Source organism: Podarcis tiliguerta, assembly GCF_965153285.1.
Source record: "Podarcis tiliguerta genome assembly, chromosome: 1".
In the NCBI taxonomy this organism is placed as follows: domain Eukaryota; kingdom Metazoa; phylum Chordata; class Lepidosauria; order Squamata; family Lacertidae; genus Podarcis; species Podarcis tiliguerta.
Genome location: NC_139534.1, coordinates 120782616 through 120900935, shown reverse-complemented (window position 1 = coordinate 120900935; position 118320 = coordinate 120782616). Strand labels below are relative to the sequence as shown.

Sequence of the window (118320 nt, the reverse complement as noted above, 5' to 3'; positions counted from 1 at the left end):
AATTTACTTGCACAGGAAGCAAAGCAAAATGTTGCAGGGCTGAACCCAAAATTATTTAACCAGGATGACTTTTCAGACCAGATATAAAGATAGCAGGGAAGGAGAACGAAACACCAAAAATGGAAACGTGAAGATCACACTCAGAAAAAGATACTGCAGGAAAAATTATTCCTCGCAGCTAGGTCATCTTTCTTGAAATGGGACAATTGCCAGAGGGACTTAAGAGAACATTGCTAGCTATTCTGAAGGGAAACTGTGTGTAACTTTCCCCCCTACTGGATAATAATTGCTGATGAAAAATATGACTGGTGCGAGTCTTTCATTCCAAGCAGAGACTTTGGTGCGACATAGTCAAAACTTACACAATGTATTATTATTATTATTATTATTATTATTATTATTATTATTATTATTATCACAATATCAAAGGCATTTACACATAAGATAATTAAAATCAGTTAGAGATGCAAATGCAACAAATACATTTAAAATAAGACTATAACCCTAACAAGTAGACACTCTTGATATAGAACTGAGAAAGCCTATCAGAACAAAAATGTCTTCAACTGCTTCCAGAAAGTGCAGATGATGGGAGCCTATTGTATCTCGACAGGAATGCTATTCCACAGAACTGAGGCAGCCACACACACAGCCCTGCTCTGAAATCTTTGGAGCTTGCAGGATAAACACATTTAAAAGGCCATAGATTACTTAATCAGTCAAAGCCCTGGTTAAGGTGCTGACCTTTAAAGCCCTAAATGGCCTCGGTCCTGTATACCTGAAGGAGCGTCTCCACCCCCATCATTCAGCCTGGACACTGAGATCCAGGGCCCAGGGCCTTCTTGCGGTTCCCTCATTGCGAGAAGTGAGGTTACAGGGAACCAGACAGAGGGCCTTCTCAGTAGTGGCACCCGCCCTGTGGAACACCCTCCCTTCAGATGTGAAGGAAATAAGCAGCTATCCTATCTTTAAAAGACATCTGAAGGCAGCCCTGTTTAGGGAAGTTTTTAATATTTAACACTGTACTGTTTTTAACACTTGATTGGGAGCCACCCAGAGTGTCTGGGGAAACAGGGATGGGCAGGGTATAAATAATAAATTATTATTATTATTATTATTATTATTATTATTGAGGAACGTTTTCACCTGGCTTCTAAAGATGTATAATGAAGGCGCCAGGTGAGCCTCCCTGGGGAGAACATTCCAGAAATGAGGAGCCACTGCAGAAAAGGCCTGTTCTCATGCTGTCATCCACCAGACCTCTCATGGAAGAGGAGCACGAAGAAGGGACTCCAATGATGGTCGCAGGGTCTGTATCGGTTCATATGGAGAGAGATGGTCCTTGAGGTATTGTGGTCCTTTATAGGTCAAAACCTGCACTTTGAACTGGGCCTGGAAACTAATTGGCAGCCAGTGCAGTCAGCCAGAATTGGTGTAATATACTCAAACCATCTTGTGAGCAACTCGGCCGCCCAATTCTGCACCAGCTGAAGTTTCTGAACCGACTTCAGAGGCAGCCCCATGTATAGCACATTGCAGTCATCTAACCTAGAGGTTACCAGAGCATAGACAACAATAGTTAGGCTATCTCTGTCCAGATAGGGGCACAGCTGGGCCACCAGCCGAAGCTGATGGAAGGCACTCGGGGCCACCTGAGCCTCAAGCAAGAGCAAAAGGATTCAGAAGTACCCTCAAGCTACAAGGTCAAACTCACAGATCTAGTCAGAGTTTATTTTCCAAAACCTGCTTCCATTTGCTTTTTATTCTTCATCCCTTTGTTTCCCCACAACACAGCAGAAGAGCAACTGAAACAAAGAAGCCTCTGAAATAAAAGTTTCCTTTTGATTAGGACATTTCAAAGCCAGGCAGAGACTGAAATTGGGCTTGAAATGAAAATTGATTTTCTGTTTCACACAGAGCTGCTCCAACACGTACGACGCTGGAGAAGTTGAACGGGGTCAGCCTGGCACAACTCTCCAGTACAGCAGCAGCGGCAGCAGAAGAAAAAAAAAGCTTCATTCTGCACACAAACCCTTTGCAACCGGGAAGCTAGATTTATATCAGGCAGCTCTAAGAATCCTCAGGTTTGGAACGCTGGAAGCATTTAACCTCCATGTCCAGCCAGGACTTGCACCAAAGGTAGGGGGCATTGTAAGAACATGGTTCCCTCACTGCGAGAAGCCAAGTTACAGGGAACCAGGCAGAGGGCCTTCTCTGTAGTGGCACCCGCCCTGTGGAACGCCCTCCCACCAGATGTCAAAGAGAACAACAACTACCAGACTTTTAGAAGACATCTGAAGGCAGCCTTGTTTAGGGAAGCTTTTAATGTTTGATGCATTACTATATTTTAATATTTTGTTGGAAGCCGCCCAGAATGGCTGGGGTATAAATAATAAATTATTATTATTATTATTATTATTATTATTATTGCCATTGGCCTGATTCAGAAGGGCTATTATGTTCTTATATGTATGGTGAAGCCAAAATCATTTGCACAGGACTGACCAGGGGCTCCATCTCCTAGGGGCCAAGACATTTTGGGGGAGGGGGCCAGGGACCCCCAATGTTCAAAAGGGGTGGAGGACAATCACAGTCCCAAGCAAGACTTCCGTGGCTGGTTCCTGTTCCTCCTGTTCCTCCTCTTTCCGTGGAGGGGAAGAAGTGGGAAAGGAGTGGTCTAATGCTCAACAGTAGGGATGTCAGAGAGTTCTGACCAAAACAAAAACAGGAGCAGAAATTGCCGATGTTCATAGATTTGCCACACGTCCAGAACAGAAACCAGCCCAGCAATTATAAATTGGTATTCATGGTTGTTGTTGCTTCGAGTGTGCAAACAATATGGAATTGATTTTGCACACCACACACCCTTCGAATTGTGTTTCCTGTGCGTTGAAATGAACGGAGTGGAATAACGTAACAACAATGTAATTAGATCATTTATGTAATTCTCATAATTAATTACATTAATTATGTAAGTGATGTATTCTTGCCATAGCAGAGAGTGAAACACATAATGCAGTTTTTGGAGGAAGAGAATTTGCAGTGGAACAGAGGTGCTGCTGCAAGCGATGAATACGAGACGTACTAGAAGAAGAGTTTGGATTTGATATCCCGCCTTTCACTCCCTTTAAGGAGTCTCAAAGCGGCTAACATTCTCCTTTCCCTTCCTCCCCCACAACAAACACTCTGTGAGGTGAGTGGGGCTGAGAGACTTCAAAGAAGTGTGACTGGCCCAAGGTCACCCAGCAGCTGCATGTGGAGGAGCGGGGAATCGAACCTGGTTCACCAGATTATGAGACTACCGCTCTTAACCACTACACCACGCTGGCTCTCAAAAAATCATGCTGCCTTCTTTCATCCCTACCCAAAAGTTATCTTACCAAAGCAAGGCTTGTTCTGTTTTGGCCTTGCAGGAAAGAAAAGAAAAACACGCACACTAAGATTGCCCTTGGGATAATGAACAGATACGGCTGATGAATCCAATATGCTGCTGTCATCCCTGTTGTGGTGGTATTAGTGTCTTATTAGTGTTTTATTATCTTGTTTTCTATTGGCTGGCTGTGTTTTAAATTGATTTCAATTGTTTTATGATTGGGATGAGCTGCCTTGTGCACTGGCTCGAGCCAAGAATGCAGAATAAAAGCTGGAAAATAAATTAAAATAAATGACAGTTTATCCTATTATGAGGCATCTTCGCTGCATCACGTAATATTGCTGGTGCTCCTTGAACGAGGGCAGCAGCTTGGTGTACACAAAATCTCATGCATCTCCTCGGCCTGTCCTTGGGGGAAAGAGTACATTGGTACCCCAGGTTAAGTACTTAATTCATTCCGGAGGTCCGTACTTAACCTGAAACTGTTCTTAACCTGAAGCACCACTTTAGCTAATGGGGGCCTCCTGCTGCCGCCGCTGCGCAATTTCTGTTCTCATCCTGAAGCAAAGTTCTTAACTTGAAGCACTATTTCTGGGTTAGCAGAGTCTGTAACCTGAAGCATATGTAATCTGAAGCGTATGTAACCTGAGGTACCACTGTACTTGAAACTCAAGAGCAATGAGCAGATGGAGGGGGGTGGAAATCCTGGATACAGAGTCTGCCACTATGGCACCCATGGCTGCCAGTCACTATCACCCAGCTATGGCCCTCCCCTCTAAATAGGATGTCTGTTTGTAAACCTGTTTGATACCTGTCCCCAGAGTATGGTTCAAAGATGCTAAAAGCCACCACCTTGCTGGAGCTAAACCTGCCTGGGTCTGGCCAACCAGACATTTCTGCCATCTTGGTTTCCCTACCCAAGGAAAGGAAAGATAGGTAGATGTCTAAGAAAATATATTTACACTTATTTGCTAAATTGGTACCCCACCCTTCCTCCCAAAGAAGCCCACTAAAACAAGTGTTTGGAAAGGCCTTTGTGCAATTGTGCGTCTGTCGGCTGCTTTTAAATAGCAAGGAAGTTTGTGCTTTGGCACTTAAAGCTGAATTACGGGATCAAGCTGCCGAAAAGGACCTTTGTCTTACTTTGCTCAGGTTCTTTGTCTTGATCCTCCCAGATCAAGCAGTACCAAAGCTTGGGGCAGTGTCTGTGTGTGTGTGTGTGTGTGTGTGTGTGTGTGTCAGAATAAGGATACCAGGAAGTATATTACACAAAAAGTAGAACAATGAATCGCTAAGGACCATGGGCTTACAGTATTGTGCGCTTACAGTACACAGAGCTACTACACCTGGCAAACACGCTGTTCTGATAAATGAAGGGCATTGGCTGAAGTGCTGAGGTAGTGTCTGAAAAAGCAACTGGCTTTCAGAAGGCTTGCAGTCACCTCACTAGACCTTCCGAGCCACAGAGACAACATTTCTCACTGCTTTCTCGTTGGGCTTTGCAGCCGGTGTCTTACAATGACAGAAACTGCATATGCACCGTACCTTTAATCCTAAACTGATGCAGAACGGAATGTCTCCATTTTCTGAGGAATGTTGGAGGCATAGGAACCAACTCCTAGGGGCCGAGGGGTCTTCGGCTCCCCCAATAAAATTTTAAGGGGGCTGCCCCCCAAGTTGATGAACATCACCATTCAAATGGTGTCCGTGCCTCCAATATTGTGTGATTGATTATGCAGGGCGGAGCTTACCTGCCCCCCCCATATTTATCCAAGTTGGCACTCCTGGTTGGAGGAAAGCACATTTCAAAGCACTCCCCCCCACCAATAATTCTAGCTCCTCTCAGAGCTACAATTCTCAGCACCCTGCAGTTCCCAGGATTCTTTGAGGGCGAGGAAATATGCTTTAAGCCATGGGTAGGCAAACTAAGGCCCGGGGGCCGGATCCAGCCCAATCGGCTTCTAGATCCAGCCCACGGGCAGTACGGGAAGCAGCGTGCTTTTACATGAGTAGAATGTGTGCTTTTATTTAAAATGCATCTCTGGGTTATTTACGGGGCATAGGAATTTGTCCATATTTCCCCTTCAAAATATAGTCCTGCCCCCTACAAGGTCTGAGGGACAGTGGACCGGCCCCCTGCTGAAAAAGTTTGCTGACCCCTGCTTTAAACATATGTTATGCCAGCGCATTTCACGGCAGTAGATGTGACTCATATTACTTTTTGCCACGAGGAAGAAAATATGGGAAGTGAAACAATAGATCTTATGGCAATTCACGAGAAAAGTGTGACTGTAAATAAACTTCTGTGGGAGAAGCAAGTCATAGGCCACATTGAAGGAGGACTCATTTATTGCTCTAATCCACACCGCTTTGACTAAAACAGCCAGATATTTTGTTTTTATTCTGCTTAGAAGAAGCCCTATTTCTGAATGCAGCAATTTTATTTTGTTTAGTCCGTAGGAGCTCAAAGGGTGTAATAGGCTAAACTGCATATGAAAATGGAAAGCAATTGACAGACTTAAGCTGAGAATTCATTCCATTCCCATTGCTATCTTTTCTGTTTATGTTCTATGTCTGCAGGCAGGGCTTGACTCTGTTTTATCTTTGTCATAGTCACTTAATTATAGTGCTCAGTGGATTTTATGGGCTTTGTAAAATAGCAACCATCCTAATATCTGGGACAATGTATAATTGATTAACCAGATTGGTTTTAAAAGCTTATAAAGGAAAATGGTGCCCATAATTCATTGAGCACTAGAATGAAAACAATAACTTTTAATACTAGCATTGATGAAATCTGCAGGTCGGAATCACCGTCTTATTTTCTCATACGTGAATTGGGATATTTCTAACAGAATACAGTGGTACCTCGGGTTACAGATGCTCCAGGTTACAGACGCTTCAGGTTACAGACTCCCCTAACCCAGAAATAGTACCTCGGGTTAAGAACTTTGCTTCAGGATGAGAACAGAAATCGCATGGCGGCGGCCCGGCGGCAGCGTGAAGCCCCATTAGCTAAAGTGGTACCACTGTTTAAGAACAGTTTCAGGTTATGAACGGACCTCCAGAACGAATTAAGTTCTTAACCCGAGGTACCACTGTACTTCTGAGAAGAAGATTGGTTCAGCCAATGTATGTATTATCTAAAAATGAAGGCAATAGGCTTCAGCACTATTGTTTTTAGCAATTTGTAAGTTTAATCAACTGATTAATCAGTTCATTGGCTAAAACCCATGACTGACTTAGTGGCCCGTGTGATGCTTAATTTGATTCTACCATGCCTATAAATATATATTAATGAAAAGAGCAGCCCAAGAGACTTGGACATCCCATTTATTTATCTGAAACATCTCAGGCCCAGGCAGGGACTTAACGAGGGCTATGGGGTTACAGCACATTCTTTCTGCAAAGCCCTTGAGATCTGAATGGGGAGGGCAGGGGCAGCTGAGGGCAACAAGAAGACGTTCACGTATTTCCCTCCATCCATTCCCCGGCTAAGCCTGCACAGGGAGGGAGCTGCATTAGTCAGCCTATTTTTAATTAATTAAAACTTAAATACCACTCTTTGACCAAAGGTCTCTGAGCAGATGGGGTTGCTGAGCAGCCCTTGTTCCTTCAGAGGTACAGCCGAGAGCCCCATCTACGAGCCGGACGGACTTGGGAATGGCATTATTAATTCTGACTCCTCCTGCGCTGCGGAAATGCACATGTAGATCTCTGGCAATGATACTGCGGGCCGTTTATTTGGCTTGCAGAGTGGAAAATGCCACCTTTTTCTAGGATTAAGATGCAGAGGCAAGTCTGTTTGCTGGTTGGAGGAGGAGACTAATGAAAACAAAAGCAGGTCTATAATACCCACCAATAACATGGGCTGCCTTTTCCCATGAGGATTAGATTTTTTATACTCGGGACAGTCTGTTCCTGCATGTCTGACATACTTTGTCCTTTTCTGAAACAGCATTTACTGCAGGCATAGGCATAGCTTGGGAGCAGAAAGGAATAACGGCTAAATTGCTGGTGTAAAAATCGTCTGATCCAAGTGAGGCACATTTAAGGCAAGGCCAGTTACTTCGAGCGAGAGTAACCGTGGAATCTTGCCCACAGTGCAATCTTGCGCTGAATGGGACTTAAAAGGCAAAGGGGCCCCTGACCATTAGGTCCAGTCGTGACCGACTCTGGGGTTGCGGCGCTCCTCTCGCTTTATTGGCTGAGGGAGCCAGTGTTTGTCCGCAGACAGCTTCCGGGTCATGTGGCCAGCATGACAAAGCTGCTTCTGTTGAACCAGAGCAGCGCACGGAAACACCGTTTACCTTTCCGCCACAGTGGTACCTATTTATCTACTTGCACTTTGACGTGCTTTCGAACTGCTAGGTTGGCAGGAGCAGGGACCGAGCAACGGGAGCTCACCCCGTCGCAGGGATTCGAACCGCCGACCTTCTGATCGGCAAATCCTAGGCTCTGTGGTTTAACCCACAGCGCCACCCTCCCAGGTAAATGTATGGATACAATGGCAGCTTTGAAGACCTCTTTAACTCTCTTCCACTGAAATAAATGTAACTTCCATGTGCCAAATTTGGGCTGGATTGCCACTGTTGAAAGCCAGCCAGCCAGCCAACCAACTAACTAACCAAAGTGTTTGGGAACAAAAGATGAAAGCTATGTAGGAAAACCTCAAGAGTCTTTCTAGTGAAGGACTGGATAACTTGTGCTACTCCAAATGTACTCCAATTCCAATCAACCCAGCCTGTATGACCAATTGTCAGGGATGATGGGAGTTGTGGTCCTGCAACATATGGAATGCCACAGGTTAGCCACTGCTGAGAGCCAGTGTGGTGTAGTGGTTGAGAGCGGTAGTCTTGTAATCTGGGGAACCGGGTTCGCGTCTCCGCTCCTCCACCTGCAGCTGCTGGGTGACCTTGGACTAGTCACACTTCTCTGAAGTCTCTCAGCCCCACTCACCTCACAGAGTGTTTGTTGTGGGGGAGGAAGGGAAAGGAGAATGTTAGCCGCTTGGAGACTACTTAAAGGGAGTGAAAGGCGGGATATCAAATCCAAACTCCTCCTCCTCCTCTTCTTCTTCTTCTTCTTCTTCCTGGTAAGTTTTGTGTTGTTTTGTTTATTGAATTTGTAAATTCCCATTCTTCTGTGAGATGCTTTGAAAGACCTATAGAATGTAGGAGTCCATCATTCTGACCTGTTTTGCACCCAGCTGCTTAGTTTATGCTGAGCAGGCTGGGTGTCAGAGCCTGGCACTGTTGGGTTGCTCTGGCAGGGCCCCCTGATGCTTACTAGGGATGGGGGAGAAATTCAATTCGGTTAGCATTTAAAGGCGAACCTACCTAACCCACGCTTTCTGAAGCGCTGCATGAGCCCCAAACACCAGGCATTCTTTGAACTTCGGTTCAGATAATACAGTGGTACCTCGAGTTACATACGCTTCAGGTTACATACAGACTCCGCTAACCCAGAAATAGTACCTCGGGTTAAGAACTTTGCTTCAGGATGAGAACAGAAATTGTGCTCAGGTGGCACGGCAGCAGCGGGAGGCCCCACTAGCTAAAGTGGTGCTTCAGGTTAAGAACAGTTTCAGGTTAAGAACGGACCTCCAGAATGAATTAAGTACTTAACCCGAGGTACCACTGTATTTAAAGGTGAACCTCCCTAATCCACACTTTCTGAAACACGTCTGTCCTTTGAAGTTTGTGTTATGTACTGAAGTTCTCACCCTGGGCCAGCAGGGGGATACTGTAGATAGTTATGCAAATAAGGGATCGAAAGTGAGGTTCAGTGATTGGATAGTTTTAGAAAATTGTTACAGTTACGTTGTACTGGAGCTCTATATAAGCAGGCTGACTGAACCCTTCAGTTCAGTTCTGTTCTGGCCTCTGAATAAACAAGAGCTGTTTGAAGAATCGCTGTGTCACCCACAACTTAACAGTTTGCACTTCTCTTTCCAGCTATGTAACGTGCACAGAAAATGCTTAAATTAGGAGAAAGCATGTTTGAAGAACACACATCTCTTGCAAGGCTTCCACTGATGAGGTTTGCTTTCTGAATCCAGCCCCATGTGTACAATGGGAGAACCCCAACTGAAGTTTGGACATGTTTCGTTCCATAAAAGTTGCTGAGGCCCGCAGAGTAGGACAGAGTATGAATGTGTATTCATGTATGTGAATGAATTTCAGGGGAGGAAAACCATAGTGTGCTTCTATGCATGCAGATCCAAAACAGATATAAGCACCCGAGCCAGTGAACAATGGCTGCTGCCCACACATTGCTCGATCTCTTGTTGCTTCTCCAAGGACGAGGGACTCAAGTGGATCTTACTTCGGCCATTTTGTAATATGAATGAAAAACCTACACCAACCCAAATGCCTTTTCTCTACATTCTGGTCCATATCAGCCGAGCTGGGTAAGGTCCACAGAGCACATGTAGAAAGGCTAAGACCCAGTTCCTTCCATCTCCAGCTAATAACTCTCTATCTCCTGGGTTGTGGAGCTAGAAAGCTGCTGCAAGATAGGGGACTCAGCTACATTAGTCAAAAAACAGCGTTTTAAACGCATTATAAACATGCAACACCAGATGGTGCAGTAGAGCACAAAACTTTTCTATGTGATTTTACAGAGGTTCCCCCCTCCTTTTGTTATAATGATTTACAGTGGTACCTCAGGTTACATACGCTTCAGGTTACATACGCTTCAGATTACAGACGCCGCTAACCCAGAAATAGTGCTTCAGGTTAAGAACTTTGCTTCAGGATGAGAACAGAAATCATGCTCCGGCGGTGCAGCGGCAGCAGGAGGCTTCAGGTTAAGAACAGTTTCAGGTTAAGAATGGAGCTCCGGAATGAATTAAGTACTTAACCCGATGTACCACTGTAATTTATGACTTATTTATAGCGTTTCTTTCCTGTGTGTAGATCCACCCAGAGTAGACTGGACTGAGGTAGATATGGCTCTAACTTCCTATAACACAGCTCCATATGATCAGCCACTAGCATAAAGCACTCAGAACCTCAAAGGCAATTTAGTACACTCGATAACCTTGCAAATATGTGTTTGCTTTGGCCTCGGCTAACACACTGCATTAAGTCCCTTTGTTATCCCTCATGGACCTCAGCTTTTATCCACATACACAAACGCGTTTCATTCTTCTGCCTCTATATCAAAACAGCATGAATCAGGTTGTGAATCAACTCTTCCCACTCATGTCAGGAGGTACTGAATTGAAATCTCAAGCAGCCTTGCTCAGGAGGGGAGATCTGAATCATGATGTGAATAAACTCCTCTTCATTCTCCAGTGAAGATGAGCTGAGAGCTCTTGTAAAAGCATCTCGAGTCAGCTGCCCAGGAAAAAGTAGGGCCAAGAAAAAACTGCTCTGCACCAAATGTTCAACCTAGAGATGAAGCCAACACCTGCATAGATTTTTGTAGCTATAGGATGCACAGTTGTACATGCACTTGAATAATAATAATAATAATAATAATAATAATAATAATAATAATAATAATGTATTTATACCCCACCCATCTGGCTGGGTTTCCCCAGCAGCTCTGGGCGGCTTCCAACAAAACACTAAAATACAACAGCCTATTAAACATTAAAAGCTTCCCTAAACAGGGCTGCCTTCAGATGTCTTCTAAAAGTTTGGTAGTTATTTTTCTCTTTGACATCTGATGGGAGGGTGTTCCACAGGGCGGGCGCCACTAAGAAGGCCCTCTGCCTGGTTCCCTGTAACTTGGCTCCTTGCAGCGATGGAACCGCCAGAAGGCCCTCGGTGCTGGATCTCAGTGTCTGGGCAGAACGATGTGGGTGGAGACGCTCCTTCAGATATACTGGACCGAGGCTTTAGGGCTTTAAAGGTCAGCACCAACACTTTGAATTGTGCTCGGAAACGTACAGGAAGCCAGTGTAGGTCTTTCAAGACCGGTGTTATACAGTCTTGAAGTCCAGGAAGGGGAATGTCCTTTTAATCTACAATCTCTCATTAGACTGTGGAAGAGGCTAAAGCTCGATGCTAGAGCACATGTTTTGTAAGCATAAGATTATGGATCCAGTCGCTGCCAGGTCTCAAGCAGCAGATTTTTTGCCAGGCAGCTTCCACACATAGGGCACTTTCTCTGAAATCAACATCTTTTGTATTTTCCAGAGAACCAAGAAGATTGCAGAGAGTCCGGATGACATTGCTGCCAAACGGCTGCATATCAATCTTTTCTGTTGTGCTCCTGTCTTTTTAAAGAATTGGTTTGCAGCGTATTTTTCCTGCACCACCCTTTCCAAGTGCTATTGAAGTTCCACCTATATTTCCTGCTTGTATCTCTTTCTTCGCATTCTCTGCAATGTGACCTCTTTCCTCATTCCTTTTAAGAGCCAAAATCTTACTCCTCCTGCCTGCTCTCTTTAACTTTCTGGTCCTTTGAATTGCATCAGCTTCCACTTCATTTCCAGGCACAGTTCAAAGCACTTGTTATTACCTAAAAATCTTGAATTGGCTTGAGCCCAGGACCATCTTCCCCTCTCATGAAACTGTCCACCCTCTACAATCTTGTTCCATGTCCCTTTGCCTTCTGAGGCTCAACTGGCCAGGACGCATTTACCATAGGAACATAGGAAATTTCCTTTATACCGAGTCAGACTATTGGATTGAGTACTGGCAGCTGCTGATTTCACAGTAGCAGTAATCCCTGCATTTCCACCTCCATCATTCAGCCCAGACACTGAAGTCCTGCTCCGAGGGCCTTCTGGCAGTTCCCTCATTGCGAGAAGTGAAATTACAGGGAGCCAGGCAGAGGGCCTTCTCAGTAGTGGCACCAGCCCTGTGGAACGCCCTCCCATTAGATGTCAAGGAACTAAACAACTATATGTCTTATTATAGTTTTATATTTGTTGGAAGCTGCCCAGAGTGGCTGGGACAACCCAGTCAGATGGGCGGGGTACAAATAATAAATTCTTTTTATTTGTATGCTCTCTGGCTTTCTATTGTATCACATCATTTGCTGTACAAAATAGACCAACCAACGTGGGATTCCTGGGGCCTCTTTTTCTACAGAAAGTATTAACCATCTTTAAGGAACCTGCTGTGGGGATGCATCTCACCTGCCTATCTCTCTTTTCCCATCCTTGCTCCTTAAATCCATCACGGTTTCAGTGACTGCAGTAATTAACGGGTGACTGTAGTCTGTGGCATGCTTTTCCATGTGTCTTAAATCTTTCATTATTCGCTCTGACATTAATAGTGTTCTCCAGTTGATGCCTTTAAGATTCCGGCAATATTTATTGTCATCTGATAACGTGGTTGACAGGAGGCATTATTTTCCCTTGAAATTGCTCAGTGGAATCTGTTGCTAAGAGCTGGTCTGCACATCGTGCAGAATTTGGTGGCAAACTGGTGGAGCTCCGGACTGTGCTCCTTCAGAGTGTAGGCAGGTAGGGTCCGACTTTTTTAAAAAACAACAACAATGCTCCCCTACATAAAAAGAACACATTTCCGCTGGACATTCTTGCCATGCAAGCTAAATCTCCTCTTCTGTGCAAGTATTAATGGTACAGTACCCTGCCCTATTTGCATCCCAGACCCTGCTACCAATTGAGCTGTCACCAAAAACACAGTTGTTCTTGTTACACTTAGAGTCCACTTTTCTCCAAGGAGCTCAAGTCGGTGTAAACAATTCTCCCTCTCCCCATTTTATCCACACCGCAACTCAGTGAGGTAGGCTAGGCTGAGAGATGGTGAGGCCCAAGGTCACATCATCATCATCATCATACCCCCCACCCATCTGGCTGGGTTTCCCCAGACCCTCTGGGCAGCTTCCTGCACATATAAAAACTAAGTAAAATGACTGTGAGCTTCATGGCAGAGTGGGCATTTGAACCCTGGTCTCCCAAGTCCTAGTCCAGCCCTCTAACCACCACACCACACTGGCTGTGGTGACAACACCTCTTTGTCCATGGAATGTACAGTGGGTGCTTGGGTGGCGAATAAATCAAGACCATAAGGGGAGGGAAACATAAGGGTCAGACTGAGTCCAAACCAAAGGCCAGGTGGAACAGCTCTGTCTTGCAGGCCCTGCGGAAAGATGTCAAGTCCCGCAGGGCCCTAGTCTCTTGTGACAGAGCGTTCCACCAAGTCAGGGCCAGTACTGAAAAAGCCTTGTCCCTAGTTGAAACCAATCTAACCTCCTTGAGGCTCGAGACCTCCAAAGTGTTGTTACTTGTGGACCTTAAGGTCCTCCGCGGGGCATACCGGGAGAGGCGGTCCCACAGGTACGTGGGTCGTAGGCTGCATAGGGCTTTAAAGGTTAAAACCAGCACATTAAACCTGACCCTGTACTCCACCGGGAGCCACTGCAGTTGGTAGGAGAGGGCTATCAATGGCTACTGGCCTTGATGACTATGCTCTGTCTCCATGTTTAAAGCAGCGGTGCTTCTGAATTGCTGGAAACCACAGGAGTGGAGTGTGCCCTTGTGCTTGTATTCAGCTTGCTGGATTCCCACAGGCAACTGTTTGGCCACTGTGAGAACAGGGTGCTGGACTAGCTGGGCCGTTGGCCTCATCCAGTAGCCTCTTATGTTCTCATTTCCCTTTGACAACTGCTCTGAGGGCTCCTCTTCTCCCACCTCTGCTCTTCCAATCATCAGAGCCACTTTAATTCCCCCCACCTCTCTCTCGCTCCCAGCTGTGTCCTTGAGCTCTCTTGAAACTGCAGTCCTAATGCCAATTACATTAACGATAATTTATCTCCAGGCTTCTCTCCATGGGATTTCTCTCCACTGAACTCTGAAGACTGACACCAAGGCATGAAACTCTCATTTCCAGAGGAGGCAATCATCCAACTTTGGGAAGCCTGTTATTGTTTACTCGTTTTGTCATGTCCGACTCTTCGTGACCCCATGGACCAGAGCACGCCAGGCACTCCTGTCTTCCACTGCCTCCCACAGTTTGGTCAAACTCATGTTGGTAGCTTCGAGAACACTGTCCAACCATCTCATCCTCTGTCGTCCCCTTCTCCTTGTGCCCTCCATCTTTCCCAACATCAGGGTCTTTTCCAGGGGGTCTTCTCTTCTCATGAGGTGGCCAAAGTACTGGAGCCTCAGCTTCAGGATCTGTCCTTCCAGTGAGCACTCAGGGCTGATTTCCTGAAGAATGGATAGGTTTGATCTTCTTGCAGTCCATGGGACTCTCCAGAGTCTCCTCCAGCACCATAATTCAAAAGCATCAATTCTTCGGTGATCAGCCTTCTTTATGGTCCAGCTCTCACTTCCATACATCACTACTGGGAAAACCATAGCTTTAACTATACGGACCTTTGTTGGCAGGGTGATGTCTCTGCTTTTTAAGATGCTGTCTAGGTTTGTCATTGCTTTTCTCCCAAGAAGCAGGCCTCTAGGCTCCACCAAATGCAGAAAAAAGGACATAAGATCTCCTTCAACTAGCGGGGGAAATTCATAATCTATGTTAAACAGGCAAGCTTCCAAGAGATTTGGAGCGCATTTTGGGAACTCTTTGCCGAATGATACCCTGAGCAGGAGGCACAACACAGGGACTGAAACATCTCCAACATAATGTTTGTTAATCTGGGGCCCAGCACAGCATCAGAATTAATTTTTCCTAACCCTTATTTAAGCAAGCGAACTTGAGGACATCAGATACGATGCCAAATGGCTGAACATCAGAAATGAAAACACCCTAATGAAAAAGGGAACGGGGAGCAGATTGAGAGAGGGCAGAAACTAAGGTACCAGCACAGCATCAGTGAAGTTAACTCCTTGTTCAAAGAAACCAAAACAGCACAGGCTAGTGATCCCAGCAACTCTTCCTGATAGGTCTTGCCCCAAAGAGGCAATTGCAAGGATAGAATGTCCCTGCCTTCCCACAGTCCCCTCCTCTGCAAGGTTCCCTCTCTCTCCAAGCAATCAGAGACTGTGTCTGTGCACAACTAGTCTCTTTTCTGCCCTTTTCATTTCTCTGCATGTTCTAGGAGATCACAGTGGGTAGGACGGCAGGTTGCAGCAGGAGGGGGAGACTCCCTGGGCTCTTCAGAAGCTCTGTGTCTCCTGGCTCCCCTCCTCTCCAGTGTTCTGGTCCCGAGGGTTAACCGTGCGGCGAGGTCCGAGTCCAGTCCAAGGCCGAGCGTGCGGTGTGGAGGCTGACCGTCAAAGCTGAAGCGGGGTCCAAGGCGGGGAGTCGGGTGGGGTCAGAAACTCTGGCAGAAGAGCAGGACAGGGTGCAGACAGTAACAACGTTGCTCCCACAACCTGGGACTGGGGCTGGCCGGCTTTTATCTGCCCCAAGGCATAGGGCGGCCCTGGTCCACAGGTGACTCTCCTCTCCTGGCCTGGAGGTGAGCACTCCTCCTGCGGGAACTTAGTTCCCTCCGCCTCTCTGCCCTGAGCCTCAGCAGCTCAGGAGAGGCTGGAGGGTTACCGGACCCAGAGGCAACCTCAGCTTCCCCTGACGGGGCTGAGAGTGGAGCACCTGCAGGCAATGGGTCCTCCATTATCTCAGGAGCCAGAGCAGACTCAGCTGGTGCCTGCACCTGAGGATCCAGCACAGGTGCGGACCCTTCAGGCTCATGCCCCAGCCCCGGCTCAGCTGGTTCTGGAGGCAGGCTGGGATTCCTCAGGTTCAGCCTCCGAGTCCAAATCCCAGGCCATCACATCCAGCCTCTGAATCAGGACTGTTCTCTGCCCTAGCTTCTTCCTGCTCACCAAACCCTGTTGCCTCTTCAGCTTCAGACATCTCCTCCTCCTCGCCTGCTCCTTCTGATCACTCATCGTCCTCCTACCACCAGTTCCCTGGTTCTCAGCCTTCTTCCCTTGGGGGTGCCCTTAAGGGTTCCCCAGCTGGCTCCTCCCACCACTCTTCTGCATTCAGCCAATCCCATAGTAGACAGACTTCCACAAGAGGTGGAGGACTCTCCTTCCTTGGAGGTTTATAAGCAGAGGTTGGGTGGCCATCTGTCATGTATGATTTAGTTGAAATACCTACATTGCAGTACAAAACCGGGTCAAACATATGTTGGAAATGTAAAGGAAAAGAAGGGACTTTTTATCATATGTGGTGGGAATGTAGAGAAGTTAAAAAAATTTGGGAAATGATATACAATGAATTGAAAAAAGTTTCATTTGTAAAAAAAACCCAGAAGCATTTCTGTTAGGGGTTGTAGGACAAGACCTGCCAAGAAAAACAAAGAACTTATTTATGTATGCTACAACAGCGGCAAGAGTCTTGATAGCACAAGGATGGAAGAATGAGGAAATCCCAATGAAAGAACAGTGGCAAGAAAAATGATGAGTTATGCAGAGTTGGCTAAATTGACATACAAACTGCGGCCTTGAAAGTGTATAGCATTAAAGTGATGGCCACAATAGCCTATGTCGCACCTTTATGGGCTGCCTTTGCAAACCTCTCACCTTTAGAGTCACTTCAAAGCCAATTCTTACGCCGACTTCTAAAATTACCAACATGCGTAAGTAATGCGGCTATTCGTTTAGAAATGAAGATCCCCTCAGTGGAGTTAGTTATATGGAGGAGAGTTTTGATTTATTGGATATCACTATGGCATAAAATCCAGAAGCACTATCTCATTCAATGCATGTGGCGAGATGACTTCACAAATTTGTGGTCAGGAAAAATCCATGCCAAACTGCTGTCCTATGAGATCTTGCCCACTGAATTGCTCAATCTGGATCTAAATGTGGCAAAAAGGTGTATAAATCAAAGGCTGGATGATGCGGAGCTGTACCAAAATTTCGTAGCTGGTGGTGGAGTATGCTCACCGTTAAATTTCGGCATAACCCCTATCTACCGCGCTCCGTCCTACTTAACATCTCACCGATATGCCTTCATTAGAGCTAGGTGCAATGTCTTTCCAACAAACGTGTTGAGACATAGATTTTCTAAGGGCCAAGCCCTTCAACGTGTGCTTGTGAAATGAAAACATCTGAATCTCTTCATCATGTTATGTTTATCTGCCCGTTGTACAGTTCTGTCCATGCTAGTATACTAAACTCCATAATCCAGCCTATGGCTGACAAACCAGTGGACCTACAGCTTGCCTGGGCTCTTCAAGATGTGGATCCTCATATTACCTTACAGGTTGCTAAATTCCTAACAGCCGTCCTCTCGTATAAGAGACGGAATGGAATGTTAGCTGATTATTGATAGCTATAAGAATTTTCTATAATGACATCAGATATTGATTTTAGTGTAGTGCCTTAAATTTTTTAATCTTAATTTTAAATTTTTCCTATGAATGGCTAATATCTGTCCTTGTGTTATACTACTCGTGATTTATACGGGCCCACTGTTTTATTTGATTTGTTTTGCTTTGTTGTGTTGTGTTCCATTATGGGTGTAAAGCCGAATAAACATTTTGATATTTGACTGCGGGACAAGGACAACTGTGACTTTAAGGAAGAACGGGAGCTTTTTACAAATTATCTAAAAAGACAACAAAATGAACTGGACTCCGTGGCAGGTTTTGAATAGACATACACAAATTTATTGGCTGATAACATGGTAGATAGATAATGTAAGAATATGTATAATTTGATAACATGCAGAGAGTAATATGTGCTGAGAAATCAGAGAGAGGAGCTGAAGGAAGTTTCGGGGGGGGAAGGATTTGATGGGGGGAAGGGGGAAAATAATGAATATGATATGTTTTGATATTTTGTTATATGGAAATTGCTAATAAAAACATTTTTTCAAAAAAAGAAATACCTACATTGCAGGGGGTTGGACTAGATGATCACCCGGGACCCTTCCAACTCTAAAATCCTACAATTCAATAGGTAAGAAGAAGAAAACAGCAACAGGTTTGTAGTCATTCTTGTCTTTTACATCGCTCTTCGAGGATATTCCTTTAAAAGCACCACCCGTGAATAGGACTGGGGGGGGGGGGAATGACAGTCTTATGCTTCCTCAGAGACAATGAAGAAAAAACCGAGATGGGGTTTAAAAGGATTAGACAGAAACAGCATTTGCATCGTATTAGTCAGTTCAGAAAAGACAATGGTTATTGATCCTTCACCCTCAAGGGAATAGATGGCTCTTGCCAGCTGGAGCCAGGAAACCAAGCCCACCTCCCAGAGACATAGCGTAACGCAATTACACATGGCTTCCTCCAGAGCATCTGCTGGTTAGATGATACCCTGGCAGTTAGATGGGCCATTGATCCACTAAAAAAAGTGACAATTACACAGGTCTCAGGTTGCAGCTGAGGATGCCATCTGTAGCTGGTTTTATATTCAGATAAACTCAGGTCAGCTGCGGCTAATGGGAGCGAGCAGGTTGAAGCTGAGCAAAAAACGTGCGCCGTTCGTTTATTTCTTATGTTTCCTTCTTAGCATCACCTAGATTCTGGGCCTGAACCAATCCACCAGGATATGCCAGCTGTCAGAATCACTTCCTGCCAAAAAGAGGGACGAGGCAAAACAGATTGCAGCGAGGCAAAGGAAGCAGGGAGTGGGGGAAGAGATGATGAAGGTCTCAGGTGATGGAGGTATCTTACAGTTGTGGGGTGGGAGAGGGCACTTGCCTGTGGCTTCTTCTCATCCTGGCTTGAGAAACGCTTAGATGGAGGAACCACACAGCTGAGATCAACAGCAAGTTGCTTTTCAGCTAAAGATTGCTCAGCAGGGACTCCAAGCAACATACGGGGCTGGAACTATGCCCCTGGCTCTGCCATCGGGATTGTAAACATCTGCCCGCATCCCAGCTTCTATATCTAAACATTATTACAGGGATGAGGAACCTCAAGCCTAAGGATCAATTATGGCCCTCAGAGCCTAGGACTTGCTGATCAGAAGGTCGGCGGTTCGAATCCCTGTGACGGGGTGAGCTCCCGTTGCTCGGTCCCAGCTCCTGCCCACCTAGCAGTTTGAAAGCACGTCAAAGTGCAAGTAGATAAATAGGTACCACTCCAGCGGGATGGTAAATAGTGTTTCCGTGCACTGCTCTGGTTCGCTGGAAGCGGCTTAGTCATGCTGGCCACATGACCCAGAAGCTGTATGCTGGTTCCCTCGGCCAGTAAAGCGAGATGAGTGCCCAGAGTTGTCTGCGAATGGACCTAATGGTCAGGGGTCCCTTTACCTTTACCTAGGGACTGCAAGAAGATCAAACCAATCCATTCTTAAGGAAATCAGCCCTGAGTGCTCACTGGAAGGACAGATCCTGAAGCTGAAGCTCCAATACTTTGTCCACCTCTTGAGAGAGAAGACTCCCCCAAGGAGAAGGGGACAACAGAGGACGAGGTGTTTGGACAGTGTTCTCGAAGCCACCAGCATGAGTTTGACCAAACTGCGGGAGGCAGTGGAAGACAGGAGTGCCTAGCGTGCTCTGGTCCATGGGGTCACGAAGAGTCGGACACGACTAAATGACTAAACAAAAACAAGGGTTCTCCATCTCACCCTGTGATCACACACCCCTCCCCCTGATTCCTAAAGTGCCATGGGGTGTGAGCAGGCAGCCTGCATAAAGAGGGACAGGACTTTGCCCAAGGTTTAGTGGCTAGTTCGGTTGCTTTAGACTCTGAGAATCCAGTTCAAGTCTCAAGAGTCCCTGATACCAGCTCTTTCCACTGTTGCGGCAAAAATAATACCCTCCAGGAGCTGGTAGACGACATAGCAAGTCAACGGAGCTGTTCCGCTTGATTCCAAATTAAGACATTGTTCTCTGTCATTCCAGTGTGATGATATGAACCGCAGACGCTAGCACTTTGATTTATGTTTATTGAGTGTGTGCCTCCAACTTAATTTCCTAAAGTTAAAATTTAATGAAGCAGAACAGCCAAATAATTTTTTTATGTCCCGAAACCTCATGCAGTCAGCACGTTCCCTTCTTCCTCCACCGCCAACACATATTTCGTGGCTTCTTTCATTAAGATCCATTTTTCATGCAAAGTAATAAATGGAAGAGACAAAGAGAAATCAATCCCATCAATCAATGCCTCGCTACCAGTGTCTTACTACGGTATATGTTCAGTTGTTTAGTGATCATCACGGTGATATCTAGCAATCTAGGGGTAGATCTACACACAGGAAAAACACACAAGCTATAAATAAGTCATGAATTAAATCATTATAACAAAAGAAGAAAAAGCCCTATGTAAAATCTCATAGAAAAGTGTTGTGCTCTACAGCGCCATCTGGTGTTGCATGTTTATAACACATTTGAAATGCTGTTTTTTGACAAATGTAGCTGAGTAGGAGTATTTATGACTGTTCATCTAACAGGACCATAAGGTGATAAATCCTTGCCTCCACTGAAATCACACACTGGAAGTCAGGTAATAGTGGGGTTGTCCATATTTTACAAGACAAGATCCAATGCCCATAGTCATGGGCTTGGTCCAGTTGGTCCAGATCTCACAGGAAGGAGGTCCTTCCTCCAGTCTTTCTCATGGCAGAGGAAGATTGGAATGTTACCCTTTTAATTATCAACTAACTAACCATAGTTCCCTGTGATGCCAGAAGTCAAGGAACTGTAATTTGCTTAGTGAGCAAGTCAGGAACTGAAGCCACACTTTCACTCTGGTTTGTTCCCTAGCAGCCCCATGTTTGGCAACTGTGCAAGGGGACCCTGCACACCTACCAGTATCTGTAAGGAAAATGCAAGACCTATTGCCATACAAAATGAGACCTTTTGGTGCCTGGGGCAAGATGTGCCGTTGATACTTCCCCCCACCCCAAATCTGGGCTCACGCCCTGGTGGGGTGGGAGGAGCATGCTACCTGAGGTGGGTTGCCTCACGTTATCTCATTGGTGCACCAGCCATGCTAGGGCAGCAAGTCAGCTTAGGTGCTGCAGAACAGAACACATGACACACCTTTCTAGATACCGTATTTTTCGCTCCTAAGACACACTTTTTTCTTCCTAAAAAGTAAGGGGAAATGTCCGTGCGAATGCATGGTCCCTGGAGCCAAATTGCCCAGGGGCGAAAAGCAGATCATGCTTTTTTTAAAAAAAAGAAGGAAGTGTGTGTTGAAGGGAAGCAGCTGATCAGCAAGCGATCAGGGAGGGAGATAAGGGACGCTAGAGATAAAGGAGGCTGCCTGGGGGGGGGGAGGCAAAAGCCCATGGATCCTCATGATTTTTGCATTGGGTCACCCCAAATTCACCTTCAGATCACATAGCATGTCCATGGCTACAGCCTGCACCACAAAAATCATACATCCACTGTTTCGTTCAGAATATTTTATTTCTTGTTTTCCTCCTCTAAAAACTAGGTGTGTCTTATGGTCAGGTGCATCTTATGGAGCGAAAAACACAGTACTTTTGCCTTTCAGAATTTGCTGCCTGAGGCAGCTACCTCAGCCTGCCTCAAGGTAGGGCCAGCCCTGCCTGGAAGGTCGCTCAGAAAAGGTGGCCATCAGATTGGAAAAGGTTCCCCATCACTGAACGAGACTTAGCAGCTCAACTGAAGCATTTCATGGCTGAGCCCAGCCTTGAACCAAAGCCTTCACCTTTCGTTCCATTGCTCTGCCTCTTTGCTGTGTGAATGACAGCCCTGACCAGGGTCGTTGCAAAGCAGGGAACGTCTGACCTTCCACATGGACTCCAATTCCCACCAAGCAGCGTGGCAGTTGATGGGAGCTGTAGTTCCTCATTCCTGCTGCAAAGAATACAGAAAATGGATGCAGACGTGACTGCAAGCCTCTCAACTGATTCTGCTGTTCCCATAACTACGCTATTTGTGCTGTCTGATGCTGTTAGCAAGAACAGTCACGCATGACTGTGGCTTCTCCACCCATGAGTAGGAGAAATTGCAACTTGGTAGAAAGACCGGAAATCCAGAATTTGTGGTGCAGAGTCCTTGCTCTAGAGAAAACTATTATTTCTTGATTGCATAGGTATGAGAGAATCTTAGCACTGCTATAGTGTGTGTGTGTGTTTCTAAAATGGCTGCCTTTAGTTACTTTGAGAACCTGGTTGCCATAGCAACCCTGGTGTGCCCCAGGATTCAGCTCCTAATTTGTAAGTGGGATGGGCCCCTGAGGCAAAGCAAGTGTGATGGTTGCCTACAGATCAGAGGATAATAGCAGAGAGTGGAGGTTGCTGTGCTTGTTCCACAGGAACGCTCGTCTCTAGGGACTCCGCTTGGTGGAAGGATGGCAGTACCAATGTTTTCTGCATTTGCACCTCAAGCGATTTGATTGCTTACCTAGCATTCCCTGCAGAGATGATGGTGGGATATGACAGGGCCGTTGGCAGCAGGGGGGAAAAAAACCCAGGCATGTTTATCTGGAAAGAGATATGCTTGGCCCTATGAAAATAACTATGCACTATTGACATTGTGCGAGGAGGCAACTGCTCCTGCTAGCATGGCTTTCAGGGTGAGCAAACCATTTAGGGGATGTGAACAGAAGAAGAAGAAGAGTTTGGATTTGATATCCCGCTTTATCACTACCCTAAGGAGTCTCAAAGCGGCTAACATTCTCCTTCCCCTTCCTCCCCCACAACAAACACCCTGTGAGGTGAGTGGGGCTGAGAGACTTCAGAGAAGTGTGACTGGCCCAAGGTCACCCAGCAGCTGCATGTGGAGGAGCGGGGAATCGAACCCGGTTCACCAGATTACGAGTCCACCGCTCTTAACCACTACACCACACTGGCTCTCAGCACACAGAGGAGGCTGGTTCATTAGAGAAAACAGGGCACTGTCCCACCAACCTCTGTTTACTCCCAGTCAGTCCCCACCTGTCTCCTGTCTAACATACAACCAATCCAGTGGGTAGCACTGCCTGCCAGCCTCCTCCTCCTTACTCTCAATGTTGCCAATTAGCTGAATGGTAGCAAAAACTAGATCTGGGTCCACCTGCCTCTGGATCCGCCCACTGTTAGCTTCTGCCCTGCCAATTCCATTGGGCACCAGTCACCATTGGCTCTGAAGACAGTAACTTCAAATATATAGCCCTCTGTCGCCAGTCCTCCCTTTAATTTCCCCACCCACCCTCAGCATTTAGCACCACATGACCAGGCGGCCGCCATTTTAATCTCCCCACATTGTCCCCAAGCTAGAATTATTCTGAGGCATGGCCGGAAGCGTTTCTCCCAGTGAGGGAAAGGTAGCCTGTGAATGCGATTCAAAACATGTCCAATTTAGAGTGAGAGCTTTATTGAAGTACTGTGGCCAAAAAAAGGATGCACATAAAATACGGTAATACCCAGTGGCGTAGCATAGGGGGTGCAGGGGGGCCGGCCGCACCGGGCCCAACATCTGGGGGGGGGGCGCTCGCACTCGCAGCTCTCTGCCCCTACCTGGCTCACTCACTCTCTCTCACTGCAGTGCTGGCTGTGCGAATCCGATCCGAGCCGCCAGGTCGCCGCCCACTGTGGAGGGGAGGGTGCCAGGCGTGCGGTGCAGTGCGGAGAGAGAGCGAGGGACTATCTGGGGGAGGGACAGTGCAGCCAGGGGGGGCGCAAATTACTTGCCTTGCCCCGGGTTAGGGGGCGCAAATTACTTGCCTTGCCCCGTGTGCTGACAACCCACGCTACGCCACTGGTAATACCATAGTGACAATAGTCCATATTTAGGATGAAGCTTGTCCTCTTTGTTCCCAGCTGATGGTATTTCTTGTCTGAAGGAAGAATCTGTGGGGGGATTTCACCAGGGCTGTCTGATTAGACTGTCAGGATTCATGCTCAGTACAGTGTTCAGAATTCAATTGTTCTCCTAGTGTTCTTCTTCAATTTGTCACTGAAAAAGACATTTTAGTCAAAATGCATTGACTATTGGCTATGGAAGATATCTGGTTCACAGTAGCGGATGGTGTAATGCGATGATAATGTGCACCTGTTCTCCTCTTGGTCATGTTTCCATTGCTTGCAGAAGCGGAAGAGGAGTGTGCAATGGCCATTAGGTTGGCGTGGTGCAAATGCACTGGCAGAGCGTATCTGGTGCTTGCACTGTGCCAACCTTGCCCCTGCTTTGCTCCTACCCCTCGACCTCCTGCTAAGCCGCAGCAATGGGAAGTCAGGTGAGCGCTGCCACCCTACTGTCCTCTACAGCTGGTTCATGCATAGTGTATACGCCACTACCACATCCTAACTGATGAATATATTGACATGCATTGCGTTTACCAACGTGCATTGTTACAGGCAGGCATTATTGACTGTTGAGGCTCTGGCATTCATTTTACGAAGCTATCATTTTAAGCTGAACCTTTCAAGTTGTATGTTTTATGCATCAAATAAATTTGTATTCCACTCACAGGTCACCTTGGCTCCTTTGTATTCATATATACAAAGCAAACATATACTCTTGCTTTGGCTATGAACCTCCAGTGGGGCATGCTATTTTATTTCCCTATGGTGCCCTAAAGTGTCACTATGTCCAGGGCACTAAAATGGCAGCTTCCAGGCACTGCTCGCAGGAGCAACACGATCACCGAGTAAATCCAAATGGGGGTGGCACAGGCAAAAGAGGGGGCCCAGTGCCAGCCCCTGTCCCTGCCCCCCAAGCCTGGAATTGACATGGTCAACAAATCTACTATTTACAGTCTTAACTATGGGTCGTAACAACGTTAGCTTATATACAAAACACAGGAAATAAAACATATAACTAGATTCCCAACGGTCTATCACATGAATTTGTAGATGCAATAGATAGATTAGTCTTGACAGGTCTGGTGCAAGGACAAAGCGAACAACCTTCTCTATCACTGACCTTTCCTTTTTTTCCTGAATTCAATTCTCTGTTTATGCGACAGAAAGCAAAAACTAACAACCCATCTTTGTGGACTTATAGCCCATTAAGTATGATTGTTGTTGATGCATTTTTCTGGCCCATTACTATCCCTCCACAGTATTTGAATATGCAGGGAATGAAAGTTTTCAAAATCTACTTGCTGTTTACTACAGAGGTTTGCAGTGAATTGTTTTGCCCTCCTCTTCTGAGATTTTATAGCCAAGAGGCAAAGCCCATTGACTTGTTCCTTTCATATATGGTAATGGTTGTTTTTTCGTCTAGAACTGCTGCATTTCATTTATTTCAGATTTGTCCTGTTCCATTTCTTCAACGTAATATTAGGTTACCAATGGAAGCTTTTGTGTTGAAATGCTTCTGCCATATATTGAAATACACTGCAGAGGATTCAACCTATTATGATTGCATTATTGGAGTGTTATGGTAATCATTTCATTGCAATAAAGAATATATGATTGCATTATTGGAGTGTTATGGTAATCATTTCATTGTAATAAAGAATATATATATATATACCCCTTAATACTGATTTTGGTTGCTGGAGGGTTTTTTGCTTTGAGAATGACCGCTGATAGCCCCATTGTTTGCAAGAATTTGGAAGAAGCTCATTGTATAACTGCATTTAGAGTTCCCCTAAATGTGAGACAGGTGGCTCAAAATGGAGATAAGGAATATTTACAGCTACTTCATAAAGGCAAAGAGAATAACAGCCACAAGGGATGACTGGATTAGCTCTAAGGGGAATTGGGGAGGTGGAGACAGCAGGTGCAGTCCATATGGGACCTGGCATCGAGGGGGCACTTGACTAGTGTTTGCACATTGCCTTGTGGATTACGTCTCCTGCTTCTATCTTATCAAAAAATGAAGGGGGAGAGATTAAGTTGAGATCAGTGTGTGCAAGTACACTCCTTCCACCCACAAAGCTGAAGCAGGAGCATTGCTGTGATTGTTAATCATCCCTTGCGGAGGACTCTCACATGATCGCAGCTTCCCTAGCCTGCCTCAATGCACAAGCAGCTGATCGATAAGCCAGCATATTGCCTGACTCTTAGTCCCGCATTGCTCAGTGCTACCACCATTATGGAGAAACGAGCCCTCCAGGGGCGCACAAATGTCACCTGCACATGGCTGTGACGCACGGTCTTTTCCTTGGCGCGCATGCAAGAAGCATTTCCTCCCAGTTAGGAGGCAACATTCAAAGGCTTCATATCATTTTCGTTTAATGTGTTGGCCCGTGAGCTGCTGTGCTTGCTTCTCGACGAATTTTGGCCAGACCGTAATGCTTTGCACTGACTGGGGGGAAAACCAGAGGATTCCTCTAAATTAAAGGCGGAAATGCTTAATCCACACTTTTTGAAACGCAGCGAATCCTTCGATACTCGCACTTCTCTGAATTGCACAATTGTGCAACATTTGCAAAAATGCATGCACCAGGGTAAACTGTGCATAAGAATGTGTGTTATTAGTGAAAACGACATCAAGAAATGTATTAGAATAGAAGAAATTGCATACAAGAACGTGGTCATTAGGAGAATTTTGCACTAAAAGGCTGATGAATTTTCATGAGGACTTTCTGTGTGTGTGTGTGTGTGTGTGTGTGTGCGCGCGCGCGCGTGTGTGTGTGTGTGTATAGACACACCAAATAAAATAAATAAACTGATGCGGAAATGTGGACAGAACAATACTGGGATAATAATAATAATAATAATAATAATAATAATGGTAATAATATTTATACCCCACCCATCAGGCTGGGTTTCCCTAGCCACTCTGGGCAGTTTACAGCATATATAAAAACACAGTAAAATATCAAGCATTAAAAACTGCCTTCAGATGTCATTAAAAGTTGTGTAGTTCTTTATCTCCTTGACATCTGAAGGGAGGGTTTTCCACAGAGCAGGCACCACTACAGAGAAGGCCCTGAGAAACTGAAACTGTAAATAAACTAGATGAGGGTTATAGAATCAAAAGAACTGTGGAGTTGGATGAAGCCCCCAAGTGTCATCCAGTCTGACCCTCTGCAATTCAGGAATCCCAGTACCGGCACCTTTTAAAAAGAATAAAAATAATAAACACTGAGCCTAAAGACATCACAGTCCCTGCTGTGTCTTACTGTCCAAAAGGAAACACAGACCCTGGTAAACATGCCTGGTGTCCCTGGAATCTCAAACTGCTGAGAGGTTGGAGTGGCATGTAACAATATTCTTCCTCAGAAGGGGAGTTGCAACTTCCCAACAATCCCTTTTCCTCCAGTGAATGGCTTTTAATACAACGCAGGATTGGCTCTGTGGTCTAGGGAAGCTTTTAATGTTTAACAGACTATTGTATTTTAATATTTTGTTGGAAGCTGCCCAGAATGGCTAGGGAAACCTGCCAGATGGGCAGGGTATAAATATATTATTATTATTATTATTATTATTATTATTATTATTAACCACTGAGCCTCTTGGGCTTGCCAATTAGAAGGTCAGCGGTTTGAATCCCCACGATGGGGTGAGCTCCTGTTGCTCTGTCCCAGCTCCTGCCCACCTAGCAGTTCGAAAGCACCCCTAAGTGCAAGTCGATAAATAGGTACCGCTCTGGCAGGAAGGTAAACGGCATTTCCGTGTGCAGCACTGGTGCTGGCTCGCCAGTTGCAGCTTCGTCACGCTGGCCATGTGACCTGGAAGTGTCTTCGGATGGCGCCGGCTCCCGGCCTCTTGAGCGAGATGAGCACGCAACCCTAGAGTCGGTCACGACTGGCCCGTACAAGCAGGGGTACCTTTACCTTTACCTTTTACAGGGGCCCCGCAGAACTGGTCAGCGTGCTTATTAATGTGACTGACAAGTGTGACAATTAGTATATCAGGAACTGTGACACATCCCTTCTCATACCCTGCCCCCCAACCCAAGCCAAGACAACGGAAAAGAGCACAGTTCACACTATCAAAAATGCCGAGACCCTACCTGCCTGCGACTGTCATGCCAGAGTGCTGCATGCTCTAGTTATCTCCCGCTTGGACTACTGCAATGCACTGTACGTGGGGCTACCTTTGAAGGTGACCCGGAAACTGCAATTAATCCAGAATGCGGCAGCTAGACTGGGGACTGGGAGTGGCCGCCGAGACCACATAACACCAGTTCTGAAAAATCTTCGAGGGCCTTCTGGCGGTTCCCTCGCTGCGAGAAGTGAGGTTACAGGAAACCAGGCAGAGGGCCTTCTCGGTAGTGGCGCCTGCCCTGTGGAACACCCTCCCAGCAGATGTCAAGGCAATAAACAAGTATTTTACTTTTAAAAGACAACTGTATTGTTTTTAATACTTGATTGGGAGCCGCCCAGAGTGGCTGGGGAAACTCAGCCAGATGGGTGGGGTATAAATAAATTATTATTATTATAATTATTATTATTTGCTTCCTTGTTTCTGAGCCAGAATAAGACATTGGAGGCATGACTCCCCCCCCCCCCCCGACTCTGGATGCTTTGACTCAAGAATTGCTAACCTGGTGCCCTCCTTGTGCTTTGGGCAACAATCCCCATCAGTTTCAGATGAAAATTGTCATCCAAAGCACCTGGAAGACCAAGCTGCAGACCCCTATTTCCCTCACAGATGTGCAATTCCCAGACTTCCCAGGGAAGATGAATTGATTATTAAACCGGTCTGAGAATTTTAGCTCTGTGAGGGGAATCAACGGTCTCCTGACAACTGTCACCATCTTATGCAAACTACAGCCCCCAGAATTCTTTGTGTGAAGCCACGAGTGTTTAAAGGGTGGTGGTACTGCTTTAAATGTATAATGCAATTTATGTATGCTACAACAGCGGCAAGAGTCTTGATAGCGCAAGGATGGACGAATGAGGAAACCCCGACAAAAGAACAGTGGCAAGAGAAATTGATGAACTATGCAGAACTGGCGAAACTGACATACAAATCGCGAGATAAGGACAACTGTGACTTTAAAGAAGAATGGGAACTTTTTACAAATTATTTAAAAAGACCAAAAAATGAGCTGGACTCCTTGGCAGGTTTTGAATAAACATACACAAATTAATTGAGGGTTACTATAGTAGACAGATAATAAAAAGATATATACAATTTTACAGGATGCAGAGAATAACATGAGTTGAGAAATCAGAGTGAGGAGCTGAGGGAAGTCTTGGGGGGGAGGGGGGGTTCTTTGGGGAGGGAAAAAAGGGGGGAAATAATGAAGACGATTTGTTTTGATAATTTGTTATGTTGGAATTGTTAATAATTTTTTTAAAAAATAAAATAAAATAAATGTACAATCCAGATGGGGCCTTTGTTTGTGTAAAACATTTCTGCGTTCCCTTTGCACACACCCCACAAATGATATGCAACCGTCGTACGATGTCATAAGATTGCGGCGCCCATAATATCTCTACCAATCTGTCGCCTGCACTGAAAGTGACCTTTCCCTCTGTAGCAACACACACCAGGTATATTATCAGCATACAGTCCCTTTGTACACTCTAAAGCAAATGACTGACGTTCAGACTTTTTTGAATATGGGTGTTTCCAAGCAAAGGCTAAGCAAATGTCCTTTCTTTATTACCCTTGCCTAGCTCTAAAACACCCTTGTAATTGTAACCTGCAAATGTTTATTCCTGAGGTCTTATTGACGTTCTTGGTCAGATACTGAATTTTTGGAGTATATATAAATGGCCTACTTTTTCTGCACTGGCTTTACTCAGCCAAAAGTATTAGCTTTAATGGGACTGTCCTCTGAGAGGACGCTCTATGATCACAACGTATGGCTGGAAGCAGAGGAGAGGTGGAAGGTGCCAGTTGGGGAACCCCCAGGGGAAAAAGGCTCAGAGTGTCATGAGTTCTTCATGGCGCTTTAGCAGAAATGCTCAGAGTTCCAGGTTCTTCAGTGCAGTATATTTATTGTGAGCTATAAAAAGCAGAGACATCACCTTGCCAACAAAGGTCTGTATAGTTAAAGCTATGGTTTTCCCAGTAGTGATGTATGGAAGTGAGAGCTGGACCATAAAGAAGGCTGATCGCCGAAGAATAGATGCTTTTGAATTATGGTGCTGGAGGAGACTCTTGAGAGTCCCATGGACTGCAAGAAGATCAAACGCATCCATTCTTAAGGAAATCAGCCCTGAGTGCTCACTGGAAGGACAGATCCTGAAGCTGAGGCTCCAATACTTTGGCCACCTCATGAGAAGAGAAGACTCCCTGGAAAAGACCCTGGTGCTGGGAAAGATGGAGGGCACAAGGAGAAGGGGACGACAGAGGACGAGATGGTTGGACACTGTTCTCGAAGCTATTAACATGAGTTTGACCAAACTGTGGGAGGCAGTGGAAGACAGGAGTGCCTGGCGTGCTCTGGTCCATGGGGTCACGAAGAGTTGGACACGACTAAACAACAACAACAACAACAAATATATACAAATATCTACAGGCTATAATACACGAGCAGTTCATACAGTCAGAGTACCTGACTGCACCTTAAGGCAAAGAGGACAACCTCTAACTCTCTCCCTCTGACCACACTCCTCTATATCACCACCTTTACTGCTGGAGAGGTTTCCCTTTTAAACCGATGACAGCCAATCAACTGTCAGCACATTACTGCTGAGTCGTTCTGACCCAGCACTTCTATAGAAAGCATTGCAGGCTGATTGCATCAGCTAGCAAACTCAAGCCTGCAGACTTACTATCTCACACAGCATTCTGTGATCCCGACCCAGAGCCAGGGGATTGATGGTGAGACGGTGAGAAGTGGTCAGAGGGAGAAGACTAGGACAAAAGTGGTGTTGGAAGCTGAAGAGGTAACAAGGTTTAGTGGGCAGGAAGAGGCTGTGTCAGAGAGCATTCTAGAATCAGAGGCAGAAGCAGAGACTGGAGAGGAGGTTGACCAAAAGACAGAGATGATGCAGGCTGCTGAAGAAGCCAGGGAGTCTCCCCCTCCTGCTGCAACCAGCTCCCCTCTCCCGTGGTCTCAGAACCAGAAGAAGTATGAAGAGGGTGGAGCAAAGACAGTCACAGTGACAAAGTCTCAGGGGAGGAGGAAGCTTAGGGAACTGTGGGAAGGCAGGGACCTTTAGTCCTCTCAACTGCCTCATTGGGGCAAGGTCTACCAGGAAGAGTTGCTGTGCTCACTCTAATCAGGAGTAGAGTGATGATTAAGGGTTCTTCCAGATGGGCTTAACTGCAAATGGGTCACTGAGATATTGCAAAGAAGACATTGGCAATATTTCTTTTCTTTACTTTACGTATCTGATTTTCTCCAGAAAAGGTAAATCTGTATTTAACAAGGAGGGAGGCATTTGTTGCCAACAGTGTTGTGTTGACGCTGCAAAAAGCTTGCCTGCATGAGGAGCACCAGTCTCACGATAAGCACACATCTGGGTGCTTCTAGTTCCCCTTAATTGCCAAGTTCCTAGCATGAACCTTTGACCCTCTTATGCGCAATTTCCTGAGCAAAAGGTCCTTTTGAACTCTTAACGTCCTTGTGCACTTTTGACCCTTCTTTGCAGGAGAGCCAAAAGGCAACCATTTTACAACCCAAGTTTTACAGACAAACACAAAATGGCTACAAATACCTATTCCTTCACATCATGTTTACTCAGATATATGCACACAAGGAGGGATTGGTTTCTTATGACATACAAGCCAACATTTCTCTTATGAAAACAGGGATGTTCTAAATTATTATTATTATTATTATTATTATTATTATTATTATTATTATTCCCCACCCAGAACAGTGAAATTGATAATGCATTCTGGCAAAATCTTTGGGAGGGGGAAAACCTTTTAAAGTCAGTTTCTGCTAAAATGAGAGAAAATAGTTTTAAAACAATTCACAGGTGAAATGGCACAGGTTGAGCTCCCATTCAAGTCCTTTGTCAGCAGTTAGGTTCATATATCCAAATGTGGTGACAATTAAAACCAGTACCAATTATTTTGGAAATTAGTCTTTGAAGAAGTTTGTTCCATTACACAAACAGGTGACATAACCTGATCTGAAGCTAACTTTATTAAATCTGTGTAGAGATGATCAAAATAATTTATTGCTGAAGGACCCACTAATCCTTTTTAATGTCTGCGGCTAGAAATATAATTGTACAATATTGGAAAACAACCACTAACTTAACTCTAGAGGCATGGTGGAATAGAATATGCAGGAACTAATGAGGCAATTTAGGGAGCTCAGGAACACAAAGGCAAAGATGATTTGGAAACTTTATGGTACGTGTTTATTCAGTGCAGCACCAGCTACCGTGGCTCACTCTGGGACAAGATGGAGAACAGAAGACCCTTAACTCCTATAATCAACTCTAACTATTGTACAAACTTGCTTAATGTTTAACTGTATCGTTTGCTTTGTACATGCATGGAATGCTTCAGGGAGGGTATATGGGGATCAGTGGCGTAGCGTGGGTTGTCAGCACCCGGGGCAAGGCAAGTAATTTGCACCCCCTAACCCGTGGATTTGCGCCCCCTAAACCGTGGATTTGCGCCCCCTAACCCTAACCCCCAGGTGTTGCGCCCGGTGCGGCCGGCCCCCCCTGCACCCCCACGGTACACCACTGGTGGGGATTATTAGTTAGATGTGTTTTCTGAAACTGAAAGTTTTTTTTGTAAAAAAGAATAAACCTAGAATCTTTTTAAAAATAAAAAATACAGAAGTTTTCTTTTAAAAAAACAAAACCAGAAAACTCCATTCAGAACAAATGTTTTGGACGGCAGGTTCTTTTACTGCACTGTTTCATTTCAGATAATTAAAGATTATGAATTTTAGGTAGAACATTTCAAACATTCGTTTTCTCAGAGGCATTTGACTGCTGAAAAAGGAAAGGTGGAAGGCACAGGCTTTTGAATTGCTGCTTTTATTGACTGTTCCTTCTGTAATTTCACCTTCTTTAAGGCTGTTTCCTCATCTTTTTTTCTTTTTTCTTTAGTGTTTAATTGTTCTTTTTTTGTGAGTGGCCCAGAACTGTGGGAGAGACCGTTAAATAAATAAAATGGGCTGATTGTTAATTAATGAGCTACATCTGAAGCATCCTCCAACTCTGATTCTAACCTACATTAAGCTACCTGAATAATACGTGACAGGAAAAGTGAAGCTGTGAAATCTAGTCTAGTTTAATGGACCAAAAATGCAAGCATCGTTTGGGTAAATTCCTCCTTAAAGGTCACCACTTTCTCTAAAAAATACCTTATATCCCTGCCCAATTACTGAGGACTTGGGAGGGGGGGTCACTGTTAATGGTCCCCTATGGCTCGGATGCACAGCTTGGATACTGCAGGACTCATGAATTTTCTGGGCCCAATTTTGTGCAACTTTATTCCAGTTGAGGTCAGATAAGCCCCATCTCTCTTTAAGTTCTAGCACCTACTGAAGACATCTTTTCAACCCTGCAAGCCCTTTAATTGAAGTCTGGTTTTATTGTCTTAAGGGACGTGGGTGGCGCTGTGCGTTAAACCACAGAGCCTAGGACTTGCCGATCAGAAGGTCGGCGGTTCGAATCCCCACGACGGAGTGAGCTCCCGTCGCTCTGTCCCTGCTCCTGCCAACCTAGCAGTTCAAAAGCACGTCAAAGTGCAAGTAGATAAATAGGTACCACTCCGGCGGGAAGGTAAACGGCGTTTCCATGCTCTGCTCTGGTTTCGCCAGAAGTGGCTTAGTCATGCTGGCCACATGACCTGGAAAAACTGTCTGCAGACAAACGTTGGCTCCCTCGGCCAGTAAAGGGAGATGAGTGCAGCTGTAGTCCAGCTGTTTTGGGACTACAATTCCCATCATCCCTGACTGCTGGTCCTGGTAGCCAGGGATGATGGGAGTTGTAGTCCAACAGCTGCTAAGAAACCCAAGTTTGGGAAGCTCTGATCTAGTCCAACTCTCTGCAATGCAGGAATATGCAGCTGTCCCTTAGGGGGATCGAACCTGCAGCCTTGGCGTTATATTCCTGTTTGATTGTAATGAAACTTGTTTTTAGCTTTTAATGATTTTGTTAGGTTTCATGTTTTTTATATTGCTGCAAACTGCTGTGATATATTTTTAACGATGCAGTGCCATATATTTTTAATAATAAATAAAACCTCTAAGCAGTTTACAAGAAATATTAAAATGATTTCATCTTCACCAGCCTCTCTTGATTCAGATTGCCTGGAGAACTATAGCTGAGTGTCACTAGCATTCTGTTGGCACCTTGTTGCCAAAACTCCTGATGACTGTTCCAGCGGCTTCACATAGCTATTAAATAGCATCAGGGACTGAATAGCACCCTTCAGCACCCCAGGGAGATGACTCTGTAACATCTACAGGCGTGTATGTCTCGTACCTGCGAAGCTCTTTATAATTTGGCAATGCCAGTCTTCCTCTGCAGCTGGGAGGAATTGCTTGTCTCCTTGTATAAATCATTCACAGCATACAACAAATTGCTTCACATCCAGGTCCTGGAGGTGATTAATCACAGGTTGTCAGCTCTTGCTGTTCATCAGCTTGCAAAATTAAAAGACTACTCTTTTCGTCCTAGGTAGGCCATGGCAGGCCTGGAAAACAATCAATATATATATGGAATAAATTTATAAGTGGAAGCATTGCTTTAAAATGAAAATGGGGAGGGAATCTGTGCTTGGAAGTCATGTCTTTCCACTCACCTGCATCTCCAGTTTGGGCATGTGAAGTCCCAAATTGATTCTGATTCAGATGCAATAGAGAGGAAGAGCCGAGTGTCACCAGCATAATGTTTTTATTTATTTTTGATGGTACAGATGATATGTTTTGAGAACATAATTGTTGCAACAGTAAACAACAAATACCCTGTCCTAATAAAATTACAGTTTTTCTGTCATGCTGTGCAATGCAGGCATGTCCAACAGGTAGATCGTGATCACTGGGTGTCCGTGGTAGATCACTGGTAGATCATTGGCTCCCTCCAAAAAAGCTGAACAACTGTGGCTCCCCTAAAAAAGCACAAAATTTTATCTCCCCCCTGAAAAACTCAGCAACTTTGACCTAACCCCCCCAAAAAGGGGATAGATCACTGCCAGTTTTTAACTCTGTGAGTAGATTGTAGTCTCTTGGGAGTTGGCCACCCCTGTAATAAAAGTTTCATTTGATCACTTTAGATCGTGCCACATTTTCCCATGGGTGGGACTCCCACGAGAGCCAGTGTGGTGTAGTGGTTAAGAGCGGTAGTCTCGTAATCTGGGGAACCGGGTTCGCGTCTCCGCTCCTCCACATGCAGCTGCTGGGTGACCTTGGGCCAGTCACACTTCTCCGAAGTCTCTCAGCCCCACTCACCTCACAGAGTGTTTGTTGTGGGGGAGGAAGGGAAAGGAGAATGTTAGCCGCTTTGAGACTCCTTAAAGGGAGTGAAAGGCGGGATATCAAATCCAAACTCTTCTTCTTCTTGAACAATTTATGTATCAATAAACATTGGTGTCATGTTGATGGCATCCCACCCCCAGATAAGAAGATAAAAAGTACTGGAGATAAAATGGTACCCTATAGTACACCATAGTGTAGACATCAAGGGGCTGATGAACATTCACCCAATGTAGATATGATCAGAATTATCATAGTGTTTCCAATACTCCTATCACAGAATTGCTCCAGATTGCCATGGCCAGTGGCATCGAAAGCTGCAGAAGTGTTGTAGCTCAGTGCGTGCTTTGGATGCATAATGTCTCATGTTCAACCCCCAGCTCCTCCTCCCCTGCCTAAAACTCTGGAGAGCTACTGCCAGTCAGTGTAGACAATATTGTGGATGATGGACCAATGGCTTGATTCAGTATGTTCCCAGCATGTTTGCACTCCTATCTCAGAAACATCTACACAGGCTTGGTTATGTCCACAGAAAGGAAGATGGCAGGCTCCCCGAGGACATGTCCTATGCGGAGCTGGCACCAGGCCCACTGGCAGACCATCTCTGCCCTAGAGATGTCTCCAAACATGACATGAAGGCTGGCAACATCAACCCTGTCGTGTGGGAATCCCTTGCAGACAACCGCAGTGCCTGGAGACAGTCAGGCCATGTGACCCGAGTGGGAATGACTTCTGGGAGGAGCACAGAGAGAAGAAACGTCTTGGTGCATCTGCAGCAGCTCAACCGGATGCCTTCATCTGCCCCAGCTGCAACAAAACATGTCTCTCCCATATCGGTCTCTGCAACCATCCCACAGTTTGACTTCAGCCCCAAAGGAGCACTGTCTCCCAAGACAGATAAATGCCAGCAACTGGGCCCAGGGCAGACTTACCGAGCATGTGCTCAGATGCATCAGGACTCACATCATCTGAAACTGATGCCACAGCAGAAGCTTAGACATGGCTCTCTACAGTGCCGGCCGCTAGCTGATGGCTTTTTTTAAAAAATAGGAAGATAAATGAATAAAGGACAATGCTAGTCATGGCTTTTAGCTATAATTGCAGGAAGCTGCCTTAACCCAGTCAGGCTATCTGTCCATCAAGTCTGTTATTGTATATTCCGAAAGGCAACAGATCTTCAAAATCTCAGGCAGACAAAGGCCTTTTCCCATCACTTGCTACCTCAATTTCTTTTAACTGGAGATGACAAGCACGGAACCTGAGACTTTCTGCAAGCAAAGCATGTTTTCTACCACCGAGTGGTGGTCCTCCACTAAGATGGGAACCTCGCGGTTTAGACAATGAAATCAAACCTAAATAATATAGTCCATGACCAATGAATAGATGCAAAAGGGTAGACAGAGTCAAGGCACCAAATAAACTGCATGCATTCCTGTATGAAAATGTTTCAGCAACGTTACAAAAAGTAAGTCCTATGGCCCCTGACCAATAGACTGTACAATAACAACCAAGCAATCCTATGTGCTTCACAACACGGAAATGAAGACACACAGTGTGGTGCAGTGGGAATTTGAGTCGGCACAGCTAGGTATTTCAGAATACATTTTTCTGTGCACCATTGTTGAGGTATTTTAGAATACAGTGGTGCCCCGCAAGATGAATGCCTCGCAAGACGGAAAACCCGCTAGACGAAAGGGTTTTCCGTTTTCAGAGGTGCTTCGCAGGACGAATTTCTCTATGGGCTTGCTTCGCAAGACGAAAATGTCTTGCAATTCTTGAGGTTTTTTCCCGCTCCCCACCCCCTTTTTCTAAGGCGCTAAACTGCTAATAGCCTTTTAGCAGCTAATCCGCTAATCCCTTAAGCCTTTAATAGCCGCTAATAGCGCTAATCCGCTAATAGGGTTGCTTCGCAAGACGAAAAAAACGCTAGACGAAGAGACTCGCGGAACGGATTAATTTCGTCTTGCGAGGCACCACTGTATACTGATGTGATAGACACCGCCTGCAATTGTATATGGGCCACAGTCCATATCTGTGTTCTAGAAATACATGAGGCTTCTGTAGTGCCGTTAAGTGTTCTCTCTCTCTCTCCCCCCCCCCCCCCGTTTTAGAAACACAAGTTTCTGGTCCTTAAGACTGTAAAGATAGGCTTGAAAGTATGTAAGTAGCATGTGCTGAAATCTCCGTGTGGCTTTTCCAGCAGTCAAGAGACAGAGCTCTGTAGCCCCTTCCTCAAAAGCAATGCTATGTCAATGTGTGCAGATTCTTACATTATTAACCAGCCTCATTAATAGGATAGCTTTTCCTGAACTTTATTTTGCAGAGTGAAGAGGGCTCTGTATGGAGATAAGGAGCACCATTAATGGAACCCAAATGTAGAACCTGATGGTCCCTTGGTCAGAGATCCTGCAAGCCAATTCTTAAAATCACATGTTCTTATAAGGTAAGAAATGTAAGACCTTTGTACATGCAAAAGAACTACAGAAACGACGAGAGTGAGGCCAGTGCTTCCCACACATTGACATCTTCGAAGCCAGTCTGTTGGAGCAGCTGCAGAGGTGGGTGTGCTGCTCCACGTCCCCAAATCACGTCAGAAGTGCCGGGCATATCTGCCAGCTCTGAAGATCTAAAGGACACCCCAGAATGACTTGGTGTAGAAAACATGTGCTGGGCTTGAACGGATGAAAAGCATGTGTCTTAAGAGCGCAAGAGCCTCTGGATCAGGCCAATGGCCCAACTAGTCCAGCCTCCTGTTCTCACAGTGGTCAAAACTAATACCTGTGGGAAAGCTGCAAACAGGACTTGAGGGCAAGAGGATGCCCCACTCATGCGGTTTCTAGCAAGTGGTACCCAGAATCATTGCTGCCTCCAACTGTGGAGGCAGAGCACAGTCATCGTGGCTAGTAGCCATCGATAATAATTAATAATAATAATAAATTTTTATTTATACCCCGCCCTTCCCGGTTCAAAAACCGAGCTCAGGGCGGCTAACAACAAATTTAAAACACTTAATTGTAAAAGCAGCATAAAATACAGTATAAAAACATGAATAACAATAAAATTCAAAGTTCAGAAATCAATTTAGGGGAAATCCATCTAATAAGCATTAGATAATCCCCAGGGCTAGCTGGCTGAATTAGTCCTACTTGGGCCAGCAAGGAGGCCAGGGGAGAATTAGCTGTGGGGTCTCAGAGCAGGCAATCTTCATAAAAAGGGAAGGGGAGGGAAGAGAAGGGAAATAAAAGATCAGGCTGAATTCAAAATGAAGGCCAGGCAGAATAGCTCTGTCTTACAGGCCCGACGGAAGGAGGTTAAATCTTGAAGGGCCCTAGTCTCATGGGACAGAGCATTCCACCAGGTTGGAGCCATCACTGAGAAGGCCCTGGCCCTGGTGGAGGATAGTCTGACTTCCTTAGGTACCTCTAAACTATGGTTATTCATCGATAGCCCTCTCCCCCATGCAGTTGTCCAATCCCCTTTTAAAACCATCCAACTCGGTTCCATTACTGCCACCTATGGGAGCGAGTTTCATATCTTTTAGCTATGCACTGGCTGAAAAAGTAATGATTTTTATTGGTCCTGAATCTCCTAACATGGAGATTCACACATGGAGTGTTGTACTTCAGGCTCTGATTGTGGGCTTCCCACAGGCATCTGTGGGAAGAGGGTGGTGGATTAGCGAAGCCTTTGGTCTGATCCACAGGGCGCTTAAAATTTATGCATGCAGCCCTCTCTATCTCCCATCTCTCTGTTTGCATGTCTTGCTTGACTCAAGCTGCAGAGATTGTCTTCATCAAGACTGCCAGCGGCGGCTTTGGAGCAGCGCTCTCCCTTTCCGCCAGGGATGCTGGAGGACACTTTGCAATTCAATCAGGCACGCGGAGACTTGTCTGCAGGGAATGACATCCCTCCCACACCTGCCTAGGCGAGCGAGTCAAGGAAGAAGGCAGCTACCAAAGAGAACAGGCTGCACCCTCCATCGCTCTCCTGTGAAATCCAGGAACGGGGCACCAGCAATGAATAACGGCAGAGATGTGAAACCTTAGTTTGACTGCAACATTTTAACCGGGAGCAAGGGACAACCTAAGAGGCATTGACACTATAAGCCTGTCTTCACCAACCCAGTGCCCACAGATACTTTGGACCACAATTTCCAACAGGGGCAGCTGTAATCCAAAACCTCTGGGGGCGCCAGGTTGCCAAAGGCTGCCACAAGCTATGCACAGGCAACTTAACCCACCCAGCTGCAAAAAGTGCTGTGCATTTAGGGTTTCTAACTTTTAGAAACCCATCCCTGCTCTGTCCCTTTATTGCTACCTCTTCCTTTTTTAATACCAGAGAAGAAAAGTGCTTGGCATTTTTATAGCATTGTATGTTTGATGTCCTGTCCTGCGGCAAAAGGGGAAGAAAATACAGCCCTCTGTTACAGCACTTTCCAACTCACTGCAATGCAGCGAACGCTGGAGCAACAGGGGGGAGGCTTCATGAGACTGGCTAAGGCTGCAAACATTTTCTCAGGACAAGCACCACTGAACGCCACTTACTTCTGAATGAACGGGCCAACGCCACATGAAATAAGCCAAAATTAAATCACATCCGCACTGCTGATTGCAACATTTCATTTCAGTTTGCCTGGGAGCCTGATGCAGCCCTCGGGTCTCTGTTCAGCCCTTGGGATTCCCCAATGGCCACTTGCCCCTCCCCAGCCCTCATCTGCACCTTCCTTTGAGCGTTTTGCCAGGACTGGAATGAGTCTTTGTACTCACATAATCCCTCTTGCTTGCCCAGATGGAGGGTTGAAAACAGGGTCCGACTCCGTGTAGAATTTAGCCTACTCTTGTTGGCATCATGTATTGAGAGACAATGGAGTGTGCCTCTGGGGGTGGAGTCAAACTATTGCGTTAGCAACACCCAAGGGATTTCCCCGGGGCACAAGCCTGGGCAGTGTGTCTGGAGGTCCTGGGCTGTCCAGATGATGAGACACCCCCCCCCCTCGGCCTGGCTGGCTAATGTGGTCCAAAGGAAAGCAGAGCAAGAAGTTTGGCACCAGCTTGGCTGCAGGAGTTGCCAGAAGGAAGCGTTCAAGGCACCACCCAACCACCTTAGGGACTCCCTTCTGGATCTGTGTAGGGTTTATACTCCTCAGCCTTTTCTTCTCCAGTAAGGCAGCAGAGGCTTAGAATCCAGAATATGGGGTGTTAGGGGAGGGGTGGTATCTCTGGTGGGGGACATGTTCTGCTCCTTCTGGGGTAGTTCATCCATCTTTGGTCCCCATTCGCAGCTCTCACCTGTGGCTCCTAGAAGCTGTCAGCATGCGGCAGCAGCTACACCCTGGCAGTTTCAACTGGCCGGCTAAACCAGGTGAGGGCAGCCGATGGTTCTCAACCCCTCGGTGAGTTAGGAACTTCCCCTGCATGTGAAAACAGGCTCCAGCAGCTTGAGCAGACAAGACCAATAGTGGGTCCAATGGTCAATGAGTTTTCTGTGTGTGCTGTAGAGGGGTAGACGAGGCTCACCTAGGGCTGGGCAATATATCAAAATATCATCCAAAAATGGTTTGAAGCCCTATTGTGTTATTGGTTTCATAATTTTTAACCTGGCAAAAATATTGCAAATCATGATGCAGGGTGTGTGTGTGTGTGTGTGTGTGTGTGTGCGCGCGCGCTATGCAAAAATCACAATGCGGGGAAAACCGTGAATCCAGCCAGTGCCCCTATGTAGCTCTATCCTTATATCAGACATTGTGATAAATCAGTGTATCAGGATGTTTAGCTGATGATATATTGCGATGGTGAAAACGAGATATCGCCCAGCTGTCGGCTCGTCAACCTCGGAAAACATCCCATCCAACCTACTGCACAAAGGTAGAATTTACATCCGTTGCTCCGCCTACTTTGCCTCTGGCCATGCCCATCACCTGCATGCGACCCCTATAAGGTTGTTCAAATGGGAGTCTGGAAAAAGCCCCCTCCCCCTTTCCCGGCTTTGCACTAGAAGCATATTGTATCAAGGACATACAGTGTTGATTTGAGTGCAAGCATCTTAAGGACAGAGGCATTCACTTTGTTCTGCTTCCTCTCCTTTTGTAGGCTTAAGCAGCTCCCCCTCCTCTTCCCCAGTTGATCTGATGTTTACATATGCCTGCTGTTCTCTCTTTGCTTGCAGGCAGGCGGTTGTAGCTACCCCATTAATGATGCAGCAGCAGTAGAACCTTCTATCCTGCTTTCCCTCAAAAGTACTTTCGAGCACTGCATAACAGAAGACTTTTAACATCCTTCCGAAGAGGAGGAGGAGGAGGAGGCGGAAAGCTGCAGCCCTGGAACACTTACGTAACAGCTTCGAGCTCAAATGATTTGCTTTCCTGGTTTTTAATCTGCTCAGCTGTTCTATCTTTGCTCGCCGCGGTTGGCGGAACTTTTGTTAAACTGCTACAGATTAGCACCGGGGCTGTAACCCATCGAAAGCTCAGCCATGTTTATTTTTGGTCAAGAAAAGGGCAAAACCGGATTCGCACTTTCAGGCATATCTATTAATCAGCCGGCGCGTGGAATGGATAAAAAGATTTGCCTCGTGGCTCGCATTTCACCCAGGTCCTAGGAAGATAAGACTGTGACGTGCTTATACGCTGGTTAAGAACACCAGGGAAGGGTTTGTTCTGTTTACAGCAATGGACATCTGTAAATACAAGTACCGCCCTGCAATACAGGACTGACTGAATAAGGGAGGTTTTTTTGCTGCTTGTTGTTTGGCAGCGAGGAAGCAGGATGCAAATCTAGCCATTTATTCAGGACCAAGTGAATGTGCGATTGTGCTGAGGATTTTGCTCACACAGAAGAGGTAGAAGAGCTGTCCCTGAACAGAATTATTTCAGGATGCAAGCAGGGATGAGACTAAATGATACTTCCTATAGGAAACCTCCAGCTCCATTCAGCATTAGATGTCAGGGTGAAGACTTGCAGCCTAACTTTCTCCCCTCAAAAGCTAGCCCTGTGCTTTGAATGTTTGTGTCAAGGGAGACTCACTCACATCATGCAACCACAAAAAATTGGGTTTCATGCTCTTTCCAGGGTGGTTCACCTATGTATGCATGTATGCAAATATATGGATCCCCACATCCGCCTGCCTTTTTCAGACTCTCTTTGCAGGGGCTGCTAGCCAATTCTGGGCCTACGGCAAAAATCTTTTTTATTTTTAAAAAATCCAAATATTAAATAGACTCCCAACGGCAAATACAAAACCAAAAGCAAAAATTCTCCCCACTGCACACCCTCTTAGAGAGAAGAATCAATGCAGGGGTTCCAGAAAGATAAAGGAAACCTTGTTGACATCCCCCCCTCCCTGCCCCAAACAACCTCAGTAAGTGGCTTTTGCTTTGCAAAGTCCATCCCACAGCTATTAGCTGCTAATCCATCTTCCTACCTGACAGGCAGCCAAGCACTGTTCCAGAAGGACAGTGTACTGCAAGGCTGATCTGGTTAGCGCTCCTGCGTGCTATTTAAACAAAAGCATAATCTTACTCAGTCTGACTATATATGGAATTGCCCGACGAGCAAAAAAAAGCTCAGGATGCTTGATTGGGAGGGAGGGAAGGAGCAGCAAGGAGGCCGCTAGCTTCGCGAGTAACTAAAATAGGCTTTTGGTAGCGAAGGTCAAATACCCAGTGTGACCCACCATCTCCCTTGGCGGCACACCGCTTTTAAACTGTGCGTTTCCCTGCTGGAGACCAGCAGAGGAGGCACCCTGATCGGACGGGCTGCCTTTGTCAGACTCCGCTCTGGCGTTACCCCCGATTCCTTTTCCAAGGTCAGGGACTGGCAAGCTGATTGTCCGAACGTTGTACACTCTCAGCAGGATCTCCAGAGTGTTACATTCGGCAAAGCCGTGTTCCTCCAGGCCCAGGCAGGTCCTTTGCACTTGTTCGATGCAAGGGGAAAAGGAACAGATGCGTCCACCTACAGAAAAAGAGGGAGGGAGAAAAGAGGATGAATGAATGAATGAATGAATGAGAAGCGGCAGCCTGGCTAATCTCCTCCAAACCCCGTTCCCTAGCAGTGCTACCCGAGCTCAGATTCTGTGAATCACTTATTTCCATAGCAGCTTTGCTGAAGTCGCTGGGGCAGCCCCCCCTGATGTAAATTCTATGACAGACGCAGTTTTTCAATTTCCTGGTTTTATACAAAGTGGGGGAAGGCCGCTGACTCCTAAACACTGGAGATTTAGAGAGAGGTGGGTGGGTGCAGGAGTGAGGACCTGCCCCCTGCAATTCAGTGCAAGCAAAATCCTGTAAAGGGTTTAGAAAGGGCAGGACTTTCAGCACAGAGAGTATTTCTGCACCTTTTCTGTATTTCATCGGCGAGCATGCAGACAGGCAACAGGAACAGTCTGTGCCTTATCCTTTGTGCCTGGTCCCTGGGTTGTTAGCATGTCACTTCCTAGACCCTTCACACAGATGCTAAAGAGATACTGACTTTCGCACAATGCACTTCGTTAATGTCAGAGTTGTGTAAACAGTGACGGTTTCTCTTTTCCTCCGCTGCTGTACAAGTTGTCTTGGGATAGAGAAAAGGTTTTAAGGTTTGTGATCGGGACAGGCGGGCGGCAAAGGCACACAGCTAATCTCCCCTGGCATCTCCTCGACTCGCACTCCCCCCCCAAAGGGTGGCATCCAATTAAACAGTTCCACTGGCACAAGGACTTTCAACTGTGCAATGGAACTTCCCTGCCTTCGTCTCTGTTGTGGGAAGAACATATTTAGGGGTTGCACAGCATGACAAGTCCTTGGATGGACTAGTGGAACTGTCTAGTTGGACACCGCCCAACATTATAAACAGTAGACGTATGCAAACCTAACCGGTAATCCTGTTTTTTTGCCTCCCTTTGCAGGAAGGAAGGCATTGCATAACCTCTTCCAGACTTACACAATGCTGGCTACTTCACTACGCCTTAGGGATATATCTCAAGGATATCTCACGAGTTGCCTTTTCTGCTTGCCAGTGCACTGAAGAACACAGCAGTCTTTTATACAGAACCCAACCTAGATGCATCTAGCTCAGGTTGTCTCAAACCTGGGGCTCCAACTGTTGCTAGACTACAACTCCCATCATCCCTAGCTAGCAGGACCAGAGGTCAGGGATGATGGGAGTTGTAGTCCAAAAACAGCTGGAGACCCAAGTTTAGCTGAAACCCTGATTTAGCTGAATACGTGCCCACCTTAACTGGCAGCAGCTCTCCAAAATTTGAGGCCTCTCCCAGCCCTACCTGGAGATGTTGGGGACTGAACCCAGGACCTTCTGCAAGCAAAGCAGATGTTCTGTTGCTGAGCTACAGCCCTTCCTTGTGTCCCAGATATCCAGCGTTTGAAGTTAATCAGACCCAAACAGCAGCCCACAATCCCAGCAGAAGGAAGCACACTTGCACAGGAAACACACAAATATAATTTCTGGGGCTACAAGGAGCAAACAATCCACATGGTTTAGAGAGATATAATTGCTTCTGTTAACTTTTTTCTTTTCTTTTTGGCATTCATATGAATGCCAGCATTAGACCACATAGGGACTGTGGATCCACGGGCCTTACATGGCTAGGCTTAAAGTGAATGTCTTATCATTTCTTTTCCTATTATGACTACTTATCTACCTGTTTAAGAAGGAATGGTGCTTTAAGCCCTATGCAAAACATCAATAGGCAATCAGCAGCAAAATTGTAAACTTTAAAGTGCAAGAGTTTTTCGTGATGGGTTCCAAAACCACACCTCTAAAGAAAATCCAGCCAGCTGCCCATATCCATCTATTCCCACTAACAATATAATACTCTTTTTTTAAAGGATCAGCTAACAAGATATATGGGTTATTCAGCCATGTTTTACTCAGAGTAAACCCACTGGAATTCATGGACCTAACATAGCCATGTCCATTCATTCCAATGGATCTACTTCGAGTAAAATTTAGCTGAATACCTCCTCCCTGTTTACAGAATAAATCCCAGCTTGTTTTTAAAAAACAAAACAACCCCCCCCCCACACACATTTGAGCTTTTACAAAATACCTCCAGTCAGCTGAAATTTAAACTTGGTGTTTAATTAGAAATGCAAACACTCCTGCAAAGAAATGTCACCTTTTAAACTGCTAGGGTGAATCAAGAACAAAGTACCAACAAACCCTGACTTACTTTCTTTTTCTTTCTCTCTCTCTGCCTCCCTAGCAGCTAACCTATCACAAACAATAGTAAAACTTGAAAGCCTCCTTATCACCTCCTTTACCCCGCCATTCTGCCGGATGACATCATTGCTCCTGCTCTGAAAGATGTCCTGCACACCATTACAGGTGATAAAAAGCCTTACACTATTATTATTTTTGGGGCGCGGGTGGCGCTGTGGGTTAAAGCCTCAGCACCTAGGAATTGCCGATAGAAAGGTTGGCGGTTTGAATCCCCGCAGCGGGGTGCGCTCCCCTCGTTCGGTCCCAGCGCCTGCCAACCTAGCAGTTCGAAAGCACCCTCGGGTGCAAGTAGATAAATAGGGACCGCTTACCAGCGGGAAGGTAAACGGCGTTCCGTGTGCTGCACTGGCTCGCCAGATGCAGCTTGTCACGCTGGCCACATGACCCGGAAGTGTCTTCGGACAGCGCTGGCTCCCGGCCTTTAGAGTGAGATGAGCGCACAACCCTAGAGTCTGGCAAGACTGGCCCATATGGGCAGGGGTACCTTTACCTTTACCTTTATTATTATTTTGATTTCGTACTTGCCCATTTGCCAGAAGGTATCAGGTCAGGTCACAGCAACTTAACATTCAATATTAAAAAAAAAAAACAATTCTAAACAAACGGCTGTCACTATACATTAGGCTGGGGTGGGGTGAAGGTATTTAAAAAGCCTGGGATTTTACAGTAGGTGGAAAAATAATCCCTGCTTGTGGAATGTCCTCCCTGGTGAGACCTCTCTGCCGCCCTCATTTAAAAGCATTCCTGCTCACCCAGCCGTTTGTTGGCTCAAAGATACTGGCCATGGCAACCACGAACTTCTTAGCGGTGAGAGGAATGTGGTTGCTTTTAGGTGCTTTTAAACGTTTAAAGTAGTTTTTGTTTAAAAATATATATTCATAATTGTGACATTGCAACTTTTTTGTGTTTGTTGCCCTGAGCTTCTCCGGTAAGAAGGGCAGGATGTAAATTTAATACAGTGGTACCTTGGTACCTAGGGACGCATGTGGCGCTGTGGGTTAAACCACAGAGCCTAGGGCTTGCTGATCAGAAGGTCGGCGGTTCGAATCCCTGCGACGGGGTGAGCTCCCGTTGCTCGGTCCCTGCTCCTGCCCACCTAGCAGTTTGAAAGCACATCAAAGTGCAAGTAGATAAATAGGTACCGCTCCGGCAGGAAGGTAAACGGCGTTTCCGTGTGCGGCTCTGGTTCGCCAGAAGCGGCTTAGTCATGCTGGCCACATGACCCGGAAGCTGTACGCCGGCTCCCTCGGCCAATAAAGCGAGATGAGCGCCGCAACCCCAGAGTCAGTCACGACTGGACCTAATGGTCAGGAGTCCCTTTACCTTGGGTTATAGATGCTTCAGGTTACAGACGCTTCAGGTTACAGACCCCGCTAACTCAGAAATAGTACCTCGGGTTAAGAACTTTGGTTCAGGATGAGAACAGAAATCGCGTGGTGGCGGGGCAGCGGCTGCGGGAGGCCCCATTAGCTAAAGTGGTACCTCAGGCTAAGAACAGTTTCAGGTTAAGAACGGACCTCCAAAACGAATTAAGTTCTTAACCCGAGGTACCACTGTACATAAAATATAATTGTTGAAGAAGTGGCTTTTGAGGAGAGACCAAAGTGGGAGAAGGACACAAAGGGGTTGCTGGCAGAGGACGTTGTGCCGTGTGGAGACAAAAGACCAGTCTTTAGAGGTGCCACAAGACGCGATAGATTTATGGTGGCATAACCTTCCGTGGGTGGTGCTGTGGGTAAAAGCCTCAGCGCCTAGGACTTGCCGATCGAAAGGTCGGCGGTTCGAATCCCCGCGGCAGGGTGCGCTCCCGTCTCTCAGTCCCAGCGCCTGCCAACCTACAAGTTTGAAAGCACCCCCGGGTGCAAGTAGATAAATAGGGACCGCTTTGTAGCGGGAAGGTAAACGGCATTCCGTGTGCTGCGCTGGCTTGCCAGATGCAGCTTGTCACGCTGGCCACGTGACCCGGAAGTGTCTGCGGACAGCGTTGGCTCCCGGCCTATAGAGTGAGATGAGCGCACAACCCTAGAGTCTGTCAAGACTGGCCCGTACGGGCAGGGGTACCTTTACCTTACCTAACCTTCCGCGGACGAGATCCCACTTCATCCAATGAAGGGGAAATCCATCAGCCTCAACTTCGGTCACTTTGCTGCTGCAAATGCAGCAGTTTGCCTTCACGCCCCGATGTGCACTCCATTGTCTCTTCCCTGACCTACAAAAGGTTGGCAATCCCTGGTCTACGTACTACTACACAGACCTTCTGTGCATTTCCCTAAGCGGGATGTAAAATTGAAATAAGGACATCTGCACAACTGAGTGTGGTTCTAGCTAGAGGTCGTCCACTTCCTTCCATGGGTTTTTGCTTAGAGCTGAGTCTTCAACCCGGAGTTCAGTTTTTATTAATCCTCCGAGACTGTGGTACCCACATACAGGACTTTTTTTGCAGTTTCCGCCCCATCTTCTTCTAAAATTCAGATCCTCTAGCAAAGCGGATGTTGGTTTGCCCATCTGCAGTGGGGTGTCTGCGCCACAATCGCTTGAGGGAAGAGGTCAAAAGGTTGACCACAAGAGAGGAACCAGGTCAAATGGACAGGAGGTGCAGGATGCTTGCTTCTTACTATCTCCAAACTAGAGGGCAATCGGAGGTCACCAGAAGGCAACCACAGAAAGCCTACAACACACACACACAAAATCTGCATCTGCTGCCCACCACAAATTTCACCGTAACTCCTGAGTGAGAGAAACACTCAAATCTTGGCAGGTTACATTTTTATCTAGGAGCCAATGTTTGAAACTTAGATATACAGTGGAACCTCGGGTTGCGAATGTGATCTGTGCAGGAGGCACATTCGGAACCCGCAGCGCCGTGATTTGGCGCATGCATAAAGCGTGATTTAGTGCTTCTGCGCATGTGCAAGCGCCAAAACCCAGAAGTAACCCGTTCCGGTACTTCCGGGTTCGGCGCGGTGCACAACCCGAAATCACGTAACCTGAAGCATCTGTAACCCGAGGTACCACTGTATAAGCTAACTGCCAAATGGCACCTTAAGCCTAGGTTAATAATAATAATACAGTGGTGCCTCGCAAGACGAAAAGAATCCGTTCCGCGAGTCTCTTCGTCTAGCGGTTTTTTCGTCTTGCGAAGCAACCCTATTGGCGGATTAGCACTATTAGCGGTTTAGCGGCTATTAGCGGCTATTAAAGTCTTAAGGGATTAGCGGATTAGCTGCTAAAAGGCTATTAGCAGCTTAGTGCCTTAGAAAAAGGGGGTGGGGAGCGGAAAAAAATTGCAGGAACTCGCAAGACATTTTCGTCTTGCGAAGCAAGCCCATAGGAAATTCGTTTTGCGAAGCACCTCCAAAACGGAAAACCCTTTCGTCTAGCGGGTTTTCCGTCTTGCGAGGCATTCGTCTTGCGGGGCACCACTGTAATAATTTATTATTTATACCCCGCCCATCTGGCTGAGTTTCCCCAGCCACTCTGGGCGGCTTCCAATCAAGTGTTAAAAACAATACAGCATTAAATATTAAAAACTTCCCTAAACAGGGCTGCCTTCAGATGTCTTTTAAAAAGAAGGTAGCTGCTTATTTCCTTCACATCTGAAGGGAGGGCGCCACTATCGAGAAGGCCCTCTGCTTGGTTCTCTGTAACCTCACTTCTCGCAATGAGGGAACTGCCAGAAGGCCCTCGGTGCTGGATCTCAGTGTCCATGTCCAGGCTGAACGATGGGGGTGGAGACGCTCCTTCAGGTATCCAGGTTACAGTTGCTACAACCAAATATCTAGGTGCCTTCTTTCTCCCCAGTGAAATTTATTATGATTATTATTATTCATTTCCATACCACTTTTAACGAAAAAATCTCAAACAGGTTCACAACACAGTAAAACATCAAACGAAACAGTGCATAGCCCTGGTTCCCAATGTGTGGCACACGTCCCAAAGGGGGGCAATTCGAGAATGAGTATTAACAGTGAATGGCCTTCTAGGCCTCCTCTATGTGAATAGGAGTTCACTTTTTGAATAATAAGAATTATATGTCACGGCGGGGGGCACACCAGGATTTTAGAGAGGCTTAGGTGGGGCACGGCCAAAAAAAAAGTTCGGGAACCACTGGTCTAGAGTAAAAGAAATTCAAGGGTTCAGAATTTCAGATCCTTCTCTAGGGAACATTCTGCTTTCCTCATATTTACTGTCTCTCTCACCCCCTTTTCCACTTCTCTTTCCTCCACAACCTCACACTGATGACCACAAAAATGCCTCAATTTGACTATAATGACCTGTATGAAAGACAGATCATGAACGAAGATCATGGCCACTGGTCCCATCACCTCCTGGCAAATAGAAAGGGAAGAAATGGAGGCAGCAAGAAATTTTATTTTCTTGGGCTCCATGATCACTGCAGATGGTGACAGCAGTCACTAAATTAAAAGACGCCTGCTTCCTGGGAGAAAAGCAATGTCAAACCTAGACAGCATCTCAAAAAGTAGAGACATCACCTTGCCAACAAAGGTCCATATAGTAAAAGCTATGGTTTTCCCAGTAGTGATGTATGGAAGTGAGAGCTGGACCATAAAGAAGGCTGATCGCCAAAGAATTGATGCTTTTGAATTATGGTGCTGGAGGAGACTCTGGAGAGTCCCATGGACTGCAAGAAGATCAAACCTATCCATTCTTAAGGAAATCAGCCCTGAGTGCTCACTGGAAGGACAGATCGTGAAGCTGAGGCTCCAATACTTTGGCCACCTCATGAGAAGAGAAGACTCCCTGGAAAAGACCCTGATGTTGGGAAAGATGGAGGGCACAAGGAGAAGGGGACGACAGAGGATGAGATGGTTGGATGGTGTTCTTGAAGCTACCAGCATGAGTTTGATCAAACTGCGGGAGGCAGTGGAGGACAGAAGTGCCTGGCTTGCTCTGGTCCATGGGGTCACAACTAAATGACTAAACAACAACAACAACAACATGAAAGACTATGATTTGAAAGTAGAGACACTGAATGAACTCTTGTTGCTTATGGAAAATCTTAATAAGAATGTAATTTTTAAAATGGTATCACACATCAACTTTACTTAGATTTTATCCTTTTGTGGGTTGCACCAAGTTCCTATTCAACTGACCCTTAACAGTGCGCAACTACTCAGAAGTCAGCACTATAGAGTTTGATAGGACTTACTTCCAGGTTAAGTGGGTGCAGGATTGCAGCCTAAGGATATGATAATCATCACCCAGGAATTGCATTTCCCCCTTAAATACCTGCAATGAACAGTTTGCAAAGCCTTAATAAATACACAATACCCACAATTATGATATTGGTAATTAAGTGTCTATTTCCTAGCATGTTCTCAGTCAAGAAATACTGCAAAAACCCAAAATAAATCCTACACAGCGTTCTCAAAACAGAGAAATAAAACAAGTGCATTTTTCCTACTTCCTGGAATCAACACGAACGATTACGTAGAGTTATTGCTAAAACCCGAAAATTATTTGCACAACGTCCTCTGAACATACAAATTAGTAACACATTTTCACATTAAGATCAGCCAAGGTTAAGAATGCACTGCCAAATTATAATCCTCAAGTAAGAATTGTTGCAAGGACCCTGAATTAATTTTTTTTAAAAAATTCTACAAGTTCACAAAGTAGTTTCGCTCTCACGAAGAACGGAGGTCGACCAAAAAAACGTCAGCACACTTTCCGTATCTTACGACTGAACAATATGCTGTTGCAAGAACCCAAAGCCAATTGCACAACCACCAGAGATTCTAATAAACAAGAGGTTCTAAGCACCAACATGTTGCATGTGTGTGTGTGTGTGTGTTGTGGGGGAGCCTTAAGACTCCCCAGGGTAAGTGAACAGTCAACTGGGCAAGTGAGTTAGTGACCAGGTGAGCAAATGACCAGGTGGGTTGACCAGCTGGTGAACAGGTACAGCACAGCCTGCATCTAAATGGGCTGGCACACAGATGGCTTTTTCCCTCTGGCAGATGGTCTTGTGGCCAGCTCAGCTCCTCTTCAGCTGTGGGAGGAGGGTGGAGGCAGCTCAAATCAATAATAATAATAATAATAATAATAATAATAATAATAATAATATGTTTTTATTTATGCCCCACCCACCTGGCTGGGTTGCCCCAGCCACTCTGGGCGGCTTCCCACACATATAGAACTAATAATAAAACATAAATAGTAACAATCTGATCCACTATAAAAGTCGCAATAACTTTAGAATAAACAACTTATATCAAATAAAGCAATATTCAATAATCCGTTAGAATCCAACACTAAGCAAATAACAATTAAACAATAATTTGTACTTATCAGTTACAATAAAGAATTACGGCTCTATAAACAATAAAAATAAGAGCAAAACACAATACATAAAATACCACCAAACATACAAAACCATGTAAAAGGGACAAATTGAGAAACAAGGACACACAAGGACTTTTTCTTAAGTGTGGGTGTTGTTATTATCCTTGATTCATCAACTGCCTTCTAAACTAGTCTGAAGGCAATTTACACATGAAAAACAGTTAAAAACACACACCTTTAAAACAAGACTGAAACCCTAACAAGTGGGCAGTCATGGTAAAGACCTATTTAAAAGCTTGCAGAAACAAAAATGTCTTCAGCTGTTTCCAGAAAGTGCAAATATTGGGTGCCTGTCATAACTTGATGAGAATGGGCAGGGGCAGCCACCAAAAAAGCCCTGTTCTGAGGTACTGCTCTGATTTATTATCTGAATAACCCAGTCAAAGCGAAGGCTGTCCCTTTGACTATGACAGCATTGGCTTTCCAGAATGGAAATAAAATCTAGGGTGAATTGCACCCTGCCCCTGCCCTCCTCGCACCCCAAACTCGCTAGAATCAGCGTGAGTTGAATGGACTACCAATGACCTCAGTTTTAATTTTTGGAAGAAACACTTGCCCCCACTAATATAGGCAAAGGTTAACTACAAGGCAATCCCAATCCCACATTTTTCAGCCTCCATTTACATTCCACTGGGAATTGTTGACGAGAAGCACAATCTTTTCTCAACCAGTCACTCAGGGAAAGACACGCACCGGGCCTTCTTGTTCCATTATAATCCGTTCAAAAGGAACATAACACAGTTCTCTTGGGGGAAAGGGAAAACAAATATGGTTCCACTTCCTTAGCTTCCCATATAAGTCAATGCAATCCTTCTTAGTGCTTGTCCCACTTTGCAAACCACACTTTGGTCCTGCCACAGAATAGAATAGAATCATAGAATAGAATCATAGAATCATAGAGTTGGAAGAGACCACAAGGGCCATCGAGTCCAACCCCCTGCCAAGCAGGAAACACCATCAGAGCACTCCTGACATATGGTTGTCAAGCCTCTGCTTAAAGACCTCCAAAGAAGGAGACTCCACCAAGGCAATAACCACAGCATTGCCTTGGCAGGTTATTTAAGCTAGTAAATCTTTCTGGAATCTTCATCCCAGGATCTTCATCTTCCCAGCCTCCAATAGGAGCAAGGAAACTTGCTACATCTTCAAAAGGTAGTAGATGGAGGTTGTTGATGGAGCAACTTTGCTCCCCCATATCATACTCCTTTTCTCTATGGCTTTTTCCTCTTACCCTTAATTTGCCCTCCACTAAACCCATAGCCACACCTCCTACTATACAGTGGTACCTCTGGTTATGAACTTAATTCGTTCCGGAGGTCTGTTCTTAACCTGAAACCATTCTTAATCAGAGGTACCACTTTAGTTAATAGGGCCTCCCGCGGCCGCTGTGCCACCGGCGCACAATTTCTGTTGTCATCCTGAGGTAAAGTTCTTAACCTGAGGTACTACGTCTGGGTTAGCAGAGTCTAGAACCCGAAGTGTTGGTAACCCGAGGTGTTTGTAACCTGAGGTACCACTGTAATAGCCAAACTACTTTAAAAAAAAACTGCTGAAAAAAGAGGCTAAAATACAATATAGAAAAGACCATGCAGATTGAAGCAAATTTATAGGAAATGGTTGAAAGAATAATCTATTTTTGTCCTCAGAATTTGGTTTCCCTTAGCTTGCTTTAAAAAAAAAAATTGGTGCTATAAGCACAGCTGTCAATGTTTCCCTTTTTTAAAGGGAAATTCCCTTATTTCAAATAGGATTCCTCGCAAGAAAAGGGAAAAGTTGACAGCTATGGCTATGAGCGCTATACACTTGTGAGTAAGCGCCATCAGAAAAAGGACAGCGAAAGATTTTTGTTGCACCTTAAAGACAAGCACGTTTATTATGGCATAAGCTTGTGCGGACTGGGATTTGCTGCACCATGCCTCGTCCACAAATGTTTATGCCAGAATGAAATGTGTTAGTCTTTAAGATGCCACAAGGCTCTTGTTGTGACAGGCTCACACAGCTACCCCTTCTGGAAACTGTCAGCAAAGGAGCGTTGATGAGTTTGCTAGCTGCAGCCTCTTCTTTTACAAGCTCAGATTTTTCTGCCAAATTATTTTTAGGATGCCCAGTTTGGCCAGGACACTTCTCAGGCAGTTCTGAAATCTGCCAGGTCCAGACTGCGTGGAATAGCTGTTTGCTGCTTTGGACTAAAAAGAGGATTATTTTTTTTAAAGGAAAGCGATGATGACGGTTCTCTAGTAAAGTAGAATTAGGCCACATCAACCATATATATTTAAAGCAGGGTCTCCCAAACTTGGGTCTCTGGCTGTTTTTTGGACTACAATTCCCATAATCCCTGACAACTGGTCTTGCTAGCTAGGGATGATAGGAGTTTTATTCCAAAAACAGCTGGAGATCCAAGTTTGGGAAACCCTGATTCAAATCATTAGGACACTACTGTAACAGTCATGGCTTCCCCCAAAGAGTCCTGGGAACTGTAGTCTGGTACGGGTGCTGAGAGTTTTTTAGGAGACCTCTATTTCCCCTACAGAACTACAATTCCCAGAGTTCCCTGGAAAGAAGGCTTGATAGTTAAACCATTCAATAGAAGCTCCCTGTGTTTCTTATCTCTATCGACTTTCTCCACCCCATGAATAATTTTATATACCTCTTTCATATTCACCTTCCCCCCCAAGCTAAAAAGCCCCAAATGTTTCGCCTTTCTGTTGTTTCAGCCCTCTGATAATTTTGGCTGCCCTTTCCTGAACCTTCCCCAGCTCCACAACATCCTTTTTGATGCATGGTGACCAAATCTGCAGACAGTATCCCAAGTATGATTGCATCATCGATTGCATAATGGCATTATGATATTGGCAGTTTTACTTTCCTAGCACAGAATTAGCCTTTTTCAAAGCTCTCACATGCTGGGCTGATATCGTCACTGAGCTATCCGCTATGACCCTGGTCAGTCATGATCAGTTTAGACCTCATGAGTGCACATGTGTGCAGTTAGGGTGTTTTGCACATTATTTTGCACTTGCATAATGCCCATTCATCCAGTCTGGAAATATCCTTTTGGAGCTCCTTGCAATCCCGTCTTGTTTTTTCCACCCTGGACAATTTAGTGTCATCTATAAATCTGATCTATAAATCAGCCCTGAGTGCTAACTGGAAGGACAGTTCCTGAAGCTGAGACTCCAATCCTTTGGCCACCTCATGAGGAGAGAAGACTCCCTGGAAAAGACTCTGATGTTGGGAAAGATGGAGGGCACAAGGAGAAGGGGACGGCAGAGGACGAGATGGTTGGACAGTGTTCTCAAAGCTACTAACATGAGTTTGACCAAACTGCGGGAGGCAATGGAAGACAGGAGTGCCTGGCGTGTTCTGGTCCATGGGGTCACGAAGAGTCGGACACGACTAAACAACAACAACATAAACCTGGCCACCTCACTGCTCGCCCGTAACTCCAGGTTATTTATGAACAAGTTAAAATGTCACAAGTCCTAATGCTGATTCTTGCGTAGGCCCCCTTCTTACATCGCTCAGTTGTGGAAACTGTTCATTATTCCTACCCAATGCTTCCCATTTTTTAAACCAGCTACTGAACCGTAAAAGGAGATCTCCTCTTATCCCATCACTGCTAAGGTTCCTCTGAAGTCTTTGGGGAGGGATTTTATTGAAAGCTTTTTGGAAGTCCAAGTACACAATGTTAACTTGATCACTTATATCCATATGTTCGTTGATGCTCTGAAAAATTAGTGAGACGGGAGTTGGCTCTCCAGGAAGCCGTGCTGATTCTCTCTCAAAAAGACTTGTTCTTCTATATGTAAGATTATTCTATTGTTAATCACATTCCCCACCAGTTTTCCAGTTAAGCTAAGCTGCCTGTGATTTCCTAGATTCCAGTTTAAAAGTTGGTATTGCATTGGTCACTTTCCAGTCCCAACTTATGGAAGCTGATCTTAGGGACAAGTTGCATATTTTTGTTTGAAAATCAGCATTTTCACATTTGAGTTTGGAAAGACACCATCTGGAGCTGAGGGTTTGTCTGTTTTTAATTTGTCAATAAGTCCTAGAACCTCGCCACATTGGTTCTGTTTCTACAAGACTTGTTCTTTTATGTGCTTAGTAATTCTTTAATAGCACTTTCCACCAGATGTTAAGCTAGCTGATTTCTAATTTTCCAGATTTCCCTAGATTCACCCCCCCCCCTTTTAAATGCCAGTCTCTATTTGCCCTTTTCCTGGAGAAATGTTGTATCTCTGCAAACAGTGAGCTAGGAATCCCCAGCAGAGATTTCTCAGCGAATTAAGAGATCCTGGGCTTCTTCGATGAAACAATATTCACACGTTTTAGTCCAATTCGCCCACCAATTTTTTCTTGAGATGTGCTTTGGGGCCTACACCACACTGCCAGCGATATTACATGCAGATAGAGTGGAACAGGGTTGTGTTTATTTAAGGGGGATGGTATGTGTAAACAGAATAATCCCCAGTCCTTAGATGGAGTGCTCTGGAGACTGTTAGCTTTCCATCCAAGAGGCTTCACATCTCCTGAATGCATCCACGCAACGCGACAAGAGACGACAAAATCCCCCCAAGGCGAACAGATCTGTCAAACGGAACATTGCGAAGGGTAGACAGAAACCAACATCTTTCAGCCGGTCCTGTTTGAAGAGAGGCTCTGTTCCTAGATAGTACCCGAAGCCGCCTCCAGTCCAGAGCTTTTAAGACGCACCTTTCCTCCCTTTACGGGGGAGAGATTGCATCTCCCGGTTCGTCACAATGTCACCTCTGCAGCTGGGAATAGAAGGCTTCGGGCTTTGCTCTGAAAAGCCACCCGGCCAAATCAGCTCAAGGAATTAAAAAAGGACGTGGTCTGCCAGAAATCCAGGGATCATGTGGTCTCGCTCATGATGTAATGTCCTCATAAGGCAGGCTTCCTGGCACGAAGTAGGTTTTAATGAGTGGGGGAAGGGGGGAGAGAAAAAGAACGGCTGGGGTGGCACTAATTGTCGTTCGGCTGCTCTGCATTCTTTCCCCATCTCCCCAGCCGGCTGCTGGTTCCTCCTTTGCAGCCCTCCTTTGCAGCCGCCCCGCAAGAAGAAGAAAAAGCCTGTTATGCAATCTATGCAAATGATAACAAGGCAACCTGTCTGATAAAAATAGAGGGTAATGGGGACACCAGAGCGCCCTGTTTATATCCACTTAAAAGAGGAAAGTCACAAGTTAAGCAGAAAAAGGCGGTCCAGTTTTGGACCACACTACTTGGCAGGTGAGAACATTTTGCAAAGGATCTCCCATATGGAAGCAAACAAAAAACCGACCTGGATTTATGGAGCCAGTGTGGACTTAGGGTTGCCACCCGTCCCTGAATAATACAGGATTGCCCCATATTTCGATGTAAAATTCTATGTCCTGTATTGATAGTTTTGTCCTGTATTTCAGGACTTCTCTCTCTGCCAAGTTAGGGACTCTCTCCAAATGCATGTTTTGGAGAAAGGGTGTGTGAAAGGTCACATATTTAAGCTCTGGGTAGCAAAGCACAGATAGGTTTACAAATGTGTGTGTGTGTGTGTGTGTGTGTGTGAGAGAGAGAGAGAGAGAGAGAGAGAGAGAGAGAGAGAGAAATTTCAGAGGGGCCATCCTGTAAGATATTGTAATGGATTGCTTTGAAGTCGCTTTAGCGCCACACACACACACAAATTCTCCCCCCAACTGCACCGCCCCACTCTCTCCTGTATTTTGCCAGAACAAAGGTGACAAGCCTAAGTGTGATGGAGTGGCCAGTGTGTTGGACAACGACCTAGGGGACCTGGGTTCAAATCCTCACTCGGCCATGAAGTTAACTGGCTGACCTTGGGCCAAACCAGTATATCTCAGGCTAAACTATCCCACAGTGCTGCTGTGATCTGTAGTTCTGTAAGGGGAAACTGCAGTCCTTTGTGGGCGGGGTGTGTGTGCTTTCAGTGTGCTTTAAATGTCTGGTGTGTACACAGCCCATGCCTCCAAGGTCCTAGCCTAACCACTTCATTGCATTGTATCTAAAAGCATTTTTGAAAATGTATTAGAAAAAAATAATCGTCTTGTATTAACAGTTTAAAATCACCAGTTGCAGCAATCAGACAATGCATTGCACCTTAATGTTCATGCACATGCAACAGAGCCCAAAGTCCTGCTTCAAAGTTCTAGAGGAGGGGTCTAAAACCTAAAGAGCCAGTGTGGTGTAATGGTTAAGAGTGGTGGGCTCGTAATCTGGTGAACCGGGTTCGCGTCTCCGCTCCTCCACATGCAGCTGCTGGGTGACCTTGGGCCAGTCACACTTCTTTGAAGTCTCTCAGCCCCACTCACCTCACAGAGTGTTTGTTGTGGGGGAGGAAGGGAAAGGAGAATGTTAGCCACTTTGAGACTCCTTAAAAGGGAGTGAAAGGCAGGATATCAAATCCAAACTCTTCTTCTTCTTCTTAAAGGATGGCAACTAGGAGGTCTCACGTGATTTTTAATGTGTCGCCCTCAAAAGACCGAAGAAGCCCAGTGATTTTGACCAGGAGAAGCCACAGGAAGCCAGTAAGGAGGTGGTCCCTGAGAAACAGGTTGTGTTTGTCTCACGGGGGGGGGGGGGGACATCACAGGGAGATTGTGAGTTCAGCCCTTCACAGATGCACTCAAAGTAAATCGTCACTGAATAACTAATCCCATGGCTGCTAATCCTGCTACAAATGGTTCTGCAGGACCGATGGCTAGCTCAGTCTGAGAGTTAAAAGGGGGGAAAACACACCCACACAACTCACAAAGGCCTTGCTGACGATGGGCAAGTTTACCATGTGCCTTGGAAGGCAAAGATGCTTCTCTGCTCCCTGTGCCAAGCGTGATGGAGCAGGTGAAACACCCCCACGACCTGCCCCCGTTTGCTCCAATACGGCCCATTTATGTTGGAGCATCCGGAACGCAAGAGGCGACGGTACGCGTGTGTCACTCAGCATCACCCTCCAAATCGCTGAACATCTGGAGCAGAGGTTCCTTCCCAGCTCAAACTTGTTTACGTTTCTGCAGTGCCAAGTTCATTTTAAGAAAACAGCACAGAAGGGAAACCCAGAGGGGAGTCTAATTAATAAATCACAGCTCTAACAGACAATATATTCTGGCTTTTTGCCACCAAGCTAAGCATTAAAAAAACAAAAACAAAAAAACCAGAGGATGTTAACCAGGGTGCTGGGTATTCTCAGCGTTTAGGGAAATGGCTGCAAGAGGAGGGGGGAGAATGGGATCTCCGTGAAATGTCACCTCACAATAAATGCTTTGTGCTCAAGAGAAGGCGCCGGGAGGACATTGGGAGCAGCTTACTATTGTTCCCATCAGGCTTCTCGAGAGTTTCTCCGTAGTGGTTCGCCCTGGAATGTCATGGAAGTGTTGTGACTGACAGTTACATCAGCAGAGTTCCAGAGAAATGAAAAACATGGCCCAATTGTAAACATTTCCAACAAAACCAAGCCAGAGAAGACCCACAGTTGGGTTTTTGAGACATGCGTTCTAAGCCAGGCTGCAGAAGCAACGCATTCTTAAATCCATGAGGTGTGTGGGTATGTCTCTATGTGTTAACTCTTGGGCGCATCTGCATTACAAGACATCTTATGTCACTTTGCTGTCATGGCTTCCTTCATAGGATCTTGGGAGCTGCGGTTGGGTAATCAAAAGAGATCTCCAGCCCCATTTGTCAGAACTAGTTCCCAGGGTTCCTGGTGTGTGTGTGTGTGTGTGTGTGTGTGTGTGTCAGAAAAGAGACCAATGATGATGATAATGATAATAATAATAATATATTTCTTATACTCTGCCCATCTGACTGGGTTGCCCCAGTTGGGTTGCATCTTCCAACAAAACTAACACAGGATTTATTTATTTTTGGGTGAATATCGCTGCGCAGTTCTTCTGTAGCTGCAGTTTCCACAACACAGCTTCCCAAGGGAATTCCACCACAGGCACAAACCCCTAACGAGAAAGATGTGTTGTGTGAATGCTCCCCACTGCAACCAACCCCAAGGTGCCTCCTTCAAGACTCCCCTACCCCCCAACTTTCGAAACAGCTACCCCCCACTCAATTTGTTTAATGAGATCTGTGTGTTAGCCCGAGTTGATACAGTAATTATCCCAGATTAGTCTCGCTCACATTGGGAAGCTGCGTGAGCCTTTTGATCCGGGGAGCTGTCTTAAAAAATGAATGCATTCATGTATAATGCATCTGAAACTGCCGGCGTGGAGGTGGGGGGGAACAATGAGGGGGCCTGTCGAAACCCTCCCAGCCCACATCCATTCGGCGCAGGGGGCGAAAGAGCTCTGCAGAGCCACTTTTGCGGAGAGGTCAAGCCTCCCTGTTTCTCGTAGGCTGGGGGAAAGAGCTTAGACGGAAGGCCGGCAGACACGATAAGTAGGAGAGGATTCGGAGTTTGCACAGGTCAAAGCACAGCTCGGGCTGGAGAGACTGGAAACGAGGGGTGCACACAGTACAGGATCTTCCCATCCACTTTCTCAATGTTGAAGCATGAAGGGTGTGCCTTGAGTCACCTGCTTCGCAACGGAGGCCATGTCAGCAATCCCTCGGGAGACAAAAGGGCCATGGATAATTCATGCATTCCCATAATCTGAATAACTGCCTTCACAAAACACAAAGAATACTGTTTTGTAGCCAGTGCAGAAGCGCCGGGCCTTGCTGTACTATAAACAGTCTCGTGCCAGAACTGCAGCCCACAACTATGTAAAGCGGGGTTGCCCAAAGCTCTGAGTCCCGTGACCCCTTGATGAGTTTATAAAATGGGCATTGACCCCCAAACCAAATCCTCTTAAAATAATGTCAAGATATATCAATAGATAATCAACATTTATTAGTCACAGAACTGTAGGGTTGGGTGGCACCCCACAGGTCACTCATGCAGGAATCTCAACATGTGGTCCCCCATCCAATTTGAAACCATACCGGGCCCTGCTTAGCTTTGCAAATGTTCTAGCAGTTTTGTATTGCTGACAATCGCCATAAAACGTGAAGATAAATAAATGATGTAATATCGTGGAATCACCTTATTTAATGCAGTGTTTCCTCTCTCGCAAGGGAGCTGCACTCTGTACATGCCCCATGCCCTTTATTTCCGAGGTTCGTAGTTCTTTATTATTATTATTTTGCACTATAACTTGCAAATGTCTTTTGAACCCATTTTTGAACCCTAGATCTTTATTCGACACCTGCATATTCTCATCAAAAGGGTCCATATCAATCACCCTCTGCAGGGCCTTTGAACATCCTTGCCACTGCAGACACAGGAATCACAACTCAAAGAAGCCAATAATTTAGCCATTTGCAATACTTGCACTTCAATTTCTGGCCCTCTTTGGCTTCCCGACAAATCCAGACCCGTGACTGGATCATGAGAGCTAGGAGGAACAAAAGAAAAAGGAACACCTGCAATCAAGGTGTATGGGTCCTGTTTCTAGAAGCTGTACCAAGCCGTCAAGCTGGAGCAGTGAACCAGCACCTAGTACCAGTCTGGGATCAATGTCCTTGCAATGAGACCCCTGCATCAAGAACTCGTGCCACAAGATATACCATGTTGCACCAAATCACAGTCCATCTTTCACCCACCATCCTATCTCCAAAAGCAGCTGGCCATCATCTTGGCAAATACACCTTGGCCCTGCTCTGTAGTTTCCAACCAGCATCCAGTGCTACCACGACAAGGGCAGCTTCTTCTCCTAAGGGTGGGGCTGCTGCTTCTACCAATGTCACATGGGGATAAGTGAGGGATCATCAGCTTCCAACAGCATGAAAGGTGTGCAGGGGCTCCAGGGAAGAGCAAGACCTACTGCTAAGGACTTCATGTTGAGAAGCGGTGGTATCCCAAGCAGATGCCTAACTGAGTGTTGCCCTTGTGTGGGCAGGTGTAACCTCCCATCCCTAAGTAGATCTCCCATAAGCTCAGGGACAGAACTTTTGCTTTCCAGGCAGAAGGTCCCAGCTTCAGGCCCTGGCACCTCCAGCTAGGACCAGGAATGACTCATGTCTGAAGCTCTGGAGAGACACTGCCAGTCAGGTGTAGACCAGGGGTAGCCACAGACCCAGCCAGCATGGACCATCGTCAGGGATAATGGGTGTTCCAAAAACATCTGGAGGACACTGATTTGTTCTGAATTGCCCTAAGGTAACGTCCACATTCCAGTGCTTTATTTCTTAATACCTAAACCTATGATTAGGGACGTTAAACCACAGAGCCTAGGACTTGCCGATCAGAAGGTCCCCGCGACAGGGTGAGCTCCCGTTGCTCTGTCCCTGCTCCTGCCAACCTAGCAGCTTGAAAGCATGTCAAAGTGCAAGTAGATAAATAGGTACCGCTCTGGCGGGAAGGTAAACGGCGTTTCCATGTGCTGCTCTGTTTCGCCAGATGCGGCTTAGTCATGCTGGCCACATGACCCGGAAGCTGTATGCCACCTCCCTTGGCCAATAAAGCGAGATGAGCGCCGCAACCCCAGAGTCGGTCACGACTGGTCCTAATGGTCAGGGGTCCCTTTACCTTTAAACCTATGATTCCTTACAGGACATCTTCAGGAGAAAAGGTTAAGGAGTAAACCCTACACAAACCTGGAGTGGAGTCCCTAAGGCAGTTGGATGGCGCTTTGTACACCTCCTTCCAGCAACTCCTGTAAGCCAAGCTGGTGCCAAACGTACAGTTCTGCTTTCCTTAGGACCACACCAGCGAGGCTGAGATAGAGTTCTTGTCGCCTGGGCTGCCCAGGACCTCCATACACACTGCCCAGGCCTGCGCCCCAAGGAGGTCGCTTTGGTGTTGCTAATTCAGCAGTTTTACTTCACCCTTGGAAGAGCACTCCATTGCCTCTTGAGAAAGACAGGTGCTAACAATCTAGCTTCCTTGAACATCAGAAACGGTCCTCACCACCCTTCCTGGGAAATAAAAGTCTTCCTAACAATTTAAGGCACCAAAAAGAAACCGTAGAAGCAACGCCCCACCATTTAAACTTATGTATTTTTAGAAACGAATTCGCTGTGGTGCTGCGATGCCAGGGCTGCGTCACAACAACAGCAGAAAGTTGCCATTATCTTGGTGGCATTAGATGGTGGTGGGAGGCAGTGATGGTTTGAGGGGGGGCGCAGCAACATCAGACAGCAGCATCCTTTTTTTGGCATTTGCTCAATGCTTACTAGTGCACTAAAAACATTGCCTTTGCAAACAGGGGGACAGAACGTCCTTCAAGAGAGCAGGCACGTGGGCAAACGGATGTTTCGCTGACAAGGGAAATCAGAGGGTTCAGCTCTCCAAAGAAAGATGGGAGTATGCACTAAATTCATTACAGGGGGGGGGGGTGGAACACTGACAAATCACAGCATCACCCATGAAACAAGGTTTGGCTGGAAGAAAAGCATACAAGATTCCGTGCATGTCAGGTCTCAAGCCTGACTAGCACCACATTTGCTCTTCTAATCGTCTCAACTTTAATGAAGTAAAATAATAATAATAATAATATCACTGCTGATGGTGACAGCAGCCGCGAAATTAAAAGACACCTGCTTCTTGGGAGAAAAGCAGTGACAAACCTAGACAGCAACTTAAAAAGCAGAGACATCACCTTGCCAACAAAGGTCCGTATAGTTAAAGCCATGGTTTTCCCAGTAGTGATGTATGGAAGTGAGAGCTGGACCATAAAGAAGGCTGATTGCCGAAGAATGGATGCTTTTGAATTATGGTGCTGGAGGAGACTCTTGAGAGTCCCATGGACTGCAAGAAGAACAAACCTATACATTCTGAAGGAAATCAGCCCTGAGTGCTCACTGGAAGGACAGATCCTGAAGCTGAGGCTCCAATACTTTGGCCACCTCATGAGAAGAGAAGACTCCCTGGAAAAGACCCTGATGTTGGGAAATATGGAGGATACCAGGAGAAGGGGACGACAGAGGATGAGATGGTTGGACAGTGTTCTCGAAGCTACCAGAATGAGTTTGACCAAACTGCGGGAGGCAGTGGAAGACAGGAGTGTCTGGCGTGCTCTAGTCCATGGGGTCACGAAGAATCGGACACGACTAAACCACTAAACAACAACAACTAGGATTCGTTGGGGGTTTCTTGGGTGGAATGTGGAATATCTATGGAATAGAGCATCTGGTTTGTATGCAGAGGCAGCTAGCTGACCACTGCAAGAACAGGATGCTGGACTAGATGGGCCCCTGGCCAGATCCAGCAGACATCTTCTGATGTTCTTATGTTCATGCAGATGGTTGCCCCAGGCTCAATCCCTTTCATCTCCAGGTAAGTCTTGGAGAGAACCCTGTCTGAAATACTGGGAGGCTGTTGCAAGTCAGTGTAAATCATAGGACCACTCTATTCTGCTTTGGTCAGACCACACCTGGAATAATGTGTCCAATTCTGGGCACCACAGTTTAAGGAGGATGTTGAGAAGCTGGAATATGTGCAGAGGAGGGCAACCAAGAGTCTGGAAAACAAGCCTTATGAGGAACGGTCGAAGGAGCTGGGTATGTATAGCCTGGAGAAGAGGAGACTGAGGGGAGATATGATGGCCATCTTCAAATGTCTGAAGGGCTGTCACATGGAAGATGGAGAACGCTTGTTTTCTCCTGCTCTGGAGGGTAGGACTTGAACTAATGGATTCAGGTTACAAGAAAGGAGATTCCGACTAAACATTCAGAAAAACTTTCTGACAGTAAGAGCTGTTCAGCAGTGGAAGAGACTCCCACGAGAGGTGGTAGACCCTCCTTCCTTGGAGGTTTTTAAGCAGAGATTGGATGGCCATCTGTCGTGGATGCTATAGTTGAGATTCCTGCATTGCAGGGGGTTGGACTAGATGACCCTCGGGTCCCTTCCAACTCTAAGATCCTGATTGTATGACCAATTGTCTGACTCCATGTAAGGGCAGATTCCTACGGGGGCAGCATCTGGTTGAAGGCAGGGAGGGGCTCCAAAGGAAGTATTATCTACATTACAAACTCATGCATGTTCTATGTCAGTTTAAAAGCCATGTCTGCCCCTCAGCCCCCAAAAGGAAAAAGAACCCAGCGAACTGTGGATGAGGGCCCTGATAATTCTTTATTGGAGATCTATAGCCCTCTCCCCCTTACAGAATGACCGCTTCCAACGGGGAGAGGGAAAGATATGAAAATTAGATTTTGTTTAAATCTGCGGCGAAGCTACAGAAGTGTTGCACGCTGGTCTCTCGTTTTCTAGAGCTCTCCATCCTTGGCCATTTATTTATTTATCCCCCCTCCCTCCGCTTCCTCATCCGTGCCAAGCTCTTCCTAATTATTCGGGAGTTTAAACGCTGCAGTCAGAACGTTATGCAAATGGAGTGCCGCACAGCTTATTCTAAGCACATCATCCGGGCTTCTCCAACGCAGGATTAAGGAGGGGTTTCTGTTGGAAGCCTGATGTTATGTGCCTCTTTTTTAAAAAAAAGTTCCCCAAACATTTTAGGGTGGGGAGGAGGATTATTTAGGAAGAGACAGAGAAAGGGAAATATAAGAAACAGTCGTCCGCAGCAGTGGCTGGAGGAAGCCCTAACAAGGTGAGGCACAGACATATTGCAGTCACTGCAGCTTGCCTCTAAGACAGACAGAAACATAAGAGAGTTTCTGGATCAGACCATGCAGCTTTCTAGATGGTTTCACATCAGCCTTAACAACAACAACAACAACAACAACAACAACAACAACAACAACAACAACGGGAGGCACAAGATAAAAGAAACCAAAATAGAGTGGCACAACGGTTCAATGCATTTGGCTGTTAACCAGAAAGTTGGTGGTTCGAGCCCACCCAGGTACGGCTGTGGGCAGTATTTCTGCATTGCAGGGGGTTGGTCTAGATGGCCCTTGGGGGTCCCTCCCAAGTCTACAATTCTAGGATCTCCAAGTGGAACACAGGAAGCTGGAGTCAGACCGCTGTCAGTATGGCAGGGGTAGACTTTGGTCTTTCCAACTGCAGCAGCGCCCTGTGCGAGGTTAGAATTCAGTGCCCCCAGCCTCTCGCCTTGTGTTCTGCCCAATCCACTAGGTCATAGTTGCACCACCAAGCTAAGCACCCAGTGCAGCAGAACCAGTCACACTGCCCAAAATTCACCTCTGAGCATGGCCTACATTGATGGGCAGCAGCTCCCCAGGTTTCAGACTGCGGTCTCTTCCAGTTCTACCTGGATATGCTGGGGAGTCAACATGCGACCTTCTGCATGCAAAGCAGATGCTCCACCAGTGAATTACAGACTTGCAAAAGGGTTACTGTAGTAAATGTCCAACAATGTGTTTTGGAAAAAGCTTGATTTGTGGTGGTGGTGGTGGGGTTTGGGGGGGGGTTTCCTTCCTCGGGACAATCTAAAACGTATATTTTACGTTAGAAAGAATTTAGAAGATTATCCTAAATTCTTTCTAACGTAAAATATACTTTCTAGATGTTGATAGGAGAATAAGGTTTAAATGCATTAATGATAATTAAGCGAATAAGCAGTGAAAGATGGGAAGAAATTGCTGATCTAATTAATAAATTGGAATACAAAAAGCGAGGTGGGAGGAAGTCGAGGAAATAGGTTATCGAAGGAAGGAATAAAAAAAATGGAAGTGTTTTCTTTTTTAAAAAAATGTTTTTGTTTTTTGCTTTTTTCTCTTGTTGGTGGGGTGGAGGGGTGGTGTTTTCTACGTATTGTTAATTTTTATTTTTTTTCTTTCTTATTTTACTGTATATTGTTTTTTTCAATTTTTCTTGTATTTTTGAAAATTGGCATAAATATTATTTTAAAAAGAAAGAAAGAATTTAGAAGATACACCGTTTGCAAAGATAGTGCTGAACAACAGGGTATCTTGCAAGGCTTATTGAAATAATGGGAAATACTTTTCAATAACAAAACCCGAAGTACTATTAATGAAATTGTCAGTTCCGGGAAGGGGAACGGACTAATTCTCACCACCCAGGAACTTCAGATCGATTCTGCGCTTAATGTAAACACAGTATGGAACTGTAAACATCGCTCACTAGACAGTCCCGCTATTGTCTTCCTGGGGATGAAAGAGGCCCTGCCCTGGGATCGCCAACAATCTTCCAATTCAACATCCCATTTAGTTTGTGGGAGTATGAGTGCATTAGAAATCAGGAGCTGTCACTGACTGAGCGTTTGAACATGTCCTACAGCGAAGCAGATCAGAATTAATGGGGGGAAAGTGTTTGTGCATCTTCATCGACACACCTGAACTGGAGCGAGCCTCCTCTTTAGTTTTTTATTTATTAAATTTCTATACACCCGAGGATCACAGGGCTGTTGACAATATAAAACACAACAGAAAATAGCAACAAACAAAAATAATAATCCCCCAGTCTAAAAGGCCAAAGATGGTTTAATTCGCCTGAGAGGAGAGGAAGGTTTTCGCCAGGTGCCTAAAGATATGCAATGAAGGTGCCAGGCGAGTCGCCCTGGGGAGAGCATTGCACAAATGAGGAACCACCACAGAAAAGTCTTGTTCTGGTGTTACCACCCTCTGGACCTCACGTGGAGGAGGAGGCACACAATGAAAGGCCTCGGATGAAGACCACAGGGTCTGGGCTGGGTCATATGGAGAGAGGTGGTCCTTGAGGTACTGCGGCACTGAGTGCTATACCACCTGCACAGGCTCCCGGTGGAGTACAGGATCAGGTTTAAGGTGCTGGTTTTAACCTTTAAAGCCCAATACGGCCTAGGACCCTCGTACTCAAGGGACCACCTCTCCTGGTATGTCCCATGGAGGACCTTACAGTCTTCAAACAAAAACATCTTGGAGGTGCTGGGCCACAGGGAGGTTAGGCTGGCCTCAACCAGAGCCGTGGCCCTGATCTGATGGAACGCTCTGTCGCAAGAGACTAGGGCCCTGAGGGACTTGACATCTTTCCGCAGGGCCTGCAAGACAGAGCTGTTCCACCAGGCCTTTGGCCAAGGCACAGTCTGACCCCCTCCTTTGGTGATCCTCACAGAACTCTAGCCCAATGGTTGCCATTAATTTGATTTTGGATTGATTTTAGAATGAATTGATTTTAGAATGCTGTGTTACTTTTATTGTTGTTAGCCACTCTGAGCCCGGCTTTGGCTGGGGAGGGTGGGATATAAATAAAATTTTATTATTATTATTTTATTATTAAGGCTTTATAGGTCAAAACCAGCCCAGAAACTAATTGGTAGCCAGTGCAGTCAGGCCAGGGCTGGTGTCAACCATCTTGCCCCAGTGAACAACCTGGCTGCCAAATTCTGCACCGGTTGAAGTTTCTGAACCATCTCTAGGTGATAGCAGTGGATCCAGGGATGCTCCTGAAATGCGTACCTGCTCCTTCTGAGGGTGTGTGAATACTACTTCTACTATTAATAATAATAATAATAATAATAATAATAATAATAATAATGCAGGAATTTCTAACACATTCAAGGTCAGAGGCATCGGGCACAGCAACTATCACACTGAAAATCGTTTTGTCAGCAGTTGCTGCAAAGGCAAGGGTAGGGTGGGGAGAGGCGAGAGGCAGCGCAGGTTTAGAAGATGAAGGGAGATCTGCAGTGCAGCAGCTTTCGAAAGCAAGAACCGCTGCTGTCAGGAAGCCCACAGTGACAGTAGCAGGAAGCCCTGGCCGAAAGGTACACAGCCACAAGGCTGGTCCCAGCATGCTACACCTCACCGGGCAACGAATAAGGACCTTCGAAAGCCACAAACCCAAAGCATCTATCTTTGGGGGAGAAGAAAAAGAAAATCTCCCAGGTCATTAAAGAGGCAGGTCAATGCAATCTGGGGAAGGAGCAGCAGCTATGGAGGGATGCTTAACAGACCATTAACCCTCAAGGCTATTAAAGTAATGAACTGCAACTATTCAGAGATCAGGGAGTGAGTCACGCAAGGGCCGAAGAGGCTCCCTCTCCTCTTGTTAACGGGATTTATGGGATGTTTAACATTAAAAATTAACACCCACTTTTCAAATAAAATGTTATGTGATCGAGGGGGGGAGGAGGCAGACAGGCTAAAAGGAGGATGACATGCTGCCTGTCATATTAAGAGTTGGTAAACTAGACTGCACACTCCTTGCCTGCGTGTGATGGTTTAAATAGATGGGAAGGTACCCTAGGCTTGAATTATGGGCAAAGAGGTGTGTGTGTGTGTGTGTGTGTGTGTGTGTGTGTGTGTGTGTTGGGGCCATCTATGAAATCCACAGCCCCCTACTTCCCAATTTTAGTATGGTAACCCCTTCAAAAAAAGGGAGCAAGCACAAAAAAGTTAAGTGCCCCCCTGTAAAGTTAATACTAAAATGTAAACATATCGTATTTGATTCCTGCTATCAGGGGCCCTATTATACCTGGCAGTGATGTTAAAAGTCACAGTGCCTCATTCAATTTTGCCTCAACGGCACTGTGAAATATGCACAAAATGCCCACCAACCATACTTTGGCCTTTTTCACGTTAAATTTCAAAATAAAGAGTTATGCAGATGCGAAAGGCAGCTTTCATTTTCGCCCATGATGTATTTTCACTCCAGTCATCACTGCTGAACACATTGCTAGCTCCTATGCTGGGAAGCTCGAGTTCCCAGACACACAGCAGGGAATTCCCAGAGAACCAGCAGAAAGCAGCTAGCCTTGGAAATGCTACTGAATTATTCACCCTAAAATAATTAAGTACAGTGCGGTTTGCTCATCTGAGAAATCAGATAAGCTTTACGGCCGGTAGAGTGGAACGTCAGGCTAAGGCAAAGGTGCGTGAACTGATTGTTTGCCCACTTGGCAATAGGAAAGGAACAACATGCCCAGCTTCAAATATTACTGAGCCCAACTCAAGATGCTAATATTAAGCCCTGCACGACTTGGGGGCCAGGTGCATCCTCTTACCTACCAAGACCTTGCATTCATCACCTGAGGCCCAATCGCCTTCTAAATCCAGCCCATGGATGGTCCGGGAATCAGCATGTTTTTACATAAGTACAGTGGCGTAGCATGGGTTGTCAGCACCCGGGGCAAGGCAAGTAATTTGTGCCCCCTAACCCGGGGCAAGGCAAGTAATTTGTGCCCCCCCCCCGCTGCACTGTCCCTCCCCCAGATAGTCCCTCGCTCTCTCTCCGCACCGCACCGCACGTCTGGCACCCTCCCCTCCACAGTGGGCGGCGACCCGGCGGCTCAGATCGGATTCGCACAGCCAGCACTGCAGTGAGAGAGAGTGAGTGAGCCAGGTAGGGGCAGAGAGCTGCGAGTGCGAGCGCCCCACCCACAGATGTTGCGCCCGGTGCGGCCGGCCCCCCCTGCACCCCCCCACGCTACGCCACTGCATAAGTAGAATGTGTCCTTTTATTTTAAATGCATCTCTGGGTTATTTGTGGGGCATAGGAATTGGTTTGTTTTTGGTATTTTTCAAAATATAGTCCGGCCCCCCACAAGGTCTGAGGGACAGCGGACCGGCCTCCTGCTGAAAAAGTTTGCTGGCCCCTGGACTAGATGATCCTTAGGGTCCTTTCCAATTCTACAATTCTATGATTAATTTCCAACACTGAGATAGGTGCTTGAGACAGACAATATTGAGATAGGTAGGCAAATGGCCTGGCCCAATGCAAGTTAGCTTCCTGTACTTTTGTAAGTGCCTGAAACTCTTCCAATGGAATTTTTGGGTTTTGATGGCGTCAGACACAAATCGTGACACCATCATCTTTTCGAGGACAAAGCTGGAGGGGGAAATAGCATCACCCCAAACTGTTGGTGGTTTCAGTTGTTTATACAGTGGAGTACAACAGCCATGATTCTGCAAGTATTTTGTGCATGCATAACTCAAAATGTTGGCATTTGACTTGAACTGGAACCCTGACTGAGCTTTAACAGCAACACCCATGGGACTATGGGAATGTTCTTCTGGCATCTTGTCACATTGCCTTTTTTGCCTAAATTTATTCCAGATATAAGGTCAATGCAATTTACAAGTCTCCAGATCATGAGCAGAGGCGATGCTGTGCCGTGGGAACAGAAGTGATTGCGAGTTGAGAACGCCCAAAGATGGACTCCGGAAGTGCAATCCTGTGCGTGTCGACTCAAAAGTAAGTCTTGTTGAGTTCAATGGGGCTTGCTCCTAGGTAAGCAAGGACAGGACTGCCCCTTAGGAGCCTGCTAAGCTTGAAGCAATGCTTTAATCATGTATAATGTGGATTGAATCTGAAGCCTTTGGTGGCGGATAGCGAGAGCTGGACCATAAAGAAGGCTGATCGCCAAAGAATTGATGCTTTTGAATTATGGTGCTGGAGGAGACTCTTGAGAGTCCCATGGACTACAAGAAGATCAAACGTATCCATTCTTAAGGAAATCAGCCCTGGGTGCTCACTGGAAGGACAGATAGTGAAGCTGAGACTCCAATACTTTGGCCACCTCATGAGAAGAGAAGACTCCCTGGAAAAGACCCTGATGTTGGGAAAGATGGAGGGCACAAGGAGAAGGGAAAGACAGAGGATGAGATGGTTGGACAGTGTTCTCGAAGCTACCAGCATGAGTTTGACCAAGCTGCGGGAGGCAGTGGAAGACAGGAATGCCTGGCGTGCTCTGGTCCTTGGGGTCACGAAGAGTTGGACACAACTAAACATCAACAACAAAGCGCTAAATCCCCGTTTCCAATTTGGCACGGGGCAATCAATTCTCCTCTGGGAAACGAAGCCCCAGTTCACCACCGATGTCCATAACCTGTTGCCTCTGCACTTGATCAAGGTGGCTGAAGTTGGAATCCAACCACACTGAGAAGTCCTGGTTTGGATCCAAACATGCTCTGCCCTTCAGAGGAATCTTCGGCAAACTGCAGGGCGATGTTAGACTTCGTGCTAGGTGGCATCAGAAAAATTTGCATAAACATAAGCAGAATGATTTCTATAGGACCTCCTTCTTACAGCAGGGATGGGAGCTCCAGGTCTCCATTGAAATGCTTTCGAACTTACATCTCCCACCCTTCTTGAACTCAGCGTTCCAAATTCGCCAGTAGCTATCAACCACTGGCAACCAAGTGAAGATGCCTGAGGGGCCAGGACAGCGTCTGATGTCTCCACCATCAGGAGGTGCATGCCTGGTTATCCTTGGCTCTTGCTCGTTTTCACACACTAACAACACATCCTGTAGAATTCTATCCGTTATATTTTATCTGCCTAATCAGAATGAACTTCAGGAACCAAAAAGTCGTACTGAAAAACACAACTTTTGAGCCGTCTACCCCCAAAACGGCAACTAGACATTTCGTTACAGCGACTATAACCCTAGTTTAAGGAGCCAATGGGCCCCTAACTGATATACCTGAGTTTCTAACACTTTCCCAACCATTGTTCATGCTGGCTGGGGTTGAAGAGAGTTGGAGTTCAACAATTTTTAGAGGGCTACAGGTTCCTCATTTGCAGATATTTCCCCTTCTGCTCACAACTCTTGGTTCCGTCCTATTACATTTGAAGCAGGGCTGGATAAAGACATCCTGGGTGTCAGGAGTGTGTGCAGGAGCCAGGCCCTGTGACCAGTAGGGCTTTGCAGGACTGGGGCCTTCCTAAGTTTGTTTTGGAGAGGCAAGGAGCAGCCGCACAGGTGAGGCCACTTGGTAACTCAATGCACCTGGTGGCAAGAGTCGGGAAGGCATATAAGGTCAGCATTTCCTTTCGGCTCTGTGCCACAGCAACTCGTTTCCTGCCTTGCTGCGTTTGACTTCTTGCTTCCTGATCCTCAGACCTCGGCTTCTTGACTCCTTGCTTCTTGACCCTCGGACCCTTGACTTCGTGACTCCCTGCTTCCTGACCCCCGGATCCCTGGCTTCTGGACTCTCATTCCTGCTCCCACCCCGCCATCTTGCCCCCGGTCCCGACGTCCTCAGCCGGGACTTTGATTGCCCACAGACCACGACACTGGGGCCTTAAGCTTTCTCAAGTCCCAGAAAGCCCCCCTCCATCACTCGATGCTGCTGTCATCAAGGGATAACTGCACACGAGTGACCCAGCCCCCAAGCGTACAAAATGTGTACTGTTCTTGACTCAAAGCTCTAAGAGATGGCTTTCTCAATCTTTCATTCAACCACCCCGGTCATTAGCAGGATTTAAAAGAAAAAGAAAAATCTATATCACACACACGCACACCCATCAAAATGTTGCAGAGAATTTGCTTTCATCAAGCTATGTTACTATGCCTTCCCACTCACTCGCAGCTCAGCTAGAAGTTCAAGAGCTTTTTATATTATTCACATGCCAATTACTGTGCAATCAAAGTGGGGGGGGGGGGGAGAGAGAACAGTGGGAGAAAAGTTGTTTTTCTCCTTTCAGATCTCTGCCTCTTGCTACAAAACCCGAAGCTCTTGTTTTTAATTGCTTTTAAGTAAAAAGATCTAAATGGATCTTAGCAACAAGGCGAGCATTTCAAGACAAGGGCTACAGAGCTTAAAGGTCAGGATCCAGTCCACACAGCAACATTATTCCTCGCAGAAACACAGACAGAAGCAGGAAATAATAACAGTTGTTGTTGTTGTTGTTATTATTATTATTATTATTATTATTATTATTATTTTGCCATTGTTGCTCCATGCACAGCCTGGCAATAACATAAAATAAAAGATTGAGCAGGTATATATCACTTTCAAGTGTTCACAGAGCTTTGCATGCATTATTTCCCCCCGTCTACCCTCCCAATCTGAAATTTGCGCCCAGAGTTAAAAAACGGCTTGCGCTAATGAAATTCCCTCTCGCAAAATGCACCTAGAACAATGGGAGTTTCAGACACTGCCCGTCGCTCGCTCTCTCACTTCCACCTACCTCAGTTATTGTGGCAGGAAAAGGAACACATCTGCAATTCCTTGGCAGGAACAAAAGGACAAAAATGCTACAACTCACAGGTCACTACTAGGGCTGGGTGATATATCGATATATCATCCAAAACCAGTTTGAAGTCCATATTGTGATATCAGATTCATAATTTTTGACCTGGCAATATATTGAGAATCATGGTGTGTGCGTGATGCAGAAATCACAATGCAGGAAAAACCGTGAAACCAATGCCTCTACATAGCTCCATCCATATTTCAGGCATTGTGATATATCAGTATATTGCAAAGTTTAGTTAGTGTTGAAAACCAGATACAGTGGTCCCTTGGTTTACGAACTTAATCCGTTCCGGAAGTCCACTCTTAAACCAAAGCGTTCTTAAACCAAGGCGTGCTTTCTCATAGCAGCGGGGGACTCAATTTACAAATGGAACACACTCAACAGGAAGCGGAACATGTTCTGCTTCCAAGGCAAAGTTCACAAAACAAAACACCTACTTCCGGGTTTGCAGCGTTCTTAATCCAAGTTGTTCATAAACTAAGCTGTTCTTAAACCAAGGTACCACTGTATTGGCCAGCCCTACTGTTCGCCTCTACATAGTTCCATTCTTATTTCAGACATCATTTTATATTGAGATGTTCGGCTAGTATATCACAATATTGAAAACCAGATACCACCCAGCCCTAGTTACGACCTTTACTTTCCTTGCCCAAACAGAGGCAGTGGCCACAATCCCAGGCCCTTCCCTAGCCGCTGCCTACTCTGAGTCACCCGCATTTCCCCCAGAGTTCCAAAACTTCCCAAAGAGATTTTGCATTTGCATCACCTTTCAAGGTAGGGGTTTTTGGGTTTGTTGTTTTTTAAGTGAACCCGTTCACAGTGCATAGCTGGTCCGTGACTGCAAAATAAAATCTGTATTTCACATGCTAACATCTTATACAGTGGTACCTCAAGTTACAGATGCTTCAGGTTATAGACTCCGCTAACCCAGAAATAATACCTCGGGTTAAGAACTTTGCTTCAGGATGAGAACAGAAATCGCACGGCAGCGGGAGGCCCCATTAGCTAAAGTGGCGCTTCAGGTTAAGAAGAGTTTCAGGTTAAGAACGGACCTCTGGAACGAATTAAGTGCTTAACCCGAGGTACCACTGTATTCCAATAATATCATTTGAGGATTATGTCTTCAAGTGAGGAATTTGGAGGCCTCTGTTAGTACACACTCTCTACTCCCATGCCCATCTCAGACCCCAGATGGATAAACCACAAAACAGGTAACATACCTTCACGCTTTAGCGCGGATTTGGCGTGCCCTATGGCTTCCCACGGCGACGGAATGTCCAGGAAGACGGCGTCTGCAAGGTGAGTGATGCCAAAGCCGTTTTTGCAGACATCTTGGTTCTTCACCGTCACCAAATGGCCCACCTTGTGCTCTTCAAACTCCTCGATGGCTTTCTCAGCTCTCTGCTGGTGGAACTCCACTGTATACAGATGCCCTGTTGGAGCAATTGTCCTGATAATTGCATGAGACAGGGAGCCACTTCCAGTACCTAGAAGGAAGAAGGAATTTCAGCCTTTGAGAAAGCATTTCTTACGAGAGAAGGATTCCTTCTTTATGCCCTTGTGTTAAGAGGATCCAGCAAGGGTTCATGGTCAAACAGGCATTTGAAACCGGGTCTCCCTGCTCCTAAACCCCACCCTCTAACCACTATTCCACACTGCCCCACGACTAGGGATCTGACCAATTTAATATCATCCACGGTAGAGGATTCTGATCACCTACTTTACTAATGGGGAGAAAAGCACAGAGCTGAGAGGCTGTCTCTGCCCCATCTGCCTAGTGGGAGGTTGCCGTCTGCTACACAGCAGCTAACAAGACTTTTGCTTGTAGGGAATTTGTATGTTTGGAAGATAATAAGTGAACAGAGATGGAAGAAGAATTTGCAACAAGATCTTGAAGAAGTCAGATCACGGCCACCTAGTCGTGTAATGTGCACCATATCCAGGTTCACTTCTTCACTAATTTTACAATCATTTTGACATTTCAAAACTTGACTTCCTCCCCCCACCCTTCCTGAGGTTCCTTAAATTTGTTTTTGATATCTTCTGCACATCCAAATTAACTTAATATGCTCATTTATTCATCTTCTTTAAGTATAACTTATAAAACTGCAGGTTATTACAATAATCCTGCCAGTGTTCTTATCTGTTTACAGTTTATCTGTAAATACAGTGGTGCCTCGCAAGACGAAAAGAATCCGTTCCGCGAGTCTCTTCGTCTAGCGGTTTTTTCGTCTTGCGAAGCAACCCTATTAGCGGATTAGCGCTATTAGCGGTTTAGCAGCTATTAGCGGCTATTAAAGGCTTAAGGGATTAGCGGATTAGCTGCTAAAAGGCTATTAGCAGCTTAGTGCCTTAGAAAAAGGGGGTGGGGAGCGAAAAAAAATCGCAGGAACTCGCAAGACATTTTCGTCTTGCGAAGCAAGCCCATAGCAAATTCGTTTTGCGAAGCACCTCCAAAACGGAAAACCCTTTCGTCTAGCGGGTTTTCCGTCTTGCGGGGCACCACTGTATTAATAAACCATCTCCATTCTTTTATAAAAAGTTTGTTATCTTGAGTTCTTATTCTTCCGGTAAGTTTTGCCATTTCTGCATATTCCATAAGCTTTTGTATCCATTCTTCCTTTGCTGGGACTTCTGCTTCTTTCCATTTTGGGGCAAGTAACATTCTTGCTGCTGTAGTAGAATGCATGATTAAGCTTCTATACATTTTAGATAGTTCTGTCCCTATAATTCCCAAAAGAAAAGCATCTGGGTTGGTTTTTTTTTTAAACAAAGGTTATTTTAAACAACATTTTCATTTCATTATATATCATTTCCCAGCTTTAACCTTCTTAGAATCATAGAATAGAATCATAGAATCATAGAGTTGGAAGAGACCACAAGGGCCATCGAGTCCAACCCCCTGCCAAGCAGGAAACACCATCAGAGCACTCCTGACATATGGTTGTCAAGCCTCTGCTTAAAGACCTCCAAAGAAGGAGACTCCACCACACTCCTTGGCAGCAAATTCCACTGTCGAACAGCTCTTACTGTCAGGAAGTTCTTCCTAATGTTTAGGTGGAATCTTCTTTCTTGTAGTTTGTATCCATTGCTCCGTGTCCGCTTCTCTGGAGCAGCAGAAAACAACCTTTCTCCCTCCTCTATGTGACATCCTTTTATATTTTACATTCTTGTTGTTATTCTGTCTCTCACAGCTACAATAAACCTAGCATTAAAATTATGGACTGGTAATTTCTTCATCAGAGGGCAAATGGGCAAATTTAGCAGGGGATCAAATACTTTCCCCCCCTCATTGTACAAGACCACCACATATGATTAAAAGAACCTTCTTTCTCTTTACACTTCCAACACTTATTTGATTTAGATTTATACATTTTTGCCAACTTACTCGGTGTAAGATACCATCGATATATCATTTTCATATAATTTTCTCTTAAACCATAACATGCTGTAAATTTTATATCCAGATTCCACAATTGCTTGCACGCTTCCACGTCTACATTATGATCAATGTCTATTGCCCAATATCTATTGGGCAATATCCAGGTTCACTTCTAATAGATGCAATAGCCATGGGAATCAACAGTTCCACAAACAATGTTCTCTGCAAGGTCAGACGTGGCAAAAGGAAGCTATCTGGAAAGGTCTTGGCAGAAGAGTTAGTGGCCCACTTGAATCACAGAACTGTAGAATTGGAACGAAGCTCATCTCGTCCAACCGCCAGCAATGCAGGAATCTTTTGCCCAACATGGGGCTCGAACCCAAAACCTTGAGATTAAGAGTCCCGTGCTCTACCAACTGAGCTATCCTAGCCATGGGGCTTTCCCCTAGGAATCCTGGGTGCTGCAGTTTGTTCAAGGAGCTGAGAGTTGTTCTGAGACTCTTGTTCCCTGCACAGTGATATAATTAGCTGTGCCCGCCCCCCTCGTCAGAGGAAGGTGCATAGCCAACGATCAGGGAAGATGGAAGTGGTAACATCAGGTGGGCCAGAGGTTCCCCACACCTGGATTGTGGGCTAAATCATGAGGTTTGAGCTACTTGTGGCTCCCAAGCAACAGATGTTTTAGATCTTAAGCAAATGAAAAATTGTACGGACGGTAGATTAGAGAATGTGCGCTTTGTCTGTTAATTGCAGCATGAATAATCTTTGCAAATCGCTGGAAGTGGCAGACAGAACCATTGAAAGCGGGTAGTTTTTAAGATATGGGATACGATTTAGTTAAATTCCCCGAGATTAAAATTTCTTATAATTAGGCACTGTTAATAAAAAGAAACACGGCATTAGTTGTTAGGTATCCTGCAGCGGAACAGCCAGTTGAATGCAAAATGATGCTTTCTAAAAAAAACCCATGCTGTTTGAATACAGGGCAAAATATTTATGTTCTCTTTTTCACTTTACCATTATTTGGTTTTTTTTATGCGTCAGTATGAATTTATACGTTTATGTATATGCCTAACTTGCTATATGCCGTGAATACTGAAATCTTCTTACTTGCAGCATATACAAAATAGGAATGTAAGACGTGATCTGAAGGATCAGCCCAGCATCCTGGTCTCACAGAGGCCAACCAGATGCCTCTGGGAAGCCCACAAACATCAGTACAGTGGTACCTCGGGTTAATAATAATAATAATAATAATAATAATAATAATAATAATTTTTATTTATATCCCGCCCTCCCCAGCCGAAGCCGGGCTCAGGGCGGCTAACAACAATTAAATAATCAAACAATCAAATAATCCAACATTCTAAAAACATTCCATTATAAAAATTAATTAAAATCAAATTAATGGCAACCGTTAAGCAAAATTCTGTGCAGGTTGCCAGAGGAGGGGGTCAGGCTGGGCCCTGACCAAAGGCCTGGTGGAACAGCTCTGTCTTGCAGGCTCTGCGGAAAGATGTCAAGTCACACAGGGCCCTAGTCTCTTGTGACAGAGCGTTCCACCAGATTGGAGCCGCAGCCGAAAAAGCCCTGGCTCTAGTTGAGGCCAGCCTAACCTCTCTGAGGCCTGGGACCTTCAGGATGTTTTTATTTGAAGACCGTAGGGTTCTCTGTGGGGCATACCAGGAGAGGCGGTCCCGTAGGTGGTGGTCTTGGGTTACACCCCTTCTGTGATGTATGTATGATGTATGGAGGGGTGGTCTCAAGGTCCAGGGCAGGGAATTTAAGATGTCTATATAAGGGCGGGCACACCTGGGTTCTGGGTCCCCCTCCTTTCCTGCGTGTGAGGAGAGCACCCTGTTGCAACAGCTTTAATAATGATCAGGCTTACAAGCTGCTTTGCTTCTCAATATTCTCTGGTTGGCCTCTGTTACTTTCTCCTACCGATGGAGAACCTACAAAGGACTCTATAAGGGCTCTTGTGTCCCCCATAAGGGAATAAGGGCAGATTTTGTTTATTACAACCCAAACCCATGGCTTCAAATAAAATTTAAAAAATGCCCAGTAGCAACTTAAGGGACCAACTAAGTTAGTTCTGGGTATAAGCTTTTGTGTGCATGCAGTCGTTAACAGTCGTCAACAGGTTTACCACACCCATTGAGTCAATCACCCATCTCCTACTATCCTCCTGAGAAAACCCCACCCCACCCCACCCCACCCCCACTATATATAAGGGTCTGGTGACTTCTGTTTTAGTGCATCTGAAGAAGTGTGCATGCACACGAAAGCTTATACCCAGAACTAACATAGTTGGTCTCTAAGGTGCTAGTGGACAATTTTTTTTACTTATTTTGACTGCGTGAGACCAACACAGCTACCTACCCGAACCATGGCTTCAAGTTACAAGAAAGGAGATTCCAACAGCTTTCTGACAGTAAGAACAGTCTCCCTCGGGAGGCTGTGGACTCTCTTTCCTTGGAGGTTTTTTAACAGAGGTCAGATGACCACCTGCTGAGGTTCTTGAATTGTAGGGTTGGACTCGATGACCCTCGGGGGTTCGGTCCAACTCTCCCTTTTCCACAACCCTATCTCCCAAGCCCACTTCCTCCCTTGCCAAGAGCTCTTTAGAGAGCCTTGCTGTGCTCCACAGCACAATTCCCCACCCTCAAAGCATCTCTATTTACTTCTGGGGGAACCGCAAGCCCCATGCTAAATTTCGCAGGCAAACAGGCCTGCCCATCGATTGCTTTGCGTGACAACAGCCGCGTGAAGCCTCTTGCCCGAAGGCACGCTTGTATGACTGGGTGGGGGATTTGGGGCAACCCAGGGAGTGTAATGATTTCTGCCCCCCCCCGAGGGTTAACCATTGCCCTCGCCCCAGGTCCCTCCCCATTCATCTCCAGAAGCAAACAGAAGGGATGTCAACACGGCAGGGGTGGGGAGAAGCAGCTTGGCAAATGTCTGTCTCGGTTTCCCACTCGATATTCTGCTTCTACATTTTTAATTATCTGGCTTTAAAAAACCTGCTCCTGAATCACCAGGGAAGAAGACTGTTCTCCTTCCCTTTCTAGGAAACTCCCCCCCCCCCCCCAATTAAAGTTGGTCTTGGCTCAGCTCCTGGGCTCTTGGGATTCATTGCAAGCCCTTTTATGCCAAGCCTGGAATCTGATGCTATTGGGTGGTGGTTGCTGTTTAATGGCAGGAAGAGTGGTGGATCTTACCAACAAGGCAACACCACCTGTGGTAGAGAGGGAGGAAATTTGCTCAATCGACACCCAAATGTACTTGAAAATATATTTCGCTTGGGGAGGAAAGGACTGTTGTAGGCGCCCCACTGATTAGGCGCAAGTGATCATGCTCTTCTGAAGTTTACTATACAGCGGAAAGGAGCAGCCAAGCATACTAGGACTCAATTTCTTGACTTTAAGAAAGCCGACTTCATAAAACTTAGGGAAGTGCTGGGTGAGATCCCATGGACAGTAATACTAAAAGGAAAGGGAGTTCAGGATGGCTGGGAGTTTGTTAAGAGGGAGATAGTAAAAGCACAACTTCAGGCAATACCAATGAGACGGAAACATGGAAGGTGCCTAAAGAAGCCAGGGTGGCTATCTAAAGAACTTTTAACTGAGTTAAGATTAAAAAAGGATGTGTACAAAAAATGGAAAAGGGGGGAAACCACCAAAGAGGAATTCAAACAAATAGCCAGCACGTGTAGACACAAAGTCAGAAAAGCTAAAGCACAGAATGAACTCAGGCTTGCTAGAGAGGTTAAAAGCAACAAAAAAGGCTTCTATGGGTATGTTCGTAGCAAAAGGAAGAACAAAGAAACAGTGGGGTCACTCAGAGGAGAAGATGGTGAAATGCAAACAGGGGACACAGAAAGGGCTGAACTCCTCAATGCCTTCTTTGCCTCAGTCTTCTCCGATAAAGAAAACAATGCCCGACCTGAAGAATTTGGAGGAAATGATTCAGCAGAGAAAACACAGCCCAGAATAACTAAGGAGATAGTACAAGAATACTTGGCTAGTTTAGATGTATTCAAGTCTCCAGGGCCAGATGAACTGCATCCAAGAGTATTAAAAGAACTGGCAGATGTGATCTCAGAACCACTGGCAATCATCTTTGAGAATTCCTGGAGAACAGGCGAAGTCCCGGCAGACTGGAGGAGGGCAAATGTTGTCCCTATTTTCAAAAAGGGGAAAAGAGAGGACCCAAATAATTACCGCCCAGTCAGTCTGACATCAATACCAGGGAAGATTCTGGAGCAGATCATTAAGCAAAGAATCTGTGAGCACCTAGAAAGGAATGCTGTGATCACCAATAGTCAGCATGGATTTCTGAAAAATAAGTCATGTCAGACTAACCTGATCTCATTTTTTGACAGAATTACAAGCCTGGTAGATGAAGGGAACGCAGTGGATGTAGTCTACCTTGATTTCAGCAAGGCATTTGACAAGGTGCCCCATGATATTCTTGTAAAGAAGCTGGTAAAATGCGGTCTTGACTATGCTACCACTCAGTGGATTTGTAACTGGCTGACTGACCGGACCCAAAGGGTGCTCATCAATGGTTCCTCTTCATCCTGGAGAAGAGTGACTAGTGGGGTGCCACAGGGTTCTGTCTTGGGCCCGGTCTTATTCAACATCTTTATCAACGACTTGGATGATGGACTCAAGGGCATCCTGATCAAATTTGCAGATGACACCAAACTGGGAGGGGTGGCTAACACCCCAGAGGACAGGATCACACTTCAAAACGACCTTGACAGATTAGAGAACTGGGCCAAAACAAACAAGATGAATTTTAACAGGGAGAAATGTAAAGTATTGCACTTGGGCAAAAAAAATGAGAGGCACAAATACAAGATGGGTGACACCTGGCTTGAGAGCAGTACATGTGAAAAGGATCTAGGAGTCTTGGTTGACCACAAACTTGACATGAGCCGACAGTGTGACGCGGCAGCTAAAAAAGCCAATGCAATTCTGGGCTGCATCAATAGTAGTATAGCATCTAGATCAAGGGAAGTTATAGTGCCACTGTATTCTGCTCTGGTCAGACCTCACCTGGAGTACTGTGTCCAGTTCTGGGCACCACAGTTCAAGAAGGACACTGACAAAATGGAACGTGTCCAGAGAAGGGCAACCAAAATGGTCAAAGGCCTGGAAACGATGCCTTATGAGGAACGGCTAAGGGAGCTGGGCATGTTTAGCCTGGAGAAGAGGAGGTTAAGGGGTGATATGATAGCCATGTTCAAATATATAAAAGGATGTCACATAGAGGAGGGAGAAAGGTTGTTTTCTGCTGCTCCAGAGAAGCGGACACGGAGCAATGGATCCAAACTACAAGAAAGAAGATTCCACCTAAACATTAGGAAGAACTTCCTGACAGTAAGAGCTGTTTGACAGTGGAATTTGCTGCCAAGGAGTGTGGTGGAGTCTCCTTCTTTGGAGGTCTTTAAGCAGAGGCTTGACAGCCATATGTCAGGAGTGCTCTGATGGTGTTTCCTGCTTGGCAGGGGGTTGGACTCGATGACCCTTGTGGTCTCTTCCAACTCTATGATTCTATGATTCGACTCAATGGTCTGGCTAGTTCTGCAACCAGCTGGAAGCATCTGCGAAGCTCACAACAGCCCTGCCTTGCTGCCTGTCCCCAGTGTCTTGCACTCAGAGATAAACTGCTTCAGACTATGGATGCTCCATTTACCTACGAAAGCTAATAACCATTGATAGACGTAGCGCCTCTGCGAAGCGTCATTTATTCATGTTTTTAAAATGTATACCCCGCAAGTCACCATCAGGGCCCCGAAACAACTTACAATTAAACACACACACACACACACACACACGTAAAATTCAGAACGTAATTTCAACATCAAAGGTTAAAGCATCAGGGTTTCAGTAACAGCGCAAAAAGCCTCCTGGAATAAAACCGCTTTAACCTGGTGTCTGATCCTTAGCAGGGACAGTGCCTGACTGATTTCTTGTGGGAGGGAGTTCCACAGGCCCACTGCACTGGAGGCACAACTCCTTGCTGGCCTGAGCTATGCTTCTGGTCCAAGGGGGACCACTAATAGTGCTTCCCCCAGATGATTCTAGTAATTGGTTGGGACATACATTGTAAGGCAACCTGTGAGGTAAATTTTCTATGTACACTCTCTGTATTTACTCCACATTCGGTGCAATCCCACCACTGGTTTCGGAAGCTGCGTACACGTGACATTGGCCACAGTCCATACAGTATCTGCCCTGTTTCTATCTTGCCATTTATTGAGGCATAATTTGATGCCCACCCCCCACCAAACCAGTTTTGATCCGAATTGAGAAAAAGAACAACTTAGCGGTGTTTCAAGGAGGCAATGGCTAGGCAACCAATCCAACGCAGTTAATCTTAATAAACCATTGGATGGGTGCTATAAGCCAGTTAAGATGGATATGAACCCTTCTGGCCTCCTCAATCATTGGAGATTCTTTAGACAAGATAAGTGGATATCTGCTAGGGAAGTTTATGGTGCCGAATATTAAGGATGCTCAAATTGACACTCTCCCATATTGAGGGGGTGAGGTGCCTAGGAGACCCCTCTCACACTTCTGACAAATGCAAGGCTGTGTGTGTCTATTTGTGTGCACAAAGCTGGCAAGTGAATGTCTCCTCATCCCTTCAACATGGGGGTGGGGGTGGCAGGTGGTGATGATGGGGGGCACATGTCAGCCTGAAGAGCCCAGCTGCCTCAGGGCAGATAGGTTAACCAAGCCTTGCATGTATTTGTAAAGTGAACTTCCATTTTTTTAAATTATCTGTCAGGGAAGGCAGAGTAGCCCGCCTTATTTGCGGGGGAAACAATGGCCTCAGAGAAACCCCCTAAGAGAAAAATAAGAAGTCCTGAGGTAAAACTGCAGGTTTGGGGCAACGGAAACAACAACAACAAAAATACAGCAACCAAGTACAACCAACAACAAAACTGCCCATTAACAAATTACCATAATTCATTCATTCATTCATTTAATTTGTACCACCCTATACCTGAAGGTCTGAGGGCGGTTACAACATAAAATCACAATATAACAAGACAAAATAAATAATAAAAATAACACAATCCGTGACGTTAAAACCAGCCTAGAAAAGGCATGCTACAGAAATGGTTTCTCATCTCCTTGGTCCAGATATACCTGCTGGAGCGAAAATGTCCCCCTGCACAGTTAATCTCAAGAGAGCGAGAGAGAGTGTTATTGTGCGATCTTCAAGCATAAGACATTTGAATTTCGCTGCTCCTTTCGGTTCTTTGTCCTCATGAGGACTAGGAACTTGCCCCGAAGAGAAAAAAGAGCAGCAGCAACGGAGCGAAATTCTCAAGGCTCACGGAGAGCATGGGAAAAGTCTGGAAGCCACATGAAAGCACTTGAGGCCGCGTGTGGGCTTCACGCCCACATTGTTCTTAGCTGCTAATTGCTATGCGGAGAATGCAGAATGCAACCCCATAGTTCCTCTACTTAGGCCACTAATGCTCTTTTCTGGCAGGCGTTTTCAGGCAGCTCTACCTCCCAAGATCTGCCATTGTTCCTGCCAATGTTCCCGTTGTTATGAGAACAAAATATCTGAAGTGCACAACCGTGTATAAATTAGTATTCCTGAAAGGCACCAGAGATAACGAGGCTTGGTGTGAGGGCTACACAAAGCCAGCCAGTCTCACACCAGCTAGCGGAATAATACTGTCCTGAATATGCCATCGGGCTAGGAGGCCTCACAGTCGCAACCTGCTTCCAGCTCTAAAGAGAGAGACCATGCTACCCTGAGCCTGCCTGATCTCAGAAGCTAAGCAGGGTCAAGTCTGGCTATTACTTGGATGGGAGACCGCCTGGGAATACCAGGTACCCTAGGCTTTTGCCTCCTTAAGAGATGGACCAGCTCAGTCGGTAGAGTATGAGACTCTTAATCTCAGGGTTTTGGGTTCAATCCCCACGTTCAGCAAAATATTTCAACACTGCACAGGGTTGGATTAGATGCCCCTCGTGGTCCCTTCCAACTCTACAATTCTGTGATTTTAAGATTCACATCCTTACAAGTTCATGAGCAGCAGTTATGAGATTCCTGGGACAGACCAGGGCTAGGCCTACCATTAGGCAGTGGGGGGGGGGGAGGGCTACCTCAGACAGGTGATATTGAGTGTCGCAGAAAAGACAGCAAATGACTTACATTTATGTATTTGTCCGAGGTGTCAAACTAACCTCTTGGGAGCCCAGGTCTTAATCCAACTTAGTCCCACTCAGACCAGACATACTGAAATCAGGGAACCGAAATCAGGCACGATTAATGAGTTTAATGGGTCTACTCTGAGCCAGTTAGACTGGATAGAGGTCACCATGAGCCAATCCTTCTTGCACAACATCCTGCCTGGTAGAGACAGAGGAAGAATATAACATGAAACAGAAACTCCTCGGTTCAAAGCTCACCGCTCCCATGAACTAATTCGAGGGCCCGAGAAGAGTCAAGTCACTCTCAGGTCTGCCCTCTGCAACGAAGAGGCAATGATACTCAAACGCCTTATTCATTATTTAATGTCCTGCATTTACATTGCAGCTCTGCAGGAAAAGTTCTATAGCAGGCTCAGAAGGCAAAACAGCAACCCGCTTGAAAAAGAACATAGAGTTGGAATAATCATCTAGCCCAGGGTTTCCCAAACGTGGGGCTTTAGCTGTTTTTGGACTACAACTCCCATCATCCCTAGCTAGTAGGACCAGTGGTCAGGGATGATGGGAATCATAGTCTCAAAACAATTGCAGACCCAAGTTTGGGAAACCCTAAGCCTGCAAAGCAGGAATATGCAGCTGACCCTTACAGGAATCGAACCCTCAGTCTTGGCTGTATCAACACCAGGCTCTAACCAACTGAGCTATCCAGCTATAAAAACAACAAATTATTATTATTATTAAAAAATAAAAACGCAATTAGAATTCTGAGAGACCCAGGCTATGAAAGGCAAGTTGTTTAAAAGGCCTGGGTGAGTAGAAAGTTGCCAAAGGTGAACTAAATCCACAAAGCTCCCTGGGGTCAGGCACTGTCTGTCCCCCCTCCTATTTCAGAGATGTGCTTAAGACCATTTTATTTATTCAAGCGTTTCCTGAATGAGACTTTCAACTATAGTCCACCGACCATCTTTTGCGACGGCACCGTGAATTTTAACTGTGCTGTTTTCAGTGCATAATTTACTGTTGGGCTTTCTGCACGCTGCTCTGAAATTTCATAATGAGGTGAGCAGCTTATAAATTCGCTTCTGTGCAAAGAATTCCCTTCCTTGAGCTCTGCCACTGCCTGGTGCTCCCAATTATACCCAGGGCGTTATTCTATGCCCATGCCAGTCATCAACTCTCTGCCCCATATCCTGCCAACTCCCGAATAAAAGCGATGGGATGATGCAGTGAAAAGCGTGTCCCCAAATCCCAGAGCCATCTCCCTTCACTCTGCCATTGACATGCCAGGCTCCTAAGAGACAGGAAGAAGACACAGCCCCTTGCCAGGCTGCCCTGCTTAAAGTCTCTTTTTAAAAAAAGGTCGTTTGCTCTTGCACTCAACTGGAGCGCATTAATCATGCATGTGCTCGGTGTACAAATGAGAGCAGAATCTAGGTTACTTCACACCGCCGCTCTTCAGAGCTGCCCTCAGCTGCCTCAGTTGCTGCTTCGGGAATCAGCCATGCATACAAATGCCGTCCGCAGGCCGCCTAGAGCCACCGCCAGCGCTCTTGCTGCAGCAAAGCAGATCAAATATTTGATCAGAATTCCACATCCTTGCACACAAGCAAAACTGCATTACCTTAGCTCGGCTTCGTGGTTCAACTTGCACCGAGAGCTGGGGGGATTCCACCTGCTCGCAAATAAATGCCTTATGCACTCTCAAGGCCGAATCCAGAGCTGTGGCTTGGTTTCCAGGAACGGCAAAGGGTGACTCATCGCCTACCATGTCCACCTGCTCAGCAAGAAACACACTCACAAGCACACACACACACCCTGCAATCATTCCAGATATCTACTAACTTGAAGCGGTGTTGGTTTTCAGGAGAGCAGAGAGGATAGAGAAGGTTGGAAGGGGTGTGATTATTTTTGCAGATTCCAGCGGGGGGAAATCAAGCATCACCCTTTGTGACCTTGTGGATCCTTACAGAACGAGCCTCCGGAAATTCAGGCCTCGGGAAACATGGATTAGGGCAAATTCAGAGGGAAGGCCAGTTGCAGGAAAAAGCAAAGAAGGAGGTCAGCCAGGGTCCACCCACAGGCAAAAGCGGCTAAGAGAATCCAAATGGAAAGCAGAACCTGCAACAAGAGAAGGCCGCAAATAACCTCTGCAGTAAAAGTTTGGCTACTTGCCTCCAGCCCTATGCCTGGGGGTCAGCAAACTTTTTCAGCAGGGGGCCGGTCCATTGTCCCTCAGACCTTGTGGGGGGCTGGACTATATTTTTTGGGGGGAAATGAATGAATTCCTATGCCCCACAAATAACCCAGAGATGCATTTTAAATAAAAGCACACATTCTACTCACGTAAAAACACCAGGCAGGCCCCACAAATAACCCAGAGGTGCATTTTAAATAAAAGGACACATTCTACTCATGTAAAAACACGCTGATTCCCGGACTGTCTGTTGGCCGGATTTAGAAGGCGACTGGGCCGGATCCAGCCCCCGGGCCTTACCCATGCCTAAAAGTAAAGAAAGCTCCGGCCAGGACACCTGGCTGACAAAAGACCCCTCTTCCCCTCCCAGAGCTACAATTTCCAGGGTTCTCTTTGAAGGGGGGTTGGTTGTTAAGCCACTCTGAGAAGCGCAGCCGCTGCTGGAGGAGGCATGGCTTACATTCTGAGCAAAAGCATGCCATGCTGCAACTGGTTTCACAGAGGAGAGGGCTACCAATGGCTCCTCCTCCCTCTGACCACTCACTGTTGTCCCACCACCAATCCCCGGGCTCTGAGTTTTCTTCCCTTGGGGGTCCCCCAGTTGGTTCCTCCCACCGTTCCTCCAACCAGTCCATGAAACTCAAGCAGAGAGGCGGCTGTCGCACTCATGATCTGCTCATGGGCTTCCCATAGGCGTCTGGTTGGCCCGTTGATGCGGGCCTGATCCTGCAGGGCTCTTCTCATACAGTATTCCTGTTTTGTTGCAGATATTACTTGTATATGCTGCAGATAAGGAGATTTCAGTATTCTGGATGTACATATACTTATAAATTCATACCGACGCTTTAAAAATTTTTTATAGTGGTATAGAAAAAGAAAAAGAAGGAAAAAAGAGCATAAATATTTGCCCTGTATTCAAGGAAGCACAATACATATTTTTTTAAAAAAAAAACCTTCATTTTGCATTCAACTGGGTGTTCCACTGCAGAAAACCTAACAACTAAAGCCATGTTTCTCTTATTAAACAGTGCCTTATTATAAGAAATTTTAATCTCAGGGAATTTAACTAAATCGTATCTCATATCTTCAACAACTACCGGCTTTCAATGGTTCTGTCTGCTACTTCCAGCAATTTGCAATGATTATTCATGCTGCAATTAACAGACAAAGCGCACGTTCTCTAATCTACCGTCCGCCATTTGAATAAAATTTTACGTAACACTGAGACAATTTTCCAGCTGCTTAAGATCTACACGTCAATTGCTTGAGAGCCACAAGTAGCTCCAACACCATGATTTAGCCTAAAATTCAGGTGTGGGGAACCTCTGGCCCTCCTGATGTTCCAGCTCCCATCATCTCTGATCATTGGCTATGCACCTTCCCTTTGAAGAGTGAGGCATGCACAACGCTTAATAGCAGCTGGAGTCCTAGGACGGGGTGAGTAAACAAGCATTGCTTCAAGTGGGCTGAGCCTGTGAAGTTTCTTCGTGCCAATGCTGGTGTCAAGACTCATCATCCAGGCTGCTTGCAGTAGACTCAAGCCAAGACTCAAGTCAAGGCTCATCCCAAGTTACGTTCCTCTGTAGGAGGCTCTACACCGATAGTAGGTGGTGCTGCAGGGAGTTCCTCATCAGGAGGTATCTGACATGGAGTGTCTGGTGTCATGGGGGCAGAACGCTCTTTGTCCACCTGCTTTATCCCTCCCCTGGACAGAGTTCTCCATCCCACAAACCTCTGGTCCTCTCTCCAGGCTCAGACATCTGTTGGGTTCCTGCAGCCCTTTCTCCCATCCCACTATGAACCTCCCCAGGGTTACACAGCTCCAACTTTCTGAGCTGCTCCCATCAGGATCTGACCCCCCCGTCCAAGGTGACACACAACCTCTTGTGCAAGATCTCAAGATGGAAGCCACCACGAGGTTTCACACAAACTCTTGTACAATGCCACACACATCTTCCGCTAGCCCTTGTACAACAGCTCATCAGGAACACTGCCACCGCCAGAAGCTCCTCTCCCTACATTTCTGGATCCTTCCCATGACATTTATCACCCTCTCAAGATTTGCAAAGGGCTTAACTTAAAAGCCTGGCCGGCACAAAATACCAGCCCGATAATTTGCCAGCACAAGATGACAGCAACACGTCCTTCGGTTGTAACTTGGCATCCTCCACATATGCATAATGTTATGAGGATTATATTACATCCTACTGAAAATGTGTAAATGAGTTATTTCCCACAGGGCTCGTGTGTGTGTGTGTGTGTGTGTTTGTGTCTGTATTTCAATGTGGTCCTTTTCACAGAGCAAACTGCCTACCTCTGCTTGACAATATGTTCTGTCAAACGATTTGAAAAATAAAAGCAGGCATGCAAAACAAGTCGGAGCAATACGTTCACCTCATCTGCCAGTAACCCACTTAAAAAAAGAAAAACCCAACATGATGTATGCAAGACTCGACGGCATAAGATTAGAAATCCTGCCCATCAAGTTGGCAATTAATTTCAGCATTAAGCCAACTCCAACGCCCCGAGTTCCTTGCACAACCACACAGGAACTCGTTTGCAGTATCGCTTCATTCAACGGCAGCAGGAACGCGAAACATCTCTCCTTCACCTTTGGCCTAGCAGAAAGATGGGGGAAATATGGCCCAGCACACACATCCCTGAGCATTGGCTGTGCTGGCTAGGGCTGATGGGAGCTGGAAGTCCAGCAACATCTGAACAGCCACAGATTTCACAACAAGCAAGCACCTGGCCAGTAAATAAGTTTGCAAGAAGTCTATGGAGGTAGATGACCAAAATCTCATCCTCATTCCCAAAATGGCAAACCACCAGCAATTCTCAGCACTACTGCAGACATACACAGAATCATAGAACTGTAGAGCTGAAAAAAGCTAGTGCGATTCTAGGCTGCATCAACAGAAGTACAGCAACCAGATCAAGGGAAGTAATAGTACTGCTCTATTCTGCCTTGGTCAGACCACACCTGGAAGGCTGTGTCCGGTTCTGGGCACCACTATTTAAGGAGGATATTGACAAGCTGGAAGGTGTGCAGAGGAGGGCAACCAAGATGGTCAAGGGTCTGGAAACCAAACCTTATGAGGAGCATTTGAAGGAGCTGGGTATGTTTTGCCTGGAAAAGAGGAGCTTGAGAGGAGATATGACAGCCATCTTCAAATATTTCAAGGGCTGTCACATGGAAGATGGAGCAAGCTTGCTTTCTCATGCTCTTGAGGGTAGGACTTGAACCAATGGCATCAAATTACAAGAAAGGAGATTCCGACTCAACATCAGAAAGAATTTTCTGACAGTAAGAGCTGTTCAGCCATGGAATGGTCTCCCTTGGGAGGTGGTGGACTCTCCTTCCGTGGAGGTTTTAAAGCAGAGGTTGGATGGCCATCTGTCATGGATGCTTTAGCTGAGATTCCTGCAATGCAAGGATCTCACCCAAAGTGGGACTCAAACCCACGACTCTGAGATTAAGAGTCTCATGCTCTACGCACTGAGCTAACTCCATGCTGGCTTCAAGGTGCCAATCCCCAGCCTAATGTTTTGTGATGTATTACAGAAACACTGAGTTGAAGCAACCAAGAGGCACTCTGGACCAGCCTCAGATGTTGTTGAGACTACAACTCCCATCATCTCTTACCACTGGCCATGCTAGCTGGGGCTGATGGGAGCTGAAGTCCAGAAGATCTGGAAGACACCAGGCTGGCGAAGGATAACACAGATTAACCCCTTGCCTAAAAGGACAGACCCATCTACCAAACACCAGCCTACCTAAAGCAACCTAAAGAATCAAGAAAACAAGGTCACAGTTAATTAAGAGGGTGAGAATTGCCACACACATGATGAGTTTCCTCATTGAGTAAGAATTACCATATGAACCAAAGACATGAGGTTTTCCCACACGTAACTGGTGCCCCCCAGCAAGGGTAGAGCCCTGACTCACATGCAACGTTCTACTGAATGATACGGGAACAGGTGTGAGCATGAAAATCTCTCCACAGGCATGTCGCTCTCCAATGGCAAGGGCACTGCTTTCTTGCAAACGGGGCTGTATCACAGAATCTCAAAGGAGTTGGAAAAGTCAACGCTGCTTTGATGCGGGAAATCCTCTGCTCTCACTGCCCCAACTAAGCAGCCGTTCAGCCTCTGCTTAGAAACCTCTAATGGAGGAGAGTCCCCTGCCTTATAAGGTAGTATGTTCCATGCAACACTGGAAGTTACAGGTCAGACCATTGGTCCATCCAGCTCCGGGGTACACTGACTAGCAGTGGCTCTCTAGGGTTCGGACAAGTGTCTTCTCCCAGCCTTAGCTGGAGATGCTCGGAATCGAACTCAAGACTTTATACATGCAAAGCAGAAGCTGCAGCCCCTTCCCCTAGCGGGCACATGCATGCCAGTTAACATTCCATGAAACCAGGGATGCCACTGCCTAATGAAAGCCACAGGCTTTTTCATTATTTCGTTATGGCATAATTCATTAGCAGAGGTCGAAACGAAGGCCACTTGCCCTCTAGCCCCGCAGTAGTCAGGAGCAAACACAGCAAAGCTTCTCCCATGTGCCCTCTGCTGTAACCACAATCCCAGGCAAAGAGGTCATCTGCTTTGAATGCAGAAGGCCTCGGATTCAAATCCCGGGCAGGGCTGGCAATGTCCCCTGCCAGAAACCCTGGAGAACTGCTGCCAATCAGAGTAAGGTAAAGGTAAAGGGACCCCTGACCATTAGGTCCAGTCGTGGATGACTCTGGGGTTGCGGCGCTCATCTCGCTTTATTGGCCGAGGGAGCCGGCGTACAGCTTCCGAGTCATGTGGCCAGCATGACTAAGCCACTTCTGGTGAACCAGAGCAGTGCACGGAAATGCCATTTACCTTCCTGCCAGAGTGGTACCTATTTATCTACTTGCACTTTGACATGCTTTTGAACGTCGCGGGGATTCGATCTGCCAACCTTCTGATCGGCAAGCCCTAGGCTCTGTGGTTTAACCCACAGCGCCACTAGCATCCCGCCAATCAGTGTTGACAACACTAAAACAGATGGGACAAATGGTTCGACTCGGTATAAGGCAGCTTCTCTATCTTCAAAGCAAGGATAATACAACAAGAATTGGTTGCCAAAGTTCACCACCTCCTCGGACCGCCCGTGGCTCCTTCTTGCTTCCTGCAGGAACTAGTGAGCACCCATGGGATCTGGCTATCCGCTCTTTATAGCTAGTGTAGGGGATCGGGCAGAAACCCAGCAGCTGTTGAAAGAGCTGTAGGCACTAACTGCTGGAGTAATAAATTTGAGATACCCCCTGCAAGTGCCACATTTTGGAGAGCTGAGGAAAGCCAACATGTGTTCGCCTCTACAGAGTTCCATCCTTATTTCAGACATCACGATATAACGGTACATCATAATGTTTAGCTGGTGATATATCGCGGTGTTGAAAACCAGGTATCGCCAAGCCTGACCAACATCATTTTTGTTGTTCTAATATAGCTAATGATAGTTTAAGGTGGTATAATTCTGCTTTAAATGTACTGTGCAAGAGGATTCTTCATCGCCACAGGCCTACCAATAGAGCGCCTATTTACAATCCCGAAAGTACAGTCTAGCCTGGCTCTCTGTGCTACTGAAGCTGCCATCTTGGATTTCCCAACGCTAAACTTAAGCTCCATCTGCAGTACACACTGAAAGCAGTATCCTGCCATCTTAGGTTTCTTCCATGGTTTTCCCCAAAGAATTCTGGGGGCTGTAGTTTGTTAAGGGTGATGAGAGTTGCTAGGGCACACCATTCACTCTTCCCAAGGAATGCTGGGAACTGAAGCTCTGTGAGGGGAACAGTAGACCTCCCAACAACTCCCAGCCCCCTTAAACTAAAGTTGCCAAGATTCTTGGAGGGACGCCATGACTATTTAACGTGGCACAATGCTGCTTTAAACACAGGTTGCAGGTGGGGCCTTACCTGGAGAGGCTAATAAGACTGAAGCATGACCGAAAGACTCCTAGCAATTTCTAGTGCAAAGTTCAAAGCATCAACTCAGTCCTTGGAGCTGTTTACCGGCAGTGCAAGTTTCCCACATGGAAGCGGGGAGAAACATCCTGCTGAATAAGGAAACAGGATGACAGATGGCATTTCGGCCGTCCAAGAAAGATACTGTCATGCCCAGACGCCTGCCAAAAGCTTGTGCAATCACAACAATACTGCTTTCGCTCGAGAGTCATGGGCTTGTTTTCTGACATCATGGTGCATGGGATGTGAGCACATCGGGCAGTGAGAGTGTGGGGAGGGGTGTTCTCAGGGGCCGCCCTCCCCTGGGTGGAATTCTCTCCCACAGAGGGCCTGCCAAAGACCAACCCTGAGCACCTGCAAGACCCACCTGTAAGCCTTTGGGGGCTGAAAAGCCAAGTTGCAAAAGAACAGCAAAATTTCAACGAATTTGATTTGAATGCTATTCCAGTGCTTATTCTTAGAATCCATTGCCCTGAGTCTTGAAGACCAGACATGCTATTAAATGCATACCCACATCAACTTAAGCACAGCTATTTATTTACAGTCATACCTCAGGTTAAATATGCTTCGGGATGAATATTTTCGGGTTGCGCTCCACGGTGACCTGGAAGTAACGGAGCGCGTTACTTCCGGGTTTCGCCGCTCGTGCATGTGCAGACGCTCAAAATTACATCGGGCGCATGCGCGGAAGCGGCGAATTGCGACCCACATAGACACGTGGATGCAGGTTGTGTTCACTTCAGGATGCGAACAGGGCTCTGGAACGGATCCCGTTCACATCCAGAGGTACTACTGTATTCATTCATTCCATACCATGGCACTACAGTGGTGCCCCGCAAGACGAATGCCTCGCAAGACGGAAAACCCGCTAGACGAAAGGGTTTTCCGTTTTCAGAGGTGCTTCGCAGGACGAATTTCTCTATGGGCTTGCTTCACAAAACGAAAATGTCTTGCGATTCTTGAGGTTTTTTCCTGCTCCCCACCCCCTTTTTCTAAGGCGCTAAGCTGCAAATAGCCTTTTAGCAGCTAATCCGCTAATCCCTTAAGCCTTTAATAGCCGCTAATAGCACTAATCCGCTAATAGGGTTGCTTCGCAAGACGAAAAAACCGCTAGACGAAGAGACTCGCGGAACGGATTAATTTCGTCTTGCGAGGCACCACTGTATTATGACGTAATTTCAGCACAGGGCATCTGATCGCCGCAATGCACACATGCAGAGATACCTTAGCTCAATGGACCCTTTTGCACATTGAGATGGAAGGCAGCTATTTTCCTCGGATAGCTCAGTCTTCCCAATCTTCCCACAGCTGCGCTGCCCACCACAGCGGCAAAGAGAGGATGCTTGGGGGGCGGAGAAGGATTTGGGTGTCCTGCTCCTTTGAGTGTCCCCCAAACCACGAAGATCAAGATAGTAGCATACTAGATTCCAAGCTGGACAGGAAGAAATGCACCCGTCAAAGTGTGTGAGGTCCCCGCACCCACCCAAAAATGAACAGCCCCTTTCAAAAGCCAGACTGGCATGACCCTCCAGGTCTCTTCCAGCTCTATGATTCCTTTTGAATAAGAAGTAACGACCGTGCTACAGACACAGTAGTAGTACCGGGAATAACAATACGTGCAAAAGGAATTTCCTCAGTAAAAACAGTAGTACAGTGGTGCCCCGCAAGACGAATGCCTCGCAAGACGGAAAACCCACTAGACGAAAGGGTTTTCCGTTTTGGAGGTGCTTCGCAGGATGAATTTGCTATGGGCTTGCTTCACAAGACGAAAATGCCTTGCGATTCCTGGGGGTTTTTTCCCGCTCCCCACCCCCTTTTTCTAAGGCACTAAGCTGCTAATAGCCTTTTAGCAGCTAATCCGCTAATCCCTTAAGCCTTTAATAGCCGCTAAACTGCTAATAGCGCTAATCCGCTAATGGGCTTGCTTCGCAAGACGAAAAAACCACTAGACGAAGAGACTCACGGAACGGATTCTTTTCGTCTTGCGAGGCACCACTGTAATTTTAAGGCCATGCAATGGAAATAGTAATAACAGTACCCCCTGAGAAAGTATTCCCAATTGCCATTATCAAATGCCATGCAACAAGAACCATTACCTGATTCACAGACAACGGACCCCGGCTTCAGCTCAAGCATCATGGTGATGAGAGAGATGTCCGTCGAATACAGGATCTGCGTCCGGTGGGGGAGGTTCAGAGTCCACAGCTCGGGAGTCGGGTGAAGAATATACACCCAGCCTCCTTTGCTGCAGGTCACCTTGGAGCCATACTGCTTGCCTATCAGGTCGGTGGAATGCCTGATGACGCCATACTTCGTCTGGGTTTTACCGCCGTGCTGCACCTTCACCGGAAACATGGACTCGTGGCCCAAGAAGACGATTGCCGTGTCCCCTTCCTTTATCGTCTCTCTGTAGTCGATAAAACTCATCGCGATGGTCTTGTGGCCGGCAGGTTAGCTGGAGCTAAGGAAGAAGGGAACACACAGATTGCTTATTTCCCCCCTCTGTGCCCATTCCTGCCTCCAAGATCTATACTTTGGGGGGTGGCAAGGCTCAGGGGCCAACTGCGTCCTTCCAGGACTGGGAATCTGGCCCTCAAAACTCTCTCTGGGCCACATCCACTCTCTGTTCCTGTTTTGCACCCTGATCGGTTTTTGCCTGGCTGGAACGTGTCCCTGAAATCAGATAATGCCTCTTGCTTCCCTGGATATGTAGATCTGAGAGAGTCACAAATGGACTGCCACCCAAGAGGTACTCTCGGGAGTTTGCTAACACAGCTGTTGCATGTAGAGCTGTGGCTAGCAGCTCAAACCAGGTTTCAGACACTGAGGTCTTGAGTGAAGTACATGGTTTGCCCACAGGAGAGACAAAACCACACCTGAAGGTTGCAAGAGTCAACACTGTTCCTCAGACCAAGGTAGAGCAAAAGCTCTAGTCCCATGGAAGAAAAATAATCAGAGGTTTGAACTGAGAAGTTGGCAGCCTTCCCGGGGGGGGGGTGTTTCCAACAGTACCGCCCTATAAATACCGTCCTAAAAGGTAAAGGGACCCCTGACCATTAGGTCCAGTTGTGACCGACACTGGGTTTGCGGCGCTCATCTCGCTTTATTGGCCGAGGGAGCCGGAGTACAGCTTCCGGGTCATGTGGCCAGCACGACTAAGCTGCTTCTGGCAAACCAGAGCAGCGCACGGAAACGCCGTTTACCTTCCCGCCGGAGTGGTACCTATTTATCTACTTGCACTTTGACATGCTTTCGAACTGCTAGGTTGGCAGGAGCAGGGACCGAGCAACGGGAGCTCACCCCGTCGCAGGGATTCGAACCACCGACCTTCTGATCGGCAAGTCCTAGTCTCTGTGGTTTAACCCACAGCGCCACCCACGTCCCTTAAATACCGTCCTATCATGAGGTTAATTCTGCTTGGAATCAAAGAATCGTAGAATTGGAAGGGACCATGAAGATCATCTAATCTAACCTCTTACAATCTTTCGGGCCTAGGACAGGTGCCTGTTGAAGATTTCCCTCTTTTGACCATTTGTGGAATGCTCTCCCCAGTGAGGCCTGCCTAGTGCCTTCATTATACAGTGGGACAGAGTGACGGGAGCTCACCCCGTCGTGGGGATTCAAACTGCCGACCTTCTGATCAGTAAGCCCTAGCCCTAATTAAATCCCAGTCTCACTTCATCACAGTTGTGATTCCAAATATGAAGAAGGGGCATGGTTCTCACCAGCAGCAATCTTGGGCAACCAGTTCTGCTCAAAGCACAGTTCCCTCCCTGCCCCCCTGCCCCCATTTATCACTCTAGGAAATAGGAGTTAACCGATTCCTAGGCTCACAGTTAAGTGGGCGACTTCAAATGTATCCCAGAGGAGCAGAGATCTCGAAAGGACAGGGACCATCGCAACTCAACTCTCATCCGACAGGGATATGAGTTCTAAGCGGGCAGAATATAAATAAACCACAATGCACATCCCCTGTGGATTAGAAGGGCTGAGAAGCTCCTTCTCAACATACAGACACACACACACAGACACACACACACACACAAACTGGACAGGTAAGCATTCCAAGTACTAACGGATTTATAACACAGGCTTAACAAAATACCTCATTGCAAAGCATATCGCAAGCATTCAGGCCTACAGCATGTCTTGATCCAAATGACAGTGCTTAATTTTTTCCAAAAAAACCTTATTACGTATGCATTTAGATTTATCCTATAAGGCACCTTGTGATCACCAGGTGAAGGATGGTATAGAATAATAATAATAATAATAATAATAATAATAATAATAATAATAATAATAGGATCTTAGAGTTGGAAGAGACCCAAGGATCATTGTCTGGCCCCCTGCAATGCAGGAATCTCAGCTAAAGCATCCATTACAGATGGCCATCTGGGCCCTGCTTAAAAACCTCCAAGGAAGGAGAGACTACCATTTCCCAATAACAACAACAACAATGTATATTGAACCTGCCTACCCTATAAGAGGAGCGCTGTTGGATCAGGCCATAAGCTTGTTGAGCCCAGCAACCTGTTCTCACAGTAGTCAACTGTAAAGTTAAGATTTATTTATTTTTGCCCCAATATGCATCACTTAGTTCAGGGCTTTTTCAAACTTGGGTCTCCAGCTGTTCTTGGACTACAATTCCCATCATCCCTGACCTCTGGCCCTGCTGGCTAGGGATGATGGGAGTTGTAGTCCAAAAAACAGCTGGAAAGCCCCAACTTGGTTCTTGCTTGCATGACCCAGAAAACATGACACGTAATCCAAGATGCAATGAGAGCTGCTGTCAATTAAGTGTTCAGGAAAATCCCTTTGCACTCTCGGTATCATCATCATTAGATCTTGTACAGGTGGAACGCGCAACAGGTTTCTGCGATGTGGAATGCTGTTCTAAGGTTTTAGCCAGCAGGCTGGCCAGGCCCTTTTCCATTCCATTTCCCCCTCCCTCCTTGATTTCCTGCCTCCCCAAAGCCCTGTTCCATGACCTGAAAACACAGGAGTCCACTCAGCACTGTTGATTCCTCCCTCTCATGCATGGATGGTATAGTTTTAGCAAACCAAAGGATAGGTGTTTAGAGAATGTGCTTATTATTAGTAGACAGAATACTCTCAAGGCCACGTTAAGCTCTGAAGGCTAGGCTCAGAAAAGCATTCTGAGAACTTAACACTCAAAAGATCACTCTGCATCCAGTTCTCAGCCTAATAATTAATAAGATTACATTCAATGCAAATTTGATCTTTGCATCATAAGGAGGGAGACGCCATCCTTTTTCCCCATCATGTGCTCCCAACACACTGTGCTATTAGAAAGCAATTGAGAGGCAAGTGCAGTTAATTCCGAAACGCTAATTAAGTGCTGCGATCCTGCTTTCTGATTCGATTAACTTCCATTTGCAATTTACAAGCTAATGGGATTTTAAAGAGAGGAAAAGAAAAAATGCAAAAAAGAGAGGACAAAATGACGAGCAGGTGGCAAGAAGAAACCTTTGGGCTGGAATTGTTAATTGCATAAATATGTTTTTAAAAACAGCTTTGCTCCTGTATGATTAAGAGAAGCAGAATCAGAGAGATATAGGTGAAGCTTTTCCATGCATGGAAACAGGTGGCAGAAAACACTTTGCCTACTAGATTTTGGGGACTGCTGTAAAAGAAATGGGTGCAGGGCTGAGGTTTATTTCCATTTCTTTCCATTTCTTTCCTTCCAAAGGTAACAGCTCTGCACTGCAGTAAAGAGGGTGGAAAAGCAAAAATCTTTAAGGTGCACAAGTCTGGCAGACCCCTGGCAGGGTCCTTGACTGGCTTAGGCCTCTGAGGCCCAGGGCAATTGCACCAGGCTGTTCCTTCCTCCTCCTGGTATGCCCCACGGAGGACCTTAAGGTCCATAAATAGCAACACCCTAGAGGTCCTGGACCCTAAGGAAGTTAGATTAGCCTCAACCAGAGCCAGGGTCTTCTCAACTCTGGCTCCAGCCTGGTGGAACGCTCTGTCTCATGAGACCAGGGTGCTGCGGGATCTGATTTCTTCCCACAGGGCCTGTAAGACAGAGTTGTTCCATCTGGCCTTTGGCTTAGAATCAGTTTGATTCCCTCCCCCTCTTTCTTTTTCCTTTCTCCTCCTGTGAAGAGGCTGCATCCTAATGTTTTAATGTTGTATTTTAATCTTTTTAAATTGTATTTTAATCAACTTGTTTTTGGTTGTTAGCCGCCCTGAGCCCGGGCTTGGCTGGGGAGGGCGGGGTATAAAATTATTATTATTATTATTATTGGCCTACAACAAACTCAGACCCTCCAAGTGTCCCTTTTTTCCAGGGACAGTCCCGAACTTACAGAAGCCATCCCGGTTTCTGATCTGATCCTGGAATGTTCCGCTTTTCCTTAGGACATCCCAATTTTCATTGGAGAAATGTTGGAGGGTATGGAGTTATACTTTAGCGGGGAATCCCAGTCAGATGGGTGGGGTATAAATATGAAACTTATGATGATGATGTAACAGGACGTCCCTGTTTTTATCGGGCAAATGGTGGGAGGGTATGCAAACTACAGCTCCCATAATTCTTTGGGGGGCAGGCCGGCCTGTTTAGAGCGCTCTCATCACGCTTTAAATGTACTGTGCAAACAGCCAACCCTGAGCACAGGAGGAAGCCTCCGCCAGCCCTCATTTCCTTCAAATGGGGATCAACTCCCAGGCGAAGGGTGCAAAGGGATTGCAATCCCTTAACACAGAGCTCTTGTTTGTTTCCCCTCCATGAACACCACAAGAAAACAGGCTTGTAGTAGCCCATCTGGCTTAGCACCCTGTTCTCAAAAGACCGACCACGTGCCTTTCTCAACCTTTGGGTCCCCAGATGTTGCTGAACTACAACTCCCATCACCCCTAGCTAGCAAGGCCAGAGCTCAGGCATGATGGGAGTTGTAGTCCAGCAACATCTGGGGACCCACAGGTTGAGAACCGCTGCGTGGAAAACCCCAGCTGGCTGGACCCAGGACAGGAGCAACCCTCTCTGGTTTCCAGCAACTGGTGTTCTGGAGTATTGCTTCCTGCAACTGCAGAGGCGCAGGGCAGAATGGCCATCCTGCCACTAAGTTAGCCTCATCCTCCATGAAAATGTGCCCGGTCCCCTTTGAAAGCCAACCAAGAAGTGGACGGGGGTGGAAAAAGCGCTTTTCCTTTTGCTCGGAATCTTCCAGCGACCAGCTCCTTTTAGGATCTCAGCAGGAGTATTTATAGATCCTTACCTTTGCCGGCTTCCCACGTGGGCGCACAGGAAGAAGGAAGCGGGGAGGGTGCATAGGATCAGAGGAGATAAACAACCTCACTCATGCGCGCACGTGGGTTGGTTTTTTCTCTCTCCCTCCTTTCTTTTATTGTCGCTCTTTCCGCTTTCTTCTCCCTTCTCTCGGGCTGTCGCAGGCTGCTGACGCTCCTCGGCTTCCCCGCCCTCGATGGCTCCCTGCCAGGGAAAAGCTTGCCTAGTTCTCAGTTTGAAGGCAAGCGAGCGGCTTCGCTTCCTCCTCAGCATTTTTGTTTTTTTTTAAATTTTCGTTGCAGTTTGTCTGAAGGAGAATGAGACGAAGCGAAGGCGCGCGCGCGCAAGGCTTTATAGCATATACACAGTGCAGGATTTACGTATAAACAAATCTGTATCTTAAGGCCCCACTATCTTAGGGCCACCCCCAAAAAAATTAAGGGGGGAAGAAACCTGGATGTACATTTCCAAAATGTTTGTTATGAATAAAAAAACCATTTTAAGTTAGAGCTTAATAATTATTTCACTATTAATACTTCTTAATTGTATTTCACTGTTAACTGTATTTCAGTTCAACAATTACTTTAAATTGTATTTTAACCCGTATTTTAAATTGTTTTTCTCTCTCCCCCCCCCCCATTATGTTTTTATTGTAATTTTACTGGTGTTAGCAGCCCTGAGCCCAGGGTAGGTATGTATGTATGTATGTATGTATAAATATATATATATATATATATATATATATATATATATATATATATATATATATTGTTATGTGCAAATGGCTTTAGATACCTATTAGGTCCATAAATTACCATATAGCATACATTCAACACAAAAAAACAGCAACAATTTGTTGTTGACAAAGGACAGCTGGACATATAAAGGGCCCCATTACCTTCAGTAGCTTAAAGATAAAGGTAAAGGACCCCTGACAGACGACTCTGGGGTTGCTCATCTCGCTTTACAGGCCGAGGGAGCCAGCGTTTGTCCGCAGACAGTTTTTCCGGGTCATGTGGCCAGCATGACTAAACCACTTCTGGCACACAGAGGACCGTGACGAGTGCCAGAGCGCATGAAAATGCCATTTACCTTCCCGCTGCAGCGGTACCTATTTATCTACTCACATTGGTGTACTTTTGAACTGCTAGGTTGGCAGGAGCTGGGATAGAGCAACGGGAGCTCACCCCACTGCAGGGATTTGAGCCACCAACCTTCCAATCAGCAAGCCTTCTTTGTGGTCCAGCTCTCACTTCCATACATCACTACTGGGAAAACCATAGCTTGAACTATACGGATCTTGTAGGTAAACTGGTCCTAAGTCTAACCACTACTCCACACTGCCTGCAGTGAAATATGCAAGTTGACTCTTCTTCCCCTTTGCTTAATCACTCACACTCTATGGCGGGGGGGGGGGGGGCAGGAATCTCACTTCCCGTTTCACAATCATTCCATTATACTGATGGAATTCTTGAAGCTACTGAGTCAGGCTGAGAATGAGTCCATTTGAAGAAGACAAAAAATAATATAAAAATAAAAATCCCAGGGACTGAAGGACATGTTGCAACATACATTTTTCTCACATGGTTGCTTCCCAGAAAACATACTGGCCAAAGTTTCAGAGCAAGCTTTGAACTGAAGCCTTGCACCCCCAGGCACAGCACTCCTATCTAAATGTGTCACTTGGCTTTTACTACTTAGATGGGATTTAGCTTATAAACAATTAGGCAACTGGCTGCCCAGAGGCTAAATCTCACATGTGGGTAGAGACCTCAAACCCTCAGGGCTTGTCCGTGCTGGAGCATAATGTGGGTTTGATGTTGCAGGTGTATTTGTTTGTTTACAGGGTGCCCACATATCCTTATCCAAACGGCAATCTACGCTGTCTCCCACCCGCCCCCTGCAAATAAATTCAGATTTTACTGATCTGACAGTGGAAGAAAACCCAATATAAAATTGCCTGTTACCCAATACTGGATGCTCTGAAATGCATTGTGTGGGTGGCTTTTTCATTGATATCTGTGGTGACACGTCACTGGGTGGCATCTATTGTCACACACACCCTACTTCCATTTTGTTTCTGACATCAGCCCAAAGGAAAGGATGCAGCCGGCCCTTTTCCCACTGGTTATTTCTGAAGGTTTTGGTGTTTTTTTAAAGCAGATCTGCAATTGCACAAAACAGCTGCATTAAAAATAAAAATTGCCCTTGTGGGTACAGGAGGTGAGAAAGGAGGAACAAATGCACTCCTAACAAAAATCCCATTATTATTATTATTATTATTATTATTATTATTATTATTATTACTACTACTACTACTACTACTACTACTACTACTACTACTATTAAAGGAGGTGGGTTCTCAGTGCAGGAAAGGCTGAGTCAGTGCAAACAGGAACTGAGCAAGGGAGAGCAAGCAGATTCTCATGGCTTGAGGATTTTTGAGGGCGATATGTATTGAGAAGTTTCATGGGTGCTATAGAAGGTACTGGCTGACATACTTGAGCCCTTGGGTGCTGCTGTTGGCAAACATTGCTCCCCCTCCCCCAAGTATCTCTAATTTCCAGGGACAGTCCCGGAGTTACAGAAGATATATTGGTTTCTGATTTGATCCTGGGATGTCCTGCTTTTCCTTATGACATCTCTATTTTCATCAGAGAAATATTGGAAGGTATGGAGTTGTGCAACCCCTGAGCCAAGGAGATAAGTAGCTGTACAGCCTTTGCAAGACATTTGAAGGCAGCCCTGTATAGGGAAGCTGTTTTTTAATGTTTAATGTTTTATTGTGTTTTTATATGTGTTGGAAGCCACCCAGAGAGGCTGGGGCAACCCAGTCAGATGGGCCGGGTATAAATATTATTATTATTATTATTATTATTATTAAATAGGACATCCCTGTTTCCATCTGAGAAATGTTGGAGGGTATGCTCTGGGACTTCAACAGTTACCAGACATGCAGGAATTAACCAGGTGGAGCTTTTACCATTATGTTCTCTGTCACCTGTTGAATTTCTGTATGTCAGACTGCTGTTAAAGGCATAGGAGCAGAGCCATATTTTTTTTATTTATTTAATGGAAGCAGCCATATACTAGTTAAGCCTACAAAGGAGCAATTCACCTTTCTGACATCACTCAAAGGTAATTTTAGAAGTATTGGCAATTTTAGAAGAACACAGAAAATGCTCAGATGCAAACGATTTCATCATTTTGTGGGCAGGCAACCTCATAATATTTATTGGGCCAAATATTTCATAAACTAATACAGGTTAATCCAGTGAAAACTGCCCTTTAAGTTCAGAGAGAAACATCTCCCATCCTTGGGCTTTAACAGTCCCCAGGAAACGCGGGGAACAAAGTTGCTTCTAATTACGTTATTTTCTAATCCTAGAGGTTTTAAAAAATAATAATCTCCACATTCAGGAAAACAGCGCCTGTTCTTTCACATGTGAGTGCAAGGCAATAATTTGTCTGAAAGAATTTGACTGTAAGGTCAGCAAAAGGACACAGTATCAGAGGGGAGGATTAGTTTAGACATCTGAGGGCTTGTTCACGGATTCCGGGATCTAAATATTGCATCGGGTGATTATAAAGACCATAGAATTATACAGCTAATGGGGACCACAAGGGCCATTTAGTCCAACCTCCTGCAATGCAGGACTCTTCCACCCAATGGGGTGCAATTCCTCTCCCCCCCCCCTTTTTTGGGAGGGCGGGGAGTGTAAAGAACAACTTCCCTACTTCAGATAGCTGCAACGTGAAAATTACAAACCTTCCCAAGAAATGCAAAAGGAATAAACTGCATCGTATGTAGCAAACCTCACTTCTTTGTAACTAAAGTGGCGTTACGTAAATTGCAATTTTGTGCACACTTAAGCTAGGTAGAAAGCCCTAGTGGAATTTACTCCTGAGTAGACATATCAAGGACTGCACTGAGATATAGGGTGCTTAGATTCTCCTGCACCATTTCAGAGACGTAAGCAGTTTCCCTACAGCACACGCTGCATAACATTTATAATTAAGCCTCTGGGGGAAATGAATAGCACAGCCCCCAAGAAACCTCTCTGCTTCTCCCCCATCTACGTATTAGAAATCTATGGAGCAATTATCTGAGGGCTCCGTATTTGATTGCAAACATGCTTCCTGCTCTATAATTCAGACCCATCTGCTGTATAATTCAACAAGATACTTATACGGTCAGTCGAGGAAATATCTAATGCCACCTTCTATCCCAGAGCGGTTATCAACACACTGGGAAGTTTTTTTTTTGTGGGGGAAGTAATGTCCCAATTCAGCAAAGCTCCCAGGCCCAACCCCCCAAATCTATTTGTTTTTTGAAACACAGAACTCTAATGCACAACAATGATAATTAACCCGCAGGGGAAGCCGGGAAAGGCTGATGAAAGAGAAAGCAGGCAGGTATTCTCTAGCTACAGGTTCCTTGAAGATGCTGCATGGTGGCTGGTTTTTGTTACAGGTGGACCTTTAGCATCTTTTAAGATACTAGGGCAGGAAAACTCTGCCAGCTGCTATATCTATAGGCCGTTAGCTAGTAGGGTAAAGGTAAAGGTACCCCTGCCCGTACGGGCCAGTCTTGACAGACTCTAGGGTTGTGCGCTCATCTCACTCTAGAGGCCGGGAGCCAGCGCTGTCCGCAGACACTTCCGGGTCACGTGGCCAGCGTGACAAGCTGCATCTGGCGAGCCAGCGCAGCACACGGAACGCCGTTTACCTTCCCGCTGTTAAGCGGTCCCTATTTATCTACTTGCACCCGGGGGTGCTTTCGAACTGCTAGGTTGGCAGGCACTGGGACCGAACGACGGGAGCGCACCCCGCCGCGGGGATTCGAACCACCGACCATGCGATCGGCAAGTCCTAGGTCCTGAGGTTTTACCCACAGCGCCACCCGCGTCCCTATTAGCCAGTAGGACACTCTGCCTAACAGCTGTAAGTCAGAAATTAAGCTAAGGGCCTGTCCACACTGAAGTTTAATGCGGATTTGAAACTGCTTTTCTCGCTCTTTTGCAGGATCCACACAATGTTGTTGACAGGAGAACGTGAGACTCTTAATCTCATTGAGTTATGGGCTCAAGCCAAAAGGATTCCTGCATTGCAGGGGGTTGGACTAGATGGCCCTTGTGGTCCCTTCCAAATGTACAATTCTATGAATCTGTAAAATGACAGCTTGCACCCGCCCCCCCTCATTTGGATTTCTCCCAACCCACAAATAATCCAGTAAGAAAACCACAGCCACCCCTACATGCCAGGCAGCTTTAACTGTGATCCTTGGGTGAAGGGTGGTATGTAAACAAGCAAACAAATAAGCAAATATGAATTATTTGTGTTTATATTGCAAGTTGCTAGTCCCTGGTGTGGATTGGGCTCAGCAGCAGTCCTGGCAAGTGGAGTTTTGAGGGTAGGCCTTGGATTATTTTAGCTCTCTGTGGCTGCTTGTTTCATGTGTCACTGTAAAACATAACATTGCTACTGCTTGGAACAAGTACCGTATTTTTCGCTCTATAAGATGCACCAGACCATAAGACGCACCTAGTTTTTGGAGGAGGAAAACAAGAAAAAAAATATTCTGAATCTCAGAAGCCAGAACAGCAAGAGGGATCACTGCGCAGTGAAAGCAGCGATCCCTCTTGCTGTTCTGGCTTCTGGGATAGCTGCGCAGCCTGCATTCGCTCCATAAGATGCACACACATGTCCCTTTACTTTTTAGGAGGGGAAAAGTGTGTCTTAAAGAGTGAAACATACGGTATATCCTTGTGATTTTCTGCACACTGACTCTGTAATAACAATAACAATAACAATAACAATAACTTATTATTTATACCCTGCCCATCTGGCTGGGTTTCCCCAGCCACTCTGGGCGGCTGCCAACAAAATATTAAAATACAACAGTCCTTCAGATATTAAAAGCTTCCCTAAATAATAAATAACTTATTTATATTAAATAAACTGTAAGTTTAACAGCAACCTCAAACCCAGAAATTGAGCAGGTGATGAACTTTTTCCTGCATGGAAATAAGTGCTGGCAATAATTTAATATGATTATTATTATTAATTAAATTTATATACCACCCTTCATCTGAGGATCACAGGATGGATTACGGGATAAAAACACAAAAATATTATTTTGTGCTAAGGACACCGAAGCAAGGAAAGCTTTGAGTAGTCATGAAAAGGCATTTGCAGGACAAAAGTTAACAATATAGAATCAGAGACCAAAGTGAACTCATTGGCTGGGGTGGGGGATGAAGGCTGGCAAAATGAAAGCAAGAAATGGAGAGGTCACCCGACGACAACGGTGGTGTCTTGCTTGCGATGCTTTATTCTAGAATAAGCCAAATGTAACCTAAGATAACCCACTGGGAACTCTAAGTCTGGCATTAAGAGGAATTATCTCAGCTGGAGCTGTGCTAAGAAGACAGCAGGGATGCTTGGCTTCCCCTTTACGGCCTAAGAATTGAGGGAAGAAATCGGAACCTGCTCTGAAGTCATTAAAAAACATTGCAATTATTGTACACAGTTATTTGGATGAGGGATTAACACCTTTAAAAACATTTCAGTGGAAAGGCTTCTCTTCCTTTAGTTTGGGGGTGGGGAACCTGTGCCCCCAGCCCAGATGATGAAAAGTGGAGTCTAGCAACCTCTTGAGGGACCAAAGGTTCTCCAACCTCCCTTTGACTGCTGTATAAGGGGCTGAACGGCAACTTTCCCCATCAGCATAAAAATGCACTAAGGAAGGGGTAGGCAACCTAAGGCCCGTGGGCCAAATGCGGCCCAATCGCCTTCTCAATCCGGCCCGCGGACGGTCCAGGAATCAGCGTGTTTTTACACGAGTAGAATGTGTGCTTTTATTTAAAATGCATCTCTGGGTTATTTGTGGGGCATAGGAATTCGTTCATTTTTTTCTCCCAAAATATAGTCTGGCCCACCACATGGTCTGAAGGACGGTGGACCGGCCCACGGCCCAGTGCTGACCCCTGCACTAAGGCAACCTTCCCCAACTTGCTGAGCTGGTTGGGGCTGTTGGGAGTTGTTGTCTAAGACATCTAGAGGGCACTCAGTTGGAGAAGGCTGTGCGAAGGAAGACTGTAAAGTTCTGACATTTCCGCCTGTCCACAGAATAGGGTTACAACCCTCATGGGGGAGGGAGGGGGCGGCAATTTGTATTCAAACGCATATGGTCCTGCCCCTGCCGTTTTGTCCTAGCGTTGGACTTCTGTTGTTTTATCTATCTACCATATATATTTGGAAAGTTGTTTTGTCTGTTTGGACACCCCTTGAGATATCGTAAGTCGATTTTGCATGATGTTTTTGTCTCAGTCGGAGGCTGTTTTGAATAAAGATGGCCGACTGAACCTTCCAAAATGGCACTGAGCAACACTGGCTATGAGGCTTCAAGACTTCGAGTGGTATATAAAGGGTGCGCGTTTAAGCATTCAGCTGTTATTATTTCGTTTTGGCTTTAATTAGGGGGGCCAGGTTAAAAACAAGACGGGCCTCTTATACCTTTTATTAGCTGTGTGGCAGAGCTGATTCCAGTGGTATGCATTAAGATAGCTACCATGGTTTGAATAGGCTGCTAGTACTTAGGTTTAGAACCAATATACCTTAGCAGTGAGCACAACTATTCTTTTCAGACGACAATGTCTTAAAAATCACTTTTTCCCCATATTGTCCTTCCTCTATGCTTCTCAGTGTGGCGATAGGCAGCAGCCCAGAGTCATCTGGGGAGCTCTCTGTGGCTGAGGAGGGATTTGATCCTGGCTCTGTCCAGTCCTCAAGATAAGCCTTATCTCTTGCTAATGCCTCCAGATATACGGTTAGCAGCAGCTGACAACCTTTGTTGGCGAATATTCCACAAATCAATTCCAAAATATATGGCTTTCTCCTAGCTCCTCAGAATGGGGTGGTGGTAAAGAAGAGCTGTGTGTCTTATGATAGCAGTATCAACATTATAGCTCCATACGGCCTCACTAATCCCATTCATTGATTTGTTCATGGATTCAGTCAACCTAGCCTTGCCATCTAAAAAGTCACGATGTAAAATGAAAAAGGAATAGGAAGCAAAGAGGAATTATTATCGCCATCGCCATCCTTTCCTGTGTCATTTTATCATCAGATTGATCACAGATCACTGTTTTAATATGAAAACTACCAAGCAAAAGGGACATGGGTGGCGCTGTGGTCTAAACCACAGAGCCTAGGACTTGCCAATCAGAAGGTTGGCGGTTCGAATCCCCGCGACAGGGTGAGCTCCCGTTGCTTGGTCCCTGCTCCTGCCAACCTAGCAGTTCAACAGCACGTCAAAGTGCAAGTAGATAAATAGGTACCACTCCAGCGGGAAGGTAAACGGCGTTTCCGTGTGCTGCTCTGGTTCACCGAAAGCAGCTTAGTCATGCTGGCCACATGACCCAGAAGCTGTACGCCGGCTCCCTCGGCCAATAAAGCGAGATGAGCACCACAACCCCAGAGTCGGTCACGACTGGACCTAATGGTCAGGTGTCCCTTTACCCTTTACCTTTACTACCAAGCAAAACTATCAGTGCTTTAAAAAAACCAAAACACTTTTAAAGAGTGAAAACAGGAGCTTCTACAGACCTGAAAGTCCAGATTCCCTTTGAAATAAAGTAACCAGACTAGAAACACTGTGTGCAATTTGATTTCACTTCTGAAAACCAGGTCTGGAGTAACATGAAGCTGTTGGGCCTGATTCTGCTGAAGTCTTGCAGCCGTACTTATCTGCAATCTCACCCGACTTAGGCTTGTGTTTCCGTGTAACATTAGACGCAACTGGTAGGAAATGATTAATTGGTACTGTTGACAAAGCATATTGTTATATCCCTGTGTAAATCTTGGCCAAGGAACCAGTTCCACAAACATTCAGCACTTTATAGCCGTATATAAGTTAATGGAGCTTTGCAGGGTTCTCAAACATGAAATTCTCCAGATGGGCAGAGCACAAACAATTTCTGTTGGAGTTCACCTAGGAGACTAGATCCAGGATCAGATTAAATACACTAGCCGGGGACCTCTGTCCCAAATGATTGCGCAACAGGCAAAAATTCACCAAGATGAGCTGCAGTTCTGGGGAAAGCTGCACCTGTTGAAAAAACAATGGCAGCATGGTATAGTGGTTACAGTGTTAGGCTAGGACTTGACAGGCCAGCACCCAAATCCCTACTGAATCATGAAGCTCGCTGGGTGACCTTGGGCCAGTCATTCTGCCTGTCAGCCTAACCTACCTCACAGGGTTGTTGTGAGGGTTTGAATGAACAATCATGAACAAGACCTTGAGCTCTTTGGAGAAAAAAAGGTGGAATATAACTGCAACTAACTAACTTCCACCACTATTAAAGAGGCATATTTCTTATGAGGAAAGAAAATACCCTAAGTTAAATTAACTGAAAACAGCTTGCAGATACTTAATTGGCTTAGGATGTTATTTATGTTAAGTGATGAATTAATATGTTAAATTTCATAATCTGAAGATTTAAGGATGTTAATGTTTAAGTTAAATTTGATAAGAACTGTGATTTGGAAAACCGTCAAAAGGATATGCAATGAAATTCAACCAAGGGGATGCGAGGAAGTCACTTAACAATGTTAATAAGTGTAATTTTTAATAAGGCTATGATTTATGTTTGTTTGTCTTATGTGTTTGTTTGTTTATAATAGTGTGAAAACCAATGAAAAAAATCTGAAAAAAGAAAGAAAATACCCTGTGCACATGTTCCCCGCTTCCTCAAAATGATGGGAAGTTCCAGGAACATATATCTGAGTGGAACTTACAGCATTGTCATAATATTTGTTTTATTTGCAAATATACAAGGAGATCATACTGGAAGTAAATTGGCACTCCTACAGCAGGCAGCATATACATAGATCCATCACTAGCTTTCTCATCCAATTGGTATCACCTTCCCCGAAACTCTGATGAAAATCACAGCTCAAGACTGGAGAGAGAGAGAGCTGTGAAGGAACATCAACAGAACTTCTGCACTTTTCAAGGTCACTCCCAGCTGACCTGTTTTACTGAGCACTCATTCTGAGCTATTTGCAGGGAGGTTGTATGACACAGCGTCAAGCAACTGTTATCTCCACACTTCGCAGAGCATCTTTCTGACCACAAAAAGTCTGGGCGGTTTTAGAAACGGGTTTGTTGTGGAACAGCACCGTATCCTCTGCAAACTACACAACCTGAGTTTGCAGAATGCACATCTCACTTGCTCAGTAGCCACAGTCTGGAAGTGCCCTGACAGTTGCGCAGAATTGAGAATGTTGTTAGGTGTGGTTTCCCATCACACTTAAAGAAGATGCATTTTAGGGTGACTGGGATGCTGTGCCTTTAACAGTCGCAGAGGAACTTTTGGCAGAAAACGTATTACACAAGCAAAAATGTCCTCTTTACACAATTGCTTCTGTTCCTTGACGACATTTCAAATCTCACATTTTCCCCAAGAAGTTTTGGTTGGTACACACAGTTCTTCCCCCTAACTTTTATCCCCACAACTAATGTTGTTGTTGTTGTTGTTGTTGTTGTTGTTGTTGTTAATAAAATAAGGTGCTAATACGCACCATGAAGTTGTTATAGTACAGTATTTTTTGCTCTATAAGACTCACTTTTCCCCTCCTAAAAAGTAAGGGGAAATGTGTGTGTGTCTTATGGAGCGATTGCAGGCTACGCAACTATCCCAGAAGCCAGAACAGCAAGAGGGATTGCTGCTTTCACTGCACAGCGATCCCTCTTGCTGTTCTGGCTTCTGAGATTCAGAATATATTTTTTCTTGTTTTCCTCCTCCAAAAACTAGGTGCGTCTTGTGGTCTGGTGCATCTTATAGAGCGAAAAATACGGTAATTGCCACACTTTTAACACTGCGGGTGGGGAAAGGTGCAGGCACTGGCTACCCTTTGAGTACCTTCAGGAAAAAGCACTAGCCACAACGGCCCTGTGAGGTGGGTTAAGTCACGAAAAAGCACTTGGCCCAAGATTACCCACTGACTTCCATGGCTGAACAGGGATTTGATTGCCACTAGTCCAGGGTGAAGCATTCTGTTAACTAGGCTAACCAGGCTCTTTACTATCCTTTACATCTGGTTAGAGTGAGCCAAGGTTGCAGGTTCAATCCTCATAATGGACAGCTGCATATTCCTGCATTGCAGGGGGTTGGACTAGATGACCCCCAGGGTCCCTTCTATGACCCTAGCTTAGAAAAAGGGAGCAGCTTGCTCAGAGCTCAATCCAGCCTGTGAAAATAGGCTTGCCAACTTTTCAACCGTCTCATGTAGCTGTGCCTTAATCTGGAGCAATTAGCAGGTAGAGCTTTTCACAGCACAGAAATAAACCTGTTCTCTTCCAAGATCCTACAGACCAAGTGGCTATTATATAAAGCCTAGCTTGTATGCAGCTCAGCTTCTTTCCCTTGCACAAAAGCATTAAAATATTCTCTTGGTGGCTCACTGGGAGAGCAGGTCTACCCATGTAACCGAGTGAGGTGGTAGAATCCCAAGGTGGCTGAAGTGGAGTGGTCAATTTAAGATTGTAGGTGGGCATGGCATTTAAAGACACACACACACAACACCTTCACCTATTAAATAATAACACATCTCCCTGCAGTAAAAAAAGTAGCACATCAGTGAGAAACTGGGTCTAGTCTAGCTTGCTAGTTTTCTCCTTGCACTGCTCTCTCCCCACATGCAAAAGAAATTTAAAAATGTGAGCCCCTACTTGCAGTTTGAAGAGGTACCCAGGGCTGGCCTGAGATGCAGTATTTTGTTGCCTGTGGAGGGGGACAAGGCGGCACTGTTTCTCATGGCATGTACAAAAGTCAAATTGAATCTTACTGTAACACTGGCGGCGGGACATTTTCATCGACTGCGTCCAGAGCAGCAGGCTAGCTTGGGGAGGGGTTGCGTACACAAGGAATGCCGCAAGGCACACAAAGGTTTGCCATCCAAAACTTTGTAGACACTCCTTGCCCCACCTCACTCCACCCAATGGTAGGACCGGCCCTGAGCCCATTTTTATACCTCCATTTTACTTATATGTGTTGACTGGCAACACAAGGGATGTGGAGCTGGGAGTGCTGAAAGGCTCATGTCCTGTAGGCAGGTGGCTGGAACAGGATCCTAGGATAGATTAAAATAATAATAATAATAATTATCTTACATTTATATCCCATCTTTTTCTCCAAGGAGCTCAAGCTGACCTACATAGTTCTCCCTCTCTCCATTTTATCCTCACAACGACCCTGTGAGGTAGGTCAAGCAGAGAGACTGTCACTGGTCCAAGGTCAATATGGCTGAATGGGGATTTAGAACCCTGGTTTCCCAAGTCCTAGTCCAACACTCTAACCACTACACCTTACAGCCTCTCAATATATATGGAACATTGTCCAGGAGGGCTCATCTTATGACCAGGCCTCACACATGGGAAAAGGGACATGCAAACTCTTCTTCTGTTGGAGAAGCTGCAAAAGAAATATTGTCAGTTGATGCAGAGAAAGGAAGATTCCTATTGAAGGTTGCTTTTCACATGGAATGGAAGGGGTTAAAAAACCCTTTGTCTTAATCCTTTCCCAATAAGGCCCCTGTTAAAAAATTATTTGCTGACCAGGCCTCAGCTGCACCTGCAGAAATTCTTTCTGCCCTTCAAGATCTGAGTCCTCAACCACATCTCGCCGCATCTGGGGGAATTTGACTTTCTGTCCAAACCCTTAAAGACACAGGAAATGTCTCATCGGCTCACACACCACACCAGAACCGAAAGAGAACACAAATAAGATGCATTTCTGCATTTCTCACGCAATTCTGTGATGAGCAGCAACAAATAAAAAATTAAACCAGCTTTTGAATCATACTGTAAAAAAGTAAATTAAAAAAACAACTTCTTTCTTTGGTAGATTTAAAAGCTGCAGTCCTATGCCTAAGGACTGACCTGGGCATAAGCCCTATGGAAATTGGTGTGGCACTTACTCCTAAGTAGACTTACCCAGGCTTAGCCTGCAAATGCCAGGCAGAGGCACAATGCAGTCGGGTTTGCAGCGCAGAGAGCATTCTCGGTAACTTCTGTGAAGTTTACAGAGAAAGGCAGCAAATCGCTCACATGACTCTCAGGTCTGGCCAGCAACAGATCCCTGACAGATCTTGTTTGTATTTCAGTGCATTAAAAATATATATGTCCTCACGTTCCCCCAAAGAGCTAGGAATTTGAAAACCTTGGCACAAACTGGAATGTACCTGGCAACAGAATATTAAGCAGTTTCAAGAAAATACATTTGTGACGTCCAATGATGCTGCAAGTTTACTCAGATGCAAGTCCCATTGCATCCAGATGGGCTTACTCTCAATGATGCATTAAACTTTATTTACATCTTTTTTCCCCGCCCTGTATTTCGGGTGGGGGGGGACGGGGACGGGGACGCGGTCCTCCAAAGTCAAGGGTATATAGGACTGCATCCCATATCCTCAGCCCATGTCCCCGAGGAACTTTCCTTCGCTCTGAAGGTCTTTTGCTTTAGCCTGTCAGAGAGTCTTAAAGTCCGGGGCTCCATCACTTTCTCTTTCAACCTCCGCCGCTCCCCGCCCCCCCCCCCCCCCGCAGCGCGCCTCCCCATCTGACTGGGGAGGCTGGACAGCAAACTGGGGAGCGATAATAGGCAAGAAAAGACGGAGTGAGCTCACCCCTCCTCGAGAGCCGGGATCCAATGGAATGAATGGAATATAAATACTAGCCAATAGGCAGCGTGCTCTGGGTATCTATAAAAGTGATGGGAAGGTGGGGGCCAGGTTCCATTCCCGGCAGGTCTTTCTGGGAGAGCTGTAGGGTTGTAAGAGGCCAAGGGAACAAGCGCTTTGCCTTTTCTCGTCTTTGAAGCCCTCGGTAAGTTTTTGGAGACCAGGCGGAGCAGCAGCAACTGCGGTCCTCTGTAGCAATGGAATGAGACTCCGGTTAGAGATGCAGGCTGGGAGAAAAAGGAGATCGGGTGGTGGTGGCGGCGGCTGTTGTTTTCCTTTTTAGGGAAAAGCAGCCAAGAAATTGCATAGGGATAAAGAGAGCTTTCTTTTTTTTCCCGCTGGGGGTGGGGTTGCCCCAAGATGCGCGTTTGTACGCTTCTCGGGCTTGGAAGGGAACGAAGATGCTAGATTTTATTCTAAGGGTGGGGGAGAGGACGCAGCTCAGAGCTAGGAATGCGTCCACCATAACCAAGAAACAGAGATGCTTCAAACATTGGATGCCTCGCTTAAAAAAATTAAAATTCTTCTGCTGCAGGTGTATTGCTAGGACGCCTCAGTCCGGCTCAGCTGATATTTAGCAGGGTGTTCGCATCCATTCATCCCTCGCCGATGTCTCCAAAGCAGGCAGAGGAATGCGTTATATAATGGGGACTGTTTCATTTTCCATTATTTGCCTCCCGAGCTAAGCGATCGAGACAAGAAGAAAGAGAGCCCTTGTAGCGAATGAGGACTTTTTTTTTTAAAGGGGGGGGGGTATTAGAAAATATCTGGATCGGTTCTGCGGAGCAGAACTGCCTCCCTTGAGAGTGGAGAGAGAGAAAGAGTCAGGCGCTGCAGAGAAGCCCCAGGATTCTGGGCGCGCTCGCCGCGTCTTCCTCCCCCGAGCCGTGGCGCTGCCGACTTACGAGCTGCAGCCAGCCAGCCGCCCCTCTCCAAAACTAGGGTCTCGGCTCGCCTTGGGTCCGCGGTTCTCCGGGCTGCCCCCGAGCCTTGAGCAAGGCAGAAGGAGCCGGCTGCATCGCGGCGGGCGGGCGGGGCGGGGCGGGGCGGCGAGAGCGCGTCCGTGCGCTCTGGGCGCCTCGAGCCCGCGCCCTGCCTGCCTGCCTGCTTGCTCCAAGGGGCGGGAGGCGCTCGGCTTCCCTGCCCTCCGAGATGCACCAGCAGCAGGCAGTCCGTGCCACCTGCTCCTCGCCCAAGTGCTTCCTAGCGCGCGGCCGAGAAGCGTCGGCCGGATTTCCAGCTTCCTCGCCCTCTTTCCCGCCTGCTGGCTTGCTGTGCGCCTAACGCTGCGCATCCCGGACCGGCTTTTCTACTCTTGCAAAAGAGAGGCGAGCCGGGGCCTGGGGCGCAAGAAGAGGCTGGGCTGCTCTCGCTCGCTTTGCAAGCCTCTCCCCGGAGCCCGGATCTCTCTCTCTCTCTCTCTCTCTCTCTCTCTCTCTCTCTCTCTGCAAGCGAAACTAGGCATCCTTTAGTGCGCGCGTAATTTTGCTAGCGAGGAGATTGCCTCTTCTGCCTCGCTGCAAAAGAAGTCTCCTCCTCCCCGGCCTTGAAGGTCACCCCTTGGGACCGAGGAAAGGAAGGGAGGCGCTCGGTAGCCAAGCTCTTTAAAAGCTCCTGGAGGAAGCGCTTGGGCGGCTTGTTTTCTATTCCTGGCGCTGCCACCGATGCAGCTCCTTGACCTTGGGCAAATCTCTTAGCGACGGCTTCCCCTCACTTGCGCTGGCCCCGGAGGCGCCCTGTGCCAGCCGGAGAGGGAGCCGGGGACGGGGGGACGGGACTGAGCCATGTTTGCCAAGTCCCTGGCATTCCTCCAGGAGGGCAGGTGCCAGGCAGGCAGGGTGTTTGAATGGGCAGGTAGGGCAGGCGGCAAGGTGACCTTGCTCCGTGGCCCAGCCTCCTTCCGGAGAGCGGCTGCTAAGCCAGTGCCCTGCGGGAAGAGGCAAGGTGATGGCAACACGCTCTCTTCTTCTTCTCCCCTAGCCAGTCAGGTGCCAGCCATGCCATTCTCAAACAGCCACAACCTCCTGAAGTGCAAGTACTCTGCAGAGGATGAATATCCCGATCTGAGTGTCCACAACAACCATATGGCTAAAGTGTTGACCTTGGAATTGTATGCCAAGCTGAGGGACAAAAAGACTGCTAGCGGCTGCACCGTGGATGATGTGATTCAAACTGGGGTGGACAACCCAGGTAAAAAAAATAATGGACACCTGCTTTGATCCGGATCTGTTCTCCCTCTGTTAACGAGGAAGTGCTGCTTTGAAATGGCATCTGGAAGGGGATTCAACCTTGAAGCCTCCAAAAGGCCTGGCTACTTTAAAAAGCCTTGCGTATTGGTGCAAAAGCCCTTGACCACCCAAAACCTTTATTCAAGGAATATAAATCCGGTCATTACATGCAATGGCCTCCACGGTCACCCAGCAAATCCCTATGCAAATACCCTGCTAAATATGCAAACTGCTGCACAAGAAGAATTTTTCTTTTTAACTCAAGTTCTTAAAACTGAGGCTGTTTTATATATATAAAAAAATTTCCCTTCCTTGGTTGTCTTCCGTGGCACTTCTTTGGCAAATTAAAGGGGAGCAGATCTCGGTGACCTTTTTCGCTGTCTGTCTTAACGCTGCTGTGTTTGCGTTTTGTTTTGTTTTTGTCACACATTCTCTCTCTCTAGCAAGGATAAAATGGCCCTCTTTAATAACCAGAAGCTGCCTGCCGATGAGGAATACCCAGACCTGAGCGTCCACAACAATCATATGGCCAAGGTCCTAACCCCGGAATTGTACCAGAAACTGAGAGAAAAAGTAACCTCTAGCGGCTGCACCGTGGATGATGTCATTCAGACTGGGGTTGATAATCCTGGTAAAAAGCCTTGATTGAGATTCTTCTCTGGACCGGTGGCTTTTTGCTTAGGCTGGCATTGACCCCTGTGAATGTGTTTGTGTCTGAAGCCGTAGCTGTGATTGCGGAAACGTTCCAGCAATTTTACGAGAAGTGTGGTTCCAATGAAACGAGTTACGCAACTGAGCCAGACTCATAATTTGTGATGGAGTTTCTTAAGGCTTGCTTCCCCCCCACCCCACACTTCCTAATTTGGAAACAGTGCCCTGTGCCATTAACCTTAATGGCTTTAAAAGGAGATTAGGAAAAGACAGGAACGTGGTTACTAGTCACGATATCTATATGTACAGGATCAGAGCTGGAGTTCCTCTGAATATTGGTTGCTGGGGAATGGCAGCAGGAGAGTAATGTTGCTCTCATGCTTTTAGGTAAAGGTAAAGGTACCCCTGCCCATACGGGCCAGTCTTGACAGACTCTAGGGTTGTGCGCCCATCTCACTCAAGAGGCCGGGGGCCAGCGCTGTCCGCAGACACTTCCGGGTCACGTGGCCAGCGTGACATCGCTGCTCTGGCGAGCCAGAGCCGCACACGGAAACGCCATTTACCTTCCCGCTAGTAAGCGGTCCCTATTTATCTACTTGCACTTTGACGTGCTTTCGAACTGCTAGGTTGGCAGGAGCTGGGACCGAACGACAGGAGCTCACCCCGCTGCGGGGATTCGAACCGCCGACCTTTCGATCAGCAAGCCCTAGGTGCTGAGGCTTTTACCCACAGCGCCACCCGCGTCCCCTCATGCTTTTAGGTTTCCCCTAAAAACTTGCCCTCCTCCCCCAAGGTATACCTTGGAGTACCAGACATTTGCCTGAGGGCTGCTGTCCTGACGTCCTGCTTGTAAGATTCTTAGATGTCTGGGCAGCTAGGTTGGAGACA

General features: G+C 46.2%; 2 protein-coding genes across 4 annotated transcripts in view; one reads left to right on the top strand and one right to left on the bottom strand.

The window, feature by feature from the left end:
- Window positions 1-38304: 38304 nt before the first annotated feature.
- Window positions 38305-100969, bottom strand: TRMT61A (tRNA methyltransferase 61A). Its single transcript, XM_083439476.1, has 4 exons — window positions 100797-100969; window positions 95652-96016; window positions 75018-75284; window positions 38305-43319 (listed from the first exon to the last, which is right to left on the bottom strand). The coding sequence occupies exons 2-4, from the start codon at window positions 95980-95982 to the stop codon at window positions 42991-42993; spliced, it is 927 nt and encodes a 308-aa protein (XP_083295602.1). The 5' UTR covers window positions 95983-96016; window positions 100797-100969; the 3' UTR covers window positions 38305-42990.
- Window positions 100970-114542: 13573 nt separating this feature from the next.
- CKB (creatine kinase B) overlaps window positions 114543-118320 on the top strand; it is an 18553-nt gene continuing 14775 nt past the window's right edge. Inside the window, exons 1-2 of one of the 3 annotated variants that reach the window (XM_083439014.1) lie at window positions 114543-114698; window positions 116534-116743. In XM_083439014.1, the coding sequence (XP_083295140.1) occupies window positions 116551-116743 (193 nt within the window). In that variant the 5' untranslated portion in view covers window positions 114543-114698; window positions 116534-116550. Of the gene's footprint in view, window positions 114699-116533; window positions 116744-117224; window positions 117413-118320 lie in introns of all 3 variants that reach the window. The other 2 variants (XM_083439016.1, XM_083439015.1) reach the window with 2 other exon arrangements.

Coding starts and splice junctions, on each gene's coding strand:
- TRMT61A (XM_083439476.1), bottom strand. CDS start 95,982: ATGAGTTTTATCGACTACAGAGAGACGATAAAGGAAGGGGACACGGCA. Junction 75,285..95,651: donor GTCCGTTGTCTGTGAATCAG/GTAATGGTTCTT, acceptor TCTTCCTTCTAG/GTACTGGAAGTGGCTCCCTG. Junction 43,320..75,017: donor ATCCGCGCTAAAGCGTGAAG/GTATGTTACCTG, acceptor CTTTTTCTGTAG/GTGGACGCATCTGTTCCTTT.